The sequence below is a fragment of the Camelus ferus genome, unplaced genomic scaffold (assembly GCF_009834535.1).
Source record: "Camelus ferus isolate YT-003-E unplaced genomic scaffold, BCGSAC_Cfer_1.0 contig377, whole genome shotgun sequence".
In the NCBI taxonomy this organism is placed as follows: Eukaryota; Metazoa; Chordata; class Mammalia; order Artiodactyla; family Camelidae; genus Camelus; species Camelus ferus.
The window spans coordinates 964,793-1,096,580 of NW_022589048.1; the positions used below are offsets into that span (position 1 = coordinate 964,793).

Sequence of the window (131,788 nt, forward strand, 5' to 3'; positions counted from 1 at the left end):
GACTAGGTGAGGGTATGACCTGGAAAAGAGTAGAGGATGTGGGAAGCAGGCTGTCCTGCTGTATTGTATGTGGGTACACATGCATGCTGTCCCCAAAGGAGACATCTGTCTAAGAAAATGCATGCCCAAGAGCTATGAGTGCCCTCAGGGAATTCCATCATCTTCTCCTTTCCATGATAGTGTTATTCTCATCATTTAAATTTTGCAGGAATCCATCAAACAATATGCACTGAAAAACTGCCATGGTCGGGGATCTTGGGAAGGTTCAAGGTTACAAAATCCAAAGAGTCACAGTTGCCCACAGGTTAGTGGAAAATTAAAGATTTTAGGGTCTTCCATAATAAAAAGTATATGCTTTACCTCTAAGACATTTATTCTTTCTGATATGTATATTATTTTTTACATGTAGAAAAACGTGTGGAGGGTGCTACAGTATTAGAACTGAAAGGGATGTCTCAGAAGTCAACCTAGCTGTAGTTCACTTACACCAGATCCATATTCAACAAATATTTACTGAGAGTCTATTGAGGGTCTATTTCTAAGTACTCTTGCTGCATTTAATTCTCCCCACAAATGTATGATACAAATTGTTTTAATCTTTATTTAATGGATAAAATGGAAAAAAAATGTTCAGGTCAGCAAAGAAAAATGCCTTGCCCAAGATCATAGACCAAGATTCCTAGACTAGTAATTTTATAGACACAGGCTAAATGATATTAAATATGTATATATACATATTTATATTATTTATATTTATATTTATATTTATAAATAAAAATAGGTTTCTGCATCCAGCCCCCTAGCTAGGGTCGCCTGAGCCAACCCTAAAGCCCCGTACGTGGGGAGAAACTGCAAATGCCTTACCTGCAACGTTTGAGCTTAGCCTGCCGGTGGTATTCCCGAGCCCGGCCACAAGGCCGAGGGAGGGAGAGGACGGGGCTTCACTGGTGCGCCGAGGCCTTTTTTAATCCTTGCGATTCAGCGGCTCCATTCCTCTAGGGACAAGTCACGTTCGTTGGTCGTCCTGTAGTTCAATCCGTACTTGGTGAGGCCGGCATGAAGGGAGCATTCTGGGATGTAAGAAGAGCGTTAAAGGACAAATTTGACCCTGGCCTCCAAGGGCTTCTTTAGGGAGACCTTGCCCTTCGCTCATGTCCACCTGGACGTGTGCCCTCGCCTTCAGCCTGGTTGTGAACAGCAGTAAGAGTGCGTCTGCGCCGTGTTTTTCATGTTCTGTGCTCCCCTATTCCAAACCTTCCACTGTGACCTTTGTGATCTGAATCCACGGGGAAAAGAATCTCCTCTGTTCCAGGGGACCGTGACCCTGCCTGACCTGCTCCACGTAGGCCGAGCGCGCGCCGCAGGAAGGAACCCGACGGGGTGACGTCACCGCGGCCTCCAGCCCGACTTTGTGAAAGGGGCGGCTCCGGCGCCAGCGCCAGCAGCCGAGCTGGACCACCTCAGACGGTCTTCCCGCTTGGGTGTGGACGGCCCGGGCTGGCTAGGCTCAGGGGCTGGGGACCGGAGGAGGCCTGAGGACCTGTTTCCTTCTAGAACCAGGTATGGAGGCGGGGCTCCAGGCAGGTGGCAGGGCCCGTACTTTGCGGCAGCAGTGGAGGTGGGAGCCGACTTGCTTGTTTGGACCCTGGAAGGACCAGCAGGGTACGGGGTCTCACCCCAGAGCCCACACAATGAAAGATTTTCCAACCGTCCCACGGTTCTAGATCCTCTGTAGTGATTGTGCCGGGTTACAAGCCCGGGAATCCGTGAGACAGCCCATTTCCTCCATTCACTCAGAGGTCTTTAGGTCTTTATTTGGACACCATGCTAAACTCTAATCTTTGATTCCTTTGTGTTTTCAGTGTAATGACATGCTCTGTAATTTCTTTGTTTGTTTCAAATATTTATTTTTGTGGTTTTTTTTTTTTTCTCTGAAATAGCACTGATTCCAGGCATTCTTCCCTTATTCAGAATGGTTCTAAAGTTACTCTGGCAATTATGCTTGCTGTAGTTTTCAGTGGATGGCCTTTGTGGGGTTAATAAAGATCTTTTAAAGCACCGATTTAGTAACACAGTTTTACCGAGAGTGTTCAGGTGCATCATCGAATGTGTTTTATGTATCTATTTTGCTATGTTAATATTTCTTTTTTTATTGTACAAAACATTTCATTTTTATGTAGCCAGAGTAGTTGTTTTTTTTTTTCAACCTGGATTTCCCATCTTGCCTAAAAATAGATCTTCAAATTCTAGGTTATAGGCAGATTTTATAATTTTCTTTTGAAATATATTTAAAGACATTTAAATCTGTAATCCTCATGGAATGTATTTGGACATGTGGTGTGGGGCAGTGGATCCAATCAATTTTTTCCTCCAAAAAGTTGGCTATTTGTTTTAGTACCACTTATTGATAAACTCTTCTTGACCTACTGATTTGAAATTCCACTTCTATTAAACAATAAATTATTGTATACACCTATAAAAATAAATAAAATAATTTCACTTGAAAATGTAAAACTTAGGTTTAAAATGTTTTATATATAAATATATATAGTAAATTTCTGTGTATATTCTTGTACATATTGATATGAACAGTATTTGAAATAAAAATTATAGCAATAACTGCACAGTGTTTTAAAGTTTTCAGAGTATTTGCACATGTATTATATTAAGTGTCAATAAAAATAATACTATTAATAATGATTTTTTTATTGTCAAAAATTTTGCTAGGTAATTAGCATATGAAGTTAATCCAGGCAGATTTTATTTTCACATTTTACAGATGAAGAAACTAAGAATGTGAGACCTAAAAGAACTTGCCCAAGATGACAAGGGAAATAAGCAGCAGAACTAGCCAGGGCTCAAATCCAAATTTTCTGGCTCCAAAGCACATGTGCACTGGAATATATGTGTGGGTAGACATTTAACATGTTATGGACTTTGTATTTTGATCACTTTTCTCAGCTACTTGGAAATGTATGAGAAGTTATTATATGCCTGAAAAATAGCTTGTACCACTGAAACGTAGAAAATGTTTAAAACCCAACATAGGCCCTAGAAATTTCAGTTTCTGCTGCACAGATGTTAGTCATGAACTCTCTGTTCAGGAGTGGAAACCATAACATTCTGAGTCACGTCAGCTGTCTGCATGTAAAGCCAACCCCGAACCATGTATCACTGCCCCCACCCCTCCACCATGCCACCTCCACAAACAGTTAGAAATGAAATGTGTTTTTGTACATCATTTCTTTGATGACATTAAATCACAAATTATTGCACAAACAAGCAACCGAAAACATAACATGCTATTACTTTAGATTTAGAATACTTCAGTATATAAACATCAGAATATAAGTACTATCTAACGAAGCCAGGTTGTATTCACCTTTTACTGGCTAACAAAAACATGAGATGCTCCAATATTGGAAACCATGATTTCGGCTTCATAGTTATTTTCCTAGAATTGAATAACTCCCTAACAGGGTCAGGTAACTGGTTTGATCATGGCATAATCATTGCAAAATTAAAATGTTGATTAACAAAACATCTGTCATACGAAAAGTCATATGAATCACATTCACAGTCTGCGTTGAGCTGTTTTGACATACAGGTTATTTGAACAAATATTTTAGAGGAACATTCTAAAATCAAGGAAGAAAAAAAATGAAATAACATTTTGATAAATACCTGGCCTGTCCTGGCGTGTACATTAAGCAGGGATAGAGTAGTTGCACAGACTGCTTTCTGTAATCTGGCTATGGTCTGCTTGGAAGTGCATCCGTATTTTGATGGCAAATTCAGAGGAAGAGAAGACAGAGTAACTGCAAGCTTGGCTTTTCTTTTCTAATAACCTTTGCTCTGCTCTGGGATGCCTGACGTCTATGATGTTGGTAAGGTTTTATATTTTACAGAGTGAGATCTTTTTAAAAATACTGTTATGCAGGCAATTAAGATTAAAGTCAACTTCCCCTTCACACTCCCTAGTAATATGCTTCTGTATCCAAAAGATAAGAACTTGAGAAAGGGCTCACTGGGACAGGCCAATGGGCCCGGAGTCCAGGACTCCATTTCTGACAGTGATGGCAAAGGGTTTTATAGGGGATTGCATGGCTGCCCTCCATGACGTTAGCCTGAAGAAGGAGAAGATGGGTATTAAGAACACGTGATGACCTTTACTCATCTGTTATGTGTCTGACATCTAAGGATTTATCAAAATCATTTGTGAACGTCTACATTTTTTGGCCTCTAATGCCTTTGTTGTGTTAGGCAACCTTGCACCAGGAGTCAAATGCCCTTTGTTTCAGTCCAACCTCTTTCACTTACTAGGTGAATGAACTTGGCAAATCTTTTGCTTCTCAGAGCCTCAGTTTTTTGTTTTTTTTTTTAATCTGTTATAAAACAACTGTTGTCCTGCCAGGATCATCAAATTTCAAACAGTTATTCTAAAGAAAGGACAAATGAGAAAATTAACCTGAACATGCAAAGATCCCAATGTAGCAGTAAGGTTCTAATTACCTTGCAGAACCCAGAGGTTTGTCCCCAGAGGCTAGCTGCTGACTACTTGGAGGAGATTATCAGCATCTAAACTGTGGAGTTCTCACTAGGCTGTCCCTCTTTCAGATCATTAAAAATGCAAAATAAGAACAGCAGTATTTATTCTTGAAATAGACAGTTGTTAATTTTTTCTCACCCAGGGAAGTACCCATTCATCCTTGCCTTTAGTTTCTAAAATCAGAAATAATTTGTTCAAAAACAATTATTAAGTACTTACTATGTCCACAGGCTGCTCCTGTGATGACAAGTAATTTTATATTGTTTTATACACCTATACATACAGCTATTTTTTTAAAAATAGAACTAAGTTTTCTTCAGTATTTACAAACTGTTTCTTCCCTCATGTATCTATTTACCCCTCAAAAAAATTCCAGTAATTAAGTAAACAATAACTACTCCTTCCAGAAACCATACTGTTTTTCTACAAAGAGAAAATGAGAATTTTACTGTATAAAAGAAATCTGAGGAAGGGAACGAATCAGTTTGTGACAAAGAAGGAATAAAGAGGTAGAAGCAGCAGCCCCACAAAGAGGAATAGGTGATTTTATCAGTTTCCAAAAGATTCGCAGTGATTCATGTCATTAATCAAATTTTCAGAAATTCAAATATATTGAACCAGCCAAGGTGTATTTTACCTTCCTCAAAGCAGTTCCCAATTTGTAATTTTCTATCAGTTATCCACACTTTACCATTTCTGACATGTACTGACCTTTCCATATTAATATGTTCTGTACTAGATTTACAATTTTGCTAATACTGCTGTCAGGAGAGTGTTGTTGTGAGATGGGGATGGGAGAGGTCAGCAGTTTCAGTAACATCCTTTTTAGTAAGATCATGAATTTATAAAGATGGTACAGAGCTGTAGCCAACTCTCCCAGACAATTTAAATGGGGATATATGCTAGGAGAGAGTGGAACATTGCAAATAGTGTTATCTCAAAGAACTCAAAGAGCAGATTTAAAGAAAAGAGGTAATTAACAAATTCCTGGAATGATGAAGCCTTTTCTCCTTCAAAAAATAGTTCCTTTTAAAAGAGCAGCTCCAGAAATTCCCTTTTTCATCTTCACCTTTACCAAGACCGTTACTCTTTTACAAGACAAGTACAGTATTTTGCCCCCAAGTGATTTACTCTGTAATTCCGCTTTGCTAATGATCATCCCTCTTCACGTTCATTGAAACATTTATGAAGTAAACTTAGGAAGATAACAGGGGATTCCTTTGAAATCTGCACAGTACCTACTATGTTTTAAGTGCCATTCTTTTAAGCCATCCTGTGTGATGAGTCGACACATGATATCTGAGGCAATTAGATTTAAAACATGCTAACTGCTGCTTTTTCTCATGTTGTAATCATTATCCAAGTAGCATTTGGCATCATCATTTTGGTTTGTTCATTCGTTTGAAGACCAAGTCACAAGAACAATGTTATTTGTTTTTAATTGTTCTGCCCAGTCTCTAAAATATCTGCAATTGTTTTACATTTGAATCAAATTTATTAACAGACATATGGTTATAACAGAGAAAGAACTCCAGCTGGTGAAGCCCTAAGCTAAGCCCACAATAATTTGATCATTTGCAAATTATTGTCACTTGAATGTTTTCTTAGTACAGCTTAATTATGACTCAACTAAGTCCAGAGTACAATGCACTTCCTGGGAAAAGAAGAAATTGAGAGCTCTCAGTGCAAATAAGGCAAGCTTTGTTATTCATGTAGGTTTGTCCTGCACAACTGAACATCTGCTAATAAATGTGTTTCCAGTCTCAATGATAGTTTTTGCCTTCATCACTCAAACCTGGCATAAAATTTACATCAACTAAGAATTCATGTTATTTACTCATTGCTAACTATTACAATCCCATTAAAATTTTAGCCCATCATACCCTCTGGAAAATTAGAAATGTTTATAAAAATAAATGCACAAATAAGACAGAGAGGAGTTTTGCCTTTTTTTTCCCGGAAGCTCTTTGACAGGTGGTCACCTTGAAATTATGCTGCAATCATATAGCCTGATTTTTAAAAAATGATCTTGATACAGAAGGTAATCAAGAGCTCTTGGGAGCCACCTCTGCATTTTCCAAGCAATCTTTTCTGCAGTTTAAATATGTTCATACAAATCCTAAATGACATATAAAGCAATTTTTGCCTTCAAACTATGTAGATTAGTCATAGCATTGTAATTAAATGTCACAGAATGGCAAATAATTATCTTACTTAAATGGTTAATATAGGAAAAGAACAGTAACTATCAGTCTGAATATGTACACATGGTGCTTGTGGCTTTATTGATATAATTAAACTTAAAAACATTTTATTTGTGTGGCCCTACCTGCCACTGACAAATCAAGTTTGAGAATTAGTATTTGACTAGAGGGCGCAAAGTCCAATGATTTTAGCTCCACTTCAACCCACCCTACTTAGAAGAGTATTCAAATATTTAAACCCTCATAGTCTCTACTTGCCAGAAAAAATATCAGGGTCAACTCTTTCCATGTGAGGGACCTAGGAAATTTATGATAGTAACAGCCTCCTTGCCATGGCCTGTCTTTCTCTTCCAACTGTTTCCTACCGCCTTGGCAGATTTTTGGAATTTACTCTGCTAATGGAGGACATGTCCTGTTCACCTCTTCCAAGGGATAAGGGCTAAACTAAGCTCACAGCTCACTCCTTGGGGAGGGGGGGGAAGCACAGTTCCTATCTTTCAGAATGTTTCTTAATTCTGTAAATCTTCTGAAAAATCCAGTAGTTGTAATGCATCATGTGGTACCACATTGTCAAATCCATCTCTTAGCATCCTTTCCCCCTTCGTTAAGACAGAAGACCATTATCATCCAACTGTCCTGCTCAGGGTGGTTGCTTTACTCCCCAAGAGCATACACTTCTAGGAAGAAATAAGGAGTTTGAGAGCAAGTCCCTAAAGTCTTGCTCATCTCCGTTTCTTCTCTGACAGGGACAGGGCCTAAGGCCTTTCTGCAAACTTGATGCTCAGATCATGCCAGAGGCATCCAATGTAAGTGCAGGGCAGGTATGTCAATTAGACAATAGGACCCTGGTGAAGAGGATATGATACAAATGGCCCATATCAGTCCATCCCTTCTGACCTCAGTGCTACTGTATTCATTGGGGCAAAGGATCAGCAATTAAAAACCAAAAGAACACAAACAAAAATACTGCTCAGTATCACAAAAAAAAAAAAAAAAACAAAAAAAACCGCACACTGTCTTTTGCCTGAGTCATTCCTGTTGAAGAGTTTCTGTCATCCCATAGGGGAGGAAAGATTGGAAGTTAAAACCTGAACCATCGTCTTAACAAACATCTATAGGCTAGACTCCTGGGTGTCAGAGTAAAACAATGTGGGGTTTTTTTTTTGTTGTTGTTACTTTTATTTTTTGTTTTTTTCTCTCAACAACTGTCTGGAACATATTTAGTGAGAAAAGTTTCTTACCTGCCCCTGGATGAAAACTTCCATGTACTAAACTTTTTTGATCAATCTTAGGCAACTAAAAGTTCTATGGTTTAATCACAATTCAGTTTCAATACAGTTATTGAAAATATCTAGTCTGAAAGTCAACAGAAAATCAACAGAAGTTAAGTCTTCTCTGATGTACCCTCCCTGGGCCTGTATCCAGCAGCAGGTCAGGGAAGAGGGCTATGATTCTCCTCTCTTTTCCTGCCTTATGCTTCAGACCTCTCCTCATCTCACCCATCAGGGTTTCTGATCACATTCCATCAGGACAGATGGGAAGGGAGGAAAGGTAAAGCAGAAAAAACCTTGCTTGATGGGCATTTTGCTAAATTGACTTTGTACTCCCCAGACTCAGTCATGGATTTAAATTTTACTGTGTATTTGGTGGGGTTTTTCAGAGATCTCTTACTGAAGTCCCTTTAGTCCAGTTAAGGCAAGCTTCTCAGTTTGGTCTATTAGAAATTGTATATAATTTTCTCCTTTGCTAAAGTTTCCTTGTTCCTATGTGCAGCCCTCCCAGACAGGACTCAGAAAACCCCATGCTGCCTCTGCCTCTCTCCCTCTATGTGTCTCTCTGTCTCTCTCTCACTCTGTGTGTGTGTGTCTGTCTGTCTGTCTGTCTGGGTGGCTGAGTGGCATGGCCCATATTGTACACAGAAAGCACACACGCACTGTTACTTCCAACAAACTTGGAGCGTACAGGTCAAGCTTTGCACAGCACAACCTTCACTATCACTCCCACCACCAGGGCCGGTAACCAGATCATGTCTCCCAAGAGGGAGACAAGCACTGATCCACTAGGACAGCCACATTTTAGGAGATACATATGAAGTTCCCCTAGGAATCCTGGTAAAGTCTTCTCACTAGACTTGAGTGAGTGGATGTCACAGCACAGCTCTTGCTAAACGAATCCTCCTCACATCTTTGATACTACTCTCCCAAATCCCAATCCTTTTATACCCTTGTTATAGATATCTTGTTCTGCTTCAGGGCCCCCAAGATCATCTTCGTGTTGTCTGATTCACTTGAAGGACTTTTAGGACTCTGAAATGGTGTTACAATCATGGTTACAGTTAATTACAGTAAAATGATGCAGATTGTGTATGAAAAATGTCTCCTGTCATATCAGTAAACAAAGGATGTTGAGGCCATCAAGCCATCAGCCACTGCAGCTACCTCCAGCTATGTACCCTGAGGGGATTCAGGATAGAGAAAAACAGGATACTGGCCTTAGATAGTTATATCAAAGGAATGATTTCATTGAGTCCAGACTCTTGCATCTTCCCATATACAGAAAAGCACTATATTCATTAACTTAAGATGTCTGGTTTTCTTCAATTAACAGTAATCTTTTGATATTCCCACTACCTGGTTTTTGCAAAAACTTCTATATATCCTGGCTCCTCCCCTACCTCTTCAAAGCAGTCTCTCAGAGTGATCTGAGAGCTGTCTCCCAGGCTTAAGTCCTCGGTATGTCCACTGAATGAAACATAATTCTCAACTTTTAGGTTGTGCATTTTTTTTCAATTGACAAGATCCATCTCAGCAACGTGAAAAGGCACATAGACAAAGTCCAGGAAAAACCAGATATAAATGTGCAGAATTTAAGCAACCCAAGCCTTCTGAGTTAACCTTAACTCTTTAGTTCAAAGTTCCCATTAAGATTGAAAATTAATTTGGGCTGCTGACTCCTTCCTCAAGATTAAACCTGAGGAAACTATGGAAACCAGAGAGAATCATAGATTATAATAACGAACAACAAATTTTTGTAAAAAAAAAAAAAACAATCCCTAAGGAACCTGAATTCCACCATAAAGTTACCATAAACTGGTAGAAACATAGAGAATTGAGAGGTTGGTGGAAGAAGAGGACTCAAAGTCAAAGCCATAGGTGGCCAGAAGAAGCAGGGAGAATATAGGTCAGAAGAAATATTTCTATTTAGCCCTTTCCTCTCCCCACACTCTAAACGTAGTTGACCCTTCATTCTTGAGACCAGGAGGAATGGCCCAAGGTCAGCCTCAGAAGGATGAAATCTAGTAGCACCAGAGCCCTGCTGATGTGGGGACTTAAGGAAAACAGGTGAAGATTAAATAGCCTCCCTCTGAGTCTATCAAGAAAATGAAGACTGAGAATTGACTCCTGAATTTAGCAACAAGAAAGTCACAAGTGACCTTCTCAAGAGCAGTTGTTTTGGGGGAATGTGGAAGTAGAGCTAAATATGGAGGAAGAGAGGCAACTAAAATGATTAAATTCTATTTAAGAAAGAAGAGAGGGAGAATTCAAGACAAATGTTTTTCAAAAGCCCTTCCCCTGAGTGTGACTCTAAGAGAAGGAAGAAATCAAACACTAGGTAGAAAGAAAAATGGAAATATCTATTAGCAGAGAAGAGGGAGACTGATGAAGGAAATAAGGGCGAATCACTGCAGCGATGTCCCTGAGTAGACAAGGGGAATGTGTCCTGGTGCCCAAGTGGAGGGGTTGACTTTCACTAGAAGTAAAGACAGTTCATTCATAGTTGGTTAATTTGGATTCCCTAAAGACGGAGACAGAGACAAGAATTTCATGCAAGTAGTTTAGTTGTTAGGGAATCCTAGAAAGCAGAAGTGAGGAATTAAGAACAGTGAAACAAGGAAGGTTAAAATAAGTAAGTAAATTTAAAAAAATATTATGTTTTTAAGCCATTTTCCAGTCTAGGAAACTGGAGCCCAGTCTCTCTAAGGGACCCTCTGAAGATCTATGGAAAATGGATATCAGATCTGATCCACTGAAGGACAAGGAAGCTGGGACAGCCTACACCCTGTTGGTTGAGGGTTAGTCCTTTAAGAATTATCTCCTCTGCACAACCCATACTGCAGGGAGAGGGGCTAGAAATTTAAAGTTGAAGAAGGAAGACAAACTGAAGGATAGTTCAAAAGTAGTATGATTGGACACAATTGTTATAAGGAGTTGGAAACATAGGTCATAGTTACGAGAGTGGGATGCTTGAAATTAAGATTATGGACATGTCACCATTGCTAGTAAATGAAAAGGACTAGTGGAGCCATCCATCCATGGAATTGGATGGCTAAAGTGACAGGAGACAAGATCGCTGAAGTAGAGGTCAAACTGAGAAGTCAATGTATGGAAAGATGACCCACTTGAAGGATATAATCTTGAAAAATTAACACAAGAGGTCATGTTGGAGAGACTGACAGTGAGCCTAGAGCTAAAACCTTCAAATAAATGAATGGAGCAGCCTAGGAGTTGGTAGATACCTTCAACAAGAAAGAGTAGTATGCATTGATGTACCCAAGGGTGTAAATATTATTTAGAATTGCAGGAGCATGGTGGTAATAAAAAACATACTGGCATTCTTTGTTTGTTTTATTATAGCTTTTCAATTCTCTGCAGACAGTGAACACTTTAATTACCTGGACCTGGAGAAGACTGCACCCTCACTCATTTTTAGACATCTCAAAGTGTGCAGTATATATTGAGGATATGTGATCTCTAAAACTTTAGTGATATTGGGGGTAGGGGGCATTTTCTAGAAGCAGCAATAAGGACTGAGAAGTACCCCTATATCCCGTCTAGGTACAGCAGTGTAAGGAGTGTGAGAGAAATCATTTGAGAGAGGGAGTATTCCAGGGGCCAGCCAGGAAGAAGAGCTGAAGTACTCATTACTGACTGTGCCTTCCAGAGAGAGCAGTGGGTTATTTAAGGGTCTGAGATTGTGGAGAAGGTATTGGGAGGACCTGAGAGGGTTGAGTAGGGGCCAAGCAGGTATTAGAACAAGAATGTGAAGGGAATGTTCAGAGAAGTAGTTGGAGATTTTGCTAATTACTGACTGACTTTCAGAGGGTACAGTGGGATTGTTTTAGGAGCTGGAAAGGGTGAAAATGGTATTAGTAAAGTAGCTGCCAAGAGTCACCTTGGAATTAAAGTCAGGGAGATGTGGAACCATCTAAAACCATTAACATTAAAGAAATCTAAAGCCACTAATGAAATAGAATCAGTAGCTTGAAATCTACTCACAAAACAATAGTAATAAATCAGATCCAGGTTTTATAGGTGAGTTCTACCAGTCTTTGAAAGACCAAAAGTTCGCTGATTGATAAGTGCCATTCCAGAGAGCTGAAAAAGAAGGAAGTTCCCCGCAAAGTCTATGTGAATTCCATACTAGAAAGAAAAATATAGGCAAATCTCATTTCCCAAACTGGCTAAAAAAAAAATCCTGTAATAAAATTAGTAAACTATATCTATCAATTATTTTTAAAATTAAAAGACAGCAGAATGCATCAAAGAAATGCAAGAGAGGTTAATGACATACAACTAATCATTTAAACTCCACGTTAATAAAGGAGAAAAATAAAAAGCTTATAGTCATCTCTGTAGATTCCTAACATTTTGATAAAATTCAACACTCTTTTATGCTTAAAAACTAGCAAACTAGGAATAGAATGGAATTTCTTTAATCTGAAAAAGGTTATCAAAAGCCTACAGCAATTTTTATTCTTAATGATACATCATTACGTGCATAATAAGCACAATTCTTTGGATACAATCACCAAGTGATTTAATTTTGTTTTACAATCATCTCTTGGCCCTTTACTCTTTCAGCTGAGTATTAGACTCTGTATTTTGAGTTTAGATTTTTTTTATTCACATTAGACATTTTAAATGAAACTGCATTGATTATATAGATTTGTTTGAGAATTATGTTTGAAATATTGATTCTGCCTAAACATGAATAGAAACTATCTCCTCTTTTTCTAGATCTTCTGTTAAGTCCTATAATGTTATATTTCAGAGTTTTTAAACATTTATTAGATTTATTCTTTTGTATTTAATTGTTTTGGTTCTAGTATAAATGGCATATTAAAATTCCATCATTGATTTACTGTTTCTGGGTATAGAAAAACTATTGATTTTTTTGTATACCAATTTGTTTCCAGCAAAGCTTCTAAACTTCATTAATTCAAATGATTGTCTATAGATTTTCTTAGATTCTCTGTTTATACAACCGTAACTTCTGTATATAAGGAAGGTTTTATTTCTTCCTTCCCAATCCATTTAGCTGTCATTTCTTGTCCTGATCTTACCGTATCCATCTGGTAAATGTGGAATAGAAGCAGAGATAAAGGTCCTCTTTATTGTTCTTGTTTGTCATGGACATTTGCCATTCTTTTGGTCAACTAGCACCCTTCCTATTAGAAATCTTAGTGGGAGACAAAGACCACCTTTAAAAGTGTTATAAATATTGTTTTTCCAACCCTCTGCACTAGAGCAAGTCCACACGACCTAGGTTCCGCAATCAGATGCACTCTGTGATTAATTTAATTAGTCACCTAATTACAAGCATCAGTAGGGGCAGCAGAGAACTCTTTCTGTGGCTATGGTCATGGTAAGAGCAGCTGCAAAATCGAGTTTGTAGTTGTAGGGGAGCAAAAGTTGCCACCCTAAACTGTCTCTTTGGGCATATGGATTATCTTGAGCTGAAAAGAATCAAGGCCCAAGAGACTCAGGAAAAAAAACTGACCTCATTGCAACTGCCTAAAAGAATTTAAATGGAGGTCCTTTTCCTGGAATAGAGCTGTCAGCAGAGATAGCTGCAAAGAATATGGGCTAGGTGTAGTGGTGGGGAAACTGTGATCTCCCCAGCCCTCTCCCCATTGGTAACCACTAATTTGTTCTCTGTTTCTGTAGGTATGTCTCTGTTTTGTTTTGTTCCTTTTATACTTTACATTCCACATATAAGTGAAAACATAACAGTATTTGTCTTTTTCTGTCTAACTTATTTCACTAAGCATAATACCCTCCAGATCCATGCATGTTGTTTAAAATGGCAAATACTCATTCTTTTGATGGCTGAGTAATATTCCATTGTGTGTGTGTGTGTGTGTGTGTGTGTGTGTGTGTATGCAGTTTATCCATTTCTGTATCCATTCATCTGTTGATGGAACTTAGATTGCTTTCATATCTTGGCTATTGTAAATAATGCCCTTGTGAACATTGTGGTAAACATATCTCTTCAAATTAGAGTTTTCATTATATTTAGCTATGTACCCAGCAGTGAAATTGTTGGATATGTGGTATTTCTATTTTCAATTTTTTGAGAAACCTTCAAAATGTTTTCCACAGTGGCTGCATCAGTTTACGTTCTCACCAACCGTGTACCCTTTTCTCCACATCCTTGCCAACATTTGTTATTTGTAGACTTTTTGATGGTGGTCTTCTTGCAGATGTGAGGTAGTATCTCATTGTGGTTTTGATTTGCATTTCTCTGATGATTAACAATGTGGAGCATCTTTCCATATGCCTGTTAGTCATCTGTGTATTTTCTTTAGAAAAATGTTTATTCAGGTATTCTACCAATTTTTAATCAGGTTATTTATTTTATAATACAGAATTATATGAGCTATTTATATATTTTGGATATTAACCCCTTGTCAGTCATAACATTTGCAAATAATTTCTCCCATTCAGTAGGTTGTCTTTTTGTTATATGGATGATTTCCTTTGCTGTGCAAAAGTTTTTAGATTTAAGTAAGTCCCACTTGTTTATTTTTGCTTTTGTTTCCTTTGCCTGAGGAGAAACATCAAAAATATTGCTATGACTTAGCAAAAATTGTTCTGCTTTTATGTTTTTCTTCTAGGAGTTTTATGGTTTCCAGTCTAACACTTAGGTCTTTAATTCATTTTGTGTTTATTTTTGCATATGGTGTGGGAAAATGTTTTGATTTCATATTTTTACATGTAGCTGTCCAGTTTTCCCAGAACCACTTAGTGAAGAGACTCTTTCCTCCATTGTATATTCTTGCCTCCTTTGTCTTATGTAATTGATCGTAAGCGCATGGCTTTATTTCTGGGCTCTCTATTGCATTCTGTTGATCTCTGTTTTTATATAGTAACCATGTTGTTTTGATTACCGTAGCATTGTTTTAACATAGTCTTAGGCCAGGGAGCATGGCATCTGCAGCTTTGTTCTATTTTCTCAAGATTGCTTTAGCTACTTGGGGTCTTTTTCACTTTAAAAAAGACCCTTTAACTTTACTTGTAAGTTTGGTTTAGTAGTGATGAATTCTTTTAGGTTTCGCTTCTCTGGGAAACTATCTCTCCTTCAGATCTGAATGAAACCTTTCTAGGTAGAGTATCCTAGGTTGTAGGTGTACCTTTCTGCATTTTAAATATATCTTGCCGCTCCCTTTCAGCCTGCAAAGTCTGCAGAAAAATCAGCTGATAGCCTCATGTGGGTTCCCTCATATGTAACTCTTTGTTTGTCTCCTGCTGCCTTTAAAATTCTCTTTTTACATTTAACTTTTCCCATTTTAATTATTATATGTCTTGGTGTGGGTCTCTTTGGATTCATCTTGCCTAGGACTCTGTTCTTCCTGGACCTGGATAACTGTTTCCTGCTTCAGGTTAGGGAAATCTTCAGCCGTAATTTCATCAAATACATTTTCTACCTCTTTCTCTCTCTCTTCTCCTTCTGGAATCCCTGTAACATGAATGTTACTGGGCTTGATGTGTCAGAAGTCCCTTAAACTATCCTCACTTGATTTCACTTTTTTTTTTTCTTTTTGCTGCTTTGATTGGGTGGTATCCAGTGTTCTGTCTTCTAGTTTGCTTATGTGTTCTGCATCACAAAATATTGTTAATTCCTTCTAGCACATTTTTCATTTCAGTTACTGTATTCTTCAGCTTTGATAGTTCTTTTTATATTTTCCAGTTCTTTGTTGGAGTTCTGTGTTCCTTTATTCTTTTCCTGAATTCAGTGAGCATTTTTATTACTGTTGCTTTTAGCTCTTTATCTGGCAAATTATTTATCTCAGTAAATCCCCCTACCCCCCCCCCACCTTGGGGGATTATATTATTCTTTCATCTGAAACATTTTCCTCTGTCTTCTTATTTTGTTTTACTTTCTCTATTTCTCTCAATGAAGTTAGGCAAAACAGCTACCTACGCTGGTCCTGAAATCATGTTCTTGTGTGGGAGTGTCTCTATGCAGTCTGTGTGTGCTCAGTGGCTTTGGTGGGAAAGCAGGATCTGAAGTGAGCAAGGGTCACATCTTCCCTCAGGGCATGCTGGCAGCTGCTTTCTTGGTGGACGGTAGGGCTGGAGTGGGGGCTAGAGCCAGTGCCAGGTGTGAGCTGGGGCTTCTCCTGGGCTCAGTGGTAATTGCTGTCCTATCAGAGGGTGAGACTGGGTCCCCAGGGGCTGGAGCAGGTGCCCTGCAGGAGGTGATCTTCTCCCTGGTATGTGTGATGGCAGAAGGCATGGCTAGGACCTGAGATGTTGCAGCTGTGTTTTCAAGTTGGCTCCTGGTCTCTGCCTTAGTCCAAGGCTGGGTTGGGGATCTAGAGGTTGGAGTTGCACTTCTGAGTTGCCTCCAGGTCTCTACCATGGCTAGAAGCAGGGCCAGGACCCAGCTATCTCAGATCTTTCCCTGATGCCTGCTTGTGCGCTGGCAATGGTGGACTCCACCCTAGTGGGGAGCAGTACCAGAACAGGAGACGCTGGAGAAAAGCCCCATGCAGGCCGGGGTGATGCACTGGGGCAGTCTCGACAAACTGGTCAGAGCACAGGCAGTTCTCAGTCTGCTGCCTCTGCACTGGGGCTGGGAGCAATCAAGTCTATGTAGTTCCTCTTCAAGAGTGGAGTCTCAGTTTCTTATAGTGAGTCCCACTGGTTTCCAAACAAGAGGGCTCACTTCTTGGTGTTGGACCCCAGTTCTGGGGTGCCTAATATGGGGCTCACTCCCTCTCTCCTTAGAGAAGATCTCCAAGCCTGTGATATCCCCTTTCTCTTCTTGGTCACCTGCTAAGGGGTTTGGGTCCTGACTAGATCACTTCTCTTCAACTTGCTATCAGAGTCCATTTGGGTTTTTTCTTTATAGCCTTGGTTATAGAAGAGCTGTTCTGCTGGTCTTCAGGTTGTTCAGAGTTTCTCTATATGTGGTTGTAGTTTTGATGTGTTTGTGGACATAGGTGAGTTCAGGGTCTTCTACTCTGCTGTCTTGATCCCACCACTCAAACTATATTTCTTTTGTATGATGCTACAAAATTCAAAGATATTCTTTATTTTTTCTTTCTCAGAAAAATTAGCTGCTAAGAGAATAAAAATGCCAGGCAGATTTCTTTTGAAGTTTTATGGAGTTGGAGAAACCAAAATTTGAATCCAAGACCTATCAAAATGGAATGACCATAATAAATATTCCAAAGTTTCAGTTGAGACTTCTGAAATGGGCAGATGAAGGTGATATGCTCATATTTTGTTTGCTTTCTAGAAGAAGACTGAACTGTCTCTGAAGGAATATAGTATCATCCAGAGCCTCTACAGTGTTTCACGCTCACTGTCCAGCAATCACTAAAGTGCCTGGAAGTTATAACCAGCTTCCCCCAAGGAAGATCATAGCCAACACCTGATTGCTATAAGAAGAGTAGAATTCCTGCAAAATCTCCAGTCTCTTGCTTCCAGGTATGTGTGAGGGGATTGATACACTCTGGTTTTTGTTGTTGTTGTTGTTGTTGTTGTTGTTGTTGTTTTTACATTCCAGAATTTTCCATATGATCAGGCTCATGCTGGATTTCACTTGAAGACCATCCTCACTTAGCTGCTTCCATTCCCTGTCCTATTTCCTCATTCTCTAAAGGATGCTCCCTGTAAACTGTTTGTATGGACTGCAGCATAACTCATCTTACTGTGCTTCACTTTACTGCACTTCACAAATAGCGTGCTTTTCCCAAATTGAAGGTTTGTGACAACCCTGCATTAAGCTCTTCTCCCGGTGCCATTTTCCCCACAGCATTTGCTCACTTTGTGTCTCTGTGTTACTTTTTAATAAGTCTCACAATATTTTAAACTATTATTATTATTATTATTATTATTATTATTATTATTATTATTATTATTATATTTGCTGCAGTGATCTGTAATCAGTGATCATTGATGTCTCTATTGCAAAAAGATTATGACTCACTGAAAACTCAGATGATAGTTAACTTTTTTTACCAATAAAGTATTTCTTAATTACAGTATTTACATTTTTTTAGATATAATGCTATTGCACACTTGATAGATTATAGTATAAGCAAACATAACTTTTACATGCACTAAGAAACCAGGAAATTCATGTGACTTACTTCGTTGCAGTGGTCTGGAACAGAACTCACAATACCTCCAAGGTATGCCTATAACCAGCCTCAAAATCTAATTCTAGGGTATCCTACTGAAGATACTGGCAAGACTGATTAAAGAAAGATAGAGATGGCACAAGTTAACAACATTGTAAATGAAAAAAAAAAAAGGATATTACTCAATTCCAGCAACCATTATCAAGATAGCAAGAGAATACTGTGAATAAATATTTCTTAATATGTTTGAAAATTTAGATGAAATTTACATGTTCTTTTAAAAGTTACTAAGAAAATAGGCATGAGAAGAATAGAAAACATGAATAATCCTATGTCTATAAATAAATAAAATTTTTAAATTTAAAACTTGAAAACTTTCTCACAAAATAAGCCTCATGGTTATATGGCTTTACAGGGGAACTTATTCAAACATTCAAGGAAGGATACTAATCTTAGAAAAACAATACCAGAAAATAGGAAGGTAGAAATATGATCTTAATGATAAAACCTGGTAAGGACATAATAAGAAAGTATAGTGAAAGTCCAATAACTTTTATGAACATAAATGCAAAGCCCTAAAGAAAATAATAACAAATTGGAACCAGAGATATGTAAAACTTAAAATACAGCACTAGGAAAATTGATTCATTCAGGAATTTAAGGTTACTTTATTACTTATAAATAAATCAGTGTAATTCACTACAATAACCAAGTAAAGGTAAAAATCATATAATTATCTCAAAGGTAAACAAAAAGAAAGAATATTTATTCATTATAAAATTATTAAGAAACTAAAGATAGAATGTTTCCCCATCTAGTAAAAGGAAACTACTAAAAATTATGTATATCTATACATATGTATATAGCAAGCATCACACAACGGTGAAATAGTGAAAGGTTTCCCTATGCTATTATGAATTATGACAAGAATGAATACTCACTCTCACTTCTGTTCAAGCTTGTGCTGGCCATCATGCCATATTCCTGTTGGAGATGAACCGTAGCACCAGAGCCCATTCTTCCTGGTCAGCCATGATACAAAGATGTCACCATCCCTAGCTGTTTGTCACCATGCAATTAGTGTTGATTGGAAACTTTGCCTGGAATGGGCAGAACTGATTGGTTGTCTTTTCCTGGTAACTATTTCTAATCAGTATATTAAAAGTACCTAGGAGTAAATCTAATGTAATCTGTGTAATATTTCTATGCACAAAAAGGAAAATAACAATGATAGAGATTGAGGAAGACCTAAATAAATGTCTGTACCATGTTCATAGTTTAAAAGATTTAATATCTAAAACTGCTAATAGCTTTAATTAAAAAAGAAATACTTCCAGACATCAAGAATTATAAGACTATACAAATTAAAATAGTATTGAATTCACTTAAGAGTAGATAAATTGACCAGTTCTAAATGCAGAAATAAGCCCACATATACGCAGTTGCCTGAGGGAAGGAATAATCTTTTCAATAAATAGTTCTGGAACAATAGAATATCTACATAGATATTAAATGAATAACTATATATTATATTGACTTTTTAATTTATTCCTCTTTCTGTTGTTTTATCTCAGGGTCTGTTTTTATCAATTGTTTTTATCCTGTTTATGGATCAAATATCCTTTCTTCTTCATTTGTGTAGTAATTTTTTGTTGTATTCTGGACACTGTGAATACTATATTGTTGAGAGTCTGGATTAAATTGTCTTCCTTTAGAGGGTGCTTTGTTTCGACATGCAGTTAATTGTTTGGTGACTTGGTTTTGTAGAAGTTTAATTTTAGGCTTTGGTAGGCTAAATCTACATCAGGCTTTCTCAGCCTTGGCAGTATTGTCATAATGGACCAAATAATTCTTTGTTGTGTGGAACTGTCCTGTGTATTGTAGGATGTTTAGCAGTCTCCCACTTCATACCAAGCAGTACATGTCCTACAATTGTGACAATCAAAAATGTCTCTGTGCATTGCCAGATGTCTCCTGAGGGGCAAAACTCTCCTAGTTGAGAACTGCTGTTCTAGAAAAGCCATTACTCTGAGGCCATAGTAGCCCTATTTCTAAAACATGGACTTTCTGGAGAATCTTTTTAATGTCTTGCATGGTCAATGCTCCTCTATTCTGCTTAGTTGCAACTCCAACTCCTCACAGCCTTTCCCTACCCTTCTAAGAGTTGTTCTTTGCAAAACCTCTTAGAATTTCATTCCGTGTATGTTTGGTCTAGCATTTAGCCAAAAGCTCAAGATGTTTCTCCTCTGAACAACTGTCTTCACTCTGGTACATTTCAGCCTTTTCAGCATGATCACTGCTGTCTGGGCTCAGCTTCTTTGTGCCACAGTTTGAAAGTGCCCCTCACAGAGTCCATCTTGTATATTTCTTACTTTCAAGGATCAGAGCTCTGAGTCATCTATTGTCTGATATCTAAACACTGACACTTCTTCTATTTTGTCCACTTTTAGGGTTTATTACAGCAATATAAATCCTATATTTGATATTTCATCATGACTAGAACAGAAGTCTCTGATTATCTGTATAGAAAAAAAAACTGATGCTACTTCATAGCAGTCATAAAAATCAATTAGTAGTGGGTTACAAACTTAAATGTAAAAACTAAAATAATAAGACTTCTAGAGGAAACCTGGGAGTGGGCAAAGATCAATATATGTCAACCAAAGAATATACAAGAACTTTGGCATTGTTAGTAATATTTCCAAACTGTAAGCATCCCAAATTTTGATTAACAATAAATTAATTTGGTTTATTCACCCAAAAAATACTACATAGTGATGAAAAACCATAGCTTATATATTCAAAAATATACATAAATTTTACAAGAGAATATATACATATATGCTAAATGTTCCATTTATTTAAAGTTGAAAAACAGGCGAAAGTATGTGTGCAGTAATAAAAATAAGTATTGCGATGAGGTATTTTCCATTTGAAAAGAGATAAAAACTAGAAGAGAGTATAAGGAATGCTTCTGGAATGCTCCTAATGTTTTATAACTTGATTTGGACAGTGAGTACACAAATACATTAGCTTTGTAAAACTCACCAATATCTCCAAATACAGTTTATGCACTTTTACTATATATCTCATGCTTCAATAGTAACAAACGTAAAAAACAAATAAGGAAACAAGACAAAGAGCCACTCTTGGACAGATCTCTTCTTAACAAGTCCTGGCCACCATCTCATTCACTAGCATCCCAGCTCCAACTTTAATTTTGACACTTAGATATGTCCTTTCATTTCTTACTAGATAATTCACAAATTATATGTACTTTATATTATCCAGGATTTTAAAAATATTTATTAATGGAATGGTTCATTCTTGCCTGACAGTCCATTATTTCTAGAACAGAAGCTGCTTGCTTGAATATAAATTGATTTAATCAGTCTCAAATATAGTTTGACAGTTGCATCAAAAACCTGAAAAAGGTTCATCTCATTCATTTTGTACATCTCCTTTCAGAATCCCACTTTTAGGAATTTTACATTGAGAAGTTATTTCATTATGTGTCTGGGTATGCACATTATCAAAACAAAACAAGTGACAGCTACTTTATCAAGACAACAACAAATCCTGAAAACAGCCTAAGTATCCAACAATAGAATGTCGGTTACACAAATTGTAATATATACTTAAAGCCAACGACTAGACTGACATTAAAGTGATGATGTTGAGCTACATTTAGTGACATGATTTTTCATGATACATTGTTGTTAGGAAAGAGAGCATAGAGCACCATGTATTATATTAGTCCCACTTCATTTAAAAAGATAGAGATAAATATTAATGAAAGATATGCACAAAAATGCTGACAGTAGTACTTCTGGGCTGTATGCATTTGAGAAATTTTCTTGGTTTTTTATTTTGCATATTTTTGCTGTATAATATTTATACAGTAAATAGACCCAAATAATTTTATAACTGAGAGCTAAGTGCTAACATGTTGATTTATTTTTAAAGGACAAATATTTTAAATATAAATATATTATGAGGAAGAATACTATAATATGATTGTATAGCCCCAAATCCTAAAGAGCCATATGTAATATCTTAAGTGTCATGCTCATCAAATTCTGTAAGTTTGGCTTCTGCCCTCTCATGACAAAGAAAGATGTGAAAGAACACAAACTGCTTCATAGTCCACTGAATTATGTTAATATGAGAAGTTTATATCTTATGACTTTTATTGTTTCCAACTTAAACACAACATTTCACTATGATTCCATACTGTGTGTTTCCATTGTTTTTAAGTTTTTCCACTGTTTTGGAAACCTATACATTAAGAATTAACTAACAGCTTAGAAGTTCTGTGATTTTATTTCAACAAAGCCATGAGGTGATCAAGAATAATTGGCTAAGAAAGGTAAAAGCTAATGAACACCAAAAAAAGAGGTTTTTTTTTAATCATCAGACTTAGGAGAAATTTACAAGCCTGGATATCTAGCAATTTTATTAAAGTATCTCTCAAGTAGAAGTGTTACGAGGTCAGAGTGAGACAAAGGGTAATCTTCTATATAGTATCTAAGTCCACTTATCTATGCACAGTTATGGCTCCATGTGGCATTTTTTTAGTGAATGCAAAATAAAGATTTTTAAAAATTTCTAAATTACCTTCATCTTCCTGAAACATAAAGAATAGTGGGTGCTTTAAGTCCAATGCATGCAGCTCCCTCTTCATCATTGCTGGCTTTGCTGAGATAGATCTTTGCATCCTTTCAGAATGATATATAAAGCCTGGTCTAGAGGCTACTCTTTACATAACAGAACTAGGAGATATTTAAAGTATCTTCCACCCCTGAGAGTCTAATCATTGGAAAAGCAGGAGATGTACTTCCCTGATGTGCAGGCATCCCTTTTGGCCTAGAGTGCCAGTGTGGTGTCATGTTCCATCTCCCGTGAGAAGGGTGCACTGCTTTTTCCAGTTGGTCCAGGTGTTGCTCTACATGTGTGCTCTCCTGTATCACTGGCAGAGCACCACCCACGGAGGAGAGCTCACTGACAGCTTGCTAACCTGGGTTCCTTATGGAAATCTTAGGCTGGCAATAGTTTCCCTGAACTATAAGATCCAACAGGCTTTACCATAAGCTCACAGGTGGCTCCAGAACCTGTGGCTCCATGTATTTTTAAATACATGAATTTGATTAATATGCACCAAAGTCACCATCTGTATACAACAACTTCCATATGCTTAATTTTTGATGCTGCTTAAAATCTTTGTAAGTCATTATGTTGTGGACTTGTCCAAACCTACATCATTTCCAATATCTGAGTCTTATGTTGTCTTCTTAAACAGAGCTGTGGAGAAAGAAATGAAATAAGATTGGACTGACAACATATCCAATAACCTCAGCTCATTATTTTCTGCAGCACTGTGATGACTATTCAAATAAAATTAGAAGATCTGGCAGCCCCTGCAAATGCTAGTGTAAGGCTAATGTCAGGCCAAATATTCTATGAACCTAAGACAGTGCTCTCCGTCAGTAACTGAAACACAAACATTGATTAGGAAATATCCTTTGAAAAGTTATCAAATAAGTGAGAATAATAAAAGTAGAATTTTAGTCAAGAAATCAAGAAAGTAGTATTTTCCTTGTACCAAACCTAGATGAAAATGCTCAATGTCCCAAGAAAGCAGTCAAGATCATCTGTTCAGTCAGACTTTGTTCAACCTCCAACCAGAATTTTAACTTAATGCACAGATAAAACTAGGAAAATCATAAATAAGTACAGTTAGTTTAATCTTTCTTTAGAAAGCAAGGAAATGGAGGAATTTGCCATTAAATTGTTTTCCTAACTACTCCAACTGCATTGGAGTTTAGTTTTACAAAACACATTTTAAGTTTATAGATTTCTTAATAGCTTCTCTTTTGGGGGTCATTTTTTCATTTAATAACAATTACTGCTGTACACACGTAGCAGAGATTAAAGTCAGATTAATATCTGGGGTCTATAATCATGTCACATCTAATTAAATTTCACTAATATTTAAGAAAACTCAGGTCTATTCTAATTCACACCCATCACATCTTCTATGTGCTACGGAAGCGTGGAAGGAAGTTGGAACATGTGGATGTTTTTAGCCCAGAGCACTCAGTTGAGTGATACAAGAGCTCACCCCACATACAAAAGAGCTAGAGTTAGTGAGCAGGGATTCACTTCATTGTGATTCATAGAACACACGCACTGGCATTTAAAAATTAGGAAGTATTCACAGATGACTTCCTAAGAGCAGATGTAGCACTTACAAAATTCTTTTACACACCATGCAGCACCAGAGACATTTGCTCATAAATCTGATCAACTCCTCCGTGTTCCATGGCCTTTGTACTCCCAACAAACCACACCTGACCTAGGGAAGCTGGAGCAATCCTTTTTACAGTTCACATTATTTTAATGTTACAACCATCAAAAATCTTCACAAACAGGAGCTCACATTTTTGTGATTTATCATCTCTTCTTTATATGACAAGATTACTTAAAGAAAAATTGCTTAAGAAGAATATCAAGGTTTATTGCCACATAGGTAAGAAAAGGAAAACAAGTTGGGTGTTTGAAATTGAACCACTTTATGCTCTCCTTTATTCATAACTAGCACTATTTTTGTAAAAGACACTATATTCCCCAGAGTTTGTATAAAACAGATAATGCAATTTTTAGTTTTTCTCTCTCCACCTACCTTTTTTCTTCTCCATTTTCTCCTCAATGGAAAAGCATTTTTATGCAGAGACCATGGTTTTAGGCATAGAACAAGGGTTGGGAATTTAGAGGCTTAAAAGCTCTGGACCCTCTATTACAGCTGTGAGGTTTTCTTTAGGTAACTCAGTGTCTGTGCGACTCAGTCTCTACCCTTACATTTGGAATTACAATGCTTGTTCTTACTTATTTTACCAAATTACAGTGAGGGCTGAATAGGGTTAAAGAGTTTGGGAACTACAGTTGCTGCATAAATCAAGATATGGTATTTTGGAATAATTATTATAGCACATCAACTTATCATTGACAGCTAATAAATCATTTAGCACATTAGTAACAAAAACTACTAATTATGCTAAGTGAACAGTGTCCTGATATAATTCTCTACTTTCTTCCTGGTGACTCATTTAGCATGAATAGTCTTTCTTACCACTCAGTGCTTTGCCAGCATTTTCTTTAATCTTATCAGATCTCTTTGATTTAATTGAGAAGTCACTCTTGAAGAATGTTATTTTTCTTGCATCTCTTCCACAAAGTAATATAATTAAGATTATGCAAAACAGAGAAGATTCCCCGAGTGCCAGGCAAGAGTGAAGGCCTGTGAAATCCCAAAATTAGGAATTGCTGTAGTCAACATAAATAATTGACATTTAGATGACCTAATTAAAACAAATTACATCTCTGTAGGGAAAGTTATGATTTCAAAGACAGGATATTCCTGAGAAATAATAGACAAAATATCTGAGATTGCTGTGCTTTATGTTTTTCTGTAAAAATCATGCAAAATTGAGCTTTATTCTTGACAAAATAATATTCACCATGTAGGGAAATTGTGGAAATTTGAAAATATATCAGAAAGAATATTTTTGACTACTGTTCAGGCAAAATAGCATAGCAGTTAAGTGGGACAACCATAGAGCCCAACAGCACAGTCTTAGGTCATGTCTATGCAAATTCCTTAATCTCTGTGCCTCAGTTTCATTGTCTATAAAATGGGAACCTCCTGGGGCTTTTGTGATGATTAAATCACTCAGTGTATGTGAAATGTCTTGAAGAGCACCCTGAATACAGTAAGATTTTGATAAGTCTCCAGTCTGTGGTAATTTTCATTGTTTTACATGCCCAAGTACTCTGATGGTAAAAGGATAATTGGAAACATTATAAAAATAAAATGGACAACTTATACCTTAATATTTTGTCAAATAATTTACTTTCAGAATTCCTGACGGAAAAAAATTCTGTTTTCACATGAAAATTACCCTTGATCCAGGAGGACGTTATTGCTTCTTCTCAGGAAGCAGTGCCTTTTTATACAGACACCCCCATGCACTCAGAAGCGTGCTCTCACTGGGGAAGTGTAGCAGTTACGCTCCAACGCTCTAATGGCTTTGAATTTTGCTCACTGTGTCAAATCACCTTTAATAAAGAAATAGAATTATAGATACTGACACCATAGGGGAAAAAAGCACCTTCAGATTCCTTTTATAAGGATTTTGGCCCACTCACATTAATGGAACAATATCTACCATATCTCCTGATGAGTAGATTTTTTTAAAGCAAAGAACCTGCTGATAAAACTTTGTTAAAATTTTATCAGAATCCTATTTCAAATGCCCATACCAAAAGCACTTTTGTGTGATGTACAGTATCTACAAAATGATTTAAATGATTATCTATTGAAACCTTATCTGTGGGGTATTTTAAAATATTTCTTTCTCTTGTTGAAAGCAGAAAGTGGTTCTTGGTGAAAATGTACCAAAGTCAGCTTACTCCATTGCACAATGTAAGTTGCAGAGCAGATTTGTCTTGAACAAAGCAACAAATCTCTAGAGCATAGTGATTAAGAACAACTTGTGAAAACTGTGCTGCCTGAGCTCCAAACCCAGTGACGATGATTAGCTGTGTGGCCTTAGAAGAGTTAACATAATGTCTTTGTGCTTCGGTTTCCCCATCTGTAAAATGAGAAATTGTATTTATCCAGTGCGATTACTGTGGAGATTAATGAGATGGCACGTTTGAGATAGTCATGGTACGCAGGAAGTGTGCAAAAGCTTTGCCTCTGTCCTCACGGGTATGTGCATTTTCTGGTCAGTAGCTGGTATACATGTTTTAAACATGTTTATTTTGGAAATCAATCCAGCAACTCAACAAGTCACTAATTTTAGGAATGTTGTCATTGCATAGCATTACCCTTAACTGTACATTTGTAAACACTGGTATAAAAAATTGTTTGTTTGTTTTTTTAAAAAAAACCCATCTATATTACATACTGATTAATACAAGATTATAGAAAGTGATCAAGTACCCGGAACAAATAAACAAAAAATATGGCATCTTCAGGTTCTGTTTAAAGGTTAAAGCTTTCCAAAAGTCTTTTTTTACTGGAATGTTTATTGTTTTAAAAGTCACAGCCAAGAGAAAGAGAAATGGATGGGGGCTTGAATATAGGGAATTTAGGTTTCCTGAAATCCCAGGCCACTGTCCAGTCAGAGCAGACAACTTTACTGTTAATTCCTTGTTCGTTATTTGGTTACTCCCCCTACAAGAATGTTGCTCTAGTCTTAAAAATAGTAATAGCTTATCATTTTATTAGCAACTATCAAATATTAAAAGCTATTCTAAGTGCTATAAACATTATTTCAAAATCTCTCAACAATCGTCTGTAACAATAAAGAAAAATTATAGGATATCAGATGTAAAGAGAAAATGTAATTCACTTTTCATAATTAATTGGGAGAAGTCCCATCACCTGGTTAGCATGAAAAACTAAGTGCCCAATCTAAATTTAATCTAGTCCGATTACATAAACAGCTGCTGTAGGGCCTGGTCTCTAGCTGGAGTAAAGTCTTCTCTCCTTCTGTCTTTTCTGTAAGATGAGATGAGAGAAGAGTGTGTGGATGACTTGGCCTTGCACTTTGGAAGAACAGAAGAATGCCCTGACCTTGTGCTAGTCACCGGGTCTTCACTAGTTATCTTCTGGGTTCCAGAGCAATGCTTCCTGTCACCAGTTGACTATTAAGGCTTCAGTCTGTGGCTAGTGTATCCATGTCCCTTCATTTGGGCTGAGCAACACTCCTAGAGTAACTGGAACTCCCTTCAGCTCTCCAGATTGTGTGCCCATAAGCCTCCACCTACCCCCATGTCTTGTGGCCTGCCCAGCCTCCAGTACAGGATGGATTGCCGGCATCTGGCAAGCCCACTGTTTCACTGGCTGGCTGGCTTGCTCTTTCTTTCTTTCTTTCTTTCTTTCTTTCTTTCTTTCTTTCTTTCTTTCTTTCTTTCTTTCTTTCTTTCTTTCTGGGCAGTAATTAGGTTTATTTATTTATTTGTTTGTTTTTAATGGAGATCCTGGGGATTGAACCCAGGACCACAAGCATGCTAAGCACGCACTCTACCACTGAGCCATACCTTCCCCCAACACTGCCTTTCGGTCCACATGCACCCCACACATGAGCTGAGAGGCCAGGGGGAAGGTCAGCCTGATCCTCTCCCAGCCTGATCACAACATCCCACTCTTTTAACTAGGTTGCCTTGCCTGTGATGTTACAGGTTCCTTCTAGAATTCCAAAAGGAGAATGAGGAAGAGAGATCTTTCCGTGCTAGCTATATCCCAGAATTTACCTAACACATGTCCTCTCCAAGCTCAATGAAAGGAAATTAAGACACAATGACTTGTTTCTTCCTCTCACACTCTCTCTCACCTCTTTCTTTTCCTCCCTTCCATGATCCTTCAGGACTGAGAACTTCCATTTTATCTTTCCTGTATACTCATGTACTCTCTACCACACAATAGCTACCATCGGGGCTTTGTTATTAAAAGCAGAAAAGCCATTTTTTCTACACTTTGGTGGAACACGTTGACCTGTCTCCTCCAGGTTTGGTTTAACGAGGTAATATGAGAGAGGAAAGGATTACTAAAGGAATATGGCAGACTTTCTCTCCACAAAGTCTGGGTCTCAAGCATATTGTTTTGTTCAGGGCTAAATGACCAGTCTCTTCTGGTTAATGTTGAAATAAAATACGATCTAAAAAGTAGAATTAATTTCTGACAAAACGCTGTCCACTTTTACACTGTAACATATGTTATTAATCCCAGAAAACTGAGGCACAACGGAGCTAAATAATTTGCACAGGTCAAATTTCCCTTTCTCCTAACTGTGTGGATGCCTCATTTGCCTTCATTAATAAGATGCTGATACTTTGGTTGAGAGATTAGTTCTTTCTCCCTTGCAGAAACACACAACAGTCTGCACTGCACATTTCCCTGTAAAACTTGACCAACATTCCTCCTGATGATGTGATGAACTTACTTTCATAACTTTCTATAAATATAATGTAAAATGTAAACTTAAAAAATTGTTAAATATATTTATCTCCACTGTCTCCAAGATAGTTTGAAAGTACAATTAGATATTGAGTCAAATTAAAATTGTGCCTAATGCTGTAATGTCTAAGGACAAAAACTCATCCCAGGGAATATAGAAAATAACTCTTTAAAATAACTCTTGCAGTCCAAGTTAATCCAGTCCACAAGTGTTTATTGAATTCCCAGTTTGTCCCAGGCGTATTTTAGGTGCTGGGATTGCCGTTCTGAACAAAACACATTTCCTCATGGAGGGAGGTCTATATAAACTCCAAAACCCTTGGTGGGAGAAGGGAGATAGATAATAAACAGATTAACATGTAAATATATAATATTTCAAGTAGTGTTAAGTATTATGAGGAAAAACAAACAGGGTGAGGTAGACGTGTTAAGGTGTCTATTTTACATTCAGTGTTGGCAAAGGCTTTTCCATAATTACATTTAAGCAAGGCCATGAAGGAAGCAAGAGAGGAGGAATGCAGGTTTCTAGGGAAAGTCTGTCTCAGGTACAGAGAACCGCAAGGGCACACACCCGAGTGGGGAGGATGCTAGGTGTGCACAAGGCAGAGCATGGACACCACTGCGGCTGGAGCAGCGGGCACAGGGGCAGATGTGGCAGGTGAAGGGCAGAGGCATGAGAAGCAGATTATCGTAAGGCCTCCCGAGACTTTACCTTTCATTCCCTGAAAGGTACAATGCCACTGGAAGGTTTTGAGAAGAGTGTCATCAACTGAGTTGAGTTGCTGGGTGAGGACAAGACTGACTGTGGGAGAGCAGCAGTGAAGTCAGGAAGGGCTGTGAGGACATGATTGCAATAGCCCAGGAGAAAGAGGATCACCATCATGTGAAAGATGGTTGTGAAGGGGAGGCAACCTCAAGATGGTATAAGGGAGAGTCATACACGTGTGAACGAAAAATACTGCAAACCATATCAGTAAACAAAGAATGCTGAAACCAAGTCATCAGCAGCTGCCGCCACCCCCCAGTGAGGACAGGCCTGCAGCCCAGCCTCTGCAGCCACTCACAATGTTGCCCTCTGAGCGGACTCAGAATAAGAAAGGACAGGATACTGGCCCCAGATAGCTAGGTGCTTATCAAAGGAATGAATTCTGTGAGCCCAAATGTTTGCTTCCTCCCATACATAGAAAAGCACTAAATTCTTTAACTTGAGATGCCTGTTTTTCTTTTGATAACAAGCAATCTTTTATTGTTCCAACTACCTGGTCTTTGTTGTAAAGCTCCTATATATCCTAGCTCCTCCCCTACCTCTTCGGAGCAGTCCCTCAGAGCGATCTGAGAGGCTGTCATCCCAGCTTGAGTCCTCCCGCCAAATAAAACATAACTCTTAACTTTTAGGCTGTGCATTTATTTCAGTCGACACAAGAAACAGAAGAAGCTATTAAAACGCATTTTCTGTGGGTCATTTTTTTCCGCCAAATTATGGATACTCATTTTTGAAATATCATCTTTACTTTTTTTTCCCTTTAGAAAACAATTTTTCTTCAATACAGCATAGGGATTACAACCTCAGGCTCTCAATTCTGTTAAATGTTTAAATCACTCTCGGATCACTTCTTAGCTATCTGACCTTGGACAGGGTCTTCTGTCTTCTCTGAACCTGTTTCTTTATCTGCAAATTGGCAATAGTAGTGAATAGTTTTTCAAAGTGTTAAAAATGGCAATGCATGTAAAGCTATATAGAAAATGTCTGACGAATTTTAGCTCTTATTATAGCCACCCTTATTTTTGGAAATTTGGAAAATATGGCAATGTCACCTGAAAAAAAATGCACAACCTAAAAGTTGAAAATTATATTCTATTCAGTCTACATACTGAGGACTTAAGCCAGGGAGACAGCTCTCTGATGTCTATGAGGGATGGTTCTGAAGAGGTAGGGAAGACCCAGGATATACAGAAGTTTTTGCAAAAAAAAAAAAAAAAAGTGGTAGTCAGGACATCAAAAAATCAGACATCTCAAGCTAATGAATTTAGTGCTTTTCTCTGGAAAGATGCAAGAGAAGAGCCTGGGCTCACTGAAATCACTCCTTTGATACACACCTTAACTATCTAGGGCAGGTATCCTGATTTTTTTCCATCCTGAATCCCCACAGGGTACATAGTCAGGGATGGCTGTAGTGACTGATAGCTTGATGGCTGCAACAGCCTTTGTTTACTGCTATGGCTGGTGACTTTCTTCATCCACAGCAACATAAAGAAAACAAAAGAGACCAGGGAGGATACTGCCCTAGAGGAATGTCTCCTGATGCTGTAATATATTAGCATGACCTGATGTGAACAAAGTTAATAAATTTTATTCTTTTTCTAGGTTTCAGGGTCCTTATGGTAATAGAGCATTTTTTTGCAATCAATTCCTGCATATATATGAATTTATTACCACAGACACACACACACACACACACACACACACACACACACACAAACATAATATAAAGTAATAGGCAAAAAAAGTATAGATTTGCCACAGCCAGAGAGGCTTTGCCTTGTTCCAGAAGAATAGTAAAAAGACTGCTTTAACGTGAATGGAGATTAAATGTAGACACAGCCTAAGCTAAATAAAACACAAAAATGAATTCTTCTCATGGTGCTATTCATTCAAATAGAGGATTTGAAATTCGATCAAATGCCAGTGCAAAGGCATATAATGCTTGAATGACATTAATTAGTTGAATATTGAGCCCAGGAGCAAGTGAGGCTCACCCACTGAATATGTACATAAGATTTTCCTATCAAGGAGAACCACAGAAAATATCTGGAGCTGCTTCCTCCTCTTATTTACATTCTGGTTCCTATTAACATTTTCCTGAGAAAGAATTTCATGCAAATACAAGTCTTCCAACTTAATAGCGAACTGATAATAAAGCCAGCACTTTCTTTTGTGAGAAAATGCTTTTAAAAAGCATCTGAACCATGAAAGTATTTAAGAGACTATGATTTTAACCAGGCTATGTTTTAAGACATCAACTGAAAAGGAGGATTTTAAATATCCCTTTATAATCTTAATTCCAGAGAACTTTATCATTTCTAGCTTAACACCGCTATTTGACAAATACTAAATTCACATTTCTTAAGCTTTCATTAATTCTTTTATTAGCTTTATCTGTTTTCAACATTTTTTTCTTTGTTCCTGTTTGTGTAATGTGAAATCATGAAATTTTACTCTGATTTCCATCTTTTTTTTCCCAAAAGGAATAATATGAATCTAATCAGGTAGCCAACCTAACAGCTTTGACATCACAAGCCTTCTTGGCATATTAAACAAATTCATCTCAGCCATTCAAATTTAAGAATGCCTAAGCAGTTTCTATATATTTGGATATAAAAATATTTTCTGTACTAAACATGTATTTACTTTGAAAGTTCACAGTAAAATATGCTATCATTTGTACTTTCTTACGGATGTTCTATTTTGTCACTTAACAAATCCATCTGTTTTTAAGTTGCAGACATCCTTCACAGACAGATCAGCAAAAGACCAGAAAGAATCAGTGTAACAGGAAATAAACGAGAAATTCAAAGATCATGACCTCTAATACCTTTTTAACTACTACCTTACCATCTGACCTTCTGCTAGTAGCTCATCCTTGCATACCTCCTTTCTATAGTTTGTAAAAATGGGAATGACAACAGTGTGGTTACCCCCCAAAGGGATTGGGTAGAAAAAACGGGCACAGGGGCTGTAAAATACCTCGCAGGCCATAAAATGCTACATAAATGCTTGAAAACAAAACAAGAGCCCCATGGTTTAATATAAAACTAGTTTTTCAGCTAAACTAAGTACTAGCAGAAGTAACTGAGATCAAACAGGAAAATATGCAAAGCTCCTGGTCATGATTAAAAGGGTTTATTTGTTTGAATTGATTTTATGGACTGATGGGTATGTGTCTGCACAGACTACACGAGCCAATGTGTATGGAGTCATCCAGTCATGACACGGTACTCTTCACAGGATAGTCCAGTCAAGCAGGCTGGAATCAGATGCTAGAAGGCATATCATTACACAGTCCCAGGGGTGCCTTCCTCTTTCAGTGGGTTTGTAGGTGTGTGTTTTGTCTAATAGCACTGTTTACAGTAAACAACCAGAGGTAGAGAAAATAGTTCTGATGTATTTTTTAGCCACCCTAGTTGAATAGGTTCATTATGCCACTTTTCTTTTGAAATTCTAATTTCACTTACTTAAAACTAACGTCATTTGTTTCAAAGAATCTCCCCCCAAATTATGATTTTACTCAGGAAGTTAATCACAACTAGATGTTGCCTGACATAATTTATTGAACATTCAGAAATATCTTAATCATTTTCCAGTTTTTCCTTTCTGTTCCTCAGAAGAGAAGTAAGAAGAGAGGGTAGATCTTATGACCTCTTACAGAAGAGATGTGGTCTCAGTCTCAGAATCACTTGCTAACTTATTACTTAATACTTTTTCTAAAAGTAAAAGCCACTAGAAGAATAATAAGTCCTTTAATCAGGAGAGAGAGGACACATTAACTCAACTAACATATAAAGAATATTTAATATGTATTATTAGCATGCAGTAAGTAACATAAAATAGTTTTACTAGAATTGATACTTCCGAGCCATCACTGAGTGAAGAGCCAAAGGAACACACTACGACTCCATCTTTTCATTTATTAACTGCAGAGCCCTAAACAATCGCTCAGCTTTTTAACCTGTCAGTTCCTTCATTCATCCAACAAAGATTCATTGAGACCAGCTATGTGCTATGCATTCTTCTAGGGACTAGAGAGTCAGTGAACAACAGAAATAAAAGTCCCTGCCTTCATAAAGTTTATATTCAAGTACATGCCCCACCCATCTCAAAGCGCCGTGACAATCTAGGTATGACAATTTATGGGAAAGTGTTTTGTAAATTGTTAAGTACCACAGGAATATGTTATTCCCATGATTATGGCAATTATGTTATTACTAATACTATTTAGTGTTAAATATAAAGTCAGATTTTTAAAGATAAATATAGATTTTTGGCATAAATGGAGGTAAGGGGAGAAAAGAAACATTTAGAAATGGAACAAGCCAAAGACAGACCTTGTGGTTTTATCAGGTTTTCCAAGAGCAAGTAAGAGTTTTCTGTTTTTCTGGTATATACAATGCAAGGAATTTGAGACTGTGAGAAATTAATTTGAGAGGATGACATTGGCGAAATGGTAGAATAGGAAGTCCCAGCCCACATGCCCCCAACAGAAACACCAGTTTAAAAACCATCCATGAAAGAAAATACCTTTATGGAACTCCGGAGTCCAGTTGAGATGTCCTGGTATTCTTGAGGAGCAAAAAATCCAGAAACAGCCACATTGAAGAGTAAGAAGAAGAGTTTCACTTGATCTGCATGGCCCTTCCTCCAAACCAGCACAACTCAGAGCTGGGAAAAATGCCTTGGTCCAGATTCTCCCACAGAGGAAAGGAAAAGACAGCCTGTGGCTTCCTCAGCCTCTTGTAGTGCTATCCGAGATGCCTGTTTCAGTCTCATCTCACCCAGAGCAATGAGGGAATGTGCATAACTGCACAGTCTGGGAGAAGCTAAGAACAAAGTAAAAGAGTGGGACTCATAGTAACTGGCATGTGGATCTCAACAACTAGCCACAGATCCCACCAGCCCATCTATGGGCCCCACAAGCCAGCCCAGTTTTGCACCCGCATCTAATGCCTGCAAGGCCCCAAGCTGTCCTCTGTGCATCCTCGCAGACAGTGCTTGCACACGCAGATTTCAGCAACAGGCTGAGCTCTATGGGATTAGGAGAAATACACGACCCTGAGGCTGCTCCTTCAGGCAGGAGGGAGAGTAGTAGGGCTATCACCTCTCATTCTGGTGTCTCTATCCTAGGGAAAAGGGGCTAGGGGCTCTCAGCACTGGGCACAGCTCTGCAGGCTAAGAAGAAGGTATATAATCTGAAGACATCTCCTTCAGTAGGGAGGGGGAGGAGTGGAACTTGCCCCCAACACTACCCTAGGGAAATAGAGCAGGAGGAATCTCAGCACCTGGTATGACTGTGCAGAAATGAGAGAAGATATGCAATTCTAAATGTCCTCCACCCACCCCACATACACACCCAAGATAGAGTGAGAGGAGTAGAGTGGGCACAGCTATAGAAAAAGTTTGAAAGAGCTCCAAAATCTCTAGCCAGCCTGACTGCTGAAGGTCTTTCTCTCCCCAAACCAATTCATAAAAACTGGAAGAAGTGAGGGTTTCTTCAGGTGTGCAGATACCAGTGCAAGGCTACAAGGAACAGAAAAAGTCAGGGAAGCATGACACCCAGCAGAGGACCAAAATAAAGCTCCTGCAATTGACCCCAAAGAAATGAGGTCTATACGTTGCCTGACAGATAATTCAAAATTATTGTCTTAAACTCAGTGAGTTACAAGAGACACAGACAATTAAACAAAATGAGGAAAACAATACATGAACAAAAGGAGAAGTTCAGAAAATAAATAGAAAACTTTGAAAAAGAGCCAAACAGAAGTTCTGCATCATAAAAAGAAAACCAATGATTGAACTGAAAAATTCAACAGAAAGCATCAACGGCTGACATGATCAAGCGGATGAAAGCATCAGACAATGTATAGATAAGTCACTTGAAATCATCCATTTAGTGGAACAAAAAGAAAAAAAATAATGAAATAGGGTGATGAAAGCCTATAGGACTTATGGAATACCATCACATGAACCAATGCCCCACTTTCAAAAACATAGTTGTCTAAACAGGAAAACAGTAAGGAAACAGCAGATTTGAAAAACATTATAAATCAAACAGACCTAACAGACATATATGGGACATTCCATACAACAATAGCAAAATACACATTGTTCTCAAGTGCACATAAAGCATTATCCAAGAAACATCACATGTTAGGTCACAAAACAAGTCTTTAACAAATTTAAGAAGATTGAAAGCATCCCATGTCTTTTCCAATCACAGTGGAAAGAAACTAGAAATCAGTAATGTAAGAAAAATGGGAAGATACAGAAATCCATGAAATTAAACAACACATTCTTAAATACTGAGTCAAAGAAGAAATCAAAAAGGAAATTTGAAAATATCTTGACAAACAAAAACAAAAACACAACATGAGAAAACTTATGGGATGCAGCAAAAGCAGAATCGAGAGTTCAACTTTGGAAATTATGGATTTCCAGACTGCTACAGAGAAATACACAACAGATGTCTCAATATCTGAGACCAAGATTCAGCTGAGAAGTTGGGATTAACGTCGAAGAAGTGGGTGTCATCAGCAATAAAGTATTAATGGAGACTTTAAGGGCTGATGAAATTTCCCAAGGCAAGCATGGAAATTACCAAGAGAATAGTTTCAAGGATGAAATGTTTGAACCATCATGTGTTAGTTTAGTTTAGTTTCCCCTTGCCCAGGAGGCTAAGTGCTCCCTTTATGCTGTCACCTTCCTCCGCATTCACTACACTTCTTCTCTCTGCTTTGGAGAAGACAGTGGCTTAAGAATTCCTAAAGGGCTACCGGAGGAGATAATGAGGGAAGATCTCAACTCCCTTCTAAATTGTGTAAATCATGCCTCTTCCTCTCCTCTCTCCTTTTCTGTCTGCCCCAGTCTGAAGTTGCAGAAAATAGCCATGAAATCATACATACCAGTTATTTTGTGTTGAGCAGCATCTGAGTCTGTTTTGGCAGTAGAGGAAGTGGGGAAATGAAGAAGAAAAATACGAATGAAAACATACAAATACAATCTGTGCATACTATCTTGGAGGAAAAGCAGCATTAATCATTTATTTATTTATTCATCCTCATTTATTAAACAAATGTGTATTGAGAACCTATCTTATGGTAAGTACTCAGCACAATAGAGAACGTAAAAAGAAATAAAACTTGATCCTGGCCCTTGAGGAATTTAGTCTAGAAGAGAGGTATTCCTACTAGATTTTCTTCTAAATACTTGAAATCTGAAAGATAAGAGAATCTGAGAACTTTAATAATAGACAGCCCAGAAGAGTAAGTTATACTTTCAAATAATTTTGTCTATATTTATTCTAATCATAAAATATAAAATATTTCAAGATAATTTATTTAATGTGAATGAAAGAATTTCTGTTTGAATAACATCTGTGGCAAGCACTGGTTGGTTGGTTGGATGCAGTGACCTTCAGACTTCTTAGTTCCAATCAAATAAACCCTTTTTTGAGTCCCCTATGACAAGATACTCAGTCTGTTTCCAAAAAGTTAAATCTTTTCCTTCACGTTGAATTAAAGCATACGTTTTTTTCTCATGCTGTAATTTTGAATCAAATAATCCATAACAAATGACTGTTGCTGATTTATATATATATATTTTTCAATTCCGAGCTTTAATTCTTTTATTCATAAACATTCCTTCTAGTGTCCTGGATAAAAGATTTCCAACTCTGCCTTTAAATAAAAGCATCTCTTCTCTTTCTGTCCTCTAACATCTTTTTAAAAGAAATTGATTTAAAGTCTCATGATATTTAATTCCTCATTAATTTTCAATACCTCACTATATGTGTATGTGTATGATATTCAAACTCACCGTATTCAACTGAACTTTTAATAAATCCTTTTTACTAGTCACACTTAAAAATAATCACAAGCTTTAGAAACGTCTGCATAGTCATTTACGTAACATTTAATCATTGTTTTCAGTTTTCTGGGATTTTCCACCCTTTTCATTCTTATGTCTTTCTCCTTTCAACTATTCATGAAGTTTTATCACCTGGAGATAAAGCAATTTAAATGTGGGTTTTTTTTTTTCCAATTTGCTCTGTCCTATATTCACAAGTTTGCCAGATTCTAGAAATCCATAATAATACACCAAACATTCAAGCTCAGCATACTTTTGTGGTTAAGGAAAACTAAACATTTGCCAATTTCAAGACAGTTGACTAACCCATTGTTTTCCCAATGATCAGGAAAGAGCAGGTTCAAGGGAAATATTTTATTTGAAAGAAGGCAGGACATGTCAAGGTGCAGTAATTCCATGTATAATTCTACATTAGACATATGCATTCAAAGAGTAAATGTACCCTTTCTTTGGCCAAAACATCATTAAAGAAAATAGAAAACATACAAAAATACTGTCAGCCCTACTACTTGCAATAATATGGACACAAACAAAACAAAATTTAAAAACAAAAGTAATTTTCAACTGCCATTGTTGAGACTGTCCATCCAAGCTCTGGATGCTGAAAGATCAACATCAATATTAAAAGAATACTGTAAACAAAGGTTAAATGTCAGCCCTTAAGCCGTTCCCTTTGTATGTCCTGCTGTTGCAATTGTAAGTTCTGTCACTCTGAAAGCAGATGATTCGTTGCAATTGTGAGACCATTTTCATCTGAACAATCAACGGTAATGATGTGTTGTGAATAATACAGCTGAAGATTGTTCTGGTGTGAATTCTCAGCAAGATATTTTCGCCATGTCCCAGGCTTCGAAGCGACTGAGCTGCAGTGTAGACTGTCCTGGTTTTCTGTAGACTCTCTTCAAGGGTGGAGATTATTTGAGTATCACCATTCTGTGAATTATCAATCAGCCCAAAACACAATACCCTCCTCCTTTTAATGGAAAATGGAATATTAACTCAATGTATCATATCAGATGAAATTGGTTTCTTAGAGAAAGGCGCCTACCTGTGTTTAGATCCACAACTGAAGGCCACCCCGGATTTACGTCAGAAGTTTTATGTAAGGACGCCTCTCAGAGAAGGAGTTTTCAAACAGTGTAAAGACTGTACTAAGTGTCAGGAGGTCTGACGTTTAGTCTCAGCTATTCTGATGTCTAGTTTTGTGCCCTTTGCTATGTCAAATCCTATATGAATTTCTGTTTTTATCTGATCGAATGGGACTAGCCCAGTGGTTCTCCAATTGGCTGGACATTAAAATTGCTTGGAAAACTTTTTAAAAACATAGGGGCCTGCAGTCTTCCCCAGACAAGTTAATTCAGAATTTCTGAAGGTGGGGCTGAGGCATTAGTATTTTCTTAAGCTCCCTGTGTGATTAGAATGAGTCCAACAATCACTCCCAACTCTAAAACGTTCTGACATTTTATAAAACTTGCCGATTGAGAACCTCAGCATGTGTTTCAAATGAGTTCAGAGGAGAGAATTTCCAGTGTTAGGTGTTGGTGTTTGTTCTATCAGTTGCATTCACAATGTAGGCTGACAAGGGGGGGGGGAAAAAAAAAAAACAAGAAAAAAAATTAACAGGGAAGGTAGACAGGCCGTGCAAACGAGAGCTCAATCACAGAAGAGCTGTCTCCAGGAGACCAAAGTCATGCTCTTTAACATTCTAAGTGATTGGTTTGTGCAGTGAACCAAATCTGAGCAGTTCCAATGTTTGAAAATGTAATGACTTAAATAGAAATACTAATATACCCTTCAAGGTCATGAAACAGTTCCTTGGCCTTAGGAAACGTGTAACTTCTGTGAGCTCATGTAGGTCAATTTGATGGGCCTCTTATAACCTTAAGATTCATCTTGCTCCTTATCTTTCCTCTGCATTGAAATATGTTAATACCAGCTTTGGAATCAAATCAATTCTTTTCTTTTTAAATCTGCCTTTTTAAAGCCTCCTTTTTATTTGCAGAATTACCAAGGAGTTGTTAAAAATTACCATATTTTCTGCCTCTGAATGAAATTAAGCAAAGACCGAAGTACGAAAAGGTCATCGAAACAAGAGACTATAAAAGAAATCTGAGAATAGCGGTACATTGCTAATGATAGCCTAAAATTTAATTTAAAGTCAGTCCTGAAAATGTGTAATGGTTAAGGATTGAGTTTCTATCCTCATCCACGTGTTTAAAGAATCTTCTGTATTGGCTATCTCTAACCAAATTAGTGGGAATGGGAGAGGGCGGGGAACAACTCACTAAGAATCTACTCATCTATAGTCCTTTTATCTTTTCATTTAGAAGGGTAAGCTACTGAATATCATATATATAGTGCGGTACATAAAATGTGATAAATGCTGCACCTAACACACAAAGTCTACAATAGACCATAGATCTACAAAGGACTATGATCTATGGATCAGAACTAGCAGAGTTAACATCAACCCAGTTCCTAGCAAACGTTGCTAACTTATGGCCATAGCTATCATTTCAGACCCAATACCCCCTTTATAAAAGCAAATATTCTGTAGACCCCCTTCCCTTCCAAATGAGGCACTCTATCTTCAACTATAATTTTTAAGTAAATTTAAATCAATTTAGAATAATGGAATATATGTTATTGGACATTCATAACTATACTATATTCCTATTCCTACACCCCACTTAATTAGAATAAGTAAGTTAGGATCAGGGAAAGCAATATGAGAAATTATCCCACACGAGAAGTTCAGGAAAAATGAAAGAGCAAAGGCAGAGATGGACTCTAAGCTAATAGCAGACCAGTTTTATCTGTAGACGATCACAGATAAAGGGGGAAACATACTTCATTGAAGTATGTATAACATGCTAAGATAAATTACCATCTGTCAATGTTGACCAAGAATGAGGAAGTTTGATATTCTTGTGAATAAGCTATTTATAAACGTACTTATAAAACAATTCAGTGTGTTATGACACGAGTTAAGAGTGCCAATGAAGTGCCCTGGAAACATTTCATGCCAGAGCCAGCCACATGTCCAAAGATGCATTCAGTCTGTGGTGGGAAAGAAAAGTGGGCCGGGGGCTCCAGATGAGGGGAGCCGTGTAGCAACTTGGGGCAAGGACGCAGATGCCAAAGCTGGGCCTGTCCGACAGGGAGCTCAGGAGGGACTCAGCTGCTGCTTTGGGAGGTGGCAGGAGGTGGGGGGAGGGGATACCCCGACCCTGGCGCCTGAAGCACCCCTCCCCTCCCTTCCTACTTGGGTCCCACACAGCGCCCCTCACCCCATCCTGCCTTGGCCTACCTGTGCCCCACATACACCCCGATGCTTCCCTCCCCGTTGCCTGACCCCGAGCCTCCCTGCCTGCCTTCGACCATCCCCAGTACCCCCATCCTGCCTTGACCTCCCTGCACCTGGGGCTCCATCCTGCTTCCCTGCTGGGCACTGGCCTTCTTGGACATGTGCGTCTCCTGGCAAGCTCTGGAGCCCTGAAGTACCTGAAATAACCGTAAGTTAAGGAAAAGAATACAGCTCAATGATAAAGAAAATCTCTATCATTTTATTCATCGAATAATGTTTTTTATGTTTAGATATAAAATATGCATATCTGTGTGCATATGCATGACTATATTTTGGGTTTTTATGTAATAAAATTACATATTAACATTTTATTTCTTTAAAACATTGAAGCATTGTGGCAAAATGTTAGCATTTAAAAATCTTTCTTTTAAGAAATCAAATCATATACAAATGCTTGAAGTTTCTTTTTCACCTTTCCTTTATCCCATTCCCTTCTTTCCATCCAAAGACGTAACCGTTATCCTGAAGTCAGTGTTGTTTTACTTTCCCAGCTGGTTTTTGTTTTTTTTGTTTTGTTTTTTTTTGCCAGTCCCGCGGCCTGGGGAGGGTGGGGCTCCGGCGAAAGGATGAGGGGCGGGTTCCCCTCCCGATCTCAGAGAAGCTCCCAAAAGGGCAGCGGCGTGCCCACCTGCCGCCACCTCAGGCGGCCGCGAACCATTCAAATCGCCCGCGCCAAGAGGTACCCGGCGCTCGCGATTGGCTGAGCCGGACCAGCGCCCCTGGGCGGGGCCGGCCCCCACGCAGCGGCCGCGGGTCCCGCCCCCACGCAGCGGCCGCGGGTCCCGCCCCGCTGGTGCGCATGCGCGCAGTCCCCAGAGGACAGAGTCTGCGCACACCCCCGCCCGGCCTCCGACTCGCGCCGTGGCTCCCTCCCCTGTCCGCGGAGGCTTGTCGGCTCGGCGAGACAGCAAGAGCTGCGGCCGGCAGGGGGCTGTGCGGACCCAAGGCGGCTGCGGTGGCGCCGGCCTGTGGAAAATGCCACCAGGCGGCGCTTCGGTTCGTTGCTCAAGTGACGGCCGTTCCCCGCTCCCCCACCCCTGAACCCCCTGCGACCGCCGGGGAAGAACCCGCCCACGCAGGGAGTACAGCACCGAGACGCTTCAGCAGGAACGAGGCCGACGGCCGGCTGTGCCGGTTGCGCCCCTGAGGTGAGTGCGGGCGGCGGCAGCGGCGGGGCGCGGGGCGAGGAAAGACGGGGGTTGCGGCGGCTGCCACCCCGGGTCCCCGAGGGGGAGGGAGGCCGCGCGGGCCTCTGCGGGGAGGGGAGGGCCGGCGCCGGCAGTGTGGGCGCCGGGGGCCACGGCTGTTGGGCGCGGTGAGCACCCTGGAGCCCTTGTCGCTCCCCACCACTCCCACATGCCCCAAAGCTGTGCCCCCACCGCTGGGCGCTCCGGCGACTGGCGCGGAAGCCTCCGTGGCCTCTTGGGCCACCGCCGAGCCTGCCCCGCGCCCGGACTCTCTGAGTCCCCCGAGCCCTGCTGGGCCGGATCGGGCTTCTGCCCATGCCTCCCGCCGTTCCCCCCAACTGATCTGACTCCTTTATAATATGGAAAAACTCCCATTCTCACAAGGGAGGTTCTTTTTCTATTATAGGAAATTATAACTCTCCTTTGACAATTTTGTTTTCTAGTAGTTTCTTTGACGTGACAAAGGGATGTTTGTATTCTTTGGAAAGGCTAAGCCAACCAAATGCATAGTGATATTTATGTCCAAGGCCAAAAAAATCAGTTTCTTCCTAGCACCGATTACGCTGTGGACATGAAAAGCATAAAACTAGCAAAGAGAGGCACCCTTTATTACACATCTTTAGGGTGCTTAGTGGCTCGTTTGGGTAGCATAGGAGTTACAGATAAATATCAAAGATATCGCCTAATGTGTTCTGAAAGGTGGTTTTTTGTACAACTGTATACTCTGTCCTTCAAATTCTTTGAGGTTGCTTTTATGGAATATAAAATTGAGTGTGTAAATATATATATTTATGTATAATATGTATTTTGTAGCATAGAAATATGTGTATGTTGAATGGAATGTATTCCATTCAATATATCATAGTAACTAATGACCGTGGAGAGAATTTGTTTTCTCAAATAAAGATAGCCTATGAGTAGCTTTCTTTCTGGAATAAATAAAATAAGCTTTTCATCCTCAGTATCTTTGCTTTACCTTTGAAAATACTTCACCTTATTTACACCACTAAGTGCAGGTTGATTGAAGATTACACAGATGTTACCAGCAGTGATAAAGACAGGTATCAGAAAGTCTAATTGCCTTGTACTCATTCTAGGTTAGACAGTTTGGTCCTTTTGCAGTTTATCAGTTCCAACCACCTTTTCTAAAAAGTAGTAAATTGACTTTCTCAATGATGTGCTTGAGTATCCTGACGGTGAAACGAACATTTCTTGGCCATTTTCCCATGGCAAGAATGTCCTGTAGGCGTTGCATTGGACAAATTAGGGGAATTTCAGCTTTTCTTTATCTACTGTTCTATCTCCTTCTCAAATTTGAGGGACTTTTGCATGTCTTGGCTCAACAAGTGACAGATGCATTGTCCAGCCATGTTTTTTGTCCCTTTAATTATGGAATTGTTGCTGTTTAAAAGAAATTTCACACACGCATGCAGTTCTTCCCAAATATACCACACCAATACCTCATTTTTTCCATGATGAATAAAAATAGTGTATTCCAAGACTTGTGAATAGTAAATACTGTGACGTGCTCTCTAACAAACTTATTTAGTGAAATTGATGTCTTACTGCACCCCCCCGTGAAATTCCATGTGTGCTGTATTCCACCTCTTTAGCTTTGAACTTTGCAGTCATTATCGATGTATGTAAAGTTCCTACACTCAGAAAAGTTCACATATTCATCCATTTTTAGGGGTAGACATGTAGCCAGCCACTGAAAGTAACATAAAACTAACAAATACAATCATTTACCACAGGAATTTGGATTTGTTGAATGGTGTATGAGCATACTAGCGTAACTCCTGATGGTGCAAAGCACCGTAGGAACCAGCTTCTAACAGGGCGAACTGCTCGTGCATTATCAAAGAACAGCTAATTTGAGCTGGAACGGTCAGGGGCAGCTTTGTGACATTTCTGGGAGAGTAGAACCCAAATGGCCACCTAGTTTGTGGGTCTGTAGAGACCACGGGGAGTTGAGAATTGTGCTTAGAAACATGAGTGTGTCTTGTTCAGGAAAGTGAAGCGTTTGACCTAGCTCAAGGAAAGGAGCTACACAGGGAAATATTGAAAACTGATGACTAGGGCAGGTTTCATTGAGGAGGCTCTTAAAAAAGAAATTTTCCTGAAAAAAAAAAACCAAAAACCTGAAGATCCATGGAAACTCACTGAAGGTTTTTGAGCAGGTGAGTGAAAGAGTGAACTCTATGACTTAAGATAAATTGAGAGCGGTGTTTACTACTATGTGTTCCCAGGCCCATTCATCAACAGATTTTCTTCAAAAGAATCTCCCAGGTCAAATCAACGGGGAAAGTACTGGGTTTCTTTACTGTGGTTCTTTAAGACATTAGTATATTAATGGGTATTTTGATGTCCAAAAGGAAAATAGCATTTCTCAAACCTATTTGACCATGGAACCCTTTCTAGGAAAATAAGTCATGGATCACGAATGCCATATACTTGGGCCAGTCTGTCTACAAACTGATATATGTAAGATGGGTACTGGTCTATAATTTTAAATAACTTACATGATTTACAGCTTAATTCTTTGTTCCCAAATTGGTAGCAATGCAAGGTCTCTCCATTTTCCCCATGAGTTTGTCTGTGTTTTGCAGTCTTCTACTGCCAAGGAGTTAGATGGTGGTGGAACGTGGAATGATGCTTCCCTGTCCCTCTGTGTCATCTGCGTACACTGGGCACCTGCTGAGTTGTCCTAGTTGCTGTCTGGTCCTGGGGAGCCAGCCTGCACAGCTGTTGCTGAGACCTGGCTCATCAAATCCAGTGACTTTATTCCTTCCCTACTATACTCAGATTGATGGAATCATTTCACTGATCTGTTCCCTGCTGAGGTGCAAGAAGTTCTGTGTGACTCTACCAGGCTCGGTCTTAGAGATGCGATTTAGCAGTTCTGTGAGGACTTTCTGATTCCTCTTGTTTTCTATGCAGGAAATGGTGCACATGTCCTATACATCTCGTTGTTTTGGGCTTTCCCCATGAGATTTCCACCTAAATCTTTATGCCATGGATTGTTTTTGTTTCCTACAAAACTGTATGTTTAAAACTCATAGGCAACAAACAGCTCTGTTATTCCTCATATTCTTCTGTAACTTCTGTTCTCTGAGGAAATGATGTGTCTCTTAAGACAGCTTAAGATGGTGAAAGATAGAGGCAAGAAATGTGTGGGGGTAAAAAATCAATCATTATTTCAAAGATACTCCCTACCAAACTTCTTAATATCCTATGGAAAATGCTGATCTAAAGAACAGAGGGTTAACAACTCCTGAAGATGAGTAGGTGTGTGATAGGAACACTGTCTCAAGTTTTGAGTATCATGTGTATTTGATGACAGTCATAGCCCTCAGTAAGTGATGAGTAACTCATTGTCTTTGCGGTCCTTTGTGCAGTCCTCCAGTACATGGACTCATGAAAAGCATCTTGCTGTTGGGAAGTCTTCCTCCACCCTATGAAGAAGGCCGGGCTCGCTTGCTGAAGAGATGGGGATCCACCTAGAGCCAGCGCCAAGCAACAGACACGTGAGTCAGCCCCAGCTGCGCCGCCCGCTGGCTGCAGGTGCAGAAGTGACCTTAGTTGAGACCGCAGACTGCCCCGATGCGCCTCCACCAAGGGGTTAACATGGGCCATAAGCAAATAAAGTGGTTCTCTAACGCATTTTTAATAAATCTTGGGAAACTTGCAGAGTAGAGGAGGAAGAAAAGTGAAACAATATGTGCGGAATAAAGATAGAAGAGAGGAAGGGTGAAATGTGATTAGGGCCATTTCTGCTCTTCAGGGACTTCCAAAATCGTGGACAGGCATGTGCACAGACCCATGGCAGATGGGCACTTGGCCTCGTACTGTCCTTGTGGATTTTTGAGAATGACTGCCACTGTCATTCTCATTGATTCGCGGGGTTCTCCTGTTGTCACTGATGAATTCAAAAACGGTTATCTTAGTAAAGCACATTCTCAGGTACTAGACTCAACTAAATTCCTGATTAGATAGATTTTCCTAAAGATTTCCTGAAAGCAGTGAGATAAATGTCTTAAAACCAAAAAAATGTCAAAACTGCAAAGGGATTGGGAGAGGCTTATAGCTCAGTGGTTCAGTGCGTGCTTACTGCCCATGAGGTCCTGGGTTCAAGCCCAAGTACCTCCATTAACATAAAAAACAAACATACAAACAAACAAACCTAATTACCTGCCCCACCAAATTCAAAGAGTCTCATGACCCGTGTCCCCAGGTTCTGAATCTCATCTCATCCGTATGAAATGCACTGCTGCCAATTAGCTGATGACCTAGGCTCAGACAGTCCTAGCTCAGAGTTCTCAGAGGAACTTCTGCTGGCTCCAGTAATTGGTTTTTTACATATTTAGTTTACATCCATGATTAATTTTGACAGTAGTCCTAAAATTTAGATGTTGTTTTATATTCCCATTTTAGAGATGAGGGAACTGAAAGCGAGCTAAAGTAACTGGCCAGAGGTAACACAGCTGCTACACTGGGGCCCAGGAGCTGGCAGTCTGGAAAGTGGTCTCACATCAAACCAAGTCCTGTTTCTCCTCACTGATGCAGGTTCTTTTCAACCTGTTTCAAAGGCACTGGAAACCTGTGGTACCTTAGGTACCATTAAGCAGGAAAACAGGGGCTGGGGAACAAACAAGGCAGTGCTCTGGGCCCCTCACTCTAGTTTCAGCCTGAGCACATCTGATATATATAAGTCCCATTTAAAGTTTTGTTTGGAAAAATTTCCAAACACTGTATTATACCCTGATATCTCCTGATGCTGTACTAGCAACTTCCTGAAGCCAGACCTGCCTCATCCTTTCTTTGGTCTCAGGACGGTATGAAACCCACCCTGACCTGGAGAAGGTGGAAATCATTGCTCTTGGGATGTGATCTGGGCTCCAGAACTGCACTGTCTGAGCGTCTCCCATGAGCCCTGGCAGCCTTGCTGCCTTTCTCACTGAAGCCAGTTACATGGTTCCCACACCCTGCAGCCTCCTCCCTGCCACTAGTGATGTCACCTTCGTCAGGAATGACTGTGTGCTGTCCCCGGAGGGAAGGGACGTCTTCTCCCCATAGCTGGAGGCAGTTTTTCGAGGAGAAACTGTACCAGCGAAATCTGAAACACATAAGGGCAAAACGGGGTGTTCTTTTCCATATGGCATAGTTACAAATCATTTCATATCTAACTCTTGCATCTAAAAACTGTAAGAGAATTCTGAGAAAAATTCAGAGTTGATTAAAAAATGAGTCTACAAAACCATTTTCTGTAAGAAATAGTGATACTTTCAAGAGTACTTTGGGTACAGGTTTTAAAACTCTTTTAATCAGTGGGTTAAAATGAATATTTGTCGCCTCGTTCAATAGCTAACATTTTTGTAATGACGGTTGCAACTTTAAAAGTAGGACAATTTTCAAGTGACCCACGAAGGATGCTTGAGGTGAATCTGTATATTGTCTTACTAAGTTTCATTTGTTATTGTTTGATTTTCTCCAGTTTTATTGAGATAAATGGACATATAAAATCTTATGAAAATTAATAAAGCATCCAATAGACAGAAACTTCAGAAATTTACTTCTAAAGTGAGGAAATACGTGAGAGTTGAGAAGCAGAGATTTCTGTGATTTTTCTTGTGGAGGAAGGAAGCAGTGGAGAGGAGGCATGTCTGAAGCAGTGGAGAGGAGGCATGTCTGTCTGAATGCACTGCCTCGTCTCATGCTGGCTGTCGGGTTGAGCTTGGGGCAGAGTTGTGATCTGATTAGGCCTGTTGTGGCTCTGTTCAGATGTTCTGGAATCTTTTACTAGCCCCCTCACCCTGTAGTGGGGGTGACATAGGAGCCGAGTGTCCTTGTGAGGGACCACAGCTGGCAGAGGAAGGCCAGTGTGTGAGGAGCTGTGGGTGCTCATCTGAGATGTCTTAGCAGTGACCAGAGGAGCTGGGTGGTGTCGTCATTATGAGATGATGAAACCATGGGACCTTCGCCGTAGTTCACACTCCCTCAGTGATTAGGCTGAGAGTTGAACCTCGGCTGCCAGACCCAAAGCTCAGGTTCTGTTGTCTCATCATCCTACTCTTATCTCTCTGTGGTTGAGTGTCCTGGGTGGGAAAGCAGAAATGCCTCCACTGCTCTCGGTTTCCCACTTAACAACCCACCACCTCCCCTCACCCCCCCAGGTCAGTGACTCTGCCCCTCCAGGGGAGCGTGTTTAAAATGTGCACTTGAAAAACCTGGTACATCACGGTTAGTACCTCAGGTTTCTGGTTCAAAGTGGGGACCGTGCCCCACAAGGCATGAAAATGAGAGGTCTCATTACCTTCTTTGTGAAGTCCTCTTGTAATTGTGAGCCGGTGGCATTAGGTGGACCAAGAAGGCTTGGGGCTATACAGCATGCTAAGTTATCTGCCGTCATCTGGTTGAATGTGGAGTGTTGCTCAGTGTCGTGGAGCACTCCAAAAGGTGCTTCAGGAGGTCACCATTGGCTCTTGGCAGCTGGTCCAAAAGCCTACAGGCAGAAAAATGCACTTGTAAACAAAGCATGTCATTTTGCTTAGGAAGTGGAAATACAGAAACAGAGAACAGAGTACGTGATGGTAAACCATGCCCCCAGTCCTCTCTCGCAGAGTTCTAAGCATGAATGCACACAAAAATGTTTCATTGATTTCAGTTTCTGGATGAGATACTAACTTCCTGTGGTTGATTAAGTGTTTGAAAAATTAAGATCATAACAGCGAGAGATTGGTTCTCTTGCATCTCTGTTTTGACCAGTGGATTTCATCTGCGGCAGTTCCATGGCTTCAGCAGGTGTTAACTGGTCATGGAGTCCATATTAATAAGATTAGGATAAAAACAAGAATTCAGTAACAGCAGGAGTGCCTGCATCTGTTTTTCAAGTGGCTTCTGTGGGTAGCAAATGCAGCCCTTTGACACTGGTCATTACTTTAGTAGACAAAGCTGTAAAGTATAAGCTGATATTTTCCTAAGAGGATGTTGGTTGTATTTTCGGGGTGTGACCATCATTACCTCTGGGTTGCAGTTATTTTTCCCTCCGCATTCCCTTCATCAAGGACGCTAAGCCATTTGTCATGGCAACTGGCTGTAAAAATACCTCCTTCTATATTCTGAAGATAATCCTTCTGTAGATTAAATAAAAAAGATATATATTATTATGATAATTACATATTGGAGAAATAACAGAAAACATTAAGTTGAAAAATTCCGTTCAGGCCTCACTTCCTTCACAACAGCCAGTGTGTGACCTGGGCAGAGCTGGCTGTGACTGCAGACTCCCACACCCAGAAGGAGGGGCTTGGACTCTCTCCATCTAAAATCAGAAGCATCACAGCAGAGTCTGGCCGGCAGTGAGAGTGATGAGAAAGCCCCCCCCACCAGCTGGTCCTTGCTCTCTGTGTCCATGTCAGCACTAGTCCCAGCTGACAGGGTCTGGTGACCACTCACCCCGAATCCTGTGTGTGTCTGAGAAGCAACGTGCACACCCATGTTCCTCATTTACTTCAGACAGTGCTTGCTCTTAATTCAAGGAAGAGCATTCTGAAATAGAACGCACACCCCTCACACTCTTGCACACATATTACAAGAGAACTGGGCTTTCTGAGGTGAGGTGTGCCTGCTTCATGGGGAAAAACTACTCATAGTAGCTTCAGTCTTCTTTTTGAAACTGCATAAAAGTTCAGTTTGCAGCCTTTTAAACAGCAGGTGCTAAAAACATACCAAAATCCCCAGTGGGTACCTACATGTTACCCCTTATAGCTCCTCAAATGGAACATATCCTCCCAAGTGTGTCACTTAAAATTTAGATATATTGGAACTTCAGACCTCTGAGTGTGAGGGCTAGAGGTACACAAATGTAAGCTACCTAAGTGGGGGCCTGGAAAATGTGTCACTTTAGAGGGCTGATGAATACATTTTTTTTTAAATTAAAGTATACTCGGAGACAATAATTCAATTTCTGTCTAATTTCTGGTGCACAAGCCTTAAATCACAGAAATGGGCCTATTAAATTTCATGAAGTAGTAATTTTTCCCCCTGGTGAGCAAGGTGGTAATTGTGTTTATTTATGTATTTATTGATGGAGATTCTGGGGAGTGAACCCAGGACCTCGTGCATGGTAAGCATTCACTCTACCACTGAGCTATACCCTCCTCACCCCTGAAGTTGTCATGTTTTGTGCCAGACTGGGGAAAGTTTTGCATCACCTTGCTATTTTCAAAGGCACACCGTGCTTCCACTGGTCTCACTCCACAGGCCAAGGCTTCTCTTAATAGGAGATTGTTCAGAAAATGCCTGTAGGCAACTATGATGGTTATAATGCGGTCAGTGTTCACATGCTCCAGTCCTTACTGAGCTGCTGTGTGTGCCAGGCTCTCTCCTGCGCACTGCCGATGGAGCAGTGATAGCAGGGGACAGGGTCTCTGTCTTCTCATCTGTGTACTGTGTTCTTGGTGTGCAGCACCCTCTCTTGTCATTAGGGTTTTCCTCCGTGTTCCCTCTGGAGTGAACCCAGTGTATTTGGAGGGAGGAAGTGCTCCGGCTTTGGCTGGTTCTGGGAGTCTGGGAGGAGACAGCAGGGCCTGCGCCTCATGTGCACAAACTCCCTGCACTGGGAGCACGTGTATCCTCCTTCCTGGACCCTGTGCTGTGGTGCCCATGGGTGAGGCTGTGTGACGTGAAGCCTGAACATGACTGAAGCAGATATGCCGAGGGTGTTGCTGTTGGACCTCTGTCTACAGTTTAATGGCAAACTCAGTGTGGTGCTGATAAATATTAATTTCTGGTTTAGACCAACTCTCTGGTTATTTGACACATGGTATTATCAAGGCCAAGTTTGCAAAGTCTGATTCCCCATGAAGAGCAGTCAACTTTAGGAAGCAAGAACTTTAGGAGTGTCTAAGATGTGTACCCACGAGTAGCCAGCCTCTTGCTAGTCTATGCTTATAATGGGAAATAGACAAGAGCCTCACTCTTACTAGATGATCAAATTAATTCCATGTGCCCTTACATATGGCAACACTCATCTTGCTCTTTGCACACCTAGTGTGTAGTATGATGGTGCGAGTGTGGTCAGGGTCAGCTCTAAGTCATTTCTGAACTGTTGCTATTTATCCCACAATCAAATTATGATCCAACATTAATAGGGGACAAGGAAAGACCACATGTAATGGGGTTTCTAAGATAATTGTCATAACCTGTTTGTAGTCATTACTACATTGATAAACTTGTTTAGAGCTGCTAGCAAATACCAAGATGGGTTGATTATATTCTTTTTCGGTTCTGTGATTCCCTTTGTAGAAATGTAGCTGGATACCTGACTTAGCTGGATCATTTCAAAATCAGTGTATTTCTTCTATACATTCATTGCATTTTCAGAGTTCAAAATTACCTTTGACTGCTGCACCCACTTTAAAAGGCAGGTTTATGAAATGAGGCATGTGGCAGGAGCTGCTTACCATGGAACTGTAACCACGGGTGGTGCGTTAAGCATAACAAACATGAACAAGGGAAGCCAAAGGTGGTAGAGGAGGGGAAAGGAGGCACACAAGGTACCAGCCTCCCTACACTAGCTTTCAAGTAAATGCATTAGGAGACAGGGAAGGGAGGACGATGAAATGATCACAGATTTCGATGGCCTTACTGAGCATGTTTTGATTCATTGTAAAGTAGATATTTACTTACTTGATAACTTGTATAAATATTTTCAAAAGCTTAATGTGAATTTTTTTTTGGAGACTTTGGCTTCATTAGGAAGGTGGTAAGGAATTCCTCAAAGGCAGAAAGCTTGCTTTGGTACATTCTGTACAGGTGTGTGCTTTTTCATTTATTATTTATATTTGTATTTGCATGGATTGTTCAGGAGTGAAGATGGGGAGAGGGTTGTGATGAAAAAGGAAAGTATACCTAACATGGGACTTGTAACACCCGAAGTAGCTTACTTAAATTTTGACTTTGTGCAGTGTTTTCCAGTTTTTCAGATCCTTCATCTATGACACCTGTTCCTCTTGGGCAGTCATGATGAAGGACCCCCATAGAGTTTCAGAGTTCCTTTGTGTGCGGATAATGCTAGACGTTTCCCTACCTTTAAGACGGATGCCAGCACCACAGTGGACTCATTCTCCATGTTCACTGTGTCCCCAGAGTTCAGCTTTTCCTTCAGGACTCTGCATGATATTTTACTCGCAGATTTGTTGAAGATGCATTTTGTGAGTGGCCCTTTTTGATTCAGAATGGAAAGCATCTCCTAAAGGGAGGAAAAGAAAATACGTGGCATTTCATATCTCTCAGCCCACAGCACAGACTTCTCCTCTATTGGAGACACTTGGGGGGGGGTGAGGCCCCAGGGCTGGAGCTGGAAGGACTAAAGCCAATTTAGAATTTTTCAGTGTCTCTACATGTATTTTCTACCCAGCAATCCATTTAACGTTCCTACACTGTAACATTTTAAACACTTGTTTAAGCAGATTTTCCTTTTCAATGAATGTACACTGTGACGTCACACTTCTCTGCATTGAGGCCTTTGCAGAATTACCCTCTCCTTCCCCGGTCCTGTCTCATTCTTCCCCGATACAGATGCTCTTCCCCAAGTATGGACATCTTTGCCGCATTCATTTTCTGTGTGTTTATCCCCCTTTCAGTGACCGTGTACCCCAATTCTGCTTCCTGTATTCCTTGCCTCTTTTAAATCAGGCTCAAACCCCTCTCCTCCCCTCTGGGTGCATCCCCTGCTCATCAGTCTTTCCTGTCCTTTTGCTGTGTGGCTTGCAGCACAGACAGGTGACAGGTGTTGGAGTCAAGGAATCTGGAATCTGTTATGCTGTTTATCTGACCTTGGGCACAGCACATACTTTACTGAGGACTTTTTACTCTTCCTACTTGGGGATGATGATAATCACAGCTATTCTGTAAATATGCTGTGAAAGATGCAAGGACTGGGGTGGGGGGCAACATGTAACTAGTATGATACATTTCTTCATTTCTAGCATAAAATTTCTGACATCTGGTGTAGTGCTCGGAGAAATAGTGGATGGTGAATAAATGTTAACCCTGACATTTCAGTATATGAATTGTACAGAACACAAACCAAACTCTGTGACTTTCACTTGACACATTCTGTCAGGATTAAACAATTCATATTTGCCAAAGAATGAGTCTTTTTTACTTAAACCCTTGGGTTACAAATCGAATCTATGTAAGAGTTGAGTTGTAAGACTGAGTAGACCCAGGTGGAGGAGACTTGAGACTAGTGTGCAGTTCAAGGAAGGAGACAAAGGGGGATGACGAGGGTGATGGGGACTCACAGAGTTTCATACACGCAGAGCCCATTGTAATGGATCTGAGCAAGTGGATGTGGGTCTTTGCTGAAACCAGTGGAATGGACAAGAGTAGTTTTTCGTGCTGTATGTGCTTTCTGACTCTGCAGTATTGAAATCAGATTTTATTCTCTGAAGTAATATTAACAAAACTTCACCAAAAGCAGGGGCTGTCTAAAGGCTTCTCCACATGGGGATGGGTTTGGGTGAGAACACATGACCTCTGATCACTGCCCTTGTCAGGAGGGCTACAGATCTAAAGGAGACCAACCAGAACTGGGGCAGGCAGCTTGTCCTCCTCACACATGTCCCCCAGAGGAGCTCCAAAGAGCTGTGTTAGATTTGCCAATGGCAGAGTTCGGCGCTGGTTGTCCTGCTGAGTACTGGGGTGCTGCCAAAAGGCCCAGTTCCTCACAGAACTTCTGTTGGCTGTCTCGTGACCTGAATGTGATGAAGATGAGAGATTATTACTAGTAGTAGTTCAATTCATTTAAACTTATTCCCAGTATTTCCATTTTACAGCACGTTTCTTGTCATGGCTAGAAGAGAGAGAAACTGAGCACCTTGTTGTATAGAATTTCCTGCAGGCTGACATTGGCTACTTGGATTCTTCTGGTGTTCATGTGTCCTTCTTCCCTGTGCCCTGCAAACTGCTAGTGAAGCCGAGAGGCTTGATCAGACTCTGGGGTGAGGGTCCCAGTGACAGCGCTTCCCAGACAGCGCTCTCTCTTGCCTCTTCCCTGCATCATGTGGGTCACTTAAGCTGTAGTTATATAAGGTTCCTGACCAGTATTGTCAGTGGATTCTAGTGTCAGATGTCACTGTAAAAGCTAAAAAGATTTGATATTCCCTAACAAGCAGTTAAGTCATCACCTACTTTCATAAGAGGTTTTTTCCCACTCTGAGATTTTCTGTTTGGCTTTCTGAGTAGCCAATGATGGTCAGCCTCCTCCCATCAAAAGGATCTGCCTTTTGTAATACAAGCTGCCTGACCCTAGAATCCTCGAGGCCACTTCAGGCTAAGGCCATAATAGTATCCAATTCAACTCCATGACTTTGCGCCACTGGGGTTCTTCCATGGCAGCTGCGTCTAAGTCATACAGTCATCTGACCACCTCTTGTGAGGGTCTGAGATGCTGGACCAAACAAGGGGATAAGTACAGTGTGTTCCCAAGCTGGAAGAAGCTCGTGTTTTATTAAGACATACAGTAGTGGACACACACAGTTTTATGTAGGAAGAGCTCCTGGCACACAGAGGACAGTCGGCCTGGAGGAATGAAAACAAACACAAAAACCCAACCTTCCTAGACATGAGTTGGGTCTTGATTTCAGACCTTTAGGGTTTCTCTGAGCTTGATCTTCAGTAGGTACTGGGTGCTCACCTGTACTGTCCCTGCACCCCCACACAGAGAAGCAGCTCTGTGCATGAGTTTGGTGTCAGGAGCAGAGATGTGAGCCAAGAGAAGACACCTGAGGAAGGGAAGGGGCTCCCCTCTCCGCTGCTGGCTCCTGGCTGGGTGCCTGGGCTTCAGGACGAATTGGCCTTGAATCTCTGGGGACCTCTTCTCCAAGAGGATGGCCTCCAGGAGGGCAGAAGGAGAGGCGGAGTCCTCCGGTCCCTGTGGCAGGAGCGCAGTAGCTGGAAGATGGCTGATTTTAATGCTGTGTGGATGTTCATGGCCTGTGTGGAGATAAAGTAAATACAGATTCAGGCTGCTGGCGATGGGTGTGGTCAGACCCACCTTACCATGAGCGTGGGCACCACACTGATGTGGCTGCCGTTCTTGTAGGGGTTCTGGGCAAAGAGGTCTGTGTCTCCTGAATGAGCATGAAGTGGGCTGACCTGAAGGACCCCCTGCAAAAGCAAGGTGCCGAAGCAAAAGAGTTTGAAAAGTAAAGAGAAAACTCTTCTCAGACACGGTGCTTTACTTGGAATGTGTAGCTGTGTCCGTGCATTGCACAGCGTTGACTTGCCCTGTGTTTCCCCCTGAGGGTGTTGACGGCCTCCTAATTTCTGCCTTGACAGCCGCACTAGATCTGCATGTCTTAGGCAAGTTGCTGGCCTTACATCCCTGCTTTTAACTGCTTACCCCTACTTAGTCTCATAAGGGCCAAATTAATGCATTAATAATCATTGGTGCTTAATGTTCTTTGCAAAATGGGACTGTGTGTGTTAGGGATTGCTGTGTTGTCTGTTGTCTCACGCATGTCAACTCAACAAACAGATTTTTCGTTTTGTCAGCTCAGTAGCCAGAGCTGCTCAACAGCAGCAGGGAGGTTTGTCTCTGAGTTTCCCTCCCACTGCTGCCTTCCCCTCAAGGGGCCCTGCCGGGGAAGGATTAGACATGAGGCTGCACGTTGTTGGAAACTCAAAAGCAAAGTGCGAGTCAGTGTTTACAGAATGGAGAACTTCCCAGAAAATCAGTGGGTACTGCCAAGTGATTTGTTCTGCTTGTTCGTGCTTCAATTTCTTAGGCTCCATAGAATTCTCAAGGCCCCTGTGCACTGATGTGGATTCCATTTTTAAAGAATAGAATGAATGTTCCTTGTCTTTGATTTCAGATTTATTATTGAATGTAACTTGGGGAGCTCTTGCCTTTGCTTTTCATGTGGTGCAGATGCAAGTTCAGTGCTCTGTTCAGAACAAAAGTCATAGTGACTTGCAACTGTTAATAGAAAGGAAGCTTCCGTTACATCAATAAAATACAACCAACAGACCAGGATTGAGAATTCAGAGTGTGTAAAAAATGCCCGCGGAGTGACTGCCGAGGTGTCATCAGGAGTGACAGGCTCTTAGGGGTTCTTAGAGCAGCCGTGCTGTGTGAAGCCGTCCTCAGGCTGCAAGTTGCCATCTACATGAGTCTATGTAATTAGTGTCTTTTATTTAAATATACCTCAGTATTCAGTTTTTTTCACTTTATTGCTGACCAACATTTACAAAGATATCAACATTAAAAAGAATCATGAATAGTGGAGGGGACTTTAGTCCTCAGCTATGTGCTTGATGACCCCATATATTCTAAGACTAGGAATGTACACTTCATAGGAAAAGCTTGGTTGTTTGGATTTTCCAGATCGTTTGAAAATGTTCTTGAGATCACTAGAAAAAGAGTAATAGCCCCATAGGATTTTTAAATGGATTTAAAAAAAAAAAAAAAGAAAGATACTGCTTGTAAGACGGAGGCCCTAGGTTTTCTAGCAGGAGTCACTGTTCCGTTACTGTATTGCGGGGTCTGCTGCAGACCCTGCCCTTCCCCTTGTTTTAATCCCTCTATTTTCATGGACCGCCCTGCACAGACTTCCTGATCCAAGGATAGGTATCATTATTTGAGCTCATTTGCTCTAGTAACTGTTTTAGGGGAAGTGTGATGTATTTATAAAAAGCTCAAGAGGAATGCTGGTAAAGTCAGCTGGAGAAACAGCCAAGTGCAGGTGGTTCGGGCCGTGAAGGCTTGAAGAGTCTGAGTGTGATTATGTCATTTTCTTTTCTGATGCTGAGAAAAGTTTTGGGCATGGAGCAGGTGTTAACTAAATATTGGATTCAGAGGCATGGCTGGATCTTAGAAGATTCTCATAAAATAGAGGCTACTTAGTGGTTGGGAAATGGAACAGAGAACTTGAAGACTGGAATATGGAAAATAATGTGTGAGGGAAAGATATTCCGATTTGTGTTTTCTTGCCTATGTAATGAAGGAAGGAAATGAGTAAGTAAGTTAATAAAGTTTTCCAAGATAGCTCTGTTTGTCAAGGAAAAAAGTAGTGAAGAAAAATTCACTTTCTCTCTCCAACTAGACTATAAGCTGGAGAATGAAGAGATGTTAATATCCATGCTGGTAGAGCAAGTGCCTGGGGTTATCGAATAAATGTAGAATGAGTATCGCATGAGAGTTTCATTGTTGAGGGTATTTAAGCTTCAGACTGACTAACTGTCACTTTGAGAGTTTAGGGTTACAGTTTCTTCTGCAATCAGCCCACCTTAGGTTTCCCTGACACTTACCAGTGAGTGGGTATGAGGCCTTTTTCTTACCAGCAGTCACCCACAGCTGGTAGTCTTTCTCAGAGCCCTTGGAGACAGAAAAGAACTATATGTCACTGCAGATCTTTCCCAGTAGGTACTTGAGCACTTTCCTTCAGCACTTACATATTTCCAAAAAGAAAGAATTTGGGCCCGTAGAAATGGTATTTCATCCAGGGGGGTGGAACAGTTTTTGAGTTAGCAGTCCTGATACCAGTAATAACTCCTGGTCCTTCTTGCAGCCTCCAACAGGCCAAGTGAGCTTTTTGTCCCTTTTGATAAAGGCTGAGGATCTAGGGAACCACAGTGTGAACAGCCCTGTCCTTTGTGGGTGGTCCATGACATAAAAAAGTCATGGCAGTGCCCCTTCGCTGTGGAGGGAAAGTCTAATCTCGAGAGTCTTCCTTTTTACTGTCTCCAGACTCCTTAGAGAATGTTGGCCTTTCCTGTAAATGCCCCCAGACAAGCATGTTGTCCAGAGCCACGTACTCTGCCAAGACTGTTCTTGTGCAAGAAAAACTTGAAGGCAGCATCGGCTCGGCAGCTGTGAGCGAAAGGAGGGAAGTGCCCAAGAGGCCTTGAGATGGGAAAGAAAAGTCAGCCCAGGGGCTTTAGTGCCATCCAGCCCCGCGCCAGGGGGACGGGGGACAAGGACTCTGACCTAGAGCACAAGTGAGACGCAGAAAACTCTCTCCCAGCAGTATGACTGCCTAGAAATTCTAGAAATGCCATTTGAAACAAGTCTAAATCATAAGGGCTGCTGCATTATTGTTAAGAGTCCTCCAGGGGAACATAAAGCAACACATGTGTGAAAGGGTGTTGGTCGCAGGTCCTGTGCTTGTCATGTCACAGTAACAGGATGTTTTCCCATTTACAGAGAATGGTATGTAAGCAGATATGTTTACTTCAGTTCTGTCCATCTGAATGTCAGCCCCCCTGCCGTTTTTCCCTTGCACAACTTCATCCTCTAGTACAGCCATGTCTTTCACCAGAAAAATTTTACAAGTGACAGCAGACCTAGCAAAACATGAAGGAGCAGACACTGGAAGGCAAGACAAGGTGAAAGCAGTGTGTACACACACGTCCCCAGATCCACGGTCTTATTCACAACTTGTCTCCTTTACCAGCTGACAAGAGGCGTTAACCGTCTCCTCCTCAGGACCTGCCTCAAGGGGATGTCGCTCCTAGCCAGTGATCTTCATGTCAAACTTTACAGGAAAGCACCTCATTTAGGATTTATCATAGCAAGATTGAGTCCTCAGGTGAGAATCAGGATAAATGCAGATTGGAGTGGAGGTATAGGGACGAAGATACAGAAAGAACAGTCCGGTGGAGTAGGAACTATCTGGACTCATACAAGTATTTTCCCATCTGGTATGTAATGTATACAGTAAAGAGGACGGTACTAGTTCTCTAAAGTTACCGCCCGCATTCGTTATGCTATCACTTTAAACTCGCACAGAATTTTAACGGGGCTACAAGACTAACACTACTGTACAGGCTGATAATCTAGCTCTGCTGCTTTCAATTTCTAAATTCAGGGGGACAGAATATGACTTGCCTGTTTGTAATAGTCCGCTGTCTCATGATGGGAGGTACACCAGACACACAGACACACACAGACACACAGACACACACACACACACACACCCCTCTCAAAAATAAACTTGGATTCTAACTAAAAAGAACTTGCAGGTAACTTACAGTGATTCCTAGCTTTGAGAGTGACAGGTTGATGACATCATTCACTGTGTGTGTATTCAATATTCGTATTGTTATAGACTTAAAAAAATGAGAAACATTGCTCTAAATTAAAAAAAATTAAAACAGGTGAGTAAATAGTTACTGTAAAATTAGGATCCATATTCTACAGGCAAAGCTTGCATTCAGGCAGTGACACAGTGCAGCACATGTAGAGCCCAGCCCCCTAATTAAAACTGACATTCATTTGTTTCTATAACATGAAGTTAGTAAACAGCATTTCAGTAAAATAGGTGTTTCTTTGAAAGGATTTGTGGTGCACAAAATATGACAGCTTAAGCTAGAAAGAAAGGCTGAGAATTCCAAGAGGGCACACGGGCTGGTCCGCAGCACATCACAGCTGGTTCAGTTAATGATACAGTGGGGACATGAATGGTCAGTGTTAAATTTGTAAGTCATAGCTGTCTGGCTGTTGCTTGAGAGAATATCCTTAAGTGTTTAAGGGTAACAGGCCATGGTGTGTATACGATCCTCAGAAATACTTAGACACATACACGTACAGAGGGTAATAGAGGGGACAGCAAGAAATCAGGCAAAACATTACTAAATAGGTGAGTCTAGGTAAAGGGTATTTGGGGTGGTCTTTGTATTATTTTTATTTTTGTGACTTTTCTGCAAGTTTTCAGTTATTCCAGATATTACATCACAGAAAAAATAAAAACTGGAAACAACCCAAACTACAATTATGTAAGTGGTGGTACAGTTAGAAGACCATGTTTAATACCAATAGGAAATACCTGTTTGTGAAAATCTCTGTATTACAAGCCAGTGTAATTGCTGTTAGAAGGACCCGGAGACATAGTATGGACACTTTAAAGACACTGTTCTTTCCATGCTTAAGCGCTGTCTCTCTGGTGGGTTCTTCTTGCTTCATATTGCCTAGGACTCACTTTTTATATATGCAAGGACACATTTTCCCAGAAAAATCCATGTTCCCATGTAGTACTTTCTAAATACTCTCTCTCTCCCTCCCCTTTCTTACTTTGTCCCTTCCATTCCCCTGTCCTCTCTTTCTCTGTCTCTCTATCCCTTTGATTTTACTAAGTCAGGGACCTGGAATTTAAGTTAATGGTCCTGAAAACACTTACACAGGCACAGTTATTGATGTCCTCGGTAAAGATTTTGAGGGGAATGCTTTTTGGCTGCTCCTTCTCCTTGGCCAGATCGATGTACCTAAAGCGGAGTCAGTGAATTAACTCTTAGCTTGTTTCAAGTCAATGTATGTTGCTAATCCTTAAAGTATACTTGGTTATTTTGAAAAGTGTATGGAAAGATTCAGCAAAATCAAATCAGGGGCTGGGAGAAAAGATGCAGAAATATTTCAGGAAAATCAGATATGACCCAGAGAAGAACCGGTTGCCCTGTCATTGTAAGATTTGGGCAGCAGATACAGTCCTCAGAGCTTTTCCTGTCTAGATCGGAGGGACCCTGGCACATTCCTGGTTTCAAGGGGAGGAAGGCACAGTTGCTTTGAGAATCAGGACAGTATGTAGGCTTCATTTCTGGGAATTCAGTATATATGTTGAGAATCGTGTTAGCGCCAAGCATTAGGACGGAGAGATGGGATAGAGGAGAGTGATGACCAGAACGAGCAAAGAAGCAGAACGTGCATGTGAGGGAGAGCGCATCAGTTACAGGAGCTGCAGGGGCAGAGCTCCCAGTGTCTGAGGACAGTGTAACAGTTCCCACCAAGGAGAGGAAGGAGAGTGTCGGGGGCCCTGCCTGGAAGGGATTTGCACTCTTTTCTCATGGATAAAAGATGTACAATATGTGTACTGACAAAGTACCTCTCAAGGAAGGCGCACCATCTGTCCCTTCTTTCTGAAGAACTGCAATGTTAAACATTGGGAGAAGGAAATTAAACTACATAAAACACTTGTACTAACATGTTAAACACTGTTCCAGATAAATATATCAGCGTCCTGTGGTTACTGATGGGGCTGCATGTGTAAGTGTTACCCTCCTCATAACTGGGCTTGTGATAGGCCCTGCTCTTTTATAAGCAAGGTTACAGTGATGGGAAGTAGGTCTTAAAGTGGAAGAGCAGTTGGTTTGGAATCTGAACACCGAAGTTCAGCTCTGTATGATGCAAGCTGTGTCATCGTGGGCGAGTCACTTAACCACTCTGAGCTCCAAGTTCCAACACTGAAAAAGGGTTAATCATGCCCCAGGGTGTTCCTTCAGCTGGACGTGCTATTTACAGATAAAGAGCTGTACTATTTGAGTTAAATCATACTGAAGAATTGGCTTTTGAATGAAACTCTGTTGTCCCCAAAACAAGAGGATCTTTTTAGGAAAAAACCCTACCATATTGTATTCCTTGATGCGTATAGCATCTAGCCAGTTGTAATTCATTAAATTAGTGCTTCATGACTATAACCCTCTGATCAAGATCAATGTGCCTATTGCTAAATTATTAAAGATTCATGTTGTCTCTTCTACAGTCTCTGCAGCATTTAATCTCCAAAGCTGAAATGCTTTAACATCCATTGCCAGATGGGTTTACCACCTACTAAGCTTTTATTTATTGTCATAAATTACATGTAGCATCAGATTGCCCATTCATGACCTTCAGTACATTAACAGTGTTGTGCAGCCATCACTATGATCTCATTCTGGAATGTTTTCATCACCCAAAAGCAAAAAAAAAAAAATCTTGTGTCCATTAAGCACTGACTTCTGACTCCACCCCCATCCTCAGCCTCCACCCCACCTTTTGTTTATCCATTCCTCAGTAAACACTTAGGTCGTTTCTACTTTTTTTTTTTTTTTTTTTTTTTTGGCTACTATGGATAACGTTGCTCTGAACATTTCTGTATAAATTTTTGTGTGGATGTGTGTTTTTATTTCTCGTGGCTGTTGTAAAGGGGCTGCCACATGTTTTCTCCCTACCAGTAGCACTGCTCCTGCCTTCCCTATCACCATGTCAGGACCCGATTCATCAGGAAAGTAGAATGCCCACTGATCTCCCCACCCTGCGTATATCCATGGACACAGCTTGTAATTACTCAGGCCAGTCTGCAGAAGAGTAAAACAGCAAATAGCCAGGCACTAGGTGCCAGGCAGAGTTACTGCCTTATATGTGTTTATGCAGCCTTTGAACCAGTATAACGTGTGAACTTGACTTCTACATTTTCCCCATCACTAGAAAAAATGTTTCTTGGACACTTCCTTATCAAAACCTTTGCATATTCCCAAGTGAAACTGGTTCCTTTCACCTGCAACGTGGAAAAGATATTAAACAATAGCAACCATTAATCTTTAGAGAAGTAATTCATTGAAAGAAAATATGTAGAGAATGATACAAATACATGATTCTTCCCAAACAGCTTTGGGAATTTTCTTTAAGTCAACAGCTGCAGTCTTGAATTTCATAAATTAACAGCATGGTAACATTTTAGTTGTCTTATGTTTATGATGATAGGTGAGGTTTTGGTAGCATGGGGTGAGGAGGACAAGACAGAAGAGTTGAGTGCGTGTGATGCACACTCTGTGTGCATAAGGAGAATGAGATTTGGGCTGTGGTTGTTCCAGGTGGCAGATGTGAAAGTTCCATCACCCCCCTGTGAACCTAGAAGTGCTGACTCAGGATGGCCACCTTCCCCATCCTCAGTCCAACCAAGAATGTGTCTTGGTAAACTGACCTGCCCTCCATGGAATCACACCTTTGTTTTAAGATTGTCACCTGTCTGTAGACACCAAAGAAGACAGTCCGTGCACAGCAATTAGGACAATCTAATACTTGATGATTCATTTCATTTCTATAATTAAATCCTGTCTTTAAAGGAATTAGCTTGGGAGTGTAAAGGCAATTTTTCAAATATAATTCGACTACTTGATAGTACTTGCTCAAGAATGATATTCTGGGGATTTAGAAACAGAGGTGCTCCCTGGGCATCGGGGGCAGGCTGTGAGAGAGGACCCTGGAGACCTGACCTCATCAGCCTCCTTCCACTTACAGGAACACCACGGACACGTGAGCTTCCGCTCCCCAAGGGGCTCCTATAGCCCACTTGAAAAACCACGGATCAAAACTAAAGGAAAGTCCTCCAGTAGTTCCCCCTATTTACCATCAATTGCACATAAAAACCTTTCTGAGGGGTGCGGTACGTGGCATACAAGTGTCATCATGGGAGTTCAGAGCATGAGTCACTGACTTAATATATAATCTAATTAAACTGTTTTCCTTTTTAACTCATGTAATAGACAGGACCAAGCTATAGGTCTTACTTAAAGGTGGCCACAAAGTTCATTGTGGGCCAACCCAAGACAAAAGACTTGGGTGCATTGATGGATTCCCCTGCTTTGTTTGTGCAGTCTCCAGTCCACATGTTGTTCAGTGGGATTTCGTATTTGATCTTAAAGTTCCGTTTGTACCTGCGAAGGTAACCAGGCAAGACTTCTGTTAGTTTGTTTCTTCAATGTAATGGAGCCACTAATGTTCATGCTGAAATGCTTGTCTCGCTGCTCTAGGCAAAGCATGGCTCCTTTATCTCTTTGACCCTCTGTGCACAGCACAGGGAGTGGTTAGATAGGCCTTTGCCAAGTGTGTGTTGAACAGAGGCTGGCCAGGAAGGCCCTGAAAATACTTCGATGGTAGCAAATAGGCATTTTTCTGAATGATGAGAATTGAGAATGGACCATGGTTTATATTGTAGAGATCAGAGAACCATTAAATCATTTATTCTTATATTTGTTATTATATATGTAATTTTTATAATTGTTATAATTAACTTATTATTCATTCATGTCTTTCTTCAAAAAGTGTTGGAGGACTGAACTGTTTCTGCCTATTCCCTTTTGACTTCTGACATCACATGACCGTAGCTGTTGGCTAATTCACACATGCAATGCTCAAGCAGGCCTAGGGTGTGATCACAGCTCCATGCCACATGAGGGATGCCCAGAGAACTTGGGCCTGGTGCTCTGGGAAGCCCTGCTATTCAGAACCACATGTTGAAATACTCAGGGCTAAATGAGCTCAGAGACCCCTCATGTGCAGGAATTTCTGTGACTCCACCGATTTATGGAACAGTTAAGCTACAGCTCTTCAGTGGGGTTTGTGGAATGAAAATGATTTCTCAGGAAGCCCACCTGAAAGGTCTAGACACAAAGCTCGGGGCACCATGAGTGTAAATATGATGGAAACTCACCTTCTGATACAAGATGTTCTTTTGCTACATTCTGTTTCATCAGTTTTACTCTATGTCTGCGTGTTTGAAGATTTTTATGAAACACAACTGTCAGATAAAATTATGTTTCTAGACAGTAACTGTAAAGTCATTATCAAGATAAAAATATGTGGCGGTGGGAATGATAGATAAATATCTGCTAGATTTTACACATTCTTCTTCTAATGTAGGCGTCTATGTGTATAGACTCTCAAGGTACCATGTGGGAACTTTCAGATATACTGACCTGGAAAAACTTACTTCAGTAATTCTCTCCTTAGTTCAATAAGGTACCAAGATTATGCACTCTCTTGAACCTAAACTGAGAAGTTATCCAAAAACCCAGAGCATGGCTTCACAAATGACTCTCCTGTAACACTGAGCACTTACCATATGCCAAGCACTGTTCTAAATATTTTATAAACGTTATTTCATTTAATTGCCAACCACACCATATAGTCATTATTTGCCCCATTTTATAGGTGAGGGAACTCACAGAGAGGCTAAGTAAATTGCCAAAAGCAACAAAAAAGGGGTTGGAACCCAGACAGCCTAACTCAGGAGCCTATTCTGACAACCACTTGGCATCCATGGGTGTTGCCCTGTAGTTCCCTGAAGTACCCACCTCCACCTCTTTCCTCTTTTCCTAGAGCCACTAGGTTTTCTGATGGGACTGTTCTTTGATTTGGGGAGTGAGATGATAAATCTTGTGACATTGTATCAAAAAAGCCAGATGTTAGCATGGAAATATTTTAAATGTATCACAAGGAAGCTTTCTGGTCTAGGGCATTCTCCTAGGGTCTGACTGTTTCTTCACATCCAGTCACCTGCTCTGAGATTTTCTCAGTAGAAATTAGAGGATGAATCTCATGTTAAGTGGCTCAGGAAGAGAAGGGTGAAGAGGACTCAAGTTTCCATTTCTATCTTGTGTCCCCTGTTACGATGTATTAACAAGACAGGTGCCCCTCCCTTCTCCTGCCCCTTAACCTTTATACCAGAGGGTGAGCCCCGTGAGCTGTGGGGTTTATAAGGCCCTCGGAAGCTTCCCCCTTTCTAAGGTAGAGGTGTTTCCTGAGATGCTTGGAAGCTGGGGTCGGGAAGTATTCTATAAGTATCTGTCCTTTCACTGCTAAGTTTTCAGTAACCTTCATCTTTAGAGTTAAATAAAATGTGTCTTTCATTGTCTCTGTGTTCTTTACTAACTAAATTTGAGGATAGTGATGTGTAAAGATGGGGTCCGCTCTGTGCAATCCCCATTTGCAAATTCTTCATGGGCCTCTACTAGTATTAATATCTTAACGTTTATCATGGAGATCCTGTTTTAAAAACTAAACTACTCGTTTGGTAGAAAATAACTTACTGAGCATTCTAGTGAATATCAGAAGTGATACTGAAGGCTGTATCTGGCCGCAAGGCTTGAGAACAGAAGTGTCTAATGTATGTAGTCGGAAAACGATGACAAAAACCTCAAAAGAATTTTCACTGAATTTTAGCATCTCACACAACTGGAGAAACATTTGTGAAGAAAGAAACGTTGAAGCCCCCTTTATTATTACACACAAACTGAAATTTCCTTCTTACGACCAAATACAAACGTAGCAGTTAGTCAGCTGTTCCATTTGTGCTGGCTTCTGAAGTAGAAATCCCAAGATGACTTAGTTTCCAGCTGAACTGCAAGGTGAGCTGAGGAGGAAAGGAAGCTTAGTTCCCCTCACCCACCCTTCTTATGGCTAATTGGAAAAACTAGGTGGTAAACTCAGATTATTAAGCTGAACAGCATAAATACAACTTTATGATTATCGGGAGAGCATAGTATGTGCGTGCTTGGTGTTCGAGATCAATACTTTATCCCCGTACAGGAACAGTTGCCTCTTCTCCTTCCTCCAGCCTGTTTGGAGCTTGGCCGGGCCGAACATGATCACAATACATTGGGTGCCTTCAAACGGTGACACATTGTCCCTGTGGGCGTCCACCGCAGTAGAAGGGCTTTCCCTGCAAAACATCAAACACCACAGAACAGCAAGTCATTGGTCCCATATCTGATGGAGTTTATGTTACATGTCAATGCTGACACTAAAAATTAGCCTCAATCTCCCGAACAGGGCTTCACAGCTCCAAATCAGGAGTAAGTTACAGAAAGCGACTGAAAGGAATGAGGTCGCTTAGGGGGTTGATGTGGATGGAAAACAGTTTCAGGAACAAAGTGCCAAGGCATGGCACTCTTAGAGGTGGGGAAGAGGAGAAAAGAGCGAAGTTGATTCGTAAACTGGAAGAGGAACAGAGACTTAAGTGAAGAGTGTATTACAAGAAGGTAAAAAACTAGTCAAAACCTAGGAAAACCCAAATAGGGTAATTTTTGGCCTAACATAGATAAAGTTATTTGAAGATTACAGAGAAGTAATTACAGTTTGGGTTCCTTTTAACACAAAAGTTTAAATAACTGAGGATTCTGGTAAATTGTAATGTAAATCAATATTTAGATTTTTGGGAAACATTCTCAAAGTTCAACAAATGATACTGGAGTCATTAAAATGTTTCTAAACATGAGGAATTGCTTCGCTGTTATTTGGCTAAGCTACAGCTAAGCTCTGACAGAGCTTCCGGTCGTAATAGGTGAAACACCTGAATTGAACTGAGCTTAAAAACTGATACATAGACCAGAGATTATCATAAGTCTACAGAAAAGTCTTTCCCATTAAGTCAAGAAAGTGAGCCCCACCCCCAACCAAGAACGTCAAACCTGCTGCCTTGTGCTTAGCAGCGCTGAATCTTACAGACACAGGTAGCTTTTCATGAAACCAGTGCTGAAGGTGAAAAGGAGTTCATATATTTTAGAGGCAACAAAGCACCTCCTAGGACCACCAGTCTGCTCTGAAAATCAAAAATAGTGTCAGTACGTGTATGTATGACCGCACTATTATGCTGTACCCCAGAAACGAACACAGCTCTGTCAACTGACTCCACTTCAATTAAAAAGTTGCACAGGATATAATGTAATTAAGAAATGGAATGGTAACACTGAAAAAATAGTGTATTAAAAGATTACCTTATACGGTGAAACCTTGAATGATCACCTACAAGCTCATTGCTTGCGATGAACATCCTGTCTTCTTTAATTCTTCTCTGTGAAAACCGAGTGTGTCTCCAGCACTTGGCAGAGGGCTGTGAACTCCTCCAGGAAGCCTGAGCTTCTGCTGCAGGCAGGGTTCTGGCCATTGTGATGTCAGGGTTCTGAGGCTCATGCCATAACTGACCAACTGACATACTTGTTTCCCTGATTTTGCCTCCATCTTTTGACTTTTAAAAATCAATGTATTCATTTTGAGATAATTGTAGAATGCAGTGCAGCTATAAGAGATAATAAAGTGTCTATAAACTTTTACCCAGTTGCCCCCAGTGGTAACATCTCTCTAGGTTTTACTGCAATATCACAATAGGATGTTAACATGGATACAGTCAAGATACAGAACATCCCCTTGAGGATCCTTCATGTTTCTCTTTCTCAGCTGCACAGAGTTCCCTCCCACTTTACCATCTCTCAATCCCTGGAAACCTGTGATATGTTCCCCATTTCTTTACTTTTGCCATTTCTGGAATGTTGTGTCAGTGGGATCACACATTACATAACCATTTGGGGTTTGCTCTTTTGCACTCAGCATGAGTAGAGATTCATCAGAATTGTGGTGGGTATTATAGCTGGTTCCTTTGTAACCCTTAGCAGTTTTCCATGATGGTGATGTATCACAGTTTGCTGAACCAACTGTGGAGGGACGTCTGGGTCAGTCTTCAGTTTGGGGCTCTTAGAAATCAAGCGGCAACAGACGTGTGCGTGCAGGTGTTTGTGTTAACACAAGTGTTCACTTCCCTGGGCAAATGCTGGGTGGTGGTGTAGCTGTTGTTGCTGTGTGTCTTGTTTTTAAAGAGACTGTTAGAAGTTGCTTTCCCAAGTGGCGGCACCATTTCTCATCCTCACGAGCACTCTATGCCTGATTCACTTTCCCCACCTGCACACACACATTTAGGGGTGTCATTATTTATTTTAGGCATCTGATAGCTGTGTAGTGCCGTCTCGCTGTGGATTCAATTTACATTTCCCTCATGGTTAATGATGCTCAGTATCCTTTTGTGCTTATTTGCCATCTGTGTGTCTTCTTTAGTGTTGTGGGACCTGTAGTAACCTGCTACCAACATTGTATGTAGAGACAGCATCCTCTCCCCCCTAGAAAACTGATCAGTGTGCAGATAAGGAGGCTGCTGCCTGGGTAGTTTAGATGCTGTCAAGCCAGGTCGCTGTGATGGAACCAGAGGCTTCAAATCCAGCTGACTCCGGAGGTCCCCTAACATCTTCTGACAGGAGCAGGCACTTTGACAACTGCAGAGGACCGAAACCCAATCACAGTAACAAAAAAGTGTGCGGTTTCTTTTGTAGGCTCCTGTAATAGTGATCTGAATGCATATCTTTCATTCTTCAGTGACTGCTAAGGACCTTGAGGAAAGAGTCTCTATCTGATTTATCATTTAATTCTCACAGGGACGCATTGGAGGAATTCAAAACATTTTATTGAATAAATGAATGAAATAGATTTCTGCCATAGGTGAAGAAAAAATGGGGTACTCTGAAACAGTCTTTCTTTAATAATTTCATTCACTCAGCAGAGAGGGTTTGAGCGTGTATTTAAAGAAAGGCACCTGGTGAGGTCTGGACAGCAGGGAGCAAAGGGATTGAGATTCAACTCTCTCAGAAAACATAGATTTGCACGGTGGAGGCAGAAATTAAACAGATTCCCACCAGTAGATGTGTTAACACTAGACTGTTAGGTATAAAGAAAAATTAAAGAGTGAGATGAGTATATAAAAGAGGGACACCTGTGTTTGATTGTGTGGTGCACAAGCAAGGAAGGCTTCTTTGAAGAGCTCATTTGAAATGAATTTTAAAAGGTAATTTTGAATTATTTGGAGAGGATGCGAAAGGCAGGAGGAGAGAGAGGAAAAGAAAGAAGAAGAAAAAGGAGAGACAGTCGTGTGTTGGGAGGGGACGTTTCATATTTTCGTGCCGAAGGGATAGAATTTGAGCTTATGAAATTTCAGAGACATGAAAGAGTTTCCTAGAAAGTGAAATAGGTCTGAAAAGGTAGGTGGAGTCCAGAAGCACAGGTCTTTTTAGTCCTTTGGACCTTGTTCAGGCCACTCATTTTAAAACCAATCTAGTCTAAGTGGCATCTAGATAGTGGCCTGCAGACCCTTCTCCCCACTTGTAAAGGCAAGTGCTGGTCGGCACCTGCTTGCCTGTCTTTACAGCCGTGGGGGCTCACGGGGCAGCAGTTTCTGGGCCCTCATCAAGCATCTGTCAGAATGTGTCTGAGGCAAGAAATGTAGGCAGACATGTCTCCGCACCTTCCCCAATTGCCAGATCGTCTCCGCTCTCTGCCTCTCCCTTTTGGAGAAGGAGGTTAGAGCCAGGAGAACATCTCCCCTTCTGGAATCCAGTCACTGGTCATCGAGACTGATGTATGAGAATTGCTTTCGGGAGAGGCAGTCCTCCCCCAGAGGTTCTGAGTCACCAGATCTAGAAAACCAGTATTTATAAAAAGCCTTGGCAAGATTCTTACATATAACCAGCACTGTGATTGTGTTTTAGGTATCCAGTGAGAAAGAAGTGGGGTTCTTATGCCATCTTCCCCTTTGGTGTGAAGCAAAGGGGAGAAAACCTTTCCCAGAAAGATTAAAGGAGCTTTCCTTAGTCATGTAATAGTTAATTTAAGTGTAACAGCTTACTTTGTTCCAAAACACCATTGTTCTTTTCCATTTATGAAAGTGCTGTGAATGGAATAACAGTGACAGGGTCTGTTTTTACATATTTCATTGAACATTGCACTTTTGCCCTAAATACCCAGTAGGAGACGTGATCCTGTGCCACTGGTACCAACATTTAAGTACATTGCAACGTCAGTTTTCTTAGTTCTATTTTTTCCCTTAAATTTTTAAATCTTTGATTAAATATCTGTCTTGGAAAACAGAGTGTGTAGTGTCAGGTGTATATGTTCCAGAACCCAGTTACCTTGTTCTGAATCCCTCTTCATTATTTACTACCCACCTGAGAAGACAGCGAAAGCCAGGACAACTTGTAGAGCTTCAATATCTTTATTTGTAAAATAGAGATCATGATAAAAGTGCCTTCCTCACAGGGTTGTTATGAGAATTAAATGAGCTAATACTTAGAAAACTTACTGTGGTACCTAACACAGCAATCCTTCAGTTAATGTTAGTTATGCTTTTAGGAGACAGTGAGACTTTATATTCAAAAATAACCAGCGACATCACGGGTGGTCTTCCCTGACCAGAGAGAGGGAAACAGAACAGGGAGTGGTGTTGACTGAGTAACTACAAGGTGCCAAGCTCTTTGCCAGGCAGTTTAAGGATCTCATCTCATTTTTTTTTTTTTGCAGCAGATTTGTGAGTTAAGAATCATTATTTAGAGTTTTACAAATGGAGACGTTGAGGCCCAGTAAAGTTAAGTAACTGAGAGCCACGTACCTAACAATCCCTAGAGTCACGTTTGCCTAATTTCAAAGTGCTACAGTGTTTCACTACTAAGCAATGTTTCCCCTCTGAAGGAGAGAAGAAAAATGTACAGCCACACATGTTTAGGTCGGCTCAGAGGGTGTTTGATTGGCATGTATCTGTGTGTTCTCATTGACTGTCAGCGTCTGCCTTTGGTGCCCAGACCCATTCTCTTCAAAATGGCTGGTTTTGGAACCCCGAGCCACTGCTGCGTGCATGGACCATGTCTCAGACAGGAAGTTTTATCAGCTCCCAAACTGGATAGTAGACAATTACTTTGGTTTTCTAAAATTATTTAAAATTTTTTTTTATCCACTGGATATGTTTACTCAATTTAGTCTTTAATACCACTATGGCCATTATACCTAGTGTATTTGATGTGTATACATGATGGAGGGGCCACATCTCATTTAGGACACATTGAGTCACTCAGGTTTCCATGTTGCATTGATCAGGTCTCCGCATTTCTTCCCAAGTGGCCCATCACTTAGGGCACAGCCATTGATAAAATCCTGCAGCGCTGGTCTCCCGTGTTGCTAGTTGCCTGATGTCTTACCCTCTGCCCTTCCCTCAGGCTGTGTGCCTAATCCCATTTCAGTCAGTTGACCAGTTCAGCCATCACCACCAGCAGGTCTCTCAAGGCAGTTGGTTAACTGAATGAATTGTTTTTTTGACTGAGCTGGTCAGTCTTCAGTTGGAGTAGAAAATTCAGTTGCCCACTGTAAACCTATTATATTAGCCAGGTAATACAAGCTGTAGTAGCCAGTAAGTCCTCAATCACGGTGGTTTAAATACATTTGAAGGGTTTTTTTTGCTAATGCAAAGCTCATTTGGTAGCCAGTGTGGGAGTGGAGGGTTTTCAGCCCCACTCATGGACCGAAGCTGATGGAATTAGCAAGTGGTGCACAGAATTACTGTGGGCCCACCATCTCATTGGCAAAGGGGAAAAGTGAATGTGAAAGATTCATGGGAGGTTTTTATGGGCCAGGGCTAGAAGTGGCTTAATCATTCCTCCCCACATTTCACTGGCTAGAACTTGGGTACATGGCCATACCTAACTGCATGGGAGCCTGGGAAATGTAGTCTCTGTGTTTGCCTTGGAGGAAAGGAAAACTTAAGGAGCCAGTGTCTGAGACCACTTTCACTTTAAGGAGCGAGACCTTGGGCTTCAGACAGGCTGGAGGAGCAGTCAGGATGTGAGCGTGCTCTCGTGATGAGTCCCCTCCTGAGGCCTAGTTGCTCACATCTCTGCACAGATACCAGGCTGTGAATTGTGGCTAAACCTTTCCACTGTGGCCTCAGCCTAATTTTCATTCTGGGTCACTGTCCCTGTGAGTAATTTCTCTCCTGATTCTGGCACTCTGGACCTTCTACTACTTGCTAACTGATTTTTACCTCCACAAAGATGGACAAGAGAGGGATGCCCAGGCCTTCTCAGTGAGCCCTTGCTCCACTACCCTTTGCTGCCCTCTGCTGACCAGACCTGGAAATGATGAGTTGTATCTGAAACAGCTCCCTCTGAGAAGGACTTGAATAGCTGGACAGCTACTCCACAACAAAGAATAAAAAAGCCACATTAACATAGGTGGGAGAGGAAAAGACACAGTCGCACCAAAAACCCTACCCCTGGCATGGAGACTCACAACTGGGAGGGATCTCACAGTTACAGAAATTCTACTGGGAGGGTGAGATGATTCTCCACACTGGCACCCAGCCCTTCACACCTGCACTGCAGAGGCAAACCCTCGAAACATCTGGCTTTGAAAACCAATAGGGGTTGTATCCTGAGGAACCACAGGGCTGTGGGGTATGGAGATTCTGCTTCTAAAGGGCCCATGGGCAGATTCACTCACCCAGGACCCAGGACAAGAGCAGCAACTTAAAAAGAGCATAAACCATATGTAAAGATTTATCTGCCATTCTTAAAACATGTGCTAGAGGGACAGAAGCTTGTTGGGATTTTCCCTATGGACAGAGGTGCCAGCTGGTGCCATTTTTGTACTCTCACGTTAACTTGCTAGCACTCACAGCCCATGCTGCTGCCACAGCCCACCAGAGGCCGTGGGCACACATCCCACCCCACCTGCACCGTTGCTGCAACCCTGCCAGAGGCAAAGGTTCAGCCCCCATCCCGCATGCTGCTGCCACATCCTTGATGGAGGCGGTAGGCAGGGGTCCCACTCCCCCTTCCATGTTCCTGTTGCTTCACTGGAGGTGGCAAGTGAGTATCCTCCTTCCCCCACAAACCCCAAAGCCAGTGGGCAAATGCAGCCTACATGGGGGATGTCCTTTGAGTGCCAGGCTCTGATGGATGGCGGGATTGCAGTTCTGATCCATGGGTTGAAACAGAGAGTCACTTCAAGAAACAACCAGGAAGTAGGGCAAAGTTAAAAAATAAGGCTCAGTGCTTACATAGAGTCACCCCTTCAAGACTGGGAGAGGTAGCTGTTTTACCTAACATCGAAACAGACACAAAGAGCCAAGAAAAAGAAAAAAAATAGAAGAAAATATTCCATATGAAAGAACAAGATAAATCCCAAGGTTGGGGGGAAACCTTAATGAAATGAGGAGTTAAGTGATTTACCTGATAAAGAATTCCAAATAATGGTCATAAAAATGCTCGCTGAACTTAGCTGGAGTTTGGATGTACTCAGAAATTCAACAAAGAAAATATAAGTACCAAACAGAAGTCACAGAACCAAAGAATACAGTAACTGAACTGAAAAATACGCCAGAGGGGTTCAACAGTGGGCTTAGATAAAGTAGAAGAAAAAAAGTCACTGATCTGAAAGAGCAGTGGAACTTACCCAATCAGAGCAGCAAAAAAAAAAAAAAATTAAAAAAATAAAGATAGATTAAGGGACCTGTGGGCCAACATCATGCTAAGTAATATTCATATGGGGTTACAGAAGGAGAAGAGACAGGGAGAGGAGCAGAAAACTTACTTGAACAAGTAGTGGCTGAAAACTTCCCTAACTTCGGTAAGGAAACAGATACCCAGATTAAAAAGCCCAGAGAATTCCAAACAAGAGGAATCCAGAGAGACCCAGACCAAGACAAATTAGAGTTAAAATGCCAGAAGTTAAAGAGAGAATCTTAAAAGCAGCAAGAGAAAAACAACTTGTTATGTATAAGGGAACCCCCCAAGCCTAACAGCAGATTTCCAGCTGCAACCGTGCAGATCAGAAGGGAGGCATGGTATATGCAAAATGGTTAAAGGGCAAAATCTTCCAACCAAGAATACTTTACCCAGCAAGATTGCCGTTCAGAATTAAAGGAGAGAGCAGGTGTTTTCCAGACCAGCAAAAGCTAAGGGAGTTAATCACTACTAAACTGGCCCTGCGAGAAATGTTAAAGGATCTTCTTTAAGCTGATAAGAAAGGACACTAATTAGTAACTGGAAAACATAAGAGAATAAAAGTCTCACTATTAAAGGTAAATTTATAGTACACTTATTAATTACTTTATTAATTAATCACTTATAAAGCCAGTATGAAGGTTAAAAGACAAAAGTAGTGAAAATAACTGTAACTATAATAATTAATAAGTTAGCTAGATTATACCAAATTTTTAAAAATGCAGACTTGTAGAATATATTCAAATTTGCTATCAATTTAAAGTAAATCGTTATTTATATACTATATAGACTGTTACCTGTGAGCCTCATGGTAACCATAAAGCCAAAACCTATAATACACAGCAGATAATGAGAAAGGAGTGTAAGCGTAACAGTAGAGAAAGTCATCAAACAGGGAATGAAAGAGAAGAGAGAGGAACTACCAAAGAACCAGAAGAGAGATAACAAAATAGCAGTAAGTACAGACCTATCAATAATTATTTTAAATATAAATGGACCAAATTCTCCAGTCAAAAGACAGAGTGGCTGAATGGATTAAAAAACAAGACCCAGCTATATGCTGCCCTAATTTGGTAAGAAAAATAACTGTCTGGGCAGATTATACAGAAGGTAACAAACAACTACGTCTTCTGTAGAGCAGACTGAACACTCCTACACCAATTTGTCATTTTCATAGAGGGAAAATGACATTCTAGTGCTGTGTTAATGTAATGTTTAGCACTAAGAGTTCATGAAGTTTTTCTTTTTGTCTTACAAATACAGTTGTAAAAGCTGAGTCTACTCTGCAGACATTTTAATGGCTTTCATTGCTTCTCTTCGGATTCTTTATTTGCATTATTATCAACTAAGACAAGTAAAGTTAATTTTCTGCAAGCCTTCTAAACTTTCTCTGTCCATACAAGATTTCTTTTCTTTCACTATCTTCTTTAACTTGTTGTACAGAATCTTTGCTTTAAGAAGAAATTACTGTCATTTCCCATTGATAAATGAAAATACATTCCATTACTTTGTTAACACATTTAGTCTTTTTCTGAAACCATTGTTCCCAGGATAGCTTCGATACTCATTTTTAACCAAAATATCTAATTTATTTTTCACTAAATGTTGAAAAGTAAGTAATAACAGTTTCATACACAGTCTTGTTAGCATACCAGCAAATTTCATGAGCACATATAAAACAATTATCTATAGCTACACAATCACCATTTTTACAGCTTCAAAGCGGCAAAAATAAACATGTTCAGTAAAGAAAAAGCAGTTTCATAGCATATGAAAATAGTAAGCGAATATTGATGACCAATATTTCAAGTATTTTATGTAGAAATTATCCAAATATTAAATGATTATCCATTATTTAATAGAATGTTACATTAATACAGGGTTTTAAAGTTAACTAAAAGATTTGCAAATTATGTCTAAGCAGACTTGCCAGTGAATACAATTACTATCGCTAAAATAAGTGTGTCAGAATTATATTTCAATTTAGTTGAATACAGTTTTTAAAATTTGGTTTCACTTCCACCTCCCACATGCTTCTCACATGTTATCTCAGAATTCAGGACCACAAAGCGAAGTAGTCACAGTGTTAACCGTGTTTAAAGATGAAGTAACTGAAATGCTTGCTTGATAAGTGGTGGGATCAGCCTTGTCTTCCAGTTTGCTGAGCTGCTTCTGAATGTCTGCATGACTTGAGAGCTCATATTCCACATTTCACACTTAAGCACTTTATTATATATCTGCCTTACATTCACTGATTCACGTGACCAGTCTTGAATGACACAGTAACATTTAGTCTTCAGCCTACATTAGGATCCCTTAAGTCCTTACGTAAAATACACGTTTTTGCTTTCCCTCCCCACCACTCCCACGATTTGGGTTAGTAGGTGTATAGTAAAGCCAAGGAATATGCATTTTTGCAATTTCTTTCCCTTTCCCAGCCCCATGATACTAACTCAGTTTCTTTTTGAGACACACTGAATTAAACTAAATTTGAGGGACAGAACCATTATGTACTGTGCATGGTCTACAGTAAACTTTTGGCAAATACTTCCTGATAGATTTCTATTTTAACTAACATTTTTATTGGTAAGTTTTTAGATACAGTGTGGCTGTACATAACAGAAATACCGACCAAAATGGCTTAAATGTAAGGACATTGATTAGCTCACATAAAAAAAAATCTAATTTCGTTAATTTAGAAGCTTAACATTTCCTTCCTTCCTTCCTGCCTTCCTTCCTTCCTTCTTTCCTTCCATCCTGCCTTCCTTCTTTCCTTCCACCTTTTCACAGCCTCCACTCATTTCTCCCACTGAACCCCACCCCTACTTTGGCAACCACCAATTTATTTTCTGTACCTATGAACTTGGTTTTTATTTTTTAACTTTTATTATTAAACTTTTTAGATTCTACATATAAGAGGTCATATGGTATTTATTTCCTTTCCTCTGCCTAACTTATTTCACTAAGCACAATGCCCTCAAGCTCCATCTGTGTTATCAAAAATGGCAAGATTTCATTCTTTATGGCTGAGTAATATTCCATCATATATATATGAATTATATATACATTATGTATGTTTTTTATATATATGTGTGTGTATATATATATGTATGTGTAAAATACCTTCTTTCTCCATTTACCCATCTGTGGACACTCAGGTTGCTTCTTTGTCTTGGCTATTGTGAATAATACTGCAATAAACACAGGACTACAGGTATCTCTTTGAATTAGTATTCTTGTTTCCTTCAGATAAATACCCAGAAGTGGAGTTGCTGGATTGTATGGTAGAGCTATTTTTAATTTTTTGAGGAACATCTATACTGTTTTCCAAAGTGGCTGGATCAATTTACATTTCCACCAACAGTACACAAGGATTCTCTTTTCTCCACAGTCTTGACAACACTTGTTATTTTCTTGTACATTTGAAAATAGCCATTCTGACAGATTTGAGTTGGTATCTCATTGTGGTTTTCATTTGCATTTTCCATTTGATTTGCATTGATCATTAGTGGTGTTGAGCACCCTGTAACATATCTGTCGGCCATCTGTTTGTCTTGTTTTGGAAAAATGTCTATTCAGATCTTCTGCCCATTTTGTAACTCGATTGAAGTTTTTCTTGCTATTGGATTGTATGAGTTTTTATCTAGCTAGCTAGCTAGATAAAAGTTTTTGGAGATTAATCCTTTATCAGATGCATTGTTTGAAAATTTCCTCTCCCATTGAGTCGGTTGCCTTTTCATTTTTTCATGGTTTTCTTTGCTGTGCAGAGCTTTTTAGTTTGATGTAGTCCCACTTGTTTATTTTTGCTTTTGTTACCTTTGCTTTCGGTGTCAAATCCAAAAAATCTTCATAAGACTAATGTCAAAAAGCTTACTGCCTATTTTTATTTCTAGGAGTTTTGAAGTCAGTTCTCGATGTTCAAGTCTTTAATCTATTTTGTGTTAGTTTCTGCGTATGGTGCAAGATAGTGGTCAAGTTTCATTTAGTTGCATGTGACTGTCCACTTTTCCCAGGACCATTTGTTGGAGAGATTGCCCCTTCCCCATTGTATATTCTGGCTCCTTTGTTATAAATAAACTGACCATATATGTGTGGTTTTGTTTCTGGGCTCTCTGTTCTGTTCCATTGATCTGTGTGTCTGTTTTCTTGCCAATACTATGTTGTTTTGATTGCTACAGCTTTAGAATAGAGTTTGAAATCAGACAGCATGATGCCTTCAGCATTATTCTTTCTCAAGATTGCTTTGGCTGTTGGGGGTCTTTTGGGTTTCCGTACAAATTTTAGAATTTTTTGTTCTAGTTCTGTGAAGAATGTTATCTGCATTTTTAATAGTGATTGTATTAAATCTGTAGAATGCTTTGGGTAGCATGGGTCTATTTTAGCACTGTTAATTGTTTTATTCCATGAGCGTGGAATATCTATCTATTTTTGTCTACTTTAATTTGTTTCTTACTGTCCTGTAGTTTTCAGTGTACAAATCTTCCCCCTCCTTGGTTAAATTTATTTCTAGGTATTAAATACAGTTGTGTGTTTTTCATCATCTTGAACATGGTGTGCAAGAACTATTACCCTATCTGATCAGGTAACTGGTATGAAAACTTTAGGGAGTTCAGGTTAATTGGTGTCTTCATGAGACAACATAAGTCTTATTTAAAAGTTAAAACCTATGAATGATACTCCAAAGTCACGTTTAACAGGGGAGACTCATGGAAGCATTCTTAAACTTAAACTTAATCTTAAACTAAAATTACCAAAGCAATCTGAATTATTGAAAAATTTAACTTGACTTACATAAACATTTTTTGTAGAAAAATGTTAGTAAAGGGGGATTTTTAAAAATAGATTAGCACAACTAAAATATTAGAAGTCAGTTCGTTTATACGTGACTTTATTTTTGTGATATGACTACATTCCTCCTGGAAATTCCTTTCAATATTGCTCTCCCCAAAGAAACATTTTTAATGGGGGTGGGGTGACTCCTCACTTCACCTCCATTGCCTTAATAGCTGGGACAGGCTGAAAATTCACGGATCAGTGCAGATCAGGTGTTTGGCAAGCTTTTGGCAGATTTCGGGTGACACGGGGAGCTGGCAGTGGTAACACAGATGGAAGCACCTAGCACACACTCAGTGGATGTACTGGGGCCGCTCTCCCGCAAGGCGAGGCCCCCGCAGGCTCCTGAATCCTCTGCACGGAGGATGAGGCCAGGATGTGAAAGGCGTGTTTGAGGAAAGAGAAGCACCTCAGGGCACAGAGCACAGGTCTGGGGGGATGTGGAAGAAGGAAGAGAATCAGGTCCTGGTGAGATGGTCCTCACTAGAGCTGGAAGCAGTAACTTTCCCCTTTCTTGCATTTTCCTGCAGACACCTCCTCACAGCGCATCTCTGTCAAGCTCCTCCTGACACACAAACTACACACACCACCTGAACAACAGCCAAGGGGTTAGTCCCTCATAAGACCACACTTCTCTGCCCATGAAACCTCACTTGTAATCTGCCTTTGGTTCACTTCAAATTCATGGCAAGAGGTCACGATGGGTTTGATTTTGTGGGTACAGGCGTTTCCTCAGTTCAAGCCCCCCCCATTGCCCTCTCTCCTTACAGGCTCACTGATACCTCCGGTGACATTCGGTATGGTAGTCAGGCCCAGTTTCCTTTCTCATGTTTTCTAGTGTAACAGACAGACAACGCGGTGGTGTCACCGTCAGTCACTGTCTGGGATGACGAGCGGGTCATGTGAACCGACCACAACATAAGCCAGCAGAGCCTTGGCACCATCCATCAGCCTTAGGGGCTTGACTCACTGTAGCTCCAGACACCACGCTGGTGGGTATAAATTCAGTGTAAAATCGATTCTAAAGCCGTCCACTTGATAGGCACCTTGGGATGATGAAAGGTGAAAGTAATAAGGCAACTATTAGCTTCCCTCTGTTAAAAAAAAGCAATAAATTACACTGGGGCAAATTACAAGTGACAGAGGGGAGGAAGCTGGGGCCATCTCCACCCTGACCCCCAGGCCCAGGGCTCCTTCCCAGCGGGAGGACAGCTTTTAGTCTGGCAGAGAACAGGTCCGTTCAGCCTCAGAGCTGAAGGCCTTTGGTCTGTGGGCTGTTCTGCTGAGCTGGGCACCCGAGCTGGGAGCTGGGGGCCCGGGTCGGGCCCGGTGTCTGTGGGTGTCTGCAGGGGCCGGCGGCTTGCAGCCATGCGGGCCAAGTGAAACTGAAGGGGGTGCGGCTGACTCAGCGTGTCTGGAGGCCCTAATAGAAGGCTGGCGCCCCTCACTGCTGCAGGAGCCCCTGGAGAACCCTTGGGCCTATCCCTCTGTGACGGCCAGTGCCCCTTGGGAGCCCCTGGAACAACTCGGGGGGGCTTTCAGCGCTGCTCTCAAGACCTCTAACCTTGGCAAATGGTCACCGGGAGACAAAGCTGTAGTCGTGATCACTACCTTTGGCTTCTCGATGTGTCTGAAAGACCTTTACTCACTTTCCCAGCAAATCCTGCTCCCCAAGCATCTCTGGTTGAGCTGGACAAAAGGCCTGGCTCGACCCAGGTGTCAGTGACAGCTGCTGTGACCTCACCCTGAACATCCCAAGAATGCCCCTACTCAGTGAGTCTGCTGACGCGGATGTTCGCCCGTCCACCCGCCAGCTCCTTACTTTGCCTCCTTCTGCGTGGTACTCCTCAGCACCAAGCATTCTGGCCCAAAGTCTGTGATCTTGCCGTGCTGCACTGTCTTCACCAGGACGTTCCTGGCCACCAGGTCTCTGTGCACCAAGAGCTGGTCTTCCAGGTAGTTCACGCCCTGAAATGGGGCCGTGCAGTGAGGGAGTGGGGTGCTTGGCAGACCCCAGGAGAGCTTGGCCAGGGTCAAGCAGAGGGCAGGGTGAGTCACCGTGGAAGCCCCAGTACAGGGTTTAGTGTCACGTGTGCAACAGCCTTGGAGCCCCTCCTCTCCAGGGAAGGCGCTGGAGCCCCTCCTGGGACATCCCTTGACGGACACAGCAAGTTGCACCATGTAACGTTAGTGACTGCTCCATGGACAGAAAGTGAAGACAGGAAGCATGACTAGCTGCCGACTTAATGACTTACAGCCGTCCAGTTACTCAGGTTTCAAACTCAGATGAAGCAAGTAGAAGAGGCCAGGCCAGGCCCACGGCCGGGCTGAGACCTGGTTCCGGACCACCCTCCGCCACCTGCCTGGCCTCGCTTTCCGTGTGCCAGCGCATCTGGGATGCTGCCCTCCCTGGCCTCAGGGCTGAGAACCCGCTCTTTCACGCTTTCCTGGACTGTCTTAAACAGGCTTCAGTACCAGTGAAGGTTCTGTCCTGTTTTATTTTCTCTCTCTCTCTCAACTTTTAATTGAAGTCATGTGGATATTGAATTCACTTTACAAAGGGCCACTCCCCACCCCTCCCTGGCTGCCTCCACAATTCTGCTGTAATTAGAATCAAGGTTGTAAGAGGAAGAAAGAGTATTTGAGAAGCAGCCAGCACAGTGCCCAACATGTAGTGAATTCTTCAATGTATAGTTGTCCCTTGGTACCTGTGAGATCAGTTCTAGGGCCCCCTCCCCTTCCCTTCCCACCCAAGCCTGTAGAAATTCAAGACCCTTATATAAAATAGCACAGAAGTTGTATAAACCTACACACACCCTCTCACATATTTAAAATCATCTCTAGATGACTTGTAACACCTAATACAATGTGCATAGCTGTAAACACAATGTAAAAACTATGAAAACAGTTGCCTGTGGCTGGCAAATTCACATTTTGTTTTTTGATGCTTTCTGGAATTTTTTTTCCCCAAATATTTTTTGACCCATGGTTGGTTGGCTCTGCAGATGCAGAAATCACGGATGTGAAGGGCTTACTGTGTGTCCCCTCAACTCCAGTCCTTGTCCATAGCCTTCTTGGTGTCTTTGTCAGCTGCCCCTTCTCCTCTGACAGGTGGGGGTGACTTCCCACCCCTGCTCCTGGCCTGATGCCTGTTGCACTGAGCCTAGCCCCGCGGGGCCCCGCCAGGCCCTAGCCTGCTGACATGAGAGTGGCAGCCCTCGCCTGTGGGCAGGGCCAGACTGGCAGGCGGGAGGGGAGGAGGGTCAGGGTCTGCACACACCCTATGCTGTTGGTGCCACAGTCTCTCCGCCTCCTCACAGCGGCCACTTCCTCTCTTCAGCCAGGAGGGTGGGCCACATTTCCAGTTTCCCAGACACTCAAGAACTCTCCAGCAGAGCAGGCATGAGAGAAATGCTTACAGAAGGCACGAAATGGAAACGAGCAGGTTCAAACAACTCGGCTTTCCTCTCCGGCTTTCTGTAGCTCTCCCCATTTTAGTGCAGGTACAGGGAGCACGTGTAGATAAGAATAGATCCCAAATTTTCTGGCAAATTCTGTGCTTTCTCTTGCATAGATTCTAGGTTAAAAAAGTAATTAACTTGTCGTTATTGGAGCAAAATTTAAAGATTTTCTTCTAGAGCAAAACTAGCCATTATAGGAAAATAAGGTCTTAAAAAGACCCTGCCAGGAATTAGTCTCAGAGGGCTGTTTGTGAAGCCTGTAATGTTTTTCTTTTCTTAGGGGAAAAAGAAAGATCAATCCCTATGTCTCCCTTGTATTATCTAGACGGCTCTTGAATGTTACGATGTCATTTGGTTTATGTTTTTTGGAGGCGGGGAGGTAATTAGGTCTGTCTTTATTTTTAATGGAGGCCCTGGGGATTGAACCCAGGACCTAGTGAGTGCTAAGCATGAGCTCTACTACTGAGCTGTACATGCCCAGCCACTGTTTGCCTTAAATGCTTCCCTTCCTAAGATGTCTCAGGTGCCAGGAAGTAAGTCTGAGGGGCTCCTGTCCACTCAGGAGGTGGCTAGCAGGCGTCCTGCTGGAACAGCACTTCCAAATTAGGAATTGTTATTTAGGGATGGGGTGTGGGAGGGAGAGGGAAGCCGTGCTGAGAAGAGGCTTCCTAATGGAGCAGGACCTCCTACCCTGTCACCTCTCCCCACTTCCGGTGGGGGGGGCCTCTTCCCATCAGCCTGGCCTCTCCGGGGAGTCATTCAACCCACAAGGAGGACGCCGAGGGCATCTCCAGCTACATTTAACTATCATCCTGAACTTGCACTCTGCCTCTTTAGATGCCTCACGGAGAACTTGGTACACTGAATGCATTTTTGCAAGAGCTTTTTGAAGATGAATAGAGGCCAGGATAAGCGGGTGTAACAGTGGCTGACAGCCTGAGCCAGGCGTTTCAAACAGGCCCGCAAGGAAACCCCTTCTGGGGCTGAGAGTCCGGCACCCACACCACCGCCCTGACAGCGATCCAGGGGTCCAGAGGCTGGGCCAACTCTTCCCAGACCAAGGGCTGGGAGTCCCCACCACCACAACTGGGACCGTGTCCTCAATTTCCTGCAGGCGACTCCACGTGAAACTTGCCTGCTGACTGGTCCAAAGGCTGCTTCGGATGCGCGTAAGCCTCGCAGAGCCTCTTGGAAACTCGTTTCCCTGACTCTTCTCTGAGATGCTGGCTTTAATTTAGTGGAGTGCATTTATTTTGTTGGTTAACATAGGAGAGCTGGGGTGGGTATTGCGACACTGAGGTTGAAAGGGGGTTTGAAGAGCCACCCTGGGCACACAGGAGGTTCAGGGCCAGTGCACGTGGGCTTTAAAGACTTTCCTGGCACAGCACCCTCAGAAGAAAGGCCTGGGGTGTGCTTGACGTGTGTGGAATGTCTTCCCAGGCGCTGTGGTACCTACAGCTCCGGGGAGGAGCCCCGAGCGAGAGGCAGGAGTGAGCTGCATTTCTGGCCTGTTGTTCAGCCACCAAGTGGAGAAGCCAGAGAAGTGCTGACTTGGTGAAGACGGAAGGGCAGAAAGTAGGCGTGGAGGGGTAGGCAGGAGGTTTGGGGAGAGTAAAGAAAAGCCTGGCCTCCACCCCACTGAACTCAGCCTGCCCTCAGAAGAGAGGGGACACGTGAGAACTTCCTGTCCCACCCAGAGGTGGCGCAGCACCAGCCTCCTGCTGTGTGGGGACAGCAGCACAGCTGGACTCGGGCCTGCAGGTCCTACTCTGACCGTCACATCAAGTGCTGGCAAACAGCACAGGCTCAGGAGCAAGGATGCCCCAAGTCAGATCCTGATTTTGCCGCTTGCTAGCTTGAGACCTTCACGAGTTACTAGAACACCCCAGGCCCCACTTTCCCCTTACGTAAAATGGGCTGCTCGGGGGATTAAATGACTGCAGTCCACATGGAGCGCTTTGGATGCAGCCCAGGGAGAGCCTCCGTCACTGCTGTGACTGTTCATTTCCTCCTGAGCGTCAGCTCCACCCTCTCTTCTCCACCTCTTCTGCTATGAACTCCCTGTCCTGCTACACTTTCCACAAAAGTCTGATCATGAATATACCCACGTGGCGCTCTTTGCTTTTGTGATGAAGCTGGGCTTGTGTGGCCCTGGGGTGGTTCCCCCCTCTGCTCCCTCCCCTCCCGGCTCCTCCCTGCCCCTCACCCCTTCCACAGTCCTCAGTGTCCCAGCCACCTCTCACGGGCTGCTCCCCTCAGACGGTCCCCAGGACATGGTCAGGCTCTCACAGCACGGGGCCCTTGGGGTGAGGTGCGGGCTGGCTTCCTCACTGCTGACTTCCCTGGACTGGCACGTGGCTGGCACACTGAGCCCACTTTGCTGGTCCCCGTGTGACCTGCACAGCAGCTTCTGGGTGTCGGGTCCCTCAGCCTGCCTGCTCTAACCCACTCCTTTCCTGCTGCGCCTCTAGCTCTGTGTGCATCTGTTTTCCTCGCCTGTTTGTAAGTTTGGGGAGATAACATCTGTCTTCTTTATGTATGTGCATTTCATGTGTTATCTGACGCTGACATAAATGCCCAAGAAATGAAGCAGTGAAATGTCCAAAAGTAGATGCATGTGCATTGGTGGGACAGCAACTTTTGGCTTTATAATGACATACCATGAATTGGTCATTTAGGTCGATGAAGTTCCGCTGTGATCTTTTATGCAAGAATGTAAAATAAATTTTAAAAATAATCCAAATAACTGCGCTGTCTGGTCATCGGCTCTGCTGTGTGGCTCTGGGCATCTCTCTGGTCTTCTGGGGGTTTATGTAGGTGTGTGCTTTGCAGGGGAGTCAGCTCCTAGATGTCCTCTCTGGCCCTGTGGATGGAGGCTGGTGGCAGAGTCACCACCCTCTGGCTGCACCTGGAATCTCATGGTTAGGAGTCCTGGCCTAGAGCACAGGAAAGCCGGAGTGAGGGAGCAGACCTGGGGAGAGGGCCAGGCCCCTGGGCCCAGGTGGGAGATTATGCACTTGAAGTTGCTCAGAACAGTCAGTGTCACCCTCCCGACAGCTGAGCAAGGCTGACCAATGACAGCTCCTCTTCCAGCCCCTCCTCCAGAATAAATTTCATTCTCTCCCACCCCTGCTCATCCGTCAAGACCACGTTATAATTTGTCAACATGGGTTCCATCACAAGGCCCCTAGAACCAGGCACATGTGACTGGGATGTTCTGCGACATCTTGGGGCATGGCTACCTCCCTTCCCTCACCTGGACGTGTCTTCCCTCAGCTACTCACATGCCCTGACAGCTCTTATAACTGTGAGCAGTGAGAACACCTAGGGCTCTGTCAGATGCATTTAGACCAAGCTAAGTATCCTTTGAAAAGTCGATCCTTTGAATGGAATGTTTTTTGAAGTTCATCCTTACTAAGTTTTGTTACGTGAACTAGGCGTCGTGTGGTGCTGACAGAGCTGTGGTTTCTTCCTCAGAGCCTCTCCCTTCCCCTCGTAGCCACCTTCACATCTCACCAGGGCCTGGCCGAGGATCTGTAACTTACATCTTCTCTCTGAAAACTCAGTTTTGTGAGAACTCAATCCACGTTAGGGAATAAGAAAGCTCTGTGGTCCCAAAGACTCGGGACAGCGTTAGATTAATCACAGCCTGGATCGCTGACAGGTGCGGGGCCCTGAGATGCCCTAAAGGAAGAGCCCGGCACAGCAGCTGTGTTCTCTGATCTGAACTGATAACAGCATCACTTGGATGAGAAGATTTTACAACATTTTTGTGCCATCAGATTATTTTGGGACTTACTTGCTTGTTTATGTAGCAAGAAAGAATGGGCACAAGTTCTGAAGGTCCCGAGTCACTCCTAGTGAGTGAGCGCCACCTGTGTCTCCGTGAGCCCGGAGCTTAGGAGGTGATCATCTCTCTGACAAGTGAGCACCTCCTGGGCCTGAGTCTAGAGTCCACTCTCACCACGCACAGAAGGGCGTCCCTGCTCTCCCAGCCCCACCCTGGTTTCCTCCCTAGGCCATCTCTGGCTTTTTTGTTCTTTTCTTTTTCCTTTTACCTGGGTGATATACGATACAATTTTATGTGTCCTCTTGGCAGTTTAGCTGGGGCAAGAAACTTGCATAACAGTGCTGAGCTCTCCATCAGTATTTGGAGAACTTCCCAGGAGAGCCCATGCCTTTGTGAATCAGCGAGGACATTTATAAGGCAGTAAATCCCCCTTCAGAAACGGCAGCAGGTTTAGCTTCTGGTCAGCCACTAAGTATTCCTGGGTAGTTCCACTTCTAGCTTTTACAAAGAACATTGTTCACTACTTTGGGAAATAGACACTAACCCAAGAGCAAATTTCTCTCTTTACAACTGAGGAAATCATTATTTTCCTTTCCCTCCAGGGACAGATAGTGCATCACTACAGCTGTTCAAGTGCCGTGGGGTGTTTCTCTTGTGGAATGTGGCTCTGTCACAGACAAAGGCTGCCAGCTGCAACGTGACAGGACTTCAGATGAGGGTAAACCAAATCAAAGTGCAACTGACAGAGCAGTGGATTCAAACAGCAGGTTGAATTTGTGAGTAATGTCATACAGAGAACTATCTTGGAAGACTTTCAGGCCCGGGAAACTCAACTCAGGCACATTGGAAACTCACCCCTGACAGGGGCCCGGACAGAGCTGAATTCGTCCTGCGGCAGGCACTGCCCGATCCGGGTTTTTGTTTTTAGCTCACGTTGTATTAGAATGATTTTGAGGGTCACAGAAAGTTCCAATTATTCAGAGACTCGTGGTCAGGGAGATGTGAATGTTAAGATTGCAAAGGTGAGAGGGGAAAAGCTCGTGTACAAGAGAAGACCCAGAACAGGAGGTTCTGCTCTAAGGGATGAGAGTTGGTATTGAACTAGAATAAGACAAGGTTGCAGCTTAGGTGTTAGTCATTAATCCACCTTTAATTAGTCAGAACATGGGGGAAAATGGAGAAGTGAGCATCGGGTGGGCACTGGGGCCAGAGGCGGGTGCTTCCCGGAGGTCCTGCAGCGGGCTGGGGGGAACAGACGGCAGAGCCCCACCTTCAGCCACAGAGATGAGGGGCAGAGAGACCACCTGCCTAACAAAAGCCAGGACTGAGAGCTGACTCCACGGAACCATAACCCCAGTTCTGTGTTGGGCAAAATTTGCCAAGGCTGTGTGTCCCATCATCACATGAAAAGCCACTTCTGTACAGCTGCGAATTGACACAGATAATCAGAGAAGAAATGCTAAGTCTCTGGGCGCTCTCTGGTGAGCTGGGACTTAGCAGCCAGGCAGGAGGAGATGAGTCCAGCTGTGCAGGGTTCTGGGGGCCCCGCCCAAGGTGGGACGCAGCCAGGGCACGGCTCTCACAGAGCTCAGCTCCCAGTCTCCAGTAAAGAAGTAAAGAAACCAGATCTTCCCAGGTAGCAATGCGTGTTTAAAAAAATAAAGCAAATTCAGCAAGGTAGTAGAGGCTGCCTGGGGTGGAGGGTGATACCTTTGGTGACCCTTCTGCCTTAGATAATCAGAGAAGAGATTCAGGAAGAATTTCTGGGTTCAGAGGAGACCTCCAGGTATAATTCTACATTCCAGGAAAACTACTCAGAGCTAACCACCTCCTCCCCAACATCAGCCGCTGAACTGGGCTGCACAGCGTCCCCCCCAAATTTCCACATCTATCCAGAACTCCAGAACGTGACCTCATTCAGACATAGGGTTTAGATCTAATTAGTTTAAAGATGTCGAGACGAAATCCGCCTCGATGTAGAGGTGACTCGTGTCTTTCAAGATAGAAGGTGATGTGGAGTCAGGCACGGGGCAGGAGGCAACGTGAGGATGGAGGCGGAGATGGGAGTGATGCGGCCACAGGCCCAGGGGTGCCTGGACCACCGGAACTGGCAGGGGAGGCAGGAGTCTCACCTAGAGCCTTTGGAGGGCGATGGCCCTTCTGACACCTTGACTTCGGACTTCCGACCTCCAGGTTAACTCCTGTTGTGGGAACCACCAGACTGGTGGCGAGTTTTGGTAGTAGCCCCCAGGAAACTAAGACATTCACGCAGAGAAATACCAGCATCTTCAGGACACTGCAGTGTCTGGGGCACACGGGCCCAACCAGGACCAGCATCTAACAACATCTAACTGAGCGTGTAACCGCTCAGTTCCGTGACCAGGCTTATGGTGTGAGAGTGACAAGAACCAGGGGATTGGCAGGGGTCCAAGAAGGTGCTTCCCCACTCCCAGGGTGCTGGGAGCCCCCACGGGCTGTGCTGAGAAATCGACCCCGGCCAGAACTAGAGCAGTGCTGGGCTGTTGTCTGTTATCCTGGGAGACAGCCCCCCGCCTGGCCAGCCTGGTGGAGAGCCCCAGTTCCGGGAGGGAGCCTGCCTCAGCCAGCACCCCTGACCCAGAGGAGCCCGTCCTGTGGTGTCCTGGGCAGCGCCGGGCCAAGAGACACCCAAACACGTTTGTGTTACAAGTCACCTGCCACTTCTGCTCAGGGTTCAGCGGGCAAGTCCAGAGCAGACTCGGGAGTAATTCTGCAGGGTGAACTGCACTACCGACCTGGGGTGAGGGGAGCAGCCAGTGGCCCCTGCCTCCCTGGTCCCCGCATGCCCCTCAGCACCCCCCATCAGCCCCGGTACCCGAGGGAGCTGAGGGGCATGCCCACGGATTCCTTGCGTTCTACTGAGTGGAGTACCCACTGACAGAAGGAAACAGAATTTAGCAAGTTGGGTTGCAAATAATGGATGCAGTGCTGAGATCCAGAGGGAGAGGTCTGAGATGAAGAATGTCCGTATGAGCAGCTAAATTACCCGGCTCATTGCTATGGTCCTGTCCTCAGCTCACAGGTGGGGCCATGCCTGCACCCTCAGCCCCACCCTCGCCCTGCATCCGGCTGCCACAGGCGGACATGTAAGGAGCCCCAGAGAAGCAGCAGAAGCACCTGTCCACCCGGGTCCCCAGCACATCAGGCCCCAGAGCCAGCACCTGCCTGTCCACCCAGCCACTCTGTCACCTGACAGCCTCGGCCTGGTTTCCTGGCCTTGTTGTCAAGTCCCGATGGGGTGAAAGCCACATCTCTGCCACAGATCACTGTAGTATTCCATGGGAAGGTTGCCAGGGAAATGGGAACGCTAACATCAGACCACACTGAGGCCACCCAATAAAGAGACAGTTGTGCGAACATAGCTGAACAGTTAGATTTTTGGTGTCCGGCGGGACAGGCAGTGATCTGATGTGAAAGATGATCAATTCAGTTGATCCCAAGTAAAGAAGAGTGTATGCTGTGTACACGTTGTCCATGCACACACACTCTCTCACTCTCTCGACAAGCTCCCGGTTATCCCAGCGTGGAGAACATAACTTGATTTTCCGGTTGTCTTGATTTCCTCCTTGCAGCTCTTCTCTGGGTCTCTCACTAACAATCGCGTCACCCCAGGAGATGAGGGCGGGAGCCGCAAGCTAAGGCGGTATCTGCCCTGCTCCCAGAGCTGGCCGCCTGCTCCATGTGCTCCTCTGACTCACCTTCGCGATCTGCACGCACCAGGTGAGCAGGTGCTGGGGGCCGATGCTGTCCTTGGGCTCACGGACGTGGTCCAGGAGGCAGCCGAAGGGCATGAACTGTGTGATGAGCTGCACCAGGGAGGCCAGGCGGATGCCCAGCAGGTGGCACGTGTGAGGACTGTCCACACTGGCCATCACATAGGCTTCCTGCGTGAGGAGAGGAGACGGCGCATCAGAGAGGCTCCCCAGGGTGGCTGAAGGGATGGCAGAGCCTTTCCGGGTATGAAAGACAAACATGATTATGAGTTTGGAAGATGTGCTTGTGGAGGACAAGGTAGCCCTGGTGCAGGGAACAGGAACCCCGTGGCTCCCAAGCGCTCTGTGGGTGACACCCTCCAAGTGCACGTGGAGTCGCTTCACGGAGGGACCCAGGCAGCCCGGCCACCGGCAGAGCGTGGGCTGAAGACCAGGCCTGACGTCTGCACGTCTGGGCACTGCAGAGCCCTTAGGGACGCCACCTCAAGGCCAAAGACGCTGGAGCTGAAAAAGTTGGCAGGGCCAGCGGGGATCCTCACTTGGCCCTGCACCCTGACGATGAAGTGCCCACCGGCTCCGGAATCCTCGCCGCGGGCACTGTGGAGGGCGAAGGTGACAGCTCCCGGAGGGACCCTGGGTGCCTCTGCCAGGTGCACTGGAGAAGCCATTTTGGTGTCCCAGGTTCCAGCTCTGCAACAGACAGGACACTAAACCTACAGAGATGACAGACTCCGCGGGCTGCCAGCACCCATCTGCAGAGCTGGCCTGTGTGGCCCTGCCTCAGTCTTGGGATGGGAGCCCTGTGCAGCCCTGCAATTCCGGGGACTGTCACAGCAGGGGCCTTTGTCCGACACGGGCCCACGACTGCAGACTACATTCCGACCTGCTAGTCTTGGGTGGAGGAAGCTGATCTCATTTACAACCGTGAGCACAACCAGGCCTCTCTCGTCTGACTGGGAATTAGGGAGTGCTCTATTTCAACCCATAAATTCCACCTCTTTCCACTTTTACACAGATGCCAAAGGGACCACTGTGTCTCCAAGAGAAAGTTCGGGGGCGCCTTGGCACGTGTCACCGCTGCTGTGGCCGCGGTGTGGGCTCTCTGTGCGGCAGCAGGTGCAGCCTGGGCCAGGAAAAGGCACCACAGGGCCCCGAGGTGACGGTGAGACAGACAGGTGGGGGGCCTGGGGGCGAGGGACTCATGGACATGCCCCTAAATACAAATGTGATGATGCCGTTTCTGGCCTTAACCTTTCCCCGGGCCTGGCTATTCCTGGGGAGCCCCCCAGGCCATGCAGCGCCTCACTTTCCACAGGCCCCTCCGGTCATAGTCCACTCTGTGCCCCGTGCCTGGCTTAGGCCCTCACTTTCCCACGAGAGGGCCTTTGGGACGGCCTTCCATCTCCTCTTTCCCTGACTGACTTCTCCTCAGAGTGGCCTCCCAGACCCCCAGTCTGGCATCTCGCAGGTCCTCGGGGGAGCAGGCTCACCACTGCCTGGGACTGTGTCAGCTGACTTCCTGGGCCCCTCCGGGCGCCCTGTGTGAGATGCAGGGAGGTGGGGCTTACTGCCTCGACTTCCTCACGCCTGCTCCCGCTGCCCCAGCCAGTGCAGTGAGCACTCTAGTCGAAGGGCCTGGAACTTCCCTTCTTTAGTCATTCCAGGGGTGCCTAACACACCTCTAGGCACATAAATGCCTCAGAAATGTCACGGTTGAAATACACCAAAATCACACAAAGCCGGAAATTCAAGGCAGTCAGAGACCGAGCCTCTTCCACTAACAGAAGAAACCCCACAGCTTTGATGTCTGTCGTGTTCGGACACTTCCTCTCAGGCCTTTCTTCGGCCTTTCTCCTCCCCTGCAGTCTCACAGCATTGAAGAGCAGAGTAGATGTCTTCGAGTCTTCGAGCTCTCGAAGTTCAGAGTCTTCGAGAAGGGCTGTTCAAAAAGTTAGGCCTGGAAAGGCTCGCAGGTGGTCTCCCCTGAAGCCATTATTCATCTGAAGAGGCAAGTGAGGCCCAGTGAATGCCGACTGGATGGAGACCACAGGTCTTACATCGGGCGGGGGCGGGGGCGGGGGCGGGCCCCACCCCAGGTCTCCTCCCCTACAGGCCGTCGCCCTCCTGGTCCCCCCAGCTCACCCCACTCGCCTGTGAGGCCTTGCTGAGTGCTCTGCTTTATGGGCCGCCAGAAAGCTCCAGACCTAATGACACACGCAGAGAACATGTGTCACCTGTTCTGCACTTTCTCTTGTCTACCCTAAATTTAAACTGGAAAGTCTATGGGAAGAGAAATGGGCCGTGTGATTGCCAGAAAAGCACAGATCACGTCTCTGCCTGGAGTCCAGGAAACGGTACAACCGTAACGCCAGAGACATCCTCTGGCTCTTCCTGTTTTCTCAAGATCTGATTGAGGTTTGGAAACACCTTGTACTCATTTTAGAGGGGAGGAAGATCTGCAGAGCAGAGCAGTCTGAGCGGCGCATCTGCTGTGGGGCCATGAGGGGCTGCCCTGGACCTGGGAATCAGGGAGCAGAGCTCGGGGCGTGGGTGTCGGGCCACACAGAGCCCACCAGAGCCCTGCCAGGTCCCCGATCCTATGAAAATCTGGTCAAGCAACAGAACTAGGTCATCTCTTCTGTACCCCCAAGCCCAGGCACAACGGGTGCTGTTCAAATGGCAATGGGCACCACTTTGAGAAGCACTTACTCTCTCATTACCAAATGCTCTTCCGCTGGTGCCTCCCCACCTTAGATCTACACCTTCGAGTAAACATCACTGTCTCCTTTTGAAATAATACCAGGACAGCCTATGCGATTAGATGAGGGAATATGTCAACCAACCTTACCCCAAAGAAGTGTATTACATTATTGTCAGGAACTTAAGAAAAAGACCTTTTCTTCTAAACTCAGGAATAAGACAGGGATGCCCACTCACACTACTCATCAACCTGTTGGACTCCGGGCATGGTCACTCCTGGGCCCAGAGATGTGACTCACCGCGGCCACTTAGGCGCTGGGAGGGATGAGGCCAGTGACGGCGACACAGGCCTGTCGGGCCAGCGTTGGATGGCCAAGTGTCTCCGGGCCACTGCGCGGTTAACAGCTGCCACCACGACCTCAGCTTAGAGCCCTCGCTGGCCCGCGGCCAGCAGCGCTATCTGCCAAAAGCACCAACTTCCCCGCAAAGTCTCCAAAGTTTGGTCAGCACACGAGGGACTCTGGACGCAGACGCCTTGCACAATCTCCAGCCCAGTCCTCTCTCCGGGCCCCGCGGCGCGCCCACTTGGCGCCAGTCGCCTCGGCCCAGGAATGAATGGCCGGCGCGGGACACTCTGGACACGTGGCCCCAGCCGACCCTGTCGCCCTTCCAACCATCGCCCGTGGGCCACCTGTGCACGTGGGTAGAGCTGAGGTGGCTTCCTTGGGGGCGAAGCCAAGGCAGATTGGGCTGACGCTGCCACCTCCCAGGACTGTCCAGAGACCTGCACAAAGTGCGGCGGGAGGCGGGCGGGCCTGGTGCAAGCACTCCCGGGTCCCCGTCGGTCTTACCTGGCTCCGCGGAGGCTGCGCTGACTCCAAGAAGCAGGACCAGAGGGCGAGCAAGTCCAAGAGGCGCTGCAGCCCGCACGGCCCGCGCCTCGGTGCCACGCTCGGAGGGCCGGAGCGTCTGTGCCGCGGGATGCTGCGGCCCGCTGGGACAGTTGTGCATTCACACTGACAGCATTTGTGATCTAGATTCTCCCAGAATTTCAAAACTATTCATGTGCCTGCCTCTTCTCAAAAGCGTTCATTCGTCAAAGGGCCCAAGGACGGGATGGGCAATTCCCAGCCTCTCACCATGAGACCTGGTGACTTGCACACTTACCAACACGTGAACAGGAATCTGACCTACAGCAGAGACGAGATGCTGTGGGCAGTAACATCTCTCTGTTACCTTCTAGGACCTTATTTCCTTTAGGCCTGACCTAATTTAATTTCTCCTATGGCTCCTAAGCTTCTGCGTTAAAGTGAATTTTCACAACTGTATACTGTGAGGCCCTCTGTTCCTTAAGAGAATGAAAACCTTCAAGTCTTTTATTTTTTTAATCAACTTTAACTATACTGTGTACCGAGCCAGCATACTTAGCAAAACATTCCCTCTATACATTTCTAAACTTATGACTACTTCTGAAATAATGACGTTACTGATATAAATTTGCTTGGAAGAGTAAAATACGCTAAAATTCCAAATTTACTGATAACACTAATTAAGGAAAATAGGAAGTAATGAAAAGGGCTCCGGCCTCAGAAACCGGATCTCAGTCTATAGTCTCAAGTCTGACTCTTTAGTTGTGAGACCTTAGGAACCGGCTTCACCTGGAAACACTTTCTCTTCTGAAAGAGAGAGAGCACTGCCCTTCCCTCCCTGCAAGGTGGCTGTTCAGGTAACATGAGGTAACAGTACCTAGCACAGTACCTAACACGAAGTGTTCAGAAATAGTTTGCTTCCTTCATTTAACACAAAGGACACACTCACATGGAGAAGTTTAGGTGTAAGGGAGCCTACACTTCCACAACTCTGCCAGCACTAAATACGACGTGTAGCTCGTTCTAATAAAACAACAACACCGTCACCCCCATTCCACGAGCGCTTCTAAGGGATCTGGAGCCAGACAAGGGAGCCCGCACGTGGTTCTGCAAGAACTCCATCAGGGCTGCATACACATTGAGCACTAAAGCAGTAACAGGGAAAGTCCACAGTCATTGTGCGAAAACGCATGACTGCCTTTATGCTAGTACTGGAGCTCACGCGGGGTAAAAGGGGGGAAAGTCAAATTAGGCCCAACTCCAAACGACTCCTGAAGAAATCGACACAGCGATGCTGACTTACCTTTCCTGAAACGCCAACAGTACCACCCCAAAATCCATTTAAAAACTTCAAGATTGAAACATTCCACACCAACACTGGTGCCGCTTCGTGCGGTTTAGAAAGCCTCTGCAGGAGAGCACCCCTGGCAGCAGGGAAGGTGCTGAACCAAAGCCGTTTGCGGTAAACGCACACGAGGGGGGCAAACAAGATGATGATTTAGGGGATGGGCACACATGCCGCTGTGAAACCCTTTCCAGACCAGAGCCGCCGCCATGAGCATCTTAAGGAATTCGCGGCTTCACAATTCGACGTCAAGGGAAGGTCGCGCGGCCAGCACAAGGAGGTGAGGAGAGCCCGTTCCCGTCCTAGGGGTCCCTGAGTGCCGGGTTCCCGGCCCCCACCCTCCCCGCACGGGCCCCTCCCCCACTCCCCGCGCCCCGCGAGGGCCGCTCAGGACAGGGCCCTCCCGCGAAGCGCCGCGATCAACGCCCCAGTCCGAGCGGCCCGGCCCCGCCCGACACCCCCAGCGCGCGGACAGCGGGGCAGCCCCTCCGGGGTCGGGGCCGGGCTCGGGGTTGGGGTCGCGCGGTCGGGGCCGACGCCACAGCTGCGCCCGCCGAGGCCGGGCGGGGGCCCGCGCGGGCGGGCGCGGCCGGCACCCAGGGCGCGGACACTCACCACACGACGCCGTGGGAGCCCTCGCCGAGGTAGCAGGTTGCTGGAGCGCGGCCCCCCGTCGCACACCTGCCCGCGGACCGCCTCGGGGCGCGCGCCCGCCGCCGCCGCGCCGGGCACTGAGCTCCGCGGCCGCCGCTCGGCCAGCGCCGCGCTTCCCGGAGACACCGCGCCGCCGCCGCTGTGGAAGGGAGCAGGACCAGCAGACCTCCTGCCTGCCTGCCTGACGAACTGCCCGTTGGGCGGGTGGAGGGAGGGGCGCCGCTGAGGAGGGCGCTGGGGCGGGGACGGAGCCGCAGGGTACGCGCGCGCGCGCGCGGATTGGCTCCCGTGGCCCCGGGGGCGGGGCTGCATGCTAAGGGAGGAGACACGTGTGTGTAAACTAGTGTCCCCTGAGATTTGAGAAAGAAAGAGTGGCTCCATTACAGAATATTGAATATAGTTCCCTGTGCTACAGAGAAACCTCTTTCTTCCCACCCTTTTTTCTTTCTTTGCTCTCAACATCATCTCCTGCCTGCCCTTTCCTTCTTTCCTGATGTCATAGCCCAGTGCAAGTGGAGGAGAAGGAGGCAAGCAGTTCACAACTCTCTGTAGCATGATCAGAGGAGGACGCTCCGAGGTGGAGACATTTAAGCCCAGATCTGAAGGGTCAGAAGGAACCAGCCAAGTGTGGGGTGTAAGGGACAGAGAATTGCAGGTGTACAGAATGGAAAGACAACCGTGGATGCACTCCAAGAGATAGCAAATGGGGGAGGGGGAAATGGCAGATGAGGTTATAGAGGGGCCAAAGCCGGGAAAGGCCATGGAAAACCTCACCTGAACTGTCCGGGGAAGAGGGTGTGTTCCATGCCTTAATGAGAAAAAAAAAGAAGAAGAAGAAGAAGAAGGAAGGAAGAGAGAGAAGAAGAAGAGAAGGAAGGAAGGGAGAGAGAGAGAAAGCGAGCAAGCAAACAAAGCAAGCAAGCAGAACCAAGATGAGTCCTGAGGCTGAGAAGGTGAGTGAATGAGAAATGGAGAAGCTGGATGAGCCTGAAAGAACGTGTCTGGACTGCCTCTCTCAGCTGAGGCTCTACACCTAGATTTTGGATCCTGTCAGCCTCCTCTTCCCACATACTTATTAGTTCATGTAAGTGGAGCTATTTCTGCAGCACCAAGGCCTAGTTCACTTCAAACAGCGCCAGACAGTTTTCAGTGTCTCTACAACTTTGTTAGGGCTGCCAGAAAAAGCACTGCAAACTGGGTGGCTTAAAGAACAGAAGTGTGAGATGTGCAAATAGTAACTACTGTATATAAAATAGATTAAAACTTTCCCGTGAGTTTTATGATTGTTCATTTGAAAATGATGTGTTTTCTCCTCCTCTGGGTACTATTAAAAATTTCTCCTTGATTTTGATTTTAGCATCTCGTCTATGATGCATTTATGTTTTTTTCTTTTATTTTTTGTCCTTGAGATTTATAGAGATTCTGAATGTTTTGCTTGACCACTTCTCTGAGATAAGAAAACTCTCAGATATTGTTTCTTCAAATACTAGCTCTATCTCTATCCCACTTTTCTCTCACTCTTCCTCCCTCCTGCTTCTCCTCCACCTCTCCCCTTCTCCTTCTTATCTATCTCTCACTCTCTCTTTGCATGTTACTTCAATAGTATACATATACGTTAGTGACTTCATTGCATGCTTATGTGTTACTTATGTTCCTTTTATGTTCTTATCTATTTTCCATCATTTTCCTTTGTTTCAATAATTATTTTATATTGGTTTATCTTTCAGATCACTAATTCTCTTTTGACCTGGTGTGGAACTAGATGCGCTTTTTGGATACACTTTGGGCTTTTCACAGCCTGCTCTGCCTACAAAGTAACTCTTCTTCCTTCCCGGATGAAAAGTTACTTCTGTAGCACAGTGAGCCCCATTCTGTCTCTTTGGACACAAGGAGAAGGGACAGCCTGGACAGAGGTCAAACAGCCTGGACAGAGGTCGAACATCCTGCCCTTTCCTCACCCCTGGCCTTGCCCTGTGTGCCTGGCCCCTTGTGCACTCACTCCACTCCCTGCACAAACCCACAGGACCACCCCCTCCCCAGGACACACCCACGGAGCAGGCAGGCCCCAGGCTTCAGCAGATCCACTGTAGTTTTGGAAAACTTTGTGTTCATTTAAAACAAAACAAACAAAATGCAGTGTGGGCGGAGCCTGTTTCCTGCTGTGGGTGGATGTCTGTCAAGCATCCTGGGCTCACAGGTCCCTGCTGGATGGGTGTCCAGGAGACCCCAACCCTGCGTATCAACAGGACAAGCTGGGATGAGCACAGCATTTCTCTGTCATTTATCATTTCTCCCTGTGAAGGACCCATGAGACTCTCGGCAGTGGAGAGAGATGACAAGGAGCACAAGGAACAGAGGAGAGGGGCCAGATGGAGCTCAGGCTGGCTCCGCACTGCCTCTTCTAAGCTCTGCTGACCCCACAAACGCACCAAGTGTCCCAGACCACCTCGAGCTCAGGTGGGCCCTCTCCCCAGGCCTGCTTCCCAACTCCAGCCCCCCCACCAGGCCCTTTACTCCTGGATGCCCCCACCTCGTCTCCCTCCTGCCCCCTCTGAGGAGCCTGTAAGGGCCTCAGCACCCCCAGCCCCGCACAGTTCCCCCTAACCTGGGGTCTTTGTGGAGGAGGGCGGGGCAGGAAGATGCACTGTCCAGTGTCGCTCAGTGATGTCTGGGGTCTTATTTTTCTTTGTGAATGTCTACAGTTTGTATTTTTCTAGCGTGATCACGTACTACTTGTGTATATAAAGGAATAAATAAAACTCTAATAAGAAAAAGATGCGAAAGCCACAGGAACTGTGCAGACACAAAGATCGGTGGGAAAAAAATGAACACAAAATACATATTTTCACACCTACCAGTTCAGCAATCACAAGTGTTTCACAGTGAAAAGTCTTATTTTTGTATTTGGTGGTGTTGTAGCAGCTTTCATTACACAGGATGTCCCTTGAAGCTGGGCCTCCCCACAAAGCCCACAAAGGTGGGCTCACCCCTGCTTGGGGAGCTTCCAACCTCAGAGGGAGGAGAGGTGGTAAACCCCGGGCCCCAGGGTGGGCAGGGACCCAGCACTGCCTGCCCTGCTCCAGCCTCTCCTTCCCAGACCTGCAGTCAGATGGGCCTGGAGGGCAGGTGACATGGAAGAGGTCAGAGACCCTGCCCTTCACCTTCCTCCCCTGGAGCAGGGCTGCAGCCCCTGGACAGATGGACAGATGGACAGATGGGCTGTGAGCCACAGGAAGGGACACCATCAGGACCCAGGGCACACGGAGGCCCAGGGAGGCGGTGGTGGAGAATGGATGGATGTGCGAGGTGCGTGTAGGGCTTCAGGCTTGGGTGTGAGGTCAGGGGAGCCACAGGGAAGGCCCGGCAGGACGCCGCCGGGGTGGGCAGGAGAGGGGTGTGGGGAGGCCTAGAGTCTGGGTAGGCAGGAGTCTACACTGCAGTCGCTGCTTGGCCAGGGGTCCAGGCAGAAGATGGACCCTGATCAGGAAGGGGCAATGGGGAAAGAGGGGAAGGAATCCAGAGGGTTTAGCAGAGCTCCTAGCCAAGGGCCATGGCACTGGAGCTGGTTTCCTGTCAGCCCGAGGGCAACAGGTCCAGGGAAATGTGAGTTTCCTTTGAGAGGTTGGATGTGAGGGGCTCTGGCGGCCTGCACAGGCCTGTTGGGTGGTCTGAGCACAGGACTCGTTGGGCAGTTGCCTGGAGGAAGGAGCTGGAGGCCTTTGGTCAGGCGGGGTTCGCAGAGCACTGGCCTGAGGAAATGGAAAAGGCCAGACACAGCTCAGAGCTCAGGGGGCCTGGAAAGTCCTGGGGAGGGCAGCTGGGCCTCCAGCAGGGAGAGGGGCCTCCCGGGCCAGGTTTTGGGGGCAGGAGAACACTGGTGCAGCCACTGGAACCTTCGTATGGCTCAGGCCCATCTGCCAGGAGCGTTTCAGGCAGGGATGCTCCGTGGGGAGCGGGCCATGGGGACGCTGACCTTCCGGGACCCCAGCCGGTGGAGGAGGCGAGGCCGGATGAGCTGCTACGACACCGCCCATGAGGCTGGGCAGGAGGAGCCCAGCTTCCTCCTCCTTCTCCTCCTCCTCCTTCATCCGCTGTCCCCTGTTGAGCAACATTTTTGTTCAAATCGCCCACTTTCCCACTGACCCACGGAACTCAGGGCCTGAGGACGAATCTCCTCGTTGGGGTCACCTTCCCAAATAAAGGGCGAGCTGGAAACACTGCATATCCCCAGAGCTTGCCCAGGTTTGCGGCCCTGGACTGCAAGTGCCGCCTCCGGCAGCGGCAGGGGGCAGCTCCTCCCGGGGTAGGGGCAGGTCACACTGACTGGGGACTGGGGGTGGGGGGAGAAACACTGGCTGCAGCACAGGGGTGCTCGGACCCAGGGAGCGGCCGGTGGCCGCGTTCCGAGGTTCGCACCCTGCTCTGCTCCCCGTTTCCTAGGCGCCCCAAGTACCTGCAGCCCCGTACCCCGCGGCCTACCTGCCCTGGCCCCTACCCCGACCCCCTCCCTGGTCAGTATTCGCGCCCCCGACCAATCGCCGCGCCCCCTGACCAGCCCTGCCCCCAGCCTGGTCCCCACGGCGGCCAGAGCACGGCTGGCCGGCCCAGCGGGCCGCAGCATCCCGCGGCACAGACGCTCCGGCCCTCCGAGCGTGGCACCGAGGCGCGGGCCGTGCGGGCTGCAGCGCCGCTTGGACTTGCTCGCCCTCTGGTCCTGCTTCTTGGAGTCAGCGCAGCCTCCGCGGAGCCAGGTAAGACCGACGGGGACCCGGGAGTGCTTGCACCAGGCCCGCCCGCCTCCCGCCGCACTTTGTGCAGGTCTCTGGACAGTCCTGGGAGGCTGCAGCGTCAGCCCAATCTGCGGCCACAGTCTTCCCCTTCAATGACTTGTATTTACGAGTGCCCGGACAACGCGCCCTTAGACCAGCACAGGAAGAAGACCCCCGAGTGGCCGGGCAATTGCCTGTCTTTCTTTTGCAGTGTGAGATGTTCGCTCAGAGCTTTGAGGAAGCGCTGCACTTCCTCAGAGCACAACTTCGTGTGCGTGGCTTCGTTTATTCCCTACTCTAGCCTAAGCAGTCGCATCACCAGCCACGTCCTACGTAACCATCAAGAAAACCAGCCAACCAGCCAGTCAGCCTTTACATCATTTTCCAGTTTGTTTTCACAGAAATCCAAGATCTTGCATAGATTCTAACCTGTTCACTACATCCTTTTGATGTTTAGTTACAGGGAACATCAGATGCTAACTGTTTAATTACAATGGGCAAGGCTTACGCCCAGTGTTGTTGCTTGAGGATGGGTAAAATGAATAAGAACAAGACAAAGATAATTATATGGGGCCATGCAGTGTGTCAGTGGTAACAAAGTATCTGCAGAAGGACCTGTTTGTCAATGCTCAACGTTTTTTTGAATCTCCTCATGTTTCTAAACTATATCATTTCTTGGACAATTGAGTTATTCTAATTTACAACATAGCAGAAATGTACTGTTTTGTTTTCATTGTTTTTTAAAATTCTTCCTACATCCCTTCTGATTTTAGATTCTATGGCTCTGGATTACTTTCAGTTTCAACATGTAGGACCTAGTTCTAGTATGTTGGAATTGGGTGGCTATGATCATATTTAGCTCGTTCTATAGTGGGTTTTTTTGTTTTGTTTTTTTGGTAATATAGTTTCTTTATCAGCCTCATGTCCTAGTCTTTATTGTCTATCTTTTTTCAGTTACCAGTCCACCCATCCCTCATTTAATGCAGCTGTTTGATTCAACACAATGGTATTTTATTAGTTTCATTATAATATTCTTGAAAAAAATTACCAAACCTGCGTATGGAATTTCTTATGTTGAAGCATCATTGCCATGTATAAAGACAGAATAACATCTTCTGCTGAGTTCCTGCTAAACATTTTGAGGAATTCCAATATTTGGCAGAAAAAGAAATGCCAGTGGAAATGACCGATTCTATAATTAATTACTTCTGGTGAAACACTAACCAAAAGACCAACTACATTTCTACATTCACAGTTTTCTAAGTTCAAACTTATAAATGTACCAATTTGGTCATCATGATTTCTATTTTGAAAAGTGGTGTGTAATGTGTTTATGTTATCTGTAACATTTATAACTTCAAAGAACCATATGAAAATAAGAATGTCTCTTTTACTCTGTAATAGTATTGATCTTTCTCCTGAGGTAAACAAGAGACTTTCTTGGAAAGAATCTGTATTTTAAAGGAAAAGAGAATAGGGTTTATAAACCAGCAATGGAAGACCTTATAAATTGATCTCTGAAGAGACATAAACTCAATAAACACTTCTCTACCATAAAAACAATTCTCTTGTAAGAAAAATTCAGTGTTATTTTGCTAAAAGTGCTACTGTCCCTACTCTTCATATCAAGATCACAATTAATTATTTTTATCTCAAAACCTTTTCATCTTAAGTAAATGCAAGCTGATTTCATAAGCCACCGTTTGATATGTGTCTTATAATCTTCAGTATTCAGATTTTACCCATTAAGAATATGGAAAACTTGTGGGAGAAACTGAAAATATTTTTTCTCCGTAAAAACAAACAAACAAACAAACAAACAAACAAAACTCTGAGTTTGCAATTCAGCAAGAGTTTAAGTAAAATCAATGGGGAAATTTTAAAAACTATTTAATGTGAGCTATTACTTTTGTTCTAAAACATCTATTTCTTTTTTTTTAACATTTTTTATTGATTTATAATCATTTTACAATGTTGTGTCAAATTCCAGTGTTCAGCACAATTTTTCAGTCATTCATGGACATATACACACTCATTGTCACATTTTTTTCTCTGTGAGTTATCGTAACATTTTGTGTATATCTCCCTGTGCTATACAGTGTAATCTTGTTTATCTATTCTACAATTTTGAAATCCCAGTCTATCCCTTCCCACCCTCCACCGCCCTGGTAACCACAAGTCTGTATTCTCTGTCTGTGAGTCTATTTCTGTCCTGTATTTATGCTTTGTTTTTGTTTGTTTGTTTGTTTTTGTTTTTGTTTTTAGATTCCACATATGAGCGATCTCATATGGTATTTTTCTTTCTCTTTCTGGCTTACTTCACTTAGAATGACATTCTCCAGGAGCATCCATGTTGCTGCAAATGGCATTATGTTGTCGGTTTTTATGGCTGAGTAGTATTCCATTGTATAAATATACCACATCTTCTTTATCCAGTCACCTGTTGATGGACATTTAGGCTGTTTCCATGTCTTGGCTATTGTAAATAGTGCTGCTATGAACATTGGAGTGCAGGTGTCATCCTGAAGTAGATTTCCTTCTGGATACAAGCCCAGGAGTGGGATTCCTGGGTCATATGGTAAGTCTATTCCTAGTCTAAAACATCTATTTCTTCACATCCTTCTTTCATTTAACAAACATTCATTGAGCGTGTACTATATGACTAGTACAATGTTAGGCATTAATTTGCATTATTGAGTAAGCAAAGAGTTTCATCCAAAAGTCATAAAAACAAGGCAAACATGACCGGCATTCTCAAGGAAAGTCCATGTCAAGAGGCCCAAGACTGCGATGCTCTTGAGCTGCCCTGTTTTGAATCACAAGTTTGACTGTGGCTGTAAGAGTTATCCCGTACAAGCTGCAAGTTTCCTTTCTCATGTCGCCACATGGCTCTTCATCTGCAGTAAAGCACTTATTTTATTACATCCATATTTGCCTCGAAAAAAGCAGATGTTTTCAATCCCGAGATTGGATAAATGTTGGCTAACCAAAGCCAAAACAAATCCTGCCTTGGTCTCTTCTGAACTTCTGGGCAAGGGTCACAGTGCTCTGGGGCTCATCTTCCCCACATGAGCTCATCATTCAGCCTGGGTTACCCCCTTGAGGGGTGCAGGATCCCATATGGGGTGCAGAGGAAGCGCTGAACCCCTGACAGGTAGTGAATCAGTGTTCCTAAACATTGTCTGATTTTACTAGTTACTTGAGGAGGCTTAAAAGCACAGATTCCTTTGCAAATTGCAAATGATAACCACTATATATAAAAATAGATAAAGAACAACTTTATTCTGCATAGCACAGAAAACTATATTCAATATCTTGTAATAACCTTTAATGAAAACGAACATATGTATATATACACATGACTGGGACAGTATGCTGCACACCAGAAACTGACACATTGTAACTAATACTTTAATTTAAAAAATAAAAACACACACAGATTCCTAGGTCTCCCCAAAATGCCACATCACAGTCTCCTGGGATGTGTTCACATTCTGAATTTTTGCAAGCTTCTCCAGCTGACTCTATTGATCAGGCATGTTTGTGAAATACTGTAGGACAAAAAAGCCTGAGAAATTGTCTTAAATACTTTCTGGGATCAGCACAGTTTATAAACAAAAACATTAAAGCCTGCAAGAGCTGATACATCTCAGATCTGAAGGATCAGATAAGGCCTCAATGAGCCCAGTAGAATTTTAGCAGCTTGAAACTGAGGTGAAGACTATCTCTTTCAAGTTTCCTAAGAAGTAGGTAAATAATAACCATTGTACTTTCACAGGTACTGAGCTGTGAAGCCATCCTGTTTTCTACATCCACTAAGGTGGGAGGGGTATGTGGTTGTGAGGGCAGGTCCCTTAGGAATTAAAAGAAAAGGCAATTAATTCAAATCTGATGAAAACTCAAAATCTAACTTCTCCGTTGCTGTGTGCTAGGAGAAATAAAGTCATTTCTGGTAAATATTGCACTACTTTATTTTAGTAAAACTTTAAAATAATTTTTAGCATTTAGAAAATGATTTTGCAAGATGCATGGAGAAAATTCCTTATCATCTACTCAAATCCTGTCAAGAAGAACATTTATTCCAATAAATATAGTTACAGTATATAGCCTCTTAATGGAAGTTATTTGGTTCCTTCCAGATGGAAAAAGAAAACCAATGTCCCCAGTCCACTCTCTGGATAAAAAAACTCAAGAAGTTTGTTAATCCAGGCATAGTTTGCTTATAAAAGATGTACTTCTTAACAAACTCTCCTGGGATAGAAAATATCAATTTTAATAATTCCTTCTTCGAAAAAAAGAAGTTAATACTTGTCTAGACATAAAACTTCCAGTTTTAGAATTATGGTCTGTCACAGTTGGATATACCCAAGTGCATCAGAAAAATTTACTCTTTTTCTTATATGTTTTGAAAAATATTCATCACTTTATATTTCCCACTGTAGGAGATTTTATAAATTTTAATAACCTTGTTTCTACATCTACTATCACAGTCTATACTCTTTATCCTTTTTACCTTTCTATTATTTTCCTCAGACTATATTAAATCTGCCAGAGTTTTCATTTCTGCTCAAGAACTATTTATCGAGATTGTGTTCAGTGCCAGACACTGACCTAAGACACGGCAGTATCGTGATCAGTAAAACAAACCCTCAGAATACTTTCTTGGGGATGCTTCAAACTGAGAAAAGCATTCTAAGTTCAGAAATTTGGGGTTTTATACCAAAATCTTGAACATGATAGGAGCTTAGTATTAAAAAGAAACCTTAAAGATCAACATATAAAACCCACATCCACTGTGGAGCATTTGTCCAGCCAGGGCTTGAAGCATTTCCCTCAATTGGGACAACTCATTTCAGAAAATCCCAGCTGTCACAAAATGATTGCTAGTTCTGAGCCAGGACTGATGTCCATCAGTATTCTGACCATTGGTAACAGCGGCTCATTTCAGGTAGCATGAAACAAGCCCTGCCTCTGTGTTGGATGAACGTTTATACCTTCATAGGCATGTCCCACAAGCATCTCCTCTAATCACTTGCTGTATTTAATTTGTTGTGATTATTAATAGATTTTACTTCTTTTTATTGCTTTATTTTGTATGTACAGATTACTATATTTTTCCTAACTCCTTCATTTTCCTTGTCTTTTTGTCTGTTAGAATAAATAATTATATTTTACTACTCATTCTTCCCCCTTCACTGGTTTGAAAGTTTTACCTTTCATTTTTAATCCTTTGGTGGTTCAATCTCTATCATGTGGAGGCTACATAAGAACCTTAGAATTACATTAGCTCCCAAATTGGGGATCCACCCTTCATTTCCATTAGGATTTTTCTTCTAACTTATTTTGAAACCTCTACATCAATCTAGAAAAATTCTGCACAACAAAGAAAACAATCGACAGAGTGAAAAGGCAACCTAAGGAATGGTAGAAAATATTTGCAAATCATATATCTGGTAAGGGGTGAATAAACATTTCTCCAAAGACATATAAATGGCTAACAGGGAAATGCAAATCTAAACTACATCACACCTGTCTCATATCTCACTTGTGAGAATGGCTATTATGTTAAAAAAAAAATACACTAAAGGTTAGTGTTGGTGAGGATGTGGGGGAGTTGGTATACTTAGGCACTGTTGGTGGGAATGTAAAATGGTTCAACTGCTATGGAAAACAGTATGGAAATTCCTGATAAAAATAAAAACAAAATTCCCTTATGAGCCAGCCATCTCATCTCTGGTGTAGATCCAAAAAATTGAAAACAGAGTCTCAAAGAGATAATTGCACCCTATGTTCATAGCAGCACTATTCACATTAGCCAAGAAATGAAAGCAACCCAAATGTTTATTGCTGCTGAGTGGATAAGGAAAATGTGATACATCCATTCAGTGGAATTTCATTCAGCCTTAAGAAGGAAGAAAACTCTGTCATGTGCAACAACATAGATGAACCTGGAGGACTTCATGCTAAGTGAAAGAAGCCCGTCACCATAGCACAAATATTGCATGATTTTACTTACATGGAGTATCTAAAATAGTCAAATGCATAAAACAGAGAGTAGAATGGTGGTCGTCAGGGCCTGGGAGGGTGGGGGAAATGGGGACCTGCTATTCAATGAGTATAAACTTTCAGTGGTCCAACATGCATACATTTTAGAGATCTGATGTACAACATTGTGCCTATAACTGACAATATTGTTTTATATACTTAAACATTTGTTCAGAGGGTAAATCTCATATTAAGGGTTCTTACCAAAGCAATTAAAATAAAACTACAGATTGTCATTTTTCTTTTATATTTGATAATGTATTTTACTTAGAAATATGTTCGTCTTTTTTTTTGTTCAGTCATGTTTCTTGTTTTCCCCTTCTTTTCCCCAGTTTCAATTTCACTCTTTCTCATTGCTTTATCCCTTCCTTAGTGGTTCTTTTAGACAGGGAGTGTGACTAGTAAAATATCCATCTTTTGTGTATGCATTCTTGAATAGTGGCGAATCTTGGCTTAGGGTTTTAGTTTGTTCTTTAATACTTCAAAATATTAAAGACATTTCTCATTGTGTTATGTTGAAAAGTATGCCCTTGTTCTAATTGTCATGTCTGTGTAGCCAACGTGACTTATTCCTTTAGTAGCCCCTGAGATCAACTTTCTGTTTGGTGTGGTCCTACTTCACAACAGGTGTTTAAGCATGGATTTGTTTCAATTAACCCTCTCAGGACTCAAAGTTTTCTTCTATAACTTTTTAATCTTGCTTTTCAGTGTCTACCACTAGCAAATTCTCAGCAATTTTCCTATTATGTATTGCCTTTTCTCTGTTCTTTCCTTCTATACCTTATCTTAGACCTATTTTAGCTCTTCTCATTCTTCTTTCCTACATTTGTCTTGACTCACCTTTCATATTTTCTATGAGTTTATATTTATGGTGCTTTATTCTGAGTGATTTCCTCAGTATTTTCCAGTTCACTAATTTTCTTCTCAGTTGGGTACTTGTCCAGTTTACCATTTCATCTTGACTATAATCTTATTCATTTTTATGGAAGAACATTAACAATATGCCTACAGTATTTCTTGTATTTGTAAAATACAAGTATTTCTTGTATTTTATTCACAAAGCTTCATAATTTGTCTTTGACAATGTTTTCAGATAATTAACAAATTTGGTAACATTCAAGAGAGGAACAGATACTGACCCAGAGATTATTGAAGTTTTTATTTAAAGTCTGTATATGTTAGTGAAGTTTTGAAATAATTACAGAAGCACAGGCAATTTATTTGGGGTTAATATCAGACGTATTTTCCCTGCCAGCCATTAACCCTCAGGCAATCTCTCACTCCTAGGCCATTACTATATTACTAAGGCAAACATTTAAAAACAGCATAGGTGTAATAGTATGTATATTTTTTGTACTTAGGTCGCATTATCATAATTGGTGTGTATAGGGGATTTCTGGGAACCTTTGATTAACTCATCACTCACAAAATTTGGTTGATTAGATTATCTTTCACTTTCAATTCACATTATTATAATTAACTTGTTCTGGTAAGTACTGTTGGAGTAATGTAAGAATATCAGAAGCTGCTTTCATTTATAAGTTTCATATTGTAGCTAAATAGATTGGAAGTTTACCATTAAATTAAAAACACATCTTATTAAGAACATCTAATTCTGATGAAGAAAAGTGCAATGTGCCATTTACGCTAATTGTGTGGAGATACAGATGTTAAAGAGGAAAAGGCTTGTTCTTGCTGATTATTTCATCTTGTGTCCCAGTAAGAGTATCTTATCAGACAAGCTTTAGATATTGCAACAGCTGTGGGTCTCTGATTGGGTTTAAAGCCCTCCTTCTGACTCTTGCTAAGACAGTTTGCAAAATAAAGTCAGCAGAGCCACCACACAAGTTTCCTTTTAAATTGCTCCACAAGACTGAGAGCTGAGTGATTGCTATATATAAGGTCTACCAGTGTTAGGAAAACAGCTTTCCTTTCCTGACCTGCTCCAGGCCTGGGTGCAGACCCCTGAGAAGATTGCAGGTGTCTGTGTAGTCTTAGTAACAAGAGCTTGAGGAACAGAACGAGGAGCTGTGAGACCCGGACAAGGTGTGGCAGGAGAGACTGACATTCCCAACAACGGGAAGTGATCAGATGGGAAGCAGACCACCACACAGAAAACTGGCAAAGTGAACAGCAGCTGCTCCCAGGCTCAGCGGGGAGGCTGGCAGCCAAGGTAATGGAGGAGAAGGAGCTGGAGCTCACCTCCTTTTAAGAACACATCAAAATTACAACCAACTGCAGAAGAATCATCAATAAAAAAGACTGGAGCCTACCTGGAAGGATCTGCCATAGCTAAAGGAGGAACCACAATGAGATGTTTAGCAGGAGTGGACTCGCATTATAATCAAATCCCATACCCCCTGGGCGAGCCACCCACAAACCGGAGAATCACTATTTTGCAGAAGTTCTCTTACAGGAGTGAGAGTTCTGAGCCCCGTGTCAGGCTCCCCAGCTTGGGGGTCTGGCACCAGGAAGAGGAGACCCCAGAGTGTTTGGCTTTGAAAGCCAGTGGGGCTTAATTGCAGGAGCTCCACAGGATTGGGGGAAATAGAAACTTCACTCTTAAAGAATGCACACAAAATCTCATACTCACTGGAAACAGGGGCAGAACAGATGAAGAATACCAGCTGAAGATTTTGGGGCGGGGTGGTAGTGGGGAAATGGATATCCCTATTTATCCAATACTATTGTTTACCAATATGGATACCAAATGTGTCCAAATGTCTTTAGCTGGAGTCCCAGTGTTCCCAATTCCCTGACAGGCATTATTTCCTCCCCTTCCCAGGCTGCCACCTCCCCACTGCCCTGACGCTACCACCACACCATTTCCGCTTTTACACCACTGCCGCCATGGATGTCTCTGTTAATTCCCAAGGTGCTGTGGGATCCCTAGCTCTGGTTGGGCATGCACGAGACCCCAGTGCGGACAAAGTCCTTCTGTCAAGCTTCCTAGGGTCCCCTTGCTATGGCTGGGTCTTCCCTGGACACAGTGTGTCCTTCTGTTTGGGACAGCTCATGAAACTCTCTGTGAGCTGGCCTTGAGATGACTTAAGGCCGTGGGGCCACATGAGTTAAGGCCACAACTACAGCATGTTTGTAGTATGAAGTAAATAGTGATTGTACACATGCACCTGTTACGTAACTTTTAGAACAAAGAAAATAGAAGTACACATGCACTTACTGATGTTTCTGTAAGCCTCATGAACAAAGAAAACGGCACTGCGCATGTGTAAGCAGAGAACACATTAAAAAGCAGGACAGGTGCATCATAGGCGCGCACCGCCCTGTGGCAACAGAATAAAGAGTTGTTAACCCCATGGTGTCTCCTGCTGAAGTCTGTCCCGCGGTATGGCAACTCCCTCGTGCATTTTTTCGTTTGGGCCGCTCACCTTCTGGAAACGCACGTCAGCCCCCCTCGGCTGACACTCTCCTATTGCTTCTATCCTGTGCTTTTGCGTAACCTCTTGTCCCAACAAGGTAACATGTCTTTAGGGAAACAACTCCCGAATTTTAAACTCCTTTTCCACATCTTTTCCTCTGAGAGATACTGGCGGAGTTCGCTTCCTTTTCAGTCCCCAACGTGGATGAAGGCCTACTGTCAAAACTTTTCTGTCCATTACAGATTGTCTTCACTGGATCTTCACATTTGACTCCCTCCTCCCTCAACCACCTCATTTTCTCTTTATGTTCAGGGTAAATTTTCTTTACATATGCATTGCTTCAGTCTAATAATTATTGATTTGTGATTCTATATGTGCTATGCTCAGAGAAACCTTGCTTACCACCAACACATAATAGCTAATCTATCATGTCCTAGTTTCTTCCCAGGAAAATTTCCCCAAGACCCTCTGGGGAGGGGTTTTCCTTGATGAATTACTAGTTACTATTTTCTGTACCTGTCTATGAATCACTTTGAAATGAGATGAGTAAGAACTATTTAATTGCATTGATTCATTTATTAATTTGTTAACTAATTAATTTAATACCTACAAAGTACCAGATACAAATTTAGGAAATATAAAATGAAAAATGCATCTTGTTATCTTTCCATAATGTAATTTTATTAAATAAATGAGTTTATTGTTCTGAAATAAATCTCTAGTTAATAGGATTATTGTTCACAGCGAGTGTTCCCTCCCATCCTCACTCCAGAGCACATCTGTTTAGTCATAACTGATATTTTCAGGTCTCACACTGCCAACAGTTAAATTCCCTTCATCTGGCATGTGGGGTTACAATCTGATGAAGTTCTGGAGTTTCACCAATTTTTTTTTAACCAAGATTGTCAGGAAATGATTAATTAACTAATTCTTTCCAACACTTCTTCCTTGCCCTCTGACCTACCACCCAGGATGGTAACAAGTGGCAAAATAGGTAAGGGGCAGAAAAAAATCTCAGTGTCTGGGTAATCCTCAGTTGGACCATCAGTCTCCATCTGGTGCCAGACTGGGACGTGGTAATGCAGTTTTGTTGATTTCCCAGTTCTGTAGCTCCAGTCATTGGAAGAATAGCTCCTGTTATTGGAGTTGACAGTCCTCCTTTTCTCTTTTCTTGCCAAAATACACACACATATTCAAGGAAGGAAAATCTTGAGGAACACACACGTTAGCATATAAGACTCATTTAGTTTTCATGTTTATTTTCTGAGTTGCTTGTAGAAGTAACAATGATCTCCCATGCCTAGTTATTCAGCTTTATTTCATTAGCATGTCTCATTATGGTCTAAAATGTTTGGCCTCATCCTGATAGTGATGACCATTCCAAATAGCATCCTTTGCTCAGGGTCCTAGCACTGTCACATTGCATCGGGGTTTCCCTCTGACCACATCAAACGTACTTCTCTAACAAATCAGTATCTGATATTTAAGAATTCTGGAAGTTAGATTCTATGAAAATAACATTCATCTGTTTGTTCTCTCTCTCCTCTGCATCCGGTTTAAGAAATCATAAATGTTTTAATGTGTTTGCTTCTGATACCATGCTTCAGTGTCAGTTCCAACAAACACAGGGATCACTGTACTAGGCAGGTTGGTTACATTGATTTAAAGGATGACTCAATTATTGACTTTTCTACAAAAGTGTAAAATAAACTTTCTGCTGAGAATTTAATGACTAGGTACACACGCATACACACCAACATGCCCACACATACAGACACGTCCAGAGATAAGCCACCCAAGTTTTTATCTGAACACAGAAGGAATTCATCCAGATTTTTGAAAGCGAAGAAGCTCATGGTTAACTCCATTACAAAAGTCACATTATTCTGGCATAAAATAGAACTTGACATTTGGCCTAATTATACTTTCCAAGTCTTTAATATTCTGCTTATCATTATGAATATTTAAATAAGGAAAACTACTCTGATACCTTTTGCCCTTTTTATATTTCATAGTCTTTGAATTAAAAAGGAAATGAAAGTTTTCTCAGCCAGAAGTTGTAATAGATAAATGAATACTGCCAAAAAATAAATAACGCTAAAACATTTTCCCTAAAATTTTAGAGCAAGGAAATTTTCTATATTAGGAAAATCATCAAATTCTTTCCCAAATATTTTTTAAAGAGAATAAAGTCCTAAATGAGATATGACTCTATGCAACTTTGAACTTTGACTTATTCAGCCCTAATCATCTATAAAAATTTCAGGTTTTTCTTTTTTCTTTTTCTAAATGTGGTTTTACATTACTTTAATGGATTTACACAGATCAGAGAGAGGAGTATGTTCTAATGATTCATCTCATTGTACTTTGTTAAATGCATAAAAAAATACTAAATTTCAGATTGCCAGTTTGATTATAAAAGAATTCAGAATTACTTACTTAGATATTACATTAACCAGGCAGCCAGCTGAGATCAATGATTTTGGCATTGTAGAATTATACAATGTTTCTAAATTTCTAGAATTTGTTTTAGAGTTATTAAGAGATTTCTTTTCCTCTTCTCTTTTCCAGATTTTAGTTTTTAATTTTTTAACCATATGATTTTATTATCCATCAGGGCACCAGTCTATAATATTTGCCACTTGAATAATATTTTATAAAAATTTCATAATTTAGAGATTTAAAAATTAATTAATGAATGGCTTGGGTGACTGAATCATAACACATTTTCTTTAAACAAGAAAATCATTAAGGTGAATAGAAAGTTATTAAGTACTGATGGGCTGAACTAAGGTAAGAGTAAGGAGTGATTTTACTTCAGAGGTGCACACTAATATGATTATTTTAATTTACCTATAATTGAGCATTTATTAGTTTTAATACATAGAAAAAAATAGATTAGATATGATGTATTTTCTGCTTTGTTCTGTTTCAGAGTAAAAACGTAACTCTCGCCCTGGGGATCTTATCCTTTACCGTGGTTTAATTATTAAGTTCTCTACTATGTGTGCCCATACCAAATGGTTAATTTTTGGCTGTAATTTGATGCTTTCTAATTTCACTTCCTAAATTCACCACATCCAAAATTATACTTGCCATCCTGTCTTATATGTAAAGTGATGCTCACTACTGCTTTCACCGTATGCATGATGCACTTGGGTTCCACTCCATGACTTAAAAGCTTAAATCAACACCCTTCTCTCCCTCAGAACATCAAAAAAGCTGCTGAGGCTTACAAAATTCATCTCTGAGTCATCTCTCCAATGTATTTCCTCCACCCACTACTCTCCATTTTCACTGCTGCTTCTTTAGTTTCTCTTTCTAGATTAGTATCCCCAACATTGATTTTCTTTATTATACCAACTCTGTATTGTACTGTTGCATTAATATTCTTGGATCATAGTTCTGATAACTAAATATCCAGTTCACCTGGGGCTTTATGACTGGTCGTGAATTTACACACCTTTATGTCAGACAACACTGATGCACAAAGTGGGCTAACCAGCGTCTGCCTCGAGTGAATAAAGTGAACGATGGCATGAAACCTCTGTCCACAGTAGATATATTCTACCATATGATGATAATACACGTGTTACAAGTGAAAACATAAATGCAAAATTATAGAACCCCTCAACGCCTTGTTCTGGTCTTTGTTATCTTTCCCATACCCCCAAATCAAATACTGAACATTAAATTCATCAGATCCTTCAAAGCTCAGATTAAATATTACCTTCTCCTTGGTGGTTTCTATGATTGCTGCAGGCAGAGTCAAGCTTTGTACCTTTGTGTTTTCCTTACAATGTACATTTTCACAGTTTTCTTTGAATAGCTTGTTAGGTATATATTCTGAGTGTCTTGCTTGGACTACTTGCTGGTTAAGTCATATTACCAATACTTTCTAGATTCTACTTCAGAGGACCCACCTCACCAGCACACAAATAGAAATCTTCCTGCGAAATCACTCCTCGAAACATATTTCTGGATATCCTCAAAGGCGTGCATCGTAAACTTATCGGATCAAGTTCATTCCCATCCCCAGATAGTATTCACTGTGATCTTCCTTTTCTGTTCCAGCTTGCACTTAATATCATTTGAAGAAGCCCCACTATTCATGCCCGTTTTGAGAATGGCAATGAGCCTACCCTGCCACTTCTCAAGGCTCTGAGTTCCCGATCCTCAGGGATCAAAAGAGTAAAGCATCTGGAGCCCAACATGGAAGCAATGGCCTCTCCCTAACTCTGGGTCTTTCTTGCACCTGAGCTCCAGTAATGCAGTTCTGCTCAAGTGCAAATCCTCTCGTGAAGATAACCCATTTCTTTTCCAGCCCTAATCCACCCATGTCCCCAAAGAGCCAGGACCTGCTGAACTTTTCCTAGACCAGTTTATTCTCTGTGACCAGCATGCATGGTCTGTATCTTGTCAAGGGCCATGCCATCCTGCAGTGTAGCTGCCCCTTATTTTCTCTCCAGAAGATGAGGCTCTCATCTCTACCTTCCGCAGTGTCAGCTGGAGCTAGGGTATTTCTCCCATTGGCTTCATTACTCAATCACACCTAGAGAGAGTAATCCTTAACTTCTTAGCTCCATTCCCTTATCTCAGTCCACTTATCTTTCTCCTTATCTCAATCTTTTTTTTTTTCAATAAGCCTGTGCCTAAATGGATGATGGATATATCATTCTTTATCATTCTTTGGCTCCATATTCATTCTGTGATGTTCATTCTGCTCAGCCTGAGACCCTCCCGATTGCTCCCTTCACCATTTTCCCATTAGGCTTTGTCACTCCTTACTCCCCAGTAGACAACATCTCAATACATAAAAGATAAGCATCTTACATCTATTTCCAGCTCTCCAAAGCTTTCATGAACATTCTTTCTCTTGCCAGAAACACTCTTCCTACTTCCTGCACCCAATTCAGAACCTGCTTTTGGGGTCTGCATCAAGTACCATCTTCTCTGTGTGGCCTCTACTAAAGGTTCTGAGTGATTTTGATTTTTTACCTTCATGATGTTATTTTTATTCAAAATAAAAAAGGAAATTCTGTGGCAAAGTTCACATCATATTCTTTCATACTGATTGTGACTTACAATGTGATGATAAGTGTTCATTAAATGGAATGAAAACAATGTTTAATAAACTGACACTTGAAGTAGGAGCAGGCCAACACCTGCTCCTCTTTCATTGCCTTTCCACATGATAGTTACCCATCTTAAATACACTCTCCTCATACTCTGTGCTAGCTAATTAAAGTCATTTTTGTCTTTTCCTCTCAAGTTTTTGTGGAAGTTTCTTTCTTCTATGCCTCTATCCAAGGACCCTTGTGTCCATCTTATTGCAACTGCCAACCTGCTTTAAAACTACTGTTAGCAGCTCTGTACACAATAGCCAAGACATAGAAGCAATCTAAATGTCCATGAACAGATGACTGGATAAAGAAGTTGTGGTATTTTTATATAATGGAATACTACTCAGCCATAAAAAAGAATAAAATAATGCAATTTGTAGCAACATGGATGGACCTGGAGATTGTTATTCTAAGTGAAGTAAGCCACAAAGAGAAAAATACCATATGATATCATTTATATGTGGCATCTAAAAAAAAAAAGAAAAGAAAAAAGAGGACACTAATGAACTTATCTACAAAAGAGAAACAGACTCTCAGACATAGTAAACAATCTTATGGCTACTGGGGGAAAGGGGATGGGAAGGGACTAATTTGGGAGTTTGAGATTTGCAAATGTTAACCACTATATATAAAAGTAGATAAAAAACAAATTTCTTCTGTACAGCACAGGGAACTATATTCAATATCTTATAATAATCTTAAATGAAAAAGAATATAAAAATGAATATATGTATATATATGCATGACTGGGACATTGTGTTGTACATCAGAAGTCGACACATTGTAACTGACTATACTTCAATTAAAAAAAAAGAAAAGAAAAGAAAAAAACCTCCTTGCTTAACTGTCTTCCCCTAAGGTCTGACCTCCTACCAACAGCAACTGTTTTCCCTTTTGAAGTCGCCAGGAAACAGCAAAATGTTTGGGACATAGTCAACACACAATTTGTGTCTATTGTTGGTTAAGTTCTGATTGAAAATAAGATATAGTTATTTTTATTGTGATATTAGATTGCATTATATGTAGTGTATTATTGTATTATGTGTGTATCATACTGTATTTTTTATTGTGGAGATAAATTTTCTACCTTCTACATCCAAATACGGCTAAGAAAATAATAAGTGAATTTTCTTCACAAAATAAAGAGAGAAGTGGAAGGCAGAGCATGGAGAGAATAGTTCAGGATAATTGTTTCCTTGCAATATCCCTCAAGGTGCTCCGTGTTATCACATGGGCTCTTCTTCCTTCTCTGATGGTTATGCAAGCAATTTCCAATAGATAAGCTTATGACAACTAAACAGAAATGTTGGCATCTCCTATTTGGGAAGCTATCCTAGAATGGAGAGGCTTACAGGAATGTACATATCAAACGTGTTTTGCCTAGGCACTGTGATAGGACAGGATATAGAGGATGGGGCCAGGGCCTCAGGAAGTGAGCGCGGGGAGTATTCCTGACATCAGATGGTGAGTTCCAGTTGGATGGAAGATCATCAACAGTGATTGGTTGTAGAAAGCCTAGAGTAGCAACAGGGGATCGCAACAGGCAGGGAGAAAGAGACCATACTGAAGCTGCGGCAGGCAATTCTCAGAAGTCTTGGAAGGGAAGGAGGAAATTCAGGATCTGATGCATGTGATTTCCAAATAAGACCGCATTCTGAGGTCCTGTGTATTAAGACTTCAATATACATTTTGGGGGGGATAATTCTGTTCATAACAATTACAAAGCAATGGAACTGATTTTCTCACAGATTTATAAAGCTCTAAAGCTAATATCAATAGAAGAATTTTAAGAATATTCAGCCCTTTCAGTAGCAGCTGCAGCCTTGCAAGGGGGTCACATTGATGGAAAAAGAATTCTTTGAAATGAACAAGTTCCTATATTATTAAAACTTTGTGAGAGGTGGGAGGTTTGTTCTACATTTTACCTATCTTTATATACATCCCATAAATGACTATTCAATATTTCTTCAGATTCATGTTGACTAGCTTTCTATATTTCTTTCAGGGTTTAAGAAGGAGAGATCATGTTTAAGCTATGACGTCTTCTGCCAGAAATAACTTCTTATAAAGTCTACAAGACACCAAACTAAAGGTTACCTTGGGGAGACAGGCCAAAATGCTGAGAATAAATGAATAATGCCTATGCTGCTTTCATTACTTTTGTTCCCTGTGACAAAGATAAAGTTAATTATTCAGAGATAGCAAAGAAGTCTGTTTATTGAATGTGACACACTAGATGCAATTCTGGATTGCAGTATATTGTAATACTAAAGATCAAGCAACTTTTAATCGGAATCAAATGCAATTTTTAATTAAGCCCATTTATTGCACACGTGAGCTGTACTGAAAATTCTCTCAACTCAATAACTCAGTGGACATAATTGCAATTAAAATGTGACTCTAATAAACTGAGATCTTTCTTTTGGCTAAGATTCTCTTTAAATAAGTTACATTTTAAATCAACTCATTACAAATTTTTGTTGTTAACAGTTAAAATTTATTTAATGTTAACTATATGCTTTTTTCATAAATGTGTCCTGCTACTTTCTGACCTCTAGCTTGTTTTACATTCTTTGTCTTCAGTAACAAGAGTTCATTGATACACTGTGTCTGTGTGGTGCCATGACATCTGAATGAGAGATCTGAAATTTGTCGTCCACATGCTTCGCCTTCTTGACGCCATCTGGATATTTGGCCTTGTGCTTACAAACCACCTGGGTCTGTTACTGTACTTTCCACTTTTCATCCAGATGTTTTGGCATTGTGTGGACAAAGCATGTGGCATTGTCTATAAAATGTAATTACATAAAAATAAATAATACTATGTAAGCAATTAAGAGAGCAACATTTTCCCATCTACAAATCTCAACAAATTTTTCCTTAGTAATGTAATCATGGCAGAATAGATTTTCCTTGCTATATTTTCAAACTTTAAATTTCATTTCTGAACAATAAGGGGCAAGTGCAAAACATTATATTAAATTCAAAGGAAATAGGCAATATTTTAACAGTTTCTAACAGAAAAATCTCTGGTTTAAGATATTTTTTAACTTTAGTTATAATTAATTTACTAACTGCAATTACACCTATGGAAATCTAACGGTAAAAGTAATAGCAAAATATTTTAAAATTCTTCCAAATTAAATTCAAAGCAATAAGAAAATTTATCTTAAATCACATTTTATAAAAATCTGTTGTAGAAATCATTTCTACAGAAATATATAGTCCCCCAATCATCTGCTCAGATCTCTAATATAGATATTTGTTTCCATGAGTCTGGTACCTATGTACCTGTACATCTTGTATCATTGCTCTAGGAGAGAATATATGTATATATATATCTATATATACACACACACATATATATACTACTCCAGGTCACTATGGCAACCAATATCTCTGATTAGGTTTGCTTTCAAATCTACATATTATTTAATACATGGAGACCGTATATTATATTATAAGCATGAATTTCCAAAGAAAGGATGAGATAAAAGGTAGCTAATCAAAAAGTGATATGTATATCCCAGAAGTTTCTTTGGGATACTTTCAAAATTTTTGTAAGCAAGTAAGAGTATATAATCCCATGAATCTATGGGACATTTGGCCAAAGTTTCCTAAAAACGTGTGGTATGAGAGTCTCACTCAACTGGCCCAGTTTATCTCAGGTGTAATAGGTTTAATTTTGGGCCCAGAAATTAAGGGTCAAGAATGATGAAAAAGTATAAGGGAGACATTGATCAAGATGGGAATAGACTGGAGCCCTAATATATAAAGTATTCCTGAAAGAAGATATTTAGCATGAAAAAGACAAGCCAGAAGAGGGGAGAAATATTGAGAAAAATGTCTTCAAATTCTTAAGAGTTATAATGATTAAATTGTATTAGAAGTTATCGATGCCTTCAAGGGCAGAACTAGAAATTAGAATTCAAAAAAATGTTTTGTTTCAATGCAATGGAAGAGATGCCTGACTAGTGGAAGTGAGTTTCTTATCATCAGAAGATTCATACAGGGAACTCAATTATAAGTTAGGAACTCAATTAAATGACTGCTAGGTTCTCCTCAAAATGTTTAATGTATTCAGTGTCCAGAATACTGCCTGAAACATAATTGATGGTTAACATGTATGTAATGAACAAATTCTGAAGTTATATTTCAGGTATCATTGTCCAAATTGAGGCAAGAAGATTTGTGATGTTCATAGTATGGCCATCTGCACCCTCCAGGGCACCCTATTTGACTGAATACAACGTGAAAGTTACTTTCTGGATTTGTATAAGTAGTGGGTCCTGTAAGAACCTAATTATCTAAAACTAAAGTCATACTCCAGGTAGTTATGATTTTATGTGGTTGTAAATTTTGAAGTCAGTATGTAAGGTCAAATTAAGTAGAACCACATATAGCTAAGGAAATCCACCATATTAAAGACCAAAGAGTTGTCTATCAAAAAGTCCAACAAGAAGAGGTTTTCCCTTGGCATTGAGAGAAACTATTTAGCTGAGTAATAGATGAAACAGCTGATTTCTATTTTGGGGACATTCTGAAATAAAGATACACTTTTTTTTTCCTTTACACTTTACAGTAGTACTCAGTGTAGCAAGATGGCCCCAATCTGGGATGCCTTTGAGAATGGAAACGGATGGGAGGTGGTTAAGCACCAGGAGCATCATCTTGCTCATTCAGGACAGATGCACAATAAGTGAAATTGACCACATTGTATGAATATGAATTGCTATTTCTCTCTTTGTATATCTCCCAAGTATATATATAGCTGATTTTGTGTAATTTAAATTTATGCATAACAAAACTCCACTCTACTTGATCAACTTTCAAAAATGTAACTCTTTCATAGCTTTCTTCAGCAACCGTGCATAAGGCTCCCAGCCCAAGACCCAGATAACTCCCATCCTCATGCAGTCATATTGCTTCTCTGGAGTCACCAGGCTACCATAATAAAGACAGAGTAATCTCATATGCAGAAGTTTTATAGATCTTATGACCCTTGATGCATAATAGCAACAAGGAGAAAGTTGTTCCAAGTCTGAGCATAGAAATAAACTTTTTCAAAGGAACACATTTCTCAAACCTCTCTCCCATTGAAATATGACTTATAATCCCTCCTACTTCATAGACTTTTACTCTTAATTATACAAACTCACTAAAATAAGCAGTAAGGCTATTATTATAGAGGGACGTGCATATTTACCCATAAGGTCTCAGCCCGTTTGCTTATTTTCCTTTTTTCATGTGCTAAGATATTCAGCAGCAGCCAATCATCCCTTAACAGGTCACTATCTGGCTCAGCACCCTCCATATATCTTGTCCCAGTATATATTTCTAAAAGTGGCATGAGTCCTTTCCACATGCAACATCAAAACATCAAGGGACATTCGAAGTACTAAGCTTCAATAGATCTTACATCACATAGAGAAGTAATGATTTCAATTCTAATTAGCTACTTTCCAGTAGTAAGAGAGAACTACAAAATATTCTCAGATGAGAGGAAATGCACTGGGCAGTACTACAAATAAGAAAAAGTTCTATCCAGGTGGGCAAATTGCCCTATTCAAAGGGAAGGAATATAATAAATTCACTGTAGGCAAGAGTGAGATTTCCTCTGCACAATTTTGTCCTCCAGAAAGGCAGACAGTCAAATATCCACTCTCTTTTGAGCACTTAATTATTAAACTTGAACATTAATTCATTTATTTAACTAATATTTATGAAGTCCCTACTACCTGTTAGGTATGGTGCAAGCACAGAAAACACAGCAGTGAAGTAAGATAGACTTGGTCCTAATTTGCAATATGCTCGAATGGTTCTAAGACCTGGTGGAGTTCAGTGCCCTGAACTAGCTAGTGGCCCATCCCAAGGGACAGAGTCCACATCTTGCTTAGGTGCCACAATTCAGTCCATAGAGAAGTATTGCTGTTGCTTTGGATGAACATTCTGCTCTGGAGAAATTCCAAGAGAGACGAGGATGATGGAAAAGAGTACCCCAAGGTATAGACTGAGGTTGACCTGCAAATACAATACAAGTGGAGAATCTCATACAGATTCTGCCTGAGTTTCTTGGGAGACGGAAAGCTATTGTGTGGCATTTTTTTCCAACCAAATTGTACACATCCTGTTTACATATAATTCTCAAAATAACAGTTCACCACCACCCACTGAAGAGAAAATTCTCAAAGTATTACTATCAATGGATATTAAACTCATCGATTTTAACAGAAACTTAATGTGCTTTTTGATTTACAAGATAAAAATTGTGCTAGTGAGTCCTCCATAAGATGCAAGGCATGGTGCCCTCCAAGGAGACACCGAAAGTAGCACTAGCAGCACCACTGATGGCGGTTCTTTGGAATATAAGTTCTTAGGAAAACAAACTCCCCCAAAACTGCATTGGCTGTTTCTAGAGAAAGATGAGTTTTACTTCCAATGCGCACATCTGTCCTTGGAAGGCACGACAGCAGCAAATGAGCGCTGTCCTAGCTGGCTCCTTTCGTTGCTTCAGGTTCCGTCTTTCCGGCAAACTACTTGAGGGCAACTGGCATTTACTGAAAGGGTAGTCTAAAAGTAGATAGGCTAGGATTAGGTTGTAGAGGGGATTTTATACCATGTTAGTGGGTTGAATAGTGCCTCCTTCAAAATTCACTTCCACTCAGAGCCTCAGGATGTGACCTTATTTGGAAATAAGATTTTTACAAGGGCAATGAACTAAGATGAGGTCATACTGGATTCAGATCACATTAAGCCATAAGGGGGAGTAGACGGCCATGTGAAGACAGAGGCAGAGACTGGAGTTATGCTTCCATGTCAAAGGAAAGCCTAGGGTCATCAGAAGCTGGAAGAGGCAATGAAGGATTCTTCCTCAGAGCCATCCAAGGGAGCACGACCCTGCCAAAACCTTGACTTCAGACTCCTAGCCACCAGAACTGTGAGGATAAATTTAAGTCACCTGATTTCTGGCACTTTGTTCTAGCAGCACCTAGGAAGCTAGTATGCTGTGCTAAAGAGTTGCGCAGCCTTTGACTACGAGGTTGTCTGAAACACTGATATATATAATATATATATATTTACATACAAAATTTGTTGTTTTAGAGAGAGCCTTAAACACCTGATCAAATGAATGAGGGATGTCCTCCTGACGTCTGGGAAGCTAAACAGTGATGAGGCATTAGAGAGGGCCACCAAGGCTGTGAAAGCTAAGTTCAACCAAGGACTAAAGATGGACAGAGGATCATAATCAAAGAACACAGAACAATTCTGTCGATTGTGTGTGTGATTCCGTAGGATTTTATGACTCCAGTCGCACAAACAGTGCGATGCTAGTGCACTTTAGTATCATTTATATGATACATAGCTTTTTCTTTCATTCTTTATTTTATGCCCTTTTATTACAAATAATACTTTGAATGATTTATTTTCTATAATGTATTACTTTCCATTTCTATGGTCAAGCTAATATGAGCGCTTTGTGAGATAGTTGAAAAGTCAACCCTTTATGATATTTCCTCTATTCTAGAGTGTCTTTCCGAAGCATCAGTTGGGCTAGCATCCTTCCTTACCTTAACCACTCCTCCCCGCCAACAGTGGGTCTGGTGCGTTAACTGGTAGTAAATAGAATAACTCAGAATACATTTTTTCACTGACCTGTGTGGATCATGACAATGAAACTGGGAGTAGGGGATACACTGTGTGTTGATTCATGATAATCATGCCATCAGAGGATCAATAATATTTCCAACATGGACCATGTCTTGTTTTTGACAGTATTCCCAATGATGGGCAAATTCTTTGTAAAAAAAGAGAAATGATTTAAGTACTAACTAGAGTTTTTGCCATGATTACCTATAGGGGCAGGGGTTTGAGCTACTCATCATGGGAATGGTATGACTTTGCCTATTGGCCTGTCAGATTTAAGTTTGGAGAGCGTCCTGAGCTTTGCAGAGCATGGTGAGCCCGCTATTTGCAACAGCTAACAAGGTGACAGAAATTAGAAAATGGGAATATGGAGTCTGGGTTCTTGTTTGTTTAGAAACACCTGCCATGAGCTGTACACTGCAGAGTTACAGCAGAACCCAGCATCCCATGCTAATTGCTTACCTCACAGGTTCACTCACAGATTGTGTTCAGGGGACTTGACTGAGGCAGTTAGTTTGGTCATCTGATTTTATGCTAATAAAGGAAAAGTAGGTGACCCAGTAATTTAATATCTACACGGATAACTCAAAAAAAAGGAAAACTGAATTCAATACGATGGATTGAAACTATCTGGCATGGCAGGATTGTCTACTTTCATTAATCTTTCGATCAACATATGTTTAGGACTTGCTATAGAGTGCACCCTACACTAGGTGTGGGGATACAAACTCTTTGGGGATGTGCTGGTAAAGGAGGTGCCATGTGTGCCAGAATTGTAAACAGCAGACTCCAGCAGTGTGATCATTTGTTCATCCATTCATGCATTTATGCCACAAACGCTCGTTAGCACCTTCTGGGGTCAGGCATTTGTACCAAGCTTTGAGAATACAGAGACAGAACAACAAGGTCCCTACCCTCATGGAATTCATAGACATGAAGCAAATAATTACAAGCACTCTGCACAACTGAAAAGAAATGCAGCATGCCACAGAAATATTTAACATGCGAACCAATCTCATCTTGGTGTCTGGGTAAGGTTATCTGCAGGAAGGATGGACCGCCTACACTGAAAGAGGAGGACAAATAGGAGTGAAATTTGGGGGGGTATTCTAGGCATAAATAATATTATGTATTATAGGTTACAGGAGTATAAACTTATACACTGAAAGATATGCTATTTGACTTAAAGGAGAATAGTGAGAAAGGAGGCTAAATAGGTGGGCTGGTGCCAAATCAAACACCTTGAAGACTTGTTAAGAATATAGGTGTTAATACTTAAATCCTCAACTCTCAAGATCTTAATCCTTATAAGCAATAGGAAGCCACTGAACCAATGGTGGGTAAAGTGATCAGATGCCTGTTGTTAATATATCACTTAGGGTGCAATGTAGAGTCTGGGTCATAGGGAGTCAAGACGGGGAGCTGGATGGCCAGTCATGAGGGCACTGCAGGGTGCAGGAGACAGACAATGTCCCACATAAGAATGGTGGTAATGGGAAACAGGCTGATGGCTTCAAGAGACATTTCAAGTTAGAATTTAGAAGATTGGTAACCCATGAGATAAGGCAGATGAAAGACAGAGAGCTTTTGGAATGAGTCTCAAATGTCTGATATGAGCAAGGGACATCTGTTGAGCCACTTACTAAAAGAGGGCATGTTGAAGGAGAAAAGTTACGGCATGTTAAAGTGCCTGTAAAACATCAGAGTCGCGATCTAAACGAGTTTCTCCGAGCCAACTGATGCAGCATCCATCTACACTGCCTGTAGGGACAGAAGTAAATTGTAGTTTTCTGCCTTTTGTGGAAATGGAGTCTTTTTACTGTTTAACTTCCATCGCTGTTTTATGGGAAAGCATCATTCTTCAATTTAGAAGATGTTGCCTCATCACTCCAAAACCACCATGTTTTTCCAGACCTCACTTCTCTGGTCTGATCAAAAACATCCCCTGGGATTTGGGAATGTAAGACTAGGAAGTATCCAAGTGAATCCCTCTCTGCTGGAGGTGGACGTGAACGTGAGCCCTGGAGCAGTTGATTGCCACTTCCCTTGTGCAGGGTAGAAGATGGCTGGCATAAGAGAGAAAGAAACCAGATGAGGAGATTACTACTCTCAGTGAGAGAGGTGGCAGCTACCAGAGAGACTTAAAGAATTTAAGTGAAGCTTACATACATAATAGTTAGGAAGAATGTTAATCACTTATGCTCTGAAGTGACAAATACACCACGTTTTCTTGAGCGATGTTTCCAAAAGAATCAACAGTGACACTGTCAAAATACCACAATGATGAGCACTACGTATTCTCTGCTCTCTGCTTCTTTGATGTCTCCTTAATACAACAAGAAAGTCTGAGCTCCACTACTGTTCTCTGCTGTCAAGGAAATTCTTCTCATCTTGAAGCATTATTTCTTGCAGATCTTGATTTTGGTGGCAACCTGACTCATAACTATTAAATGAAGAAATGGAATACTACCCAGCCATAAAAAAGAATGAAATTTTACCCTTTGCATTAACATGGATGAGACCTGGAGGGTATTATGCTTAGTGAAATAAGTCAGATGGAGAAAGACAAATACTGTGTAATCTTGCTTACATGTGAAATCTAAAAAAAGTATAACACAGTAGTGAGTATAACAAAAAAGAAGCATACTTACAAATACAGAGGACAAACTAATGGTCACCAGTGGGGGGAGGAAAGGGGAGAGGGGCAGTACGGGGGTAGGGGATTAAAAGGTATGAACTCTTATACATAAAATAAGCTATAAAAATATATTGTGCAACACAGGGAATATACCATTATTTTATAATAATGACTAATAGAGTATAATCTATCAAAACTGTGAATACACTGTACATCTGTAACTTATATAATATTGTCCATCAACTATATTTCAATTAAAAAATATAAAAATGAATCTGTGCAGTGTAGTTTTGGAGGCCAATCTGTACTGGAAAGACCATAAGTTCTACTCCCAATATACATAATTTTGGAGAAAGTTAAAATTGCCTAAAGACAGTCACCCAAATAGGAAAAAAAGTTACAGCCTTACATTGTTGTTTTCAAGTCCTGGGAAGTCCACAAGAGAGGCCTCATCTAGAAATGATCACAATTGGCCATCATTCCCATGTCTCAACTAGGTTCAGGAAAAGTGGTCTACTTTTCCCCCTTATATATATAGACCATTTCAAGATTCCCATAAAAATGCTTTATTCACTCATTGCTGTTTTTTAATAGTCTGAGGCTATAGAGCCACCAGCCTTGCTGGGAATTATCTGCCCTGGAAACTTTGTCCTTGTTGAGCTCAGCCTGGTTATCAGCTGTCCTATCCGAAGTTGTAACAGAGTCACTAGCTGCTTCTATCACTAGTATTTACTAAGGTAGTGATGTAACTAAATGGAAATTAGATGTGCTGTTAAGTATAAAATACTCTAGATTTCAGATTTAGTGTGAAAAAAGAATGTAAAATAAATCATTAATAAGTTTTCAATATTGTATTGGGTTAAATAAAATACATTATTAAAATTAATTACACCTCTTTGGTTTTACCATTTTAATGTAATTACTGGAAAGTTTAAAATTACATGTGTCTTGAATTTACATATCAAGTTATATTCCTATTGGACTGTGAGGTCTATTAGCTTCTAAAAGGGATTAAATGGAATTATTCACAGGTTTTAAATAGGTGTTGTAGAAAGGGGGATCATATTTGTTCTTTGGAAATTTAGTCAAAAAACCTAATTTGGGTTAGGGTGAGAACAGAAACAGAGAAATCAGTTACTTGAATTTTGCATGAGTCCCAACAAGAGAAGACAGAAGCTGACTGCATTTGTCATCTGGAAGGAAAATAATGGATTTAGGTTTAGGATTGGAGATACCTGGGGTCAAGTGGAATGTTTGGATTAAGGAAACTGGAGGAAGGTTATCTCCAGTGTCTGAGTAGATGTGACAATACAATGATGCCTTTAACGGAGAGAAGAAGACAAAGAACAAATTTCTTTTATCCTCAAAGGGAACAAAGGAACTGACTTGAGAGTGTTAATAGCAATAGTCAACTAAAAATCAACTGCCTTACAATAGCTTCAAATAGTTCACCCCAATTTAAATTCCTAAGTGGAGTGAAAAGATTTAGCAAGCCATCTAATGAGTTTTTTCTTCCCAAAAGAAGCTTCTGGGAAGAAATTTGTAAAGCAGAAAATTTTCCCTAGTGCAAAAATTTTCTTCCTTTGATAAAAAAAAATAACACTAATATGATATACAAACTAACCAAATTTAATTATATTATTAGAGTTGTAACATCATAATTGAGTCACACAGACATGGAATAGAAACAAATTCAACTCTTATGATGGGTATGTTAGGAAGAAGGAAATAATATGTTCAAAAGTGGCTACTTGTATAAGTCAAAAATTCAAATAATTGCAATTAACCTCAATAGAATTATTAATTTTCTAATTTATAGTATTTCCTATTACTATGCTGATTGGAGAACATACTATGTTGAAGTCCAAAACATAATAATGAAAGAAATGTTTATTGCCTCTTTCATGTATTCAGCCAATTTTTGTTGAGTGCCTACTGAAGTGCTAAGTCCTTTGATTACTTTAGTGAATTGGACAGACTTATCCTATCTCATGCAGCTTGCAGTTTAAGCGTGAGAGAAGTCATTATTTATAGCATGTTTTAAAAGTGCAACAATGAAGGTAATGTTTCTGTGGATGCACTTAGTAGGGGCATCTAATCCAGAGTTGGAGAGTGCCTAGAAAATCAGAAAAATCCTTCCAGAGAAAATAATATCTACATTGAGGTTCAAAGGATGAGTGAGATTAAGCTTTAGTTAGAGGTGGCATAGAATGAGGACAATGGGCAAAGCTCGTGTGTTAAGACAGAATGTGACCCATTGTGGTTGCAGGAAACAGGTGATTTGGCTGGAACTTTGAGCTTTAATGTTGGCTTGTCACTCACCCAGGCTGGACAGATAAATGGAAATCCCATTATAAAAGGTTTTCTAAGTCATAGTAGGAGTGTGCCTGTTTGCTGAAGCCTTCTATTACCATTTTGTATCTTTGGTGCTGCTTATTTTTAAGTACAAGTTACCTTTTAAAAAATCAAATAGCTAGTAAGAACAAATTATATAACTTCCAAACAATAGGATAGTATGTACCAGTTTAATAAAAGAGTAAGATAAATCTCCAGGTATTAACTTGAAGAGATGTCTAGATATATTTTTAACAACAATTTTTATAAAATAATATACATTTATACATGCAGAGAAAATTTCAGGAAGAATATCCACACACCATCTCTGGAGACTGTAATGATTACCCCTAAGTAGTCAAATGGGGTGATTTGGGGAAGAAAACATATGTAATCTATAATGTTTAAGCCTATGAAAAGTTAAATTGCAAAAAAATCAGAATAGATTTGAAAAATCCAGCTAGCTGCTGTCTATAGATGACACATCTAAAAAACAAAAACAAAAGCAAAAGGAGAGAATGTGAAATAGGAATTCTGAATAAACTTCTAACAAGTAAAAGGATTAAATTAGGAATTTACAGAACTTCTTATAAAGAAAACTTGACTGGTGAACTCTATAAACGTTTAAAGCCATCCTTTACAAAATCTTCCCCCAAAATTGAAGTAAAAATAAGAAATTAAAAAAATAAATAAAAGTACCATCCTGTATGATGAGGCCAGTATTACTGTTTATTAAAACCAGATAAAAACATCATATGAAAAGAAAACTATACAACTATATATCTTATTAATATATACGCAAAAATTCTTGACAAATACTAGCATACTGAATCCAGCAACATATAAAAAGAATTATATACCATGACCAAGCAGGATTTATCCCAGGAATGTGCAATTTCTTTAATATCTAAAAATCAATCAATGTAATACACCATATCAGTAGAATAAATAACAAAAACACAATTTTTTTCAATAGACACAGAAAGGTTATTTGACAAAATCCAACACTCTTATATGATAAAAAAAAAGAACTCAAAGAGCGGTTGTGAAAAACCTATAGCTAACATCATACTCCGTGGTGAAAGAATAAATGTTTTTCCCCTACAATCAGGAAAAAAATGTCTGCAATCACCATTTGTTCTGTCTGGAGGATTTAGTCAGGGCAATTGGCCAAAAAATGTAATAAAATGTATTCAGGTTGGAAAAGAAGTAGAGAAAAGATAACCTTTTCCATAAATAGGGCTGGAATTATTAGATATCTACAGGAAATACATGCATACATGCATATATACAAACATACATACACACACACACTTTGATTTAATTTTACAATTTCAGATAACTTTAGAAGTTACCTGAGATGGTTCCAATTTCGCCACATTCTTTTAACTCTTTTTATCTTTATTTACTTATTTAATAATAGCCATCACAATGGGTGTGAGGTGAAATCTTAATGTTGTTTTGCTTTGCATTTCCCAGATGATTAATGATATTGCGAATCTTCTCATATACTGTAAGCCATTTGCATGTCTTCTTTGGAGAAATGGCTAATCAAGCCCTTTGCCCAGATTTTTGGCTGGATTAATAAGGGCTTTTTTGCTACTAGGTTGTAGGAGTTCCTCATTTTGGAAATTAACCCCTTCGCAGATACATGGTTTGCAAATATGTTCTATTATGCAGGTTGCCTTTTCACTGTATTGATTATCCTTTGTTGCACAGAAGCTTCTCAGTGTGATGTTCTGTTTAGCTGATTTTACTTTTGTAGCTTGCGCTTTTCTATCTTCCTCCCGTGTTTTCACATGGTTGCCTCTCTGTGAATGCCTGTGCCTGGGAGCTCTCTCTCTGTGTCTTAATCTCCTTTGATAAGGACACAAATAATATGGGATTAGGACCCACCCTAACGACCCCATTTAATTTAACTATCCCTCTGCCGTCCCTGTCTGCAAATAGAGTCACTTTGTGAAGTACTCGGAGGTAGCACTTCAGCACATGCATTTTGCGGGACACATTCAGCCTATAATTCTCACATACTATCATACTTTCAATCACTTGCTGTCATAAGAAACAATGACTCAGCCTAGTAAAATTATGCCTATTTTATGGCAATAATCACATTTTAAAATAAATCCCGAGTGAAAGCATGACTGCCCCCTACAGTTCGGGCTATTACAGCCTGGCCTCCTGAAGCCAGGAAAGCGGAGGAGCAGGTCGGCCTCCTGCTTTTTCCACCTGGAGCCCCGAGCCTTCTTCCCCACCTTCCTGGCTCAAGTTTGAAATTTTCTCCAGGGCTGTACTCACCATTCATATTTCTCAAGAACGAATCATGCGCCAAGCCATTGTGTTCCTAAAACTGCAGGACACTCATGTTCTGTTCTCTGGGTGGCCTTTGAAACATGCATCTCTCTTGGCTTCAGATGAGTAAGGACTCCACACGGCCCTGTCCATTTGAGGCAAGGTAAGGGCTCACAGCATGCCAGTAGATCTTTCTACAAATCCCTCCAGGGGTCCAGCCCTTTATCAGTCTTTCCAGCCTCTTTGATAGACTGAGAGTAGTAGTCCACTAAGAGAGAAGAACTTGTATTCTGATTTCTTCTTCTTTACATCCTGCACAGTGATCTCACATCTCAGATTAGAATGTGACATCTTTTGTCTTGGGTATTCAGGGTAATAAGACATTAAAGTTTCACTTTAAATAGTTTGTTTTATAGCTGTTATGCTAACATAAGGTTTGTGGATTTTTCCAAAATAAATTTTTCCAAAAAGGAGTAGAATGAAGGGGCTAAGCCTCTTCTCACTGCCATACAATCATGTCTAAGACAAATTGACAAGTATAGGTAGTATAAGTCATAATTTAAAATCAAGGAAAACTTATTCATTAAAATGGAACTAAAGGATTCAAAAAGTCATCTAATTCTTGAAATAAGTTTTTTTTTTTAATTCAAGAAAAACATAGATTGTGGCAAGTTTGCTAATGAGGCCAAAGATTTCAAGGCCTGTAAATCATTTAAGAACAGTCAGCATTGTGGAAGTAATCAGAAGGTTACCTCATGAATAAAATGGTGTTTTGATACTCAGCACTCAAAAGGTGACTTTAGAGCATCCGTTGCTCATTTTTCAATGGCAGGCAAGTGATTTTCAGGACCAGAAACCCGCTGCAGAATGGAAGAGGAAGGCATGGTCTTGCCTGCTTTTGGTTATTGAAGTCTGTGTGTCTACAGAGTAAATTCCACTATGAATGCACAGATGGGTAATCAAATGCAAGTGTTCCCCTTTATTTGGCAAAATGCCACTCGAACTCCAAATTACACTCAAAAATAGCAAGTGACAGTTTGACATCCCAAGATATCCGTTCTATAATCCTGTTACCAAAGAAAATGCAAGAGAAACGGATTCATTTACTCATTCACTCACTCAATTCATACAAGAGCTACGAGGGACCCACGACATACAAGGCAGGTGTGAGACACCATAGTGCCACACAGAAGCCTGTTCAGATCTGAATGCTATAAAGTTTATAAAGTAGCTTATAAGAGGCAGGGACCTTGCCAGTCATTTGTAATGTCTTTCCTCGCTTAATTCTGGGTCTCCATATCTCCATCTAGGAAACCTATCCTGAATCTCTAGTTTTGGCATCACTCTATTTGTGGACTAATTCTGACCAAGGAAGCCCATAATGAGCTCTTCTGGTTAATGATGGCAGTGGTAGTGGAGAAAAAATCAGTGTCAGGAGTTATCCTTATTGCTATAAGGCGGTTTTTTAGAACATCAAGGAAAAACTCCAGGCATCTCTGTGGTTACTGAGCCATAACATTCTCTTCAGATCCTGTGATGTTAACTTCACCCTGACAACTGGGCTTGTTTTGGTCTGCTGTTCATTTTCCAGCCTCCTGCAAATATGGAGCCCTTCCCTGAATCTTGACTCACTTATCCTTATAGTCTTTATTTATAATCTTCTAACCTATTCCTAGCTACCTTCAGGATGTCAATGATGCTATAGAAAATTCCAGCATTTTCAGATATTTCAATATACTGGTCAATATTTTTCAAAATCCACTTGGAAAGGGGAATTTCTAAAAGGTTATGCAGATCAAACATCTGCCCCTTAATTCAAAAAAAAAAAAAAAAAAGAAAAGAAAAGAAAGAGAGAAGGGCACCTTGCTTACAAGCCCTGACAGAGTGTTTAATGGAAAAGAAGCAAAACCCCACCAAATAGGATGGTCACTTGGAAGCTTAGTGGATGGATGCAGGGCAGATACCACGGATGTTAAGCAGGGAAAGGAACCATATATCAATTTCAGTGAGTGCTCAGAATTGGCTCCAATAACTTAGCAAAGCTCCTGGCAAATAGTCAGACTGCATGGATGAGGCCCAGGATATCCTTTGTCTCCTTTCCTCACATTCAACCAAGTGGCCACGACCTCCC

At 41.8% G+C, this 131,788-nt stretch overlaps 2 protein-coding genes and 1 long non-coding RNA gene across 13 annotated transcripts in view; 1 reads left to right on the top strand and 2 right to left on the bottom strand.

Moving 5' to 3' along the window:
- Window positions 1-4,758, bottom strand: part of LOC116662574 — a 5,637-nt gene extending 879 nt beyond the window's left edge. The window contains exons 1-2 of the long non-coding RNA XR_004318551.1: window positions 3,685-4,758; window positions 865-1,070 (exon numbers count right to left, since the gene is read on the bottom strand). This is a non-coding gene — a long non-coding RNA (uncharacterized LOC116662574). The remainder of the gene's footprint in view (window positions 1-864; window positions 1,071-3,684) is intronic.
- Window positions 4,759-41,449: 36,691 nt separating this feature from the next.
- LOC116662571 lies at window positions 41,450-98,208 on the top strand. 11 transcript variants are annotated; one of them, XR_004318544.1, is made up of 8 exons: window positions 41,450-42,303; window positions 45,741-45,869; window positions 86,715-86,830; window positions 89,724-89,871; window positions 90,880-91,026; window positions 94,973-95,058; window positions 95,935-96,385; window positions 97,160-98,208. XR_004318544.1 is itself a non-coding variant. In XM_032476312.1 (8 exons), exons 4-8 carry the CDS (start codon window positions 86,825-86,827, stop codon window positions 97,520-97,522), a joined length of 750 nt encoding a protein of 249 aa, XP_032332203.1. In that variant the 5' UTR covers window positions 41,450-42,303; window positions 45,741-45,869; window positions 79,700-79,853; window positions 86,715-86,824; the 3' UTR covers window positions 97,523-98,208. The 11 variants fall into 11 exon arrangements, 5 of the variants coding, with proteins under 5 accessions (XP_032332203.1, XP_032332202.1, XP_032332200.1 ...); XM_032476312.1 differs by lacking the exon at window positions 95,935-96,385 and adding an exon at window positions 79,700-79,853; XM_032476311.1 differs by lacking the exon at window positions 95,935-96,385 and adding an exon at window positions 83,160-83,491.
- LOC106730970 lies at window positions 48,731-95,796 on the bottom strand. The gene is made up of 12 exons (XM_032476308.1): window positions 95,394-95,796; window positions 89,850-90,035; window positions 80,684-80,829; window positions 66,468-66,602; window positions 61,227-61,268; window positions 60,528-60,612; window positions 59,383-59,460; window positions 57,661-57,727; window positions 55,046-55,344; window positions 53,935-54,104; window positions 52,433-52,594; window positions 48,731-48,844 (listed from the first exon to the last, which is right to left on the bottom strand). Exons 1-10 carry the CDS (start codon window positions 95,742-95,744, stop codon window positions 54,075-54,077), a joined length of 1,419 nt encoding a protein of 472 aa, XP_032332199.1. The 5' UTR covers window positions 95,745-95,796; the 3' UTR covers window positions 48,731-48,844; window positions 52,433-52,594; window positions 53,935-54,074.
- Window positions 98,209-131,788: the final 33,580 nt, after the last annotated feature.

Bases quoted from the DNA above. Each gene is read 5' to 3' on its own strand.
- LOC106730970 (XM_032476308.1), bottom strand. From the start codon at position 95,744: ATGCAGCCCCGCCCCCGGGGCCACGGGAGCCAATCCGCGCGCGCGCGC. The intron at 66,603-80,683 runs GTAAGGAGCTGG...GATGTTTTGCAG, and splicing joins ACCACGCAGAAGGAGGCAAA to GGAAAGCCCTTCTACTGCGG. The intron at 55,345-57,660 runs GTAAGTGTCAGG...ATCTCCACACAG, and splicing joins GGCCTCATACCCACTCACTG to GCCATGAACATCCACACAGC.
- LOC116662571 (XM_032476312.1), top strand. The intron at 91,027-94,972 runs GTGAGACAGACA...AACCCTTTCCAG, and splicing joins CACAGGGCCCCGAGGTGACG to ACCAGAGCCGCCGCCATGAG. The intron at 95,059-97,159 runs GTGAGGAGAGCC...TTTATCTTTCAG, and splicing joins CGCGCGGCCAGCACAAGGAG to ATCACTAATTCTCTTTTGAC.